The sequence below is a fragment of the Salmo salar genome, chromosome 20 (genome assembly GCF_965601325.2).
Source record: "Salmo salar chromosome 20, fSalSal1, whole genome shotgun sequence".
In the NCBI taxonomy this organism is placed as follows: Eukaryota; Metazoa; Chordata; class Actinopteri; order Salmoniformes; family Salmonidae; genus Salmo; species Salmo salar.
Window position 1 is genome coordinate 63,049,050 of NC_138310.1, and position 112,704 is coordinate 63,161,753.

General features: G+C 43.7%; 5 protein-coding genes across 6 annotated transcripts; 3 read left to right on the top strand and 2 right to left on the bottom strand.

Annotated features, from left to right (window-relative positions):
• The first annotated feature begins 11,984 nt into the window (after window positions 1-11,984).
• Window positions 11,985-17,254, top strand: LOC106581089 (uncharacterized). The gene is made up of 12 exons (XM_014162803.3): window positions 11,985-12,162; window positions 12,451-12,635; window positions 12,828-13,002; window positions 15,074-15,163; window positions 15,604-15,654; window positions 15,801-15,869; window positions 16,088-16,114; window positions 16,232-16,501; window positions 16,635-16,682; window positions 16,753-16,866; window positions 16,959-16,988; window positions 17,066-17,254. Exons 1-12 carry the CDS (start codon window positions 12,093-12,095, stop codon window positions 17,116-17,118), a joined length of 1,182 nt encoding a protein of 393 aa, XP_014018278.1. The 5' UTR covers window positions 11,985-12,092; the 3' UTR covers window positions 17,119-17,254.
• Window positions 17,255-27,181: 9,927 nt separating this feature from the next.
• dhx40 (DEAH (Asp-Glu-Ala-His) box polypeptide 40) lies at window positions 27,182-32,887 on the top strand. Its single transcript, XM_014163116.3, has 17 exons — window positions 27,182-27,591; window positions 27,739-27,884; window positions 28,090-28,209; window positions 28,370-28,606; window positions 29,066-29,132; window positions 29,221-29,352; window positions 29,543-29,642; window positions 29,741-29,827; window positions 29,911-30,093; window positions 30,212-30,292; window positions 30,517-30,674; window positions 30,790-30,904; window positions 31,016-31,124; window positions 31,240-31,334; window positions 31,414-31,483; window positions 31,604-31,832; window positions 32,106-32,887. Exons 1-17 carry the CDS (start codon window positions 27,414-27,416, stop codon window positions 32,225-32,227), a joined length of 2,229 nt encoding a protein of 742 aa, XP_014018591.1. The 5' UTR covers window positions 27,182-27,413; the 3' UTR covers window positions 32,228-32,887.
• Window positions 32,888-32,971: 84 nt separating this feature from the next.
• rrp8 (ribosomal RNA processing 8) lies at window positions 32,972-37,816 on the top strand. Its single transcript, XM_014163114.2, has 8 exons — window positions 32,972-33,141; window positions 33,398-33,520; window positions 33,679-33,964; window positions 34,054-34,978; window positions 35,143-35,272; window positions 35,385-35,491; window positions 37,106-37,202; window positions 37,296-37,816. The coding sequence occupies exons 2-8, from the start codon at window positions 33,416-33,418 to the stop codon at window positions 37,410-37,412; spliced, it is 1,767 nt and encodes a 588-aa protein (XP_014018589.1). The 5' UTR covers window positions 32,972-33,141; window positions 33,398-33,415; the 3' UTR covers window positions 37,413-37,816.
• A 771-nt stretch (window positions 37,817-38,587) lies between these two features.
• Window positions 38,588-79,357, bottom strand: dnhd1 (dynein heavy chain domain 1). The gene is made up of 45 exons (XM_082966103.1): window positions 79,283-79,357; window positions 78,391-78,915; window positions 78,076-78,258; window positions 77,750-77,953; window positions 77,435-77,545; window positions 77,005-77,161; window positions 76,562-76,813; window positions 76,204-76,347; window positions 75,884-76,016; window positions 75,434-75,669; window positions 75,061-75,304; window positions 74,645-74,802; window positions 74,401-74,526; window positions 73,954-74,230; window positions 73,739-73,866; window positions 72,397-72,595; window positions 71,735-71,826; window positions 71,387-71,615; window positions 71,082-71,207; window positions 70,765-70,862; window positions 67,342-70,654; window positions 67,062-67,191; window positions 66,773-66,965; window positions 65,524-65,806; window positions 63,445-65,275; window positions 60,911-61,149; window positions 60,527-60,716; window positions 60,151-60,253; window positions 56,258-56,407; window positions 55,832-56,023; window positions 55,381-55,631; window positions 50,365-50,574; window positions 50,225-50,240; window positions 49,641-50,076; window positions 43,472-43,582; window positions 42,929-43,105; window positions 42,547-42,725; window positions 41,289-42,326; window positions 41,000-41,171; window positions 40,822-40,929; window positions 40,213-40,438; window positions 39,691-39,782; window positions 39,285-39,434; window positions 38,741-39,074; window positions 38,588-38,624 (listed from the first exon to the last, which is right to left on the bottom strand). The coding sequence occupies exons 2-45, from the start codon at window positions 78,798-78,800 to the stop codon at window positions 38,588-38,590; spliced, it is 13,668 nt and encodes a 4,555-aa protein (XP_082822229.1). The 5' UTR covers window positions 78,801-78,915; window positions 79,283-79,357.
• Window positions 79,358-81,265: 1,908 nt separating this feature from the next.
• LOC106581205 (uncharacterized) lies at window positions 81,266-94,411 on the bottom strand. 2 transcript variants are annotated; one of them, XM_082966635.1, is made up of 15 exons: window positions 94,220-94,411; window positions 91,719-92,048; window positions 90,977-91,285; window positions 89,689-89,982; window positions 89,403-89,559; window positions 87,676-87,845; window positions 87,069-87,356; window positions 86,331-86,500; window positions 86,050-86,209; window positions 85,427-85,711; window positions 84,777-84,939; window positions 83,867-84,027; window positions 83,590-83,665; window positions 82,256-82,289; window positions 81,266-82,066 (listed from the first exon to the last, which is right to left on the bottom strand). In XM_082966635.1, exons 1-15 carry the CDS (start codon window positions 94,284-94,286, stop codon window positions 81,905-81,907), a joined length of 2,826 nt encoding a protein of 941 aa, XP_082822761.1. In that variant the 5' UTR covers window positions 94,287-94,411; the 3' UTR covers window positions 81,266-81,904. The 2 variants fall into 2 exon arrangements, with proteins under 2 accessions (XP_082822761.1, XP_014018585.1); XM_014163110.3 differs by having other exon boundaries at window positions 86,050-86,212.
• Between the last annotated feature and the right edge of the window lie 18,293 nt (window positions 94,412-112,704).

The window sequence follows — 112,704 nt, forward strand, 5'->3', positions numbered from 1 at the left end:
TTAAAATAATTGTTATGTTTTTTGTGAACGTTTATCGTGAGTAATTTAGTAAATTCACCGGAAGTGTTCGGTGGGAATGCTAGTTCTGAACGTCACATGCTAATGTAAAAAGCTGGTTTTTGATATAAATATGAACTTCATTGAACAAAACATGCATGTATTGTATAACATAATGTCCTAGGCGTGTCATCTGATGAAGATCATCAAAGGTTAGTGCTGCATTTAGCTGTGGTTTTGTTTTTTGTGACATTATATGCTAGCTTGAAAAATGGGTGTCTGATTATTTCTGGCTGGGTACTCTGCTGACATAATCTAATGTTTTGCTTTCGCTGTAAAGCCTTTTTGAAATCGGACAGTGTGGTTAGATAAAGGAGAGTCTTGTCTTTAAAATGCTGTAAAATAGTCATATGTTTGAAAAATGGAAGTTTTTGTATTTTTGAGGAATTTGTAATTCGCGCCACGCCTATCATTGGATATTGGAGCAGGTGTTCCGCTAGCGGAACGTCTAGATGTAAGAGGTTAACAAAGAGTTGCAGTCTGTTTTGGAATGGGTGGCCAGTAATAAACTGGTCCTGAACACCTCTAAAACTAAGAGCATTGTATTTGGTACAAATCATTCCTTAAGTGCTAGAGCTCAGCTGAATCTGGTAATGAATGGTGTGGCTGTTGAATAAGTTGAGGAGACTAAATTACTTGGCGTTACCTTAGACTGTAAACTGTCATGGTCAAAACATATAGATTCAATGGTTGCAAAGATGGGGAGAGGTCTAGCCATAATAAAGAGATGCTCTGCTTTTTTGACACCACACTCCAAAAAGTAAGTTCTGCAGGCTCTAGTTTTGTCTAACCTTGATTATTGTCCAGTCGTGTGATCCAGTGCTGCAAGGAAAGACCTAGTGAAGCTGCAGCTGGCCCAGAACAGAGTGGCACGTTTTTCTCTTAATTGTAATCAGAGGGCTGATATAAATACTATGCATGCCAGTCTCTCTTGGCTAAGATTTGAGGAGAGACTGACGGCATCACTTATTCTTTTTATAAGAAACATTCATGTGTTGAAAATCCCAAATGGTTTGCATAGTCAACTTACACACAGCTCTGACACACACACTTATCCCACCAGACATGCCACCAGGGGTCTTTTCATAGTCAAAACAATGTAAACCTGGTACACAAAATGTATGGCATTGTTTAAAAGAATTAGTCTGAGGTACAGGGAAAGGAAAGGGAAAGAAACACTCATTTAAAAAGGTTGAATGACCTCTGCCCTGACTTTCTAGTGTGGTTTGATCACCCTCACTGGAAAGGCGAGAGACATTGGGTGATGATTTGAAGGTCATATGTAATACTGATTTAAAGGTAATATGTAGAGCGCTGCCCTTGAATGAGGGAAGGCTGTCTCTAGTCCATTTTACTATTACCTTATGGGATACAATGATTTCTTTATGGAGTTATTAAAGGCAGTAATTCTAATTTGGTTTGTTATTTTTATTATTTTTATTTAACCAGCAGTGTTGTTTTCTTTTTTTTACACATTATCCACGATTTGAGTCATGTGTCAAAAGGGGGGATTACCAGTCCCCTGAAGCTGTTTGGTTTGATTTGCAAATTGATTTTGTTCACATGCCTGCCTGTAAAAGGAAGACGTGTATCAAATAATATATGCAGAAGTGTATGGCTGTTTGTTTTGTTTGTTTTGTTTCTGTCTTGCTTTAATATAAATCTCACCAGATTGGGTCTGCTGGATGGTCAAGATTTCTCCCTAAGAATTAACTGTCTAACTCTCTGACCCTGTAACTCTGTGGTGAGGTTGTCGATATGATGGGGGAGTATAAGCCAATTTGAAAAAATTATTTAAACTACGTGTTGTTATTCTCTTTGACATGTGTCTTAGATGTTTGTATTAAGAATATTGGTAGAAGTAATAATTTGTCATACAGTAATTAATTTGTCTGGATTTCTTGAATCAGGAATGCCCTAAACTAAACTGTTGTTCTGGTCTATCCTCTCTCGAGGTTATGGCGAAGGTGACCACAGGTGGTGTCTATATGCATAGAAGGGATAATTCGGCCGAGAACAGTGTGGACCTCAGACCCCCTCTGACTGGCTGAAGTAATGGCAAAAATGACATTCAGTATGGTCCTTCATCACTTCTACCATGAGACCTGAGTTTGAGCCAGAAACCTGTACACAGTATCCAGTCAAAGCTATCAACTGCCTTTTCTCTCATGCCTTTTCTCTCAGAAGTGCATCAGGAGTCCACGTGGAGTGAGCATGGAGAGAGATCCATTCCAAACTTCTCTCATGTTGCTGGTATACTGGTTGGCAAATGGACGAGACATAATGGGAGGTAGCGGTGGTGTCGGCCCAGGTGAGACATTAGTCTGTTTGGAAAAATCTGATTGTTCCTCAGACTTTGAAATTGGGACATTATCATGGGCCATCCACCATTGGGAAGACCAACTGTGAAGCTATCTGAAGAAGGAAATGAAGAGACACCAGAAGATTGAGTGCCTGGGACGGAGGGAGTTGGTCAACTGTGCCCGTAAATGATCCGGATTTGATACCCCAAATAAACAATTTTGGACAAGCTGATCGTGGAGGTCTACACACTGCAAAATGTATAGTAATTTAGACTAAGAATGCATTGAGATACTGATGAGCCGTGATGACCGTGATGAGAAAATTAATGCTGGAATTATGGATAATTATACTGTGTGTTAATGTAAATGTACATTCTGCTAGTGCCGATGTGTGTTAAGTTGAGGGTTTTAACTTTGAGTGGTAGAACCAATGTGAATCACTGAGCAATGTCATTTTAAATTTGGGTTGAATAATTGGGTTTTAATTATGATTTGGAAACTGAATGATTTTTTGTAACTGACTAATTGACTTGAGCAATGTTTTTGTATGTTTATGACTATATAAGTAGGGATCAATTCATGTGTTATGGGTTAGATTAAATTATTTATGTGTAAATGTATTTGTGGAGAAGGAGAGCCCTGCTGGGCCATGGTCGGGTCCGTTGTGTACTGATGAAGCACATACTCCTGTTTGTTTTACTTATGTTGTTAACTATTTGTTTTAATGCTGCTTTAGTATGATTTTTCTTAAGTTTAGACATGAGTCTCAAAAGCGGGGAGTGTAAGGGGAAAAATCCTGTATCAGCTCTTTAAGGTTGTATAGCAGACACAATGTAATGAAGAATTACTTTAATAGTTTTTAATGCTGAACTTTGTTATGCACGTGGCTGTATGAGCCTTAAACCTGTACATGTCCACTGTCTGTTTAAAGGTCTTGTAAGAAGAAGCTGGTAATTTACCACTCTGACTATGTTTAACATGGTCACATGGCATAAGACAAAGAGCCTCTGAGAGTGATCACAGTGTCCTTCAGTCCATGCTGTTCTTCTCATATATTTCAAGGGCACAGCTGTGTTGAGGTATGAGGTGAACAAAGGCTGGCTTGTCTGTCTGTCTGTCTGTCTGTCTGTCTGTCTGTCTGTCTGTCTGTCTGTCTGTCTGTCTGTCTGTCTGTCTGTCTGTCTGTCTGTCTGTCTGTCTGTCTGTCTGTCTGTCTGTCTGTCTGTCTGTCTGTCTGTCTGTCTGTCTGTCTGTCTGTCTGTGTGTCTGTGTGTCTGTGTGTCTGTCTGTGTCTTTTACCCATTGCAGCTTTATCACCAAGTTTATTGCCTTGAATGCAATGTATTGATGTATGCATCAATATCCTATCTGGAGAGCTGGGAGAGAGGAGAGTGAGGAGGGAGAGGGAGAGAGATGAGAGAGGGAGATGGTGAAGAAGGGGGGACGGAGGGAAGAGGAGAGAGAAAGAGGTAGGTTATGTCAGGTGGGTTATTTCCGTTTTGAATATAGTGAAGAAAAGCCTTGCCCTATGTTCTCACTCATCAGTCTCAAAAGAAAAAATACACTTTGGCAGCAGCTCAGACTTTATTTAACCTTTTTACAAAGCATGTTGAGATTTATAACAGGAAAATCATGTTCCACTTTACAGCTAATTTTTTGAATCTTTGTATTTAATTATTTGGAGCAAACCTTTTAAAACAAAAACACTGAGGCAATTCACACCTATGTAAACATACGTGTACAGTAGACATATGAATAATATTTTATAGTAGACCTTACAGTGTAAGTCAATTATCTCCATATTTAAAAATATACAATACGTGACAAAATAATTAACAAATTCAAAACAAACTGGCTCATGAATCACGTGGCTTTGTCATATTTCAAAGTTATCATACTACAAAATTCAAAAGACACTAGCACATCTGAGTTATCTTTCTTGCAGGTGCATGGTAACAGTTGAATAAGAGAAAAAATAACAAACCCACACACTGCCCTTGCTAGTATCACTGCTCTATATTAAGATTTATAGTCCTGTTTGCTCTAACTGTTTTAGTGTCATTTACTTATTGGCATAACTGCCTACTGCAATATTGTGCATATCATCACACCGCATACAAGTCATCCATGTCATTAAATACAGTCAAGCATTTAAATTATAAAATGAAACAAAGGGAGTCTTGAATAATTAAACAATGAATAAATTGCAACATGGTCGGCTAAAGAGATTGAATTCACAAATGCATTTAAATATTGGCAGTACTAGAGCTTAAATACATTTATGTTTTTTCTTGCTCTGTACCCAATGATTTATGAAAACTAGGTTGATGTCCTCATTGTGGTTTTACAGACTTGTTTTTTGCATTTTATGTACACACTTCATTAGAATACATATGAAATGCACATTGTTATATTTGTTAACATTTGTTAACAGATCACTCCTCCACTTCCGTCAACTCCAACCCCATTCGATGCATTGAACGGATGTGGGTGGAGCAATGTCTACATAAGGGTGCAAATTATAAACACTCACAGCAGCTCCGATGAAGGCCATGAGGCCGATACGTAAAGGTTGTTTTATTTTTTTGTACTACACCGAACAAAAATATAAAAGATACATGCAACAATTTAAAAGATTCTACTGAGTTACAGTTCATATAAGGAAATCAGTCAATTGAAATAAAATTAATTGGGCCCTAATCTATGGATTTCACAAGACTGAGAATACAGATATGCATCTGTTGGTCACAGATACCTTAAAAAGAAGGTAGCGTGACATCTTCTTCGCAGTGAGTTGATCAGGCTGTTGATTGTGGTCTGTGGAATGTTCTCCCACTCCTCTTCAATTGTTTTGTGAAGTTTCTGGATATTGGCAGGAACTGGAACACACTGTTGTATACGTCGATTCAGACCATCCCAAACATCCTCAATGCTTCTTGATATGCCACACCTGTCAGGTGGATGGATTATTTTGGCAAAGGAGAAATGCAAAGACATTTGTGCACAACATTTGAGCGAAATACGTTTTTGTGCGAATAGAACATTTCTGGGATCTTTAACTTCAGCTCATGACATACGGGACCAACACTTTAAATGTTGCGTTTATATTTTTGTTCAGTATAATATGACCCTATGGAAAGGGGAGACTCTCCCAAACACAATACTGTTCTCTGTTTTGCTGTACGGCCTCCACAAGTGTCACGGGACTCATCTGAACGTATCACATAAAAACGATTGGAAGTATGGAGGTCGTTTTTTGCCAACAAAAATAAGGGGTTAAATATGTGTCCAAAAACACAAAAATATTTCCTGAGTTTTTGTAATTTCTTTTCTTTTTTTCTTTCAGGGGGTAGATCAGCATTAATATCGTAGATAAATTGTAGGTTCCATCAATGTAATTGTCTGCATCACTTCCAATCCCCCATATATTATTTTGCAAATATATACAGTATATACACACCCACCCAGTCCAGGGTTCCTCCCCATTCCCACCACTCTCCACACAGCAAAACAACAGTGAAGATATCAAAACCAGAAAACACATATGGAATCATGCAATAAACAAAAAAGTGCCAAACAAATCAAAATATTTTCCATACTTGAGGCTCCTCAAAGCAGCCACCCCCTGCCCCGATGACAAACCCGCACACACCCGGCATTACCCCAAACAGCCTCATGAGGTAGTCACCTGGAACGCATCTAAATGAACAGATGTGCCCTGTTAAAAGTACATTTGTGGGATGGTATACAGAAGATAGCCCTATTTGGTAAAAGACCAAGTCTATATTATGGCAAGAACAGCTCAAATAAGCAAAGAGAAACGACAGTCCATCATTACTTTAAGACAATGCGAATGACACAGAGTGACACAAACATTTTGTAATAAAGTGAGTCAGAAATAATATTTCTAATGGGGTAGGATGTAAAATGCACCTCACAGCCTGTCAGTGTTAGGCTACCCTCAACCTCCTACATTAAACTGCACACCTACAGTATATGACGATAATGGGACACAATGTAAAGGTTACACTGATGATTACAGCCTTTTGGTGTACCTTCGATTCCTTTGATGATACGGGTCTCTAGCTTGGAGAGGATGCTCTCCAAGGCTTTATAGTTACCAACCAAGAGCAGGTTACTCTCACTTGCACTAATATTCTTAATCTATTCTATTTTGATTTCATTACCAACCTGTGATTCATAAATGTACAGAGAAAATCTGTCTTGATATACAGTTGAAGTCGGAAGTTTACTTACACTTAGGTTGGAGTCATTAAAACTCATTTTTCAACCACTCCACAAATTTCTTGTTAACAAACTATAGTTTTGGCAAGTCGGTTAGGACATCTACTTTGTGCATGACACAAGTCATTTTTCCAACAATTGATAACAGACAGATTATTTCACTTATAATTCACTATATCACTATTCCAGTGGGTCAGAAGTTTACATACACTAAGTTGAATGTGCCTTTAAACAGCTTGGAAAATTCCAGAAAATGATGTCATGGCTTTAGAAGCTTCTGACAGGCTAATTGACATAATTTGTGTGGATGTATTTCAAGGCCTACCTTCAAACTCAGTGCCTCTTTGTTTGACATCATGGGAATATCAAAAGAAATCAGCCAAGACCTCAGAAAAAAAATGGTAGACCTCCACAAGTCTGGTTCATCCTTGGGAGCAATTTCCAAACGCCTGAAGGTACCACATTCATCTATACAAACAATAGTACGTAAGTATAAACACCATGGGACCACGCAGCCGTCATACCGCTCAGGAATCAGACGCGTTCTGTCTCCTAGAGATGAACGTACTTTGGTGCGAAAAGTTCAAATCAATCCCAGAACAACTGCAAAGGACCTTGTGAAGATGCTGGAGGAAACAGGTACAAAGTATCTATATCCACAGTGAAACGAGTCCTATATCGACTTAACCTGAAAGGTTCTTCCTCAGCAAGGAAGAAGCCACTGCTCCAAACCGCCATTAAAAAGCCAGACTACGGTTTGCTACTGCACATGGGGACAAAGATCGTACTTTTTGGAGAAATGTCCTCTGGTCTGATGAAACAAAAATAGAACTGTTCGGCCATAATGACCATCGTTATGTTTGGAGGATAAAGGGGACGCTTGCAAGCCGAAGAACACCATCCCAACCATGAAGCAGCATCATTTTGTGGGTGTGCTTTGCTGCAGGAGGGACTGGTGCACTTCACAAAATAGATGGCATCATGAGGCAGGAAAATTATGTGGATATATTGAAGCAACATCTCAAGACATCAGTCAGGAAGTTATTAAAGCTTGGTCACAAATGGGTCTTCCAAACGGACAATGACCCCAAGCATACTTCCAAAGTTGTGGCAAAATTGCTTAAGGCCCACAAAGTCAAGGTATTGGAGTGGCCATCACAAAGCCCTGACCTCAATCCTATAGAAAATTTGTGGGCAGAACTGAAAAAGTGTGTGCGAGCAAGGAGGCCTACAAACTTGACTCAGTTACACCAGCTCTGTCAGGGGAAATGGGCCAAAATTCACCCAACTTATTGTGAGAAGCTTGTGGAAGGCTACCCGAAACGTTTGACCCAAGTTAAACAATTTAAAGGCAATGCTACCAAATACTAATTGAGTGTATGTAAACGTCTGACCCACTGGGAATGTGATGAAAGAAATAAAAGCTGATAAATAAATAAATCATTCTCTCTGCTATTATTCTGACATTTCACATTCTTAAAATAAAGTCGTGATCCTAACTGACCTAAGACAGGGAATTTTTACTGGGATTAAATGTCAGGAATTGTGAAAAACTGAGTTTAAACATATTTGGCTAAGGTATATGTATTCTTCCGACTTCAACTGTATATAGGGCAGCAGCCTGTTAGGTGCAGGGTTGAGTAACCGGGTAGTAGCCGGCTAATGATAGCTATTTAACAGTCTGATGGCCTTCAGAGAAAAGCTGTTTTTCAGTCTCTCGGTCCCAGCTTTGATGCACCTGCACTAACCTTCTGGATGGTAGCAGGGTGAACAGACCGGGGCTCAGGTGGTTGATGTCCTTGATGATCACATACCTTAGTTACAAAAACTATAGTGACAAAGAGAGAATCTGAATCAGTTTTGATCAACTCTCGCATCCTCTCCTCTGTCCTCTCCTTGCCTGCTTTTGAAAAAGGTCAAATGTAATCGAGGAGTGGAGGCAAGGAGCGAAAACGTGGAAACAAATGCGCTTGATTGAAATGAGACTCTCCTTTTCCACTCATGCGTCATTAGGCAAATTACGTTTAGAGGGGTGGAATCCCAAAATAAGTGTGTAAAGTGCGACAACCAATTGAACTAGTTGTATACAAGACATGTTATTGATAAAAGGATAAGTAGCGTATCATTTTTAAATGTGTGCATGCTCTCCTTCGAGAAAACAAAAGGACCAAGCAGCGTGCCCAGGAGGAGCAGGGATCCTGGGCCCAGGACAGGAAAGAGTGGAGGACGTCCTGGACCTGGGAGGAGGTAATGGCAGGGGACAAGACCCTGCCATGGAAGCAGGTGGAGACAGCGAGGGAGGAACGGCAACGTTACGAGGAACTAGCATGGCAACGACGGAAGCACGAGAGGCACCCCCAAAAATATTTTTGGGGGGCACACGGGGAGATTGGCAGAGTCAGGGTGGAGACCTGAGCCAACTCCCCGTGCTTACCGTGGGGAGCGAGTGAAGAAGCAAGCACCGTGTTATGCGGTGATGCGCACTGTGTCGCCAGTGCGCATTCACAGCCCGGTGCGATCTGTGCCCGCGCCCCGCATTTGCCGAGCTAGGTTGAGCATCCAGCCAGGACGGGTTGTGCCAGCTCTATGCTCGAGACCTCCAGTACGCCTCCACGGCCCAGTATGTCCTGCGCCAGTTCTACGCACTGTGTCGCCAGTGCGCCTGCACAGCCCAGTTCGTCCTGTGCCTGCGCCCCACACTTGCCGGGCTAAAGTAAGCATACAGCCAGGACGGGTTGTGCCAGCCCTAAGCTCCAGACCTCCAGTGCGCCTCCACGGCCCAGTATACCCTGTGCCTGCTCTGCGCACCCAGTCTTCTGTGCGTCTGCCCAGTCCGGGGTGTCCTGCTCCCTGCACTCGCCCTGAGGTGTGTGTCACCAGTCTGGGGCCACCTGTGCCAGCCCCACGTACCCGGCCTCCAGTGAGTCTATCAGCCTGGTACGCCCTGTTCCTGCTCCCCGCACTCGCCCTGAGGTGCGTGTTACCAGTCTGGCTCCACCTGTGCCAGCTCCACGCATCAGGCCTCCAGTGCGCCTGCCCAGTCCGGGGTGTCCTGTTTCTGCTCCCCGCACTCGCCCTGAGGTGCGTGTCACCAGTTTGGCGCCACCTGTGCCAGCCCCACGCATCAGACCTCCAGTGCGCCTGCCCAGTCTGGGATGTCCTGTTCCTGCTCCCCGCACTCGCCCTGAGGTGCGTGTTACCAGTCTGGCTCCACCTGTGCCAGCTCCACGCATCAGGCCTCCAGTGCGCCTGCCCAGTCCGGGGTGTCCTGTTCCTGCTCCCCGCACTCGCCCTGAGGTGCGTGTCACCAGTTTGGCGCCACCTGTGCCAGCCCCACGCATCAGGCCTCCAGTGCGCCTGCCCAGTCTGGGATGTCCTGTTCCTGCTCCCCGCACTCGCCTCGAGGTGCGTGTTACCAGTCTGGCACCACCTGTGCCAGCCCCACACATCAGGCCTCCAGTGTGCATTCCCAGTCCAGAGCTTCCGGCGACAGTTCCCAGTCCGGAGCCTCCTGAGACGGCCCGCAGTCCGGAGCCTCCTGAGACGGCCCGCAGTCCGGAGCCTCCTGAGACGGTCCACAGTCCGGAGTCTTCAGCGGCGGCCTGCAGTCCAGAACCTCCAGTCCAGAACCTCCATTAGGGTTAAGTAAAATAAGCATTTATGCACCGAAAGTAACTATATGTGTCAGGCACATAAACCAGGTTATTTAAGTGCATGAATATGCCTAATAGTTGTTTATAATCACAGAGAGACAAAAAAACAAGACCTGCTGTATACATGCACATAATCCAAGTACTTGAGATTGTTATAACATGTAATAACATTCTTAACCTGTCTGGGAACCCCTAGTCAACAGCCAGTGGAATCGCATCGCGCGAAATACAAATATCTCATAAATGCTATAACTTCAATTTCTCAAACATATGACTATTTTACACCATTTTATAGATACACCTCTCCTGAATCGAACCACGCTGTCCGATTTCAAAAAGGCTTTACAGCAAAAGCAAAACATTAGATTATGTCAGGAGAGTACCCAGCCAAAAAAATCACACTGCCATTTTCAAAGCAACTAGCATGCATCACAAATACCCAAAACACAGCTAAATGCAGCACTAACCTTTGACAATCTTCATCAGATGACATTCCTAGGACATCATGTTACACAATACATGCATTTTTTGTTCGATAAAGTTCATATTTATATATAAAAACAGCATTTTACATCGGCGCGTGACGTTCAGAAAATATTTTCCCTCAAATGCTTCCGGTGAACCAGCGCTACAATTTACAAAATTACTATTCGAAAACATTGTTAAAATGTAATATTGTCATTCAAAGAATTATAGATTAACATCTCGTGAATGCAACCGCATTGCCAGATTTAAAAATAACTTTACTAGGAAATCACACTTTGCAATAAACGAGGTCCTATGCTCAGAAAAATAGGCTAGGCGATACAGATTAGCGCCATCTTGGAACCATCTAAAATCAAATATACTATTGTAAATATTCAGGATTCCCAGGTTCACAACAAATGTAGTTTTGTTCGAAAAAGTTAATAATTTATGTCCCAATAGCTCCTTCTTGTTAGCGTGTTCCGAAGGCTACTCATAATGTACTGTAGTGCACGGGACTTGTCATCACGAAAGAGCAAAAAAAATATTTACGTTCGTTCAAACATGTCAAACGTTGTATAACATAAATCTTTAGGGCCTTTTCAACCAGAGCTTCAATAATATTCAAGACAGACGATTGCATTGTCTTACTAAATGTTTCGGAATGAGAGAGTACCCATGGGCGCCCGCATCATAGTAGTAATGGCCCTCCCCCTGTGACCAACTTTCCAAGCCTCTCTTTCAGTCAGTTTCTACCATAGAAGACTCAAACCACATTGTAAAGACTGTTGACATCTAGTGGAAGCCTTAGGAAGTGCTAAATGAATCCTAACTCACGGTGTGTTTTATAGGCAAAGTGTTGAAGGTGATTCCACAAATCAGATTTCCACTTCCTGCATGGAATCTTCTCAGGTTTTGGCCTGCCATATGAGTTCTGTTATACTCACAGACACCATTCAAACAGTTTTAGAAACTGTAGAGTGTTTTCTATCCAGATCTACTAATTATATGCATATTCTAGTTACTGGGCAGGAGTAGTAACCAGATTAAATCGGGTATGTTTTTTATCCAGCCATGCAAATACTGCCCCCTATCCCCAACAGGTTAAACATGTTATAATATATCAAATGAATCAAGAACCAGTTAAAATGTAACACTATATTCAATATTTTCAGATATGTATAAAAAGAAAGGGGACGAAAAGAAACAGGCACAGCTGCTCAAACAGGAAGTGACCTAATCGATTGCCTCTGTGCCTGAAGTTAGTTGTAGAGGTTTGCCCTTTAGCTTGTAGCTACTGGATATATGTGCTGGGTACTTTCACTTACATTTCTGGTACCACTCACTGCCATACATTAAAATACAGAAAATGCTCTTGGTCAAAACTGAAGTCTGTCTTTTTTGGATGGTATTATGTTATACCTCTTTTGCTTCAATGGGTAAGTGCTTAAGATAATGATAATATAGATACAGCATTTTATGTAGAGCTATGAGAGAGTAATGTAGAGTTGTAGAGTAGAAATTTAAGAGAAGCTTCCTGTCATGTGAATGTATTGTGCATCAGGAAAATAATGGTGTAATTTTTTAAACCTTATTTTTAACTTACATCAGAAATGTATGTATGCTGCGGAGAATTTACCATAAAATGGCAGTGTATTTTAACCATTGCATTGCAACATTTTATCTATGAGCCTGATAACCGTCCAAACCCAACACTCCTCCTCTAGGTAACAAACATTGCCATGACTCCTGTAACACATCCAACCTCCAGGCTCCACTAGGCTCTGCGGTGCTCCTGTCATGCAGCTTAGGGTCAACCTCTCTGGGCATTAGCCCTGGCCATGGCTGGGTGATGTGGAACCAGGGCTCTGGTTCTGGTGCCAGCCTGGTCAACATCACGTTCTCTGGGAAGGTTGTTGCCTCTTTCAGTTGTCTGCGTAGCATGTACAATACTAGCCTTCTTTTTTTGTTTTGAGATAGCCTTTTTAAAGCCTTTTTAACCATATTTTTTATGTGCAGCTTTGTAATTTCTGCATGTAATGAAAAACGCTCTTCAAATAATATATATTAATTTATAAATAAAATATGAATTTATTATTATCAGGTGGACTTTCTGGACCCCAGGCAGGGAAGAGTGAAGGCTTTCCCCAATCAGGGAGGTCTGGGGAACTTCTCCATCCTAATCGATGCCCTTCAGGCCTCAGACCTGGGCTCCTACTGCTGTGCGCTGCAGAATCATGACCAGTGCCATCGAGTGGAAGTTGAGGAACTTGAACAAGGTAACACTATGCTAGTATCTACAGTAATATATTGTTCCAACGGCTCAGTTGGTTGGAGAATGGTGCTTGTAACAACACCTGAGTTGTAGATTTGATTCCTTCTTGCAACCTCATCGGAATATTTGCATCAAGAGAAAGTCACTTTACTGTTAGAGTAGAACAATAATCTCTTATACTGTTGTATCTGAAGATATAGGACCCTTTCAAGTCACCAGTAATGAGTCAAAATAATTGGTGAAGGTTTCATACTGTACAGTGCTTTCGGGAAGTATTCAGACCCCTTGACTTTTTCCACATTTTGTTTGTTAAAATTACCCCATAATGACAAAGAAAAAGCAGTTTTTTAGAAATGTTTGCTAATTTATAAAAAATGAAAAACAGGAATATAACATTTACATACTGTAAGTATTCAGACCCTTTACTCAGTACTTTGTTGAAGCACCTTTGGCAGCAATTACAGCCTCGGGTCTTCTTGGGTATGACGCTACAAACTCGGCAAAACCTGTATTTGGGGAGTTTCTCCCCTTCCAAAGAGTTGAATCTTGGTTTCATCAAACTAGAGAATCTAGTTTCTCATGGTCTGAGAGTCTTTAGGTGCCTTTTGGCAAACTCCAAGCTGGATGTCATGTGTCTTTTACTGAGGAGTGGCTTCCGTCTTTTCACTCTACCATAAAGGCCTGATTGGTGAAGTGCTGCAGAGATGGTTGTCCTTCTGGAAGATTCTCCCATCTCCACAGAAGAACTCTGGCCACCTCCCTGACCAAGGCCCTTCTCCCACGATTGCTCAGTTTGGCCAGGCAGCCAGCTCTAGGAAGAGTCTTGGTGGTTCCAAACTTCTTCCATTTAAGAATGATGGAGGCCACTGTGTTCTTTGGGGCCTTCAATGCTACAGAAATGTTTTGGTACCCTTCACCAGATCTGTGCCTGGACACAATCCTGTCTCGGAGCCCTACGGACAATACCTTCGACCTCATGGCTTGGTTTTTGCTCTGACATGCACTCTCAACTGTGGGACCTTGTATAGACAGGTGTGTGCCTTTCCAAATCATGTCCAATCAATTGAATTTACCACTGGTAGACTCCAATCAAGTTGTAGAATCATCTCCAAATGATCAATGGAAACAGGATGCACCTGAGCTCAATTTCGAGTCTCATAACAAAGGGTCTGAATACTTATGTAAATAATGTATTTCAGCAGTGGTGTAAAGTGCTTAAGTAAAAATACTTTAAAGTAGTACTTAAGTCGTTTTTGGGGGTATCTGTACTTTACTTTACCATTTATATTGTTTACAACTATTACTTTTACAACAAAAAAAAATGTACTATTTACTCCGAACATTTTCCCTGACACCCAAAAGTACTCATTACATTTTGAATGCTTAGCAGTACAGAAAACATCAAATTCACACACTTATCAAGAGAACTTCCCTGGTCATCTCTACTACCTCTGATCTGGCAACTCACTAAACACAAATGCTTTGTTTCTGAATTATGTCTGAGTGTTAGTGTCCCCCTGGCTATCTGTAAATTTATAAAACATGAACAATTGCCATTTGGTTTGCTTATTATAAAGAATTTGAAATGATTTATACTTAAGTACATTTTTGCAATTACATTTACTTTTGATACTTTAGTATATTTAAAACCAAATACTTTTGGACTTATACTCAAGTAGTATTTTACTGGGTGCCTTTCACTTTTACTTGAGTCATTTCCTATTAAGGTATCTTTACTTTTACTCAAGTATGACAATTGGGTACTTTTTCCACAACTATTTCAGTTTATTTTATAAATGAGCAAAAATGTCTCAATCTGTTTTTATTTTGTCATTATGGGGTATTGTGTGTAGATTGCTGAGGCATTTTTTAAAACAATTTAATCGATTTCAGAATAAGTCTGTAACGTAACCAAACGTGGAAAAAGTCAAGCATTTGGTCGGTTTTTCCTTCCACGGTTACTTTCTGTAAAGGCAAACACATTTCTGGTCGGTTTAGACTCAGCAGCTCTCTCGCTTATTGTTTCCTGTAAGATACACGTTAATAAAACCACCTCTTCCTCTTTACTCATCTAGGTTCACACATCGTGTTGTTTTTCAGCGTCGGCAGTTTGGCCATCCTCCTAGTGCTCCTAAGTGGCTGTTTCTGCTGGGTGAAATGGACACGTGAGCACCCCCATGTTCCATCTGACTCACTCAGTTTTACTTCTGCATTGGAATGATATGGATGAAGCAGCTAGCACGCCATGCTGCACAGTATACAGTATGCTTCACCAAGTACAACAACAGTTATTTGGGCTAATCCAAATATCCCTATGAGCATTAAGCAGCATCCTTTCTTTCTGATGTAAATGTTTTTATGTTGATTGTGCAACTTTGCAAGCTGCTTCAATGTCAGTTAAGTAGCTACATATCTTTAAACAGGCCTATAGGCATGTCTTAATGCCACCCAGTATGCACTTTAGAAAGAGGAACTGCAGGGATGCAGTGGTAGAACATTTCAAAGTAGCCTGATATGTTTGTGAAATGTGATGTATTTGTACTTTCAAAAAAGACATAAAGCCTGAAAAAGTGATACATTTATAAAGTGCCCTTTCTTGTTTTAGGAGTTTCTACTGAAAGAACACCAGACTATATCAACACCCATTTCTGTGCAGGTTGGGCCTCTATGCTCTTGTTCTAATCCTCAATGTTAATTTTTATTTTTTGAGAAAGAGAATGTATTACTACTATGGTATTTGAGCACCACTTTCAAATCTGATTGAAACATGAAATTAATGTAGAATTCTGTATAATATCACAGGATCCAGTGCACCTCCTGAGGACGTCGCATGTAGTGACAATGTCGGGAGAGACGTGGCACAGGAGAGAGGTAAAAAACGTACACACGTAGGCTAAAACAGCATGTGCTCACACTCAAACACACACACGCACGCATGCACGTGCGCACACACAGTGTTTTATTATGTCCATGTGGTTAAGATTATTCAACATTACAGCATCACTCTATATTTACTAAACAAGACCACAGTACAAAGTCATTTTGCATTTGCAGACTGATGCTCACATCTGGATTTTGTCTTAATTTAGGAGTCGGCAATGAGCGACTGATCTATGGTAAGTTTATGCTTCTACATTTACCATTTTCTTTCAATGGACTGGAATGGAATTGTAAAGTTGTTTTCTTTTCTACATGGACCTAGTTTGAACTGTTCTCTTCCCACCTTTCAATAGAAAACAATGAGCACGATCCGACCAGAATGCAGCACGATCCGACCAGAATGCAGCACGATCCGACCAGAATGCAGCACGATCCGACCAGAATGCAGCACGATCTGACCAGAATGCAGCACGATCTGTCCAGAATTCACCATGATCCGTCCAGAATTCACCATGATCCAACCAGAATTCAACATGAAGCACAAAGAAACCAGCACAAACCAGCTAGATACAAAAATAAATTGAGAGATTCGAGTGAGAAAAGAAGACAGGGGTTTCATGGAGGTGGGCTATGTGTAACATACCGTAGATGTTCTATAACCATTGTCCCTTGTTCAAAGATACCAATATTTTCATCCCGCTTGGTATGCATGTTGAATTCAGAAGTAACTAAACTTTATGGACTTTCCTTCCCCAGAACTCATGAGCAGATTGCGCCAATCAAGTCTCGGACAGCGTTACTACGGTAAAGTCAGAACTTTGTAATGATCAATTTACAGTATAGGCTTGCAGTGATACTTTATGAACTCTGACAGCAAACCAAGCCGAGATCAACCAGCAAGCCAGAGTTCAGATGGACAACCACCAAAGAGCAAACGAAGCAAAGACCAACCAGGAGGGCAGATCCCAAATGGACAACTGCCAAAGAGGTGTCCTACACACTATGCTTTACAGTAATCTCTGAAACAAATCAATATGCACTTTAGCATTTTGTTATTAAAACCTTGTCTCCTCATTGCAGGAAGCTTTTGGAGAAAGAAACCCAAAGAGCGTAAGTTGCTTTTTTTTACACACAACATACTGTATAATCATAATAACTTATCTTACATTAAGACCTCTCTCTCCCAGAATGTGAATATGAAAACCCTATCTATAACAGTGCAGTCCAACTCAAACTGTAGACGAGGATGAAGAGGATACTGGGTCTAAACTCCTTGGTCTCACTTTTGTTTGGGTTGTATTTTATTTTTTTGTTGTAAATAAAGTACATTACATTGTCTTGAAAGTGAAACAAATATGAAATAAAGTTAAATCATTTTTAAATTGGTTTATGATTCTTTCATGCAATGTATTATCCAATGTGAATCAGAAAAGGCTCTAATCAAGACAATTAACCCTAATAACCCCCAGCTGTGTCACCCTACCAGTGGATGGTCACCCAGGCCCACTGTTTTCTGACCATCAGAGATGAAGAGGTACTCTTCTGTTGATTCTTCGTTATTATTACCCTAACCTGGGATATAATCTATACATTCAACCACACTGACAGTCTGAAAGGTAGGAAATAGAACTGCAGTTCACAAAGACATAAATTACATTCATCTAGTTTCCATTCAACATTACTGTAAGTCCAATGTCATTTGGCAGACCAGGGGGTTTGATCAAGACGTTTACACAGATAAGACACAGACACAAGATTCACACGGATACCTCACATTCAAGAGTGTTTAATTAAAACAAATTAAAAAAGAAACCGGTCGCCTCCAGGAAACCTCTTCCGGGTTACCGCCTTCTGGGCTCTGGAGTAGACCACCAAGACGCTCGGGTCTAGCAGACCATGAGGACATCTGTCCGGTAGCAACCTCTCACTAACTCCAATCCTCCCATGTGCTGCCCTCCTGGCAGCTTTATGGGCCTTGTACGGCTGGTGAGCAATCAGCCCCTTGATTACTCACCAGCCTCATTCAGCCCCAATTAGTCCTGGCCAGAGGACCCGTCGAGACCTGGCATGTCCAGCAGAGGGAGCCACCGCCGCGTGATGTAGACTCCGTCTGTCACCAGACCTCAACGAGTCTCCCCTGGTGGCTTGTCCGTGGTACACCACAGTAAGTATCTTAAATGTTCATTCCTGATCAGTCAAATGGCAATATCATTGGTTATACAGTATGTGTGGTTTTGGCTAATTGCTAATGTCATGTGTATTCAAATTCACACAGATGAACCTGGTGGACACTGCAGGGCAATAGATATCGTTCAGTGCCCCTATCTCATGGGAGAGACAGACCAGTTTCTTGTCTTTTCTGTTAGCTACTACGGCTGTCTCATCAAAAGGCATGTAGGCTAACTATTTCCGCTAATATTAAATCTCTTTATTTTTTTTGCTGTAGCACATAAAGGCTGACGTTAACATCACTTTTATTCCAATGTGCCAGGGAGATATTGCCAGTTTGACAGTGGTCATCAAGGCTATGGTCGATGAGGGCCAAGTTGAGATCACCAAGAGATTGCCTCTCATCTTTAAAATGCCAACAATGTAATATAATACAAAAGTTGCATTGTGGAAAGAATGTATTCAGTAGCATTATAGTGTGAGATTCTATCTGTTATCAACAGTCTGTAAACATTCCTTTCAGAGGAAATCAGCAAAGTTGACAATCCACCAACGAGAAGTTCTCTTAGGCACTGAGACAAGGGTTCATCATAATTTTCCAGAATGCCACGTCACCCCCTCTGAACCTGGACACAGTCCAGATCCCCTCCAACCACAGCCAGAATGGCAAGCCCAAAACCAGGACTGACCACTCTGTTACCTTCCTCTTTGAATTCACCTACTGTGGCGTTCAATCACAGATCTCTATCAGATCTATTTCCCTACCAAGTCAAATAGATTTTTTCCTTGGGCCTCCTTTCAGATTGTTGATGGAAAATGTTTTTGGTATCTCAGATTGTTCTGGCAATTCTCACATAGAAACTTAATTGTGAGAAATGTTTGACATTTGTATCACACAAACAATTTTTTAGAAACTCATGATGAAAGTGGCAATTTTAGGCCATTTTTAGACCTAGACATGCCTCATGTAAGACCCTATAATCTGTGAACCGTACATGATACAGACAACATTGTGCTGTCATTATACACCTTATAGTGTGCTCTCAAATATAGAGTATGTATAGATTCTGAAATACAATGTTTTCCATTCATCTCAAAAGTACCCTATTTGATTTAGCTTATTTTTGTACATTTTGTATTTGGAAAATGGTCTATTGGGTGAACGTTGAGGCAGATCAACTTTTGCATAATAAACAAGGATCTATATTTCGAGATACACGCTTTAGTTAAGAATTACAGTGATCCAGATGGCCATTTATAATGTGGAATACATAATGGAGTTACACCTGTATGTTTGCATGTGATTTCTCCCTTCCTAAGCATGACCTTCCACTGCAGCTATGCATTGAACAGCAGAGGTGGGATCAAGTCATTGTTTTACAAGTCACAAGTAAGTCTCAAGTCTTAGCACTCAAGTCCCAAGTCAAGTCCCAAGTCAAGACTGTCAAGTATCAAGTCAAGTCTCAAGTCTTTAACTTTGAGTTTCGAGTCCTAAACAAGTCATAATGTGCTCTTTTATTCACCTTTATTTAACCAGGTAGGCTAGTTGAGAACAATTTCTCATTTACAACTGCGACCTGGCCAAGATAAAGCAAAGCAGTTTGACACATACAACAACAGAGTTACACATGGAATAAACAAACATACAGTCAATAATACAGTAGAAAAGCTGTGCAAATGAGGTAAGATAAGGGAGGTAAGGCAATAACTAGGCCATGGTGGCGAAGTAACAGTATACCAATAAAATACTGGAGTGATAGATGTGCAGGAGATGAATGTGCTACGCATGCTCTTTACCAAATGAAATGCCATTTCATATTTTTAACAAGAGTAATAGTTAGTATATTACATTTACGCAAATCATGAATGCTTTTAAAAATATATATTTATTACTTTCCAAATAAACTTTATATTTACATGGAAATACATGGGTAGCCAGGAGAAAGAAATCATTTTGGGTATCATCTTTCCAAGGGCTCCATCTGAGTTCACCGGCCAACGTTCCTCTGCACTGCCACGCACAACGTTTTCTCAGCTGGCACAATTTTATTGGCTGCTGTCCGATTCAAACTGTAATCCGTTAAATGAAGAGTTGATGCGCTGCACACTTTTTTTAATAGCATAATTTTTTATATTTGGGCTTGGGGAGGTATCAAGTCAGATCGAGTCATAAGGCTCAAGTCCAAATCAAGTCACGAGTCATTGGTGTTAAAGTCGAGTCCAAGTCATCATATTTGTGACTCGAGTCTGACTCGCGTCCAAGTCATGTGACTCGAGTCCACACCTCTGTTGAACAGTGTATGAGAACTCAGCATGGAGACCCAAAAAGAGGAAACAGAGAAGGATTACCCACTACCAGCACTAAAGAGTGAGGGAATTCTACGGGCTGAGCTGAGGTTTGCCAAAGGTGCTGTGAATTTGTTGGTGCAAGGGCATCAGTTCAACATTTAGTAGTATTGTGTGTTCAAGGGTTTTTATTTGTCATGTTTTAATACAAAAACATGAATTGTGTCTTTCCAGTGCACACACATTAAAACTATTTAATAGGTTCAGCCAATTGCTATATATTGTGAGCAATTTGACTCTTGGTTGTGTTCTCTCCCCAGACTCCTCTTACATATGTACACTACCGTTAAAAAGTTTGTGGTCACTTAGAAACATCCTTGTTTTGAAAGAAAAGCACATTTTTTGTCCATTAAAATAACATCAAATTGATCAGAAATACAGTGTAGAAATGTTTTATGTTGTAAATGACTATTGTAGCTGGAAACGGCAGATTTTTTATGGAATATCTACATAGGCGTACAGAGGCCCATTATCAACAACCATCACTCCTGTGTTCCAGTGGTATGTTGTGTTAGCTAATCCAAGTTTATAATTTTAAAAGGCTAATTGATGATTAGAAAACCCTTTTGGAATTATGTTAGCACAGCTGAAAACGGTTGATCTGATTAAAGAAACAATAAAACTGACCTTCTTTAGACTAGTTGAGTATCTGGAGAATCAGCATTTGTGGGTTCGATTTCAGGCTCACAATGGCCAGAAACAAAGAACTTACTTCTGAAACTCATCAGTCTATTCTTGTTCTGAGAAATGAAGGCTATTCCATGCGAGAAATTGCCAAGAAACGGAAGATCTCGTACAACGCTGTGTACTACTCCCTTCACAGAACAGCGCAAACTGTCTCAATCCGGAATAGAAAGAGGAGTGGGAGGCCCCGGTGCACAACTGAGCAAGAGAACAGTTTGAGAAACAGACACCTCACAAGTCCTCAACTGGCAGCTTCATTAAATAGTACCCACAAAACATCAGTCTCAACGTCAACAGTGAAGAGGCGACTCCGGGATGCTGGCCTTCTAAGCAGAGTTGCAAAGAAAAAAAGCCATATCTCAGACTGGGCAATAAAAAGAAAATATTAAGATGGGCAAAAGAGCACAGACACTGGACAGAGGAACTCTGCCTAGAAGGCCAGAATCCCGGAGTCGCCTCTTCACTGTTGACGTTGAGACTGGTGTTTTGCGGGTACTATTTAATGAAGCTGCCAGTGGGGACTTGTGAGGCATCTGTATCCACAGTAAGGGTGTTAAGTATCCATCACATCACAAGTGGTTCGTGGTCCATGGATTTACAAAGTCTGAGTGGCTGTTAAATCATATACAAAATTAAAAGTACAAGTATAAATCATTTCAAATTCCTTATATTTAGCAAAGCAGATGGCACAATTTTCTAGTTTTTGTATTAACAGATAGCACACTCCAACACTCATACATAATTTACAAACAAAGCATGTGTTTAGTGAATCCAACAGATCAGAGGCAGTAGGGATGACCAGGGATGTTCTCTTGATAAGTATGTGAATTAGACCACATTTTCCTGTCCTGCTAAGCATTCAAAATGTCACGGGTACTTTTAGGTGTCAGAGAAAATGTATGGACTAAAAAGTACATTATTTTCTTTAGGAATGTCGTGAAGTAAAAGTAAAAGTTGTCATGAATATAAATAATAAAGTACAGATACCCCCCCCAAAATGAAGTATCTTCACTTAAGTACTTTACACCACTGATAACACTTTATCCCCCCCAGTTAGACTTCCATTGTGATACAGATGTCTGTAAAAGAACCAGCTGCTCAACGCTCTGTAACAGAAGTAAGTTTAAGTAGGTCCTATTAATGAGTGTAGTCTGGCCCAGGAGTGTGAAGGTGAACGGAAAGGCACTGGAGCAACGAACCGCCCTTGCTGTCTCTGCCTGGCCGGTTCCCCTCTCTCCACTGGGATTCTCTGCCTTTAACCCTGTTACTGAGGCTGAGTCACTGGCTTACTTGTGCTCTTCCATGCCGTCCCTAGCAGGGATGCGTCACTTGAGTGGGTTGAGTCACTGACGTGATCTTTCTGTCCGAGTTGGTGCCCCCCCCCCCTTGGGTTGTGCTGTGGCGGGGATCTTCGTGGGCTATACTCGGCCTTGTCTCAGGATGGTAAGTTGGTGGTTGAAGGTATCCCTCTAGTGGTGTGGGGGCTGTGCTTTGGCAAAGTGGGTGGGGTTATATCCTGCCTGTTGGGTCCTGTCCGGGGGTATCGTCGGACGGGGGCACAGTGTCTCCCGACCCCTCCTGTCTCAGCCTCCAGTATTTATGCTGCAGTAGTTTATGTGTCGGTGGGCTAGGGTCAGTCTGTTATATCTGGAGTATTTCTCCTGTCTTATCCAGTGTCCTGTGCGCATATTTTCCGGACGTTAAAAAAATACGTATTTTCCAGGTGAAATCAGGTAAATGTTCGGTTCTGAAAGAAAGTTGAAAATACTTATTTTTCGGATGTTGAAACCAGGCTAATTTATGGTTCTGAATGAAAGTTGAACATTTAAAAAAATATATAATAATAATAATAATATGTTTGGGCCAGGTCAAGGCTGGTCCAGACCTGACATAATTTGAACCAAACAAAGACGCCTATGATTGGTTCAGACTTGGTCCAGACCAGACCAGAAATCTATGTCTGTGGACTTTGAAATCAAGGCTGGTCTGGACCGCACAAAATCTGAACACAAAAAATACATCCAAAAGGGGTCAGTGTCAGTCCATGCTTACTGAGGTGTAGCCTGCAATGTTGCCTTAAATAAAATGTTATGAATGCCCATCTATGTGGTAAGCTTACCGTTTGTAAAACACCAAGAAACTACGTCCAAAAGTTGTCGGCTCTTGATTACTGGGGTGTAGCCTACCATGTCGCCGCAATAGAATTTTATGAATGCCCATCCATGTGGTAGGCCCACCATTTGTAAAACAGGCCATTGCATTGGCTTTATTAGTCCTGATTCCTTTGATGAATCAATTTGAATATTTAAGCTCTGAATATCAGCTACCCAACTTCATCAGGAGTTATCGCAAGGCTATTTGCAATGTGTTTACTGTCAAGTTAACAAACAACATATCCTAAAAACAGGACAGGTCAAAGTAAAATGGACAATATGGAATGGACAATCACAACTGTTGTCCAGGAGTTTCACCCCATTGTCATGAACAGTGGTTTCAAGTTTGCATCCGTCAATTTGTGACAAGCTGATCACAGTGAGAAAAAAAAATACTTCCACATTTTTGTAACGGTTGAAGAGCATGCATTTAGTTTTACTAGCGTTTAAGTGCAGTTGGAGGTCATGGAAGGAGTGTTGTATGGCATTGAAGCTTGTTTGGAGGTTTGTTAACACAGTGTCAAAAGAAGGGCCAGATGTATACAGAATGGTGTTGTCTGCGTGGAGGTGGTTCAAGGAATCATATTGTTGATATATACAGAGAAAAGAGTCGGCCCGAGAATTGAACCCAGTGTACCCCCATAGAGACTGCCAGAGGTCCGGACAACAGGCCCTCCGATTTGACACACTGAACTCTGTCTGAGAAGTAGTTGGTGAACCAGGCGAGGCAGTCATTTGAGAAACCAAGGCTGTAGAGTCTGCCGATAAGAATGCTGTGATTGACAGAGTCGAAAGCCTTGGCCAGGTCAATGAAGACGGCTGCACAGTACAATCTTTTATCGATGGCGGTTATGATATCGTTTAGTACCTTGAGCGTGGCTGAGGTGCACCCGTGACCAGCTCGGAAACCGGATTGCACATCGGAAAAGGTACGGTGGGATTCGAAATGGTCGGTGATCTGTTTATTAACTTGGCTATCGAAGACTTTAGAAAGACAGGGCAGGATGGATATAGGTCTATAACAGTTTGGGTCTAGAGTGTCACCCCCTTTGAAGAGGGGGATGACCGCGGCAACTTTCTGATCTTTAGGGATCTCGGACGATATGAAAGAGAGGTTGAACAGACTGGTAGTAGGGGTTGCAACAATGGCAGTGGATAATTTTAGAAAGAGAGGGCTTGTGAATGTTGACATGTTTAAAGGTCTTACTCACATCGGCTACGGAGAGCGTGATCACACAGTCGTCCGGACTGCTAGTGCTCTCATGCATTTTTCAGTGTTACTTGCCTCGAAGCGAGCATAGAAGTAATTTAGCTCGTCTGGTAGGTTTGTGTCACTGGGCAGCTTGAGGCTGTACCTCCCTTTGTAGTCTGTAATAGTTTGCAAGCCATGCCACATCCTACAAGCGTTGGAGCCAGTGTAGTACGATTCAATCTTAGTCCTGTATGCTTTGCCTGTTTGACGGTTCGTCGGAGGGCATAACGTGATTTTTTTATAAGCTTCCGGGTTAGAGTCCCACTCCTTGAAAGCGGCAGCTCTACCCTTTAGCTCAGTGTGGATGTTGCCTGTAATCCATGGCTTCTGGTTGGGGTATTTAGGTTAGGCTATTTCCAACAGCACCTGGAGAGACACGCTGAGAATGGACAAGCAAAATATTTTGCGCCCCTGCCTTTGACAAAGTGTGCACTGCTTATCAGAGGGCATCAGCGCTCACCTAAAAAGCCCATATGCTGCAGGTTGTGAGAAATTGGCCAGAATTTTTGGCCAGAATTATGTGAGGTTTTATGTGTTGTTGTTGTCGGTGCCTCTTGGTCAATTTAGCTCGGAAAAGGCAGCCCTCGTCAATACTGAAACAATTGACTCATTGTTGTAATCGAACCCTTGCATGTTAATGCAAATTTATGTTTTCTCATGAATTTTTGCATATTATTAAATTTTATCGTTGAAAACTGTGCATTTAAGCAATACTTCTGCAGTGACTTTTCAGACGAAAAGTGTGGCCCGAACGAGGTGGTGGGAAAGATGGCGGAAGCGGACGCTGAAGTGGATTGTGAATCTAATGGCGGTTGAATCAAGGAGAATTGGAGTATTGTCCAAAAGAATGGAAAACGGAGTAGTATACAGTGCTGAGAATGTCCTTTCGTATCTTGTTGCAATACAGTTTGTTAATGAGGAGCAGTTCGAAATACCAATTTTGAATAATCAATTTGAGCTATCCAAACTGGTGGAGAGAGTGATGGGTAAAGGGAAGGCTGTGAGAATCACGAGAGGCGGGCTTATTTGGATTTTTTGTACATCTGCGGATCAGAAGGAACGTGTGTTGCGTCTCACCCGATTTGATAAGTCTGACATGCTGACCAAACCGGACGTGCGTCCGCGTGCACATGTTGATTTTGTTCACCCACACCAGAAGCGATCAGGACATGCAGGTTGAAATATCTAAACACATTCTGAACCAATTACATTCATTTGGGGACAGGTTGAAAAGCATTATACATTTATGCCAATTTAGCTAACTAGCTTGATGTTGCAAGCTAATTTGTCCTGGGATATAAACATTGGGTTGTTATTTTACCTGAAATGCACAAGGTCCTCTACTCCGACAATTAATTCACAGATAAAACGGTAAACCGAATTCATTTCTCATCATCTCTCCTCCTTCCTACAGGCTTCTTTTTCTTCTTTGGACTTGATATGGTGGTTGGCAACCACCTTTACGGTGCATTACTACAACCGACTGGAGTGTGGACGTCAGTTCATCTTTCAATCACCCATGGTATATGCTCCTAAAAACCAATGAGGAGATTTGAGAGGCAGGACTTGTTGAGCGTCACAAATATAACCAACTTCTATTTTTACGCATGGCCACGTAGACGCTCGCTGTCGCAATGATTGAATAACATGTATGTGTACATTTATTTTGCAACGCACGTAACGCGAGTGGTGTGGTCAGCATGTGACGTGTCGTGTGTGTCTCTTCGGAACAGGGCACCCTTCAAGGGGGTAATATCTGGCGTCTCGTGGGAAGTCGATGTTGAAGAGATGAAAAATATTCCTGGAGTGATTGATGCACGTCGGATGAATGCTGTGGTGAATGATGAAAAAGTGAATGTTTATCTGTTATTTAGTTTTTTGACAAGAAGTCTCTCCCTACTCAAGTGCAGCTGGGGTATATAAACTACAGAGTCAGAGCATTTATCCCAAGACCAATGCAGTGTGATCACAGTAAAGCTTTTGGTCATGTTTCAAATGTTTGCAGAAGGGAGAATCCGAGATGTCCAAGTTGTGGAAAATATAATATAATGTGTTAAAAAAGTGATGAAAATGTGACATGTTGCAATTGTGGTGGGAACCGTGAAGCCAAGTCTTTTGAATGCCCGACAAGGGTGAAAGAAAATGTGGTGGCCAAAGTCGGGGCTGTCCAGAGCATTCCATATGCAGCAGCTGTTAAAAGGTTTGAATGGTGCTCCTGAAGAGTCCATGGTGGTGGATAAGCCTTCACTGCAGGCTGCAGGGGTTGCCTTTCACCAGCAGGACCCTGATATTTTAAAGGTTAAGAAGGTGGACTTTGTGGCCTTTATTATTATTTGTTGATTAATGGCACTGCCAAAGTGGAGAGAAGGTCCAGGAAAATATAGAGTTATATGGAAAATTCTCACAAGCTGTACCAGGCCCTAACGCCTGAGAATGGATATATGGAGATTTGAGAGAAGGAAGAAGTGGACGTTTTGTTTCTGTCAATGGGTTCGTTTCCCTATCACGTATGGATTAGATGTTTTTACCTTGATTCGTTTTTTGGTTTCAACCCGTCCAGCTGGTTGCGGCAGTACACAGTTTTGGGCTGTAGTCCGCCATAAAACCCACAGAAGAAGAAGAATACTTTTTTTCAGACTTGGGGGAGCGGCTTAAAATATTACGTCAGGGTATTTGCCGACGACAGGGACCAATGAAAACTCAGAATGCATTGCGTCCGGAAGTTGCTGTGTTTCATCGTTTTGTTGACTTAAATGTGTGTAACTTAGAATCTTTACGACCTAAAAGTTTGAATATTGTGCCGGAGAGTCAACTCTATATAAGTGAGCAGTTATGTGTTTACTCTTTCTTAGTGTATGCGTGTAATATAAGTTATTGGAACAAGCTTTTGTCATCAGTCCCCTTCGTATAGTTGAACAACAAGAGTCCATCATGTCGAAAAGGACGAAGTGGGATACCAAGGGAGATTTAGACGAATCAAAGAACCTGCCGATCTATCAACACAAGGCCACACTTCAGCAGGCTGTCAAAGACAATTCATTCTTGGTTGTCACTGGCGAGACTGGCAGTGGGAAAACGACTCAACTTCCCCAATACTTGCATCAAGCGGGTACGTTTGTGCCATGGGACCTGTGTCTAGAGAATAGAACATTGACTCGAAAGCTCTATACCCCTTATTATAGTCTTCGTCTATGCGCTGTCCTTATAGAGAGGTCTGAAAGGTTTGGATAGGCGTTAACTTGTATTTCTTGTGTAGGATTGTGGGGTAATGGCAAGATTGGCATCACCCAGCCTCGGAGAGTAGCAGCCATCACTGTAGCCCAGAGGGTATCACAGGAGATGCACTGCAGTCTGGGTAGAGAAGTCGGATACCAAGTGCGCTTCGATGACTGCACGACACAGGTGAGAGAACTCCAAGACACCTAACTAGTTGTCTGCCTAAATTGATACTTCACATAAATTATTAGATACGCTTATATTTTAGGCACCTTGAAAGTGTTCTATGGGGTCTACATATTGTCACTTGAATGTAAAGAGAATTAGATTGTAGTGTGTATATAAGCAAATGTGTGTCCCTGAAAGGAGATTTGTGTTTGTGTGTTGTCAGGACACGGTGGTGAAGTACATGACGGATGGCTGTCTGCTGAGAGAGATCCTGGCAGACCCTGTTCTGTCTCAGTACAGTGTGGTCATTTTGGATGAAGCCCATGAGAGGAGCCTTAACACTGTCAGTAATAGAGCCAACTACTTGAAAACAGTAATCTGATTATATCCCCAACTTCATCCCTCAGTCGTATACCAAAACAAGTGGTGGGGCAGCTGTTTTACTGAAAAACAAATCCCAGATTGTAGCATTAAACAGTTGTGTAATATGTGCTTTACTGCAGGACATTTTGCTGGGTCTGTTGAAGCAGACACTCTCCAGTCCAGATAAGGCCTCTAAGGGTCGCTCTGTCCCCCTGAAGGTTGTGGTAATGTCAGCCACACTGGAGACAGACAAGCTCTCTGTGTTCCTGGGAGGCTGTCCTGTCTTCACCATCCCTGGAAGAACCTTTCCTGTCACCTCCAAGTTTAGTTGTGCCATAGGACCAAAAGATACAGAGAGCTCTGTTTACGTTAAAGAGGTAGGGAGTGAGCTTGCTTATACTGACGTAGGCCTACTGTTAGTATAGTGTATGATAATAAATAAATTCAGTGATTGTATCACCCCAGGATTTAGCTAATTTAAACTCTGCCATCAACATCATTTAATACTGCATACTCCTTGCTTTACATTTTAGTCATGTAGCAGACGCTCTTATCCAGAGCAGCTTACAGTTAGTACATTCATGTTAAGATAGCTAGGTTGGACAACCACATATCTTAGTCATTGTAAGTACATTTTTCTTCAATTAAGTAGCTATCAGAGAAGTCATTGCTTGTAGAAAAAATAAAAAAGTAAAGTTGCGAGTGTTAGTTCACAAAAAGCAAAGTTGTTTATTTTATTGTAATTTTTTGCTCAATGTAGATTGTCTCTACTAAAATGTCTGTAAACAAATATGGGGGAAAACTTTGAGTATGAACAAACCTCTTGTCTGTGACAGGTTGTCAAGGTGGCATTGGATGTGCACACCAGTGAGATGGCTGGGGATATCCTTGTGTTTTTAACAGGTAACCTAATGATAATCTACACTTTATCTCCAGAATATGAATGTACTGATTACAGGTAAAAAATGTTCAATACAACTGTTTATAACAGGACAGTCTGAGATTGAGAAGGCCTGTGACATGCTGTATGAGAAGGCTGAATCCATAGACTACCGTTACGATGTGCAGGACCGTAAAGTGGAGGGGCTGCTGATCCTGCCCCTGTACGGATCTATGCCCACTGGTAGGGTTTGGTGCACTGTCCGAGTACCCCGCACTGTGACATTCAAATATAGAAAAACAAATTGAGTTCCCTTTCACACCCAAGTGGACACAGTTTAGCATGCCATTGGCTTGCTAAATCAAAAGTATAAAGTCATGACTCATTTCAAATCCTTTTTAAATAATATGAATGATTTGTGTCCTTCTCACAGATCAGCAGAAGCAGATCTTCCAGCCTCCCCCTCCGGGTATAAGGAAATGTGTGGTGGCCACCAACATTGCAGCAACGTCCCTCACCATCAATGGAATAAAGTGAGTCACCATAAGGCTTATCAGGGCAGCATAGAGCTATTTTTATCCATCACAGAATGGCAAGGCCTCAAATTTCATGACTCATTTGTTCACTGCAGGTATATTGTTGACAGTGGGTTTGTGAAGCAACTCAACCACAACTCAAGGGTTGGCATGGACATCCTCGAAGTGGTTCCAATTTCAAAGTAAGTCCCGTAAGTCCCTGTTTGTCTGCTTCATTTTGTTTCGTGCCTAATGAACAGGACTGTGATGTTGTGTGGTGTTGTAGGAGCGAGGCCCTGCAGAGAGCAGGCCGGGCAGGGAGAACCTCCGCCGGGAAGTGCTTCCGGATCTATAGTCAGGAGTTCTGGGAGAAGTGCATGCCGGAGTACACAGTTCCAGAGATCCAGAGGACCAGTCTCACCACTGTCATCCTCACACTCAAGTGCCTGGGAGTTCATGATGTCATCAGGTAGGTACAGCTCCACTTCCTCAAGTGCTCAGAGAAACCAGTGTCCGTTTTTGAGACTGTTGATAATACAATCCAACAAGTAATTTGAGGCCATGGTTGCTTGGTGCCTTTCTCTAAGATTCCCTTACCTGGACCGTCCAGAGGAGAGGTTCATCATAGAAGCATTGAAACAGCTTTACCAATGTGATGCCATCGACAGGTGAGAGAGATAGACATACTGTATATCCGTGTACATCTGTCATTGTTCATACTAATCTCCACCAGATACATCTACAACCACATAGGGATACAACTCTGCTGTTTTCACCATCAATAACAGGGGAACGTACCACATGCAGTACTGGCAGTTCGTCATAACTATCATAACTCAATCTTTAATAGTACTTGTTATCTTCTATCAATATCCCACTCCCCTGTCTGTAGGAGAGGTAAAGTGACCCGGCTGGGTGAGCTGATGGTACAGTTCCCCCTGCCCCCAGGGCTGACCCGGGCCTTGCTCCAAGCTGCCTCCCTGGGCTGTGAGGACCTCCTGCTGCCTGTAGCCGCCATGCTGTCTGTGGAGAACATTTTCATCAGGCCAGGTGGACAATACCGGCCTGAGGCGTTGGTTTAATCAATGAAGATGTGGTTATGTCAGAAATGCATATGTATGCATCATGGTTCTAATCTAAATGTTTGGCATTGCTCTCTCTGCAGGCCATCCAGAGAAGCAGAAGGAGGCAGATAAGAAGCACAGGCAGTTGGGAGTGCAGGCGGGCAGCTGTAATGACTTCACCATGCTGCTCAGTGTGTTTGAGAAGTGCAAGGCCAGGTATACAATATTAACTCCTCTTAATGTATTTAATAAGCTCCATTATATGTTCACTGCATTCATGTTCATGGGTATCCATCTAACGTGAGCTTGTTTTGCTGCCTACTGTAGTGATGCCCCTTCAGCATGGTGTAAAGACAACTATATACACTGGAGGGCGCTAAAGTCAGCCTTCAGCGTGGAGACCCAGCTCAGAGAGATCCTCCTAAGACTACAAAATGTCAGTTTGTTGTTTGTTTACATATCTTATTCGTTTTGGTGTAGCTAAAACTATGATTTGATGCTCTGAGCATGTATGTACAGATTTATAATCAGGGTATGTGCGTTGTCTCCAGAGGAGAGATTTCCCTATGGAGAAGTTTGATGGCAATAAGAGTGAGCTGTTCAGAAGATGTCTATGCACTGGTTACTTCACCAATGTGGCAAGAAGGTACGGCTTGTTTTTTTTTATCCCAGTTATGTTAAAAAGTCAAGAAAGATAACTAAAAAATGTTGTGGTTTTCTCTCAGGTCAGTTGGGAAGGTGTTTTGCACGATGGATGGGCATGGATCCATGGTTCACATTCATCCCTCATCAACGGTAAAGACTTCCAGGACTATATTCTTATCAATTCAGAACACTCCATAAAATCCCCAAAATGCATATTACACATCAGTCCCCATCGCTCTGTGTGATAACCTGATTCCCCCTCCCCCATAGCTCTTTGACCAGGAGGCCCAGCTGGACTGGGTGATCTTCCATGATTTGCTGGTCACCTCGCGGATCTACATCCGGACGGTGTGCCCCATCCGCTATGACTGGGTGAAGGACCTGCTTCCTAAGCTCCATGAGGTGGATGTGTACGAGCTGAGCAGCGTGGCCAGAGAGGAGGTGACGGACGAGGAGGTGGCCAAGTGGGTGACCAAGGAAGCAGCTAAAAGACAAACTGGTGGGTGATGGACTCTGGTGATGAGTATGAATTCACTGGTATAGAAAGAATTGTATAACATTTGATGTTTCTGTAGCTGCTCCTTTATCATTCAAAATCCTCTAATTGGAGCAAGGTTTTTTAAATGGAAAATGTAATGAGCATTCCTATTGGACAAGCTAAGTTACTGTAGTGCCTTTTCTGTTCCTTCCAGGCTCACAGGTGATCCGTTTGCTTGTTGTGTCTGCTTGACAATCTAATAGAGGTTATTTTGTGTGTTTGGTTTATTTCCAGAGGGGTCTGCTGAAGACTTATTCAAGAAACTGGAGAAACGGAACGATGAAAGCTCTGTGAGTGATGCCCGTGCTCGCTACCTACAGAGAAAACAGGAGCGGCAACAAGGCAAAGCATCGTGAGAGAGGAGGAGGACATTGGACACTTATCCTCAGGGGAAGAAAGACTCAGTTATTGGACTGACCAGGATAGAATAATCTCCACTCAGGGGTTAAAAGCCTGTCTGTTATAATAAACTGCACAGAGGTTGTTCTGAACAATGTTTTACAACACATAAATCTGAGAGTTCAGGGTCAAACATGGTCCTTTGTAGCTCAGCTGGTAGAGCATGGTGCTTGTAACACCAGGGTGGTTTGATTCCTGGGACCACCCATGCATAAATGAATGTATGCATGACTGTAAGTCACTTTGGATAGAAGTGTGGGCTAAATGGCCTTTATTATTATTATATTTAAACATACATCAATAATGGACGGTGCAGATAATGAATTATCGTGGTCATATCAAATGTCTACTACTGCAGATGTTTTATGCTATGTTTTCTTTTAGTGGTATATTTTAGTTTCATACTTATCAACGTTTTTGTCTTGAGAGTAAATATTGCCAGTGGAGGGCCTCTGCAACTGTTCTCTACTGGTTTTAGGACAATTGCAGAATCACATACAGTTTTCAATGTCACCCAACAGTGTTGTCAAATCAGCACATTAGAGAACAGGATAACCACGGGCCATTTATTTTGTACAACTCTGCCTCTTATGTAATAAAGGTTCATTTTGTATTTCCATTGCTTCATTATTATTAAAAACGTATTTTTGTGTGCTCCATTTGTAGTCCTACAAATCAGATAAGACTCATATCCCATCAACCTTTGCGGAGAGACTTGCGTCATTCACATGTGCCTGTTTTGGACCGTCCATGCGCGAGCCTAACGTGGCTTAACAAAATTGGTAATATCCACCGATTACCTTCTAAACATACACATTGGATCGATTCAATTAAGTCCAGTAACATCTCGTGTTGATAAGTCATCTGACAGGTGAGTGAAGATGTCTTCTCTGCATCGCAATGAACGTTGCTAGCAGTTTTGACGTATGGCTGCCAAATAAGGTAGTCTGATTTAACGCTAGCGAAGGCTAGCTAACTAGCTTGTTCAATATAAGCAGGTTAGCGTTGTCAGCTTTTCTGGAATCTACTGCCAGTACTGAAAAACAAATCACACAAGTCTAGAGACCATTTATTCTAATACACGTGTGTTCTTGTTTACGTGCTCACTCAATGCATTACCGTTTTAGTTACAGTGCTGGTGAAGCATGTTGTTTGCAGAGGAGGATGAATGGAACGATGACCCAGAAGCCAAAGTTCTGACCAAGACGGTCATCAGCAGTTTCAAACTGTCTGAACGGACCAATATTACGGTTAGATGCCATCTCAATCTTCTTTATAATTAAATTGACCTATGTAAGCCAAGCCAGGCATAACTCACTCTGCCAGTGACCACATATTCAAATAGAGGGTTACATTTTGGTTTACACTGGTATTCGGTTTGACACTGTCATTCTGCTTTTCCAAACAGCCAAAAAGTGTTGGGAAGAAAAAGAGTTTGTTACGGACCCTCCAAACACTGGGGTCAGTAGCAAACTGGAACAAGAGCAATGGTGCCCCTCATGAAGCAGGCAGTGACAGCGAAACAGAGGCCATACTGACACCACACACCAAGAGGAAGAAGAAAAGAAGCAAAAGGGGACGCAAGAAAGTAGCCGCTTCAGGAGAAGAGCCGGAGGTCATTGGAGATCTGGGTGCCAAGGAGAAGGCTGCAGTGCCTGTTGTTAAGCCAATAAAAGCAAATAAACCAGTAAAAGGTGAGTTGTTCACAAACAACTGTCAATTGAGTAAACAGGATTGTCTTAAGTTGAAAAGATGTTTGAGGTTGTCTTTCTCTATTTCCCAGGGTTCAAAAAGGTAAAGAATACAGAGTCCATTCAGGGCGGTAGTAAACAAGATTCCAAATCTATCAAGGATGAAGAAAAAGCTGCAGCAGATGCTGAGATTGAAAGATTAAACCGAAAGCAATGGAAAAACAAGATGAAGAACAAGAAGAAATGTAAAAACAAGTTCAAAATTCAAAATGGAGAGAATACTACACCCCCAGAGACCTCAGTGCAAAAGGACACAGAAGATGGACCAAAAGCAGCATCTGATGTGAACAGGGAAACTGCGGTTGTCCAGACACCGCAGCGCCAGACAAAGAAAAACAAACAGCAGAAAGAGGGTGAGCGTAAAACACAGAAAAGGAAAAAAGTCCCTGAGGGAAAAGAGATGACCTTCACTGAGACTGCTTCTACTCCAGGCACAGTAACAGTCCAAAAGAATAAGAACTTTTCAGAGAAAAAGACAAAGGGGGGCAGTCAAGTAAAAGCAGTGCCACTAGGTAACTCTAAACCCCCAGGTGAAGAGGAGAAACTTCAGATGGTTAGGGAGGAGCAGTACCCAGAGCTGCATGGCAGTAAGAGAAGGAAACAGGAGGAGAGCAAAGAGCAGGACCGCAGGAGAGAGAAGCTCAGGAGAATGCTCCATGGCCAGAGCCCGGAAAAGAAAAAGCTACCTACAGAGCAGGAGGAGATACGCACCATAGAGGTGAAAGAGGCTTCTGCAGACCGCTCGGCTGCTCTGAGGTCCCGCATGGAGCAGCGTTTGGAGTCAGCGCGGTTCCGTTATATTAACGAGGTTCTGTACACTACGTCTAGTCGCGAGGCTAAACGCATGTTCAGACAGGACCCCCAGGCCTTCGGCATATACCACAGGGGCTTCACAGCACAGGTCAAGCGCTGGCCAGCTAATCCTGTTGACGCCATAATCTCCTACATACGCCACAAGTGAGTTGTGTTATGCCTCTATCTGACCCTAACATACTTGTAGTATTTGCAATAAGTCTGTTTGCATACTTTTTGTATTTTTTCTTGTCTTGGTTCTGGGGTGGGGGGATCCACATTGAAATCGTGTGTGGCTTTCTTTGTAAGACCATTTGTGTTGATTCTAGGCCTGCCTCTCTGGTGGTGGCAGATTTCGGCTGTGGCGACTGTAAAATTGCTCTGAGCGTGAAGAACAAAGTGCACAGTTTTGACTTGGCACTTATCTGTGACCGTGTAACTGTCTGTGACATGGCTAATGTGAGTCCAACTTTACCTTGATGCTGAATGTGTTCTTTCATCCATGCCTGTTTTACTATGCAGTCTGAGTTCTTTCTGTAATGATGTCTATTGTTTTCCCACCTGTCTGCAGGTACCTCTCAAGGATGGCACTGTGGACATAGCTGTATTCTGTCTCTCTCTTATGGGGATCAACCTTGGGGATTTCCTAGTTGAGGCTAACCGTGTGCTGGTGATGGGGTAAGTGATATTATGCAGAAAAACAGCTATGCTGGGGAAGAAGGTGTTAATTTTTTTTTCTGTATTTATACAGTACCAGTCAACAGTTTTGACACCTACTCATTCAATGGTTTTTCTTTATTTTTACTATTTTCCACATTGTAGAATAATAGTGAAGACATCAAAACTATGAAATAACACATATGGAACCATGTAGTAAGCAAAAAGTTAATTCAAAATATATTTTAGATTCTTCAAAGTAGCCACCCTTTGCCTTGATAACAGCTTTGCACACTGTTGGCATTCTCTCAACCAGCTTCATGAGGAATGCTTTTCCAAAAGTCTTGAAGGAGTTTCCACACATGCTGAGCACTTTGTTGGCTGCTTTTCCTTCACTCTGCGGTCCAACTCATCCCAAACCATCTCAGTTGGGTTGAGGTCGGGTGATTGTGGAGGCCAGGTCATCTGATGCAGCACTCCATTGCTCACCTTTTTGGTCAAATAGCCCTTAGACAGCCTGGACGGGTGTTTTGGGTCATTGTCCTGTTGAAAAACAAATGATCGTCCCACTAAGCGCAAACCAGATGGGATGGTGTATCGCTGTGGTAGCCATGCTGGTTAAGTGTGCCTTGAATTCTAAATAAATCACTGACTGTGTCACCAGCAAAGCACCATCACACCACCTCCTCCATGCTTCTCGGTGGGAACCACACATGCAGAGAGAATCCGTTCACCTAGTCTGCGTCTCACAATGAAAGACACGGCGGTTGGAACCCAGAATCTCAAATTTGGACTCATCAGACCAAAGGATAGATTTCCACCGGTCTGTCTTCAATTGCTTGTGTTTCTTGGGCCAAGCAAGTCTTTTCTTATTATTGGTGTCCTTTAGTTGTGGTTTCTTTGCAGGAATTCGACAATGAAGGCCTGATTCACGCAGTCTCCTCTGAACAGTTAATGTTGAGATGTCTGTTACTTGAACTCTGTGACGCATATTTTGGGCTGCAATCTGAGGTGCAGTTAACTCTAATGAACTTATCCTCTGCAGCAGAGGTAACTCTGGATCTTCCTTTCCTGTGGCGGTCCTCATGAGAGCCAGTTTCATCATAACACTTGATGGTTTTTGCGACTGCACTTGAAGAAATGTTCAAAGTTATTGAAGTTTTCCGGATTGACTGACCTTCATGTCTTGAAGTAATGATTGTCTTTTCTTGCCATAATATGGACATCTTCTGTATACCCCCCCCTACCTTGTCACAACACAACTGATTGGCTCAAATGCATTAAGAAGGAAAGAAATTCCACAAAATAAATTTTAAGAAGGCACACCTGTTAATTGAAATGCATTCCAGGTGACTACCTCATGGATCTGGTTGAGAGAATGCCAAGTGTGCAAAGCTGTCATCAAGGTGGCTACTTTGAAGAATCTCAAATATACAATATATTTAGATTTGTTTCACTTTTGGGGTTACTACATGATTCCATATGTGTTATTTCATAGTTTGATGTCTTCACTATTATTCTACAATGTAGAAAATAGTAAAAATAAAGAAAAACCCTGGAATGAGTAGGTATCCAAACTTTTGACTGGTACTGTATGTTTTCGTCATCATCAACACTTTGGGTCTTTTTTTGCAGGGGTATCCTGAAAATAGCAGAGGTGGCAAGTAGATTTGAGAATGTGCGGAACTTCATGGGTGCTTTGTCCAGCCTGGGATTCAAGTTGGTCACAAAGGTAAGGCAGTAATCATAGTAAACAGTGATGGCGCATGTTTTATGTAATATATTGTTACAATACCCTACCCTATTAATTTTGCTCCCTCCTTAGGACACAGAGAATAGCCACTTTTACTCCTTTGAGTTTGAGAAGATTGCGGAAGCTCCAGAGAGGATAAAGAAGGCAGGAGGATTGGAGCTGAGGCCTTGTGTGTACAAGAAACGATGAGGGCAACATGGGAGGAACAGTTCCAAACGTACATGCCAAATGGCACTCAATTCCCTTTATACTGCACTACTTTTGACCAGGGCCCATAGTGCTCTGGTCAAAAGTAGTGCACTATATAGGGAAGAAGGTGCCGTTTGGGACATACCCCCGGGAGAGAAGTCAGTGACGAGGCAAGCAGGATGGACAATAACATAAAAGGGCTCTTCTGCTGGTTGTTACTGTAAATATGAAAATAACTTTCATTGATGGGCTGGTAGTTTTGACCCCCAAACAATGTATCAAGGATTGTTGATATTCTCAACCTTTTATGGGCTTTCAAATGTCTGTTTCAAAGACAAAACATGTTCAAAAGTTGTTGACCATTGGTATTTTTTATTAAATCAAAATAAATGTATTGCATTAAGTCTTATGCACAATTTCAGATTTAAAAATCAAATCAAAAGCAAGAGGAATTATTATTTTTAAAAGTCTGTTGTAAAAACCTTGTCTCTGTCTAGAAATAAGTGCTTCAGTATAATCGCAGCATTGAATTCTGCAGTCGAGTCTCACAAGGTACTCACAAGCCTCACTCTTCTTAGTGTACATAGCACAGGATCTAGCTTGGCCACTAGAGGGACACGGGTGATAATGTTATTCTCAGCCAGTTCCCAGTATCTACTGTCCCCATGCTCTCCGTCCAGATAGAGGGGACAGTGGTAGAGGGGCAGGGAGGAGGTGTTGCAGGGGGGGCTGTCTGGGGCTCGGACAGTGTCTGTGTTCCTCACCCGTGCTCTGACCCAGAGGAGGGGGAGCAGGCAGGGCTGGGGGGAGAGCGTGTCCTGCAGGGCTCCTAGCCGTGTATCCCACAGTGCCCCTCTCAGTTCTAGTCCACACAGATATACACCGCTCAGGGGAAGAGAGGCTGGGGATGTTGCAGCACTGAGCACCTAGCAAGACAAGGTAAAACAGCAGTAAATGGAATATAACTTTTTAGTAGGTCTAATCTAATAAGAATGAGTGGTACTGGTAGCTTTGGGAGGCAGTTTAGAGATTACTGTACTTGGAAATGAAGAGAGATGTTGCTGATGTCCCTCTGCTTAGCATGGGCAGCCTCCCTGATTAATGCGCCCAGAAAGCCCCTGGCGTTGGAGAAGGCAGACAGGCGGTACGCATTGGAAGGACCACTGGTGGCCTCATCACAGAGGTACGCCTTGAGCAGCTCTGCTCTCCTTTCTAGGCGGAACAGGCTTGAGACGGTCAGGAGCGAGGAGACAGTAGGCTTGCTGTTTCGCACGGGCTGGTTAAGCTCAGAATGCAGGGAGGAAACCACATCAACCAGTCTGTCCCACTCTGCCTGGAGGAAGTAGCGTAGGGGTCCCAGAGATGGAGCTCCTACACTCACAACCCTGATGTCATCCTTGCGTCCCAGACTTTCCTTCAGGGCCAGTAGTCGGTCCCGAGCCTGGGTGAAGTCTGGCAGCAGAGCAGGGTGGGTCAGCTTGTTGGTGCTCCTGACCCTGCCAAAGGGCTTCTGGGAGTCTTGAAGCAGGGTGTTCAGGGTGCGGCTGTGAACCTTCACCAGCTCTTCTGCCAAACCAGCACTAAAGCCCAACACCAAGGGGTCGCTGGTGTTGGCCAAAGCCTGAACACGTTGCTCCAGACTTTGCAGCAGGCCTGATAAGTCTGCAGAGATGGCAAAATAAATGTTCCTCACTTACTCAGAAGAACAGATTCCTATGACTGACTGCTGAAGATTGAACATGTAAGTAGGGTAATGTACTTCAAATTCATAGGATATGAGTTGGCCTTTAATATAGTACATATATTTTGTTAGTGATGTAAGTAGGGTCTGTTATGGCATTGTAGCTGGTTAAAAGTGAAGTGTTTCAGTACCCCAGCGGCAAGGTATGTGGATGATATCTGAGAGAGAGTGAGGCCCACTGCCCCAGAGAGGAGGTGCTGCTCTGAGACAGGCCCTAGACACACTCTCCACTGCCTCCCGGTCTGCCAGGTCTGCCACATGTCCTCCATACACCAGGTTGGCTATCAACATACCGGAGCACGAAGGTCAAAATCAAAGGTTTGTCCCAAATGGCTCCCTATTTAGTGCACTATGTAGGGAATAGGGTGCTATTTGGGATGCATCCCAAGAAATTAGGTACTCATATTTTCACAGAATATGAACAATATGTTTACCATTGACAATTCCATTTCAATTTATGGAATGGTTCTTCATTTAACTAGTTACCAGGGAGTCCTCAACTGTTACATAAGGTCTAAGTAGAGAAAGCAGCATTACCTGCTATGTACTCCAGCGCCCCAGTTGGGTTGCCACAGACTTTGGCGATGCGGACTTGAGCATCCACCAGCACCAGCAGGTCCTCCTGAGTCCTTGAGAAAAAAAATAAAAACATCCTTAACATGCATATAACCAATGTTGTGGTAATAATAATATGTCCTATTCATCATCATCTATCATGAGAGTAAGTAAGCTTTGTCAGAGCCAGAATGGCCCATAGGGCATGAGCTGTTTCTCCAGTTTCTGTAGCGTGAGGCAGCTTGACGTACAGTACAGGAGGTTGGTGGGACCTTCGTTTTGGAGAACGGGCTCGTGGTAATGATGGGAGCGGAATCAGTGGAATGGTATCAAAACACATGGTTTCCAGGTGTTTGATGCCATTCCATTAGATCTGTTCCGGCCATTATTATGAGCCTCAGCAGCCTCCTGTGATGTACAGGTACACCTCCTTGACAGGACACTAGCCTGTCGCAGGGCTTTGTATCATCTGTCATCATGATAGCCAATATATAGTCATCTCACCAGTGATAGATGTTTCCCTGGCCTAGGTGTTTGTATGCCTGCCGTTGCAGCAGGACAGAGTGCAGGATGGCAGCGCGTAGCATGGGTTCCATGGTGCAGGATGTGACACCAGAGGTTGGGGCAGACAAAGTGACAGACACAACCTGACGCAGAGAAGAGCACAGCTCCTCCTTCACATCCCAAGGAGAGTCACAGACCAGACGCAGCGCACACACCCTCATTGACGCTGCCAGGGGGAGAGGACAATTAGTTTCAAATGGCACCCTATACAGTCTATATAGTATTTATGTCTTGGCCATGCATCCCAAATAGCACCCCCCCAGGGGTAACGGTTAGAGAGTCGAGTCAGCAACCAGAGATTTGCCAGTTTGAATCCCGGGTCTGATGGGGAAAAAAATCCAACGTGGGAACGTTCCCTTTAAATTTCAATTGGGCTTTTGTGCAGAAATTCTGCGATACCAATTGAATAGAGTCATTAATCTTTGACCAGGCGCCCATAGTCAAAAGTAGTTCACAATATATTTTGAATAGGGTGGCATTTGGGAAGTATCCTAACACTTAACAGTCATAGGAAAAGAGGTGTCTGTGATAGTATGTTCTATTGAGTACCTGGGATGGAGAGTGGAGTGTATCCTCGTGTGATAAACCACAGTCTGAAGCGTGGGTGGACCCGACTACCTGCACACAGCCCATCTGTCTCCACATCTGTTTGGTGCCCTGGAAATTATAATAGGATTAGATTTGAGATTACACAGATAAGATTGGTGATTATTATTGTGATTCTCACCTTTGGCTGCACAGGATATCAACTGATTGAGTTGACACACCACTTCGTCATCCCATTGGTCTAACAGATGACAGTTGTTAAAAACCAGCCAATGGCCATCATGAACAGCTATCTTCAGTGCTGAGAGGATGACCTCCTTCTGGCATTTAGCTCCAAATGATATGACTTTCACCTGAAATCAACAGTCATTTAGAAGATTATTACACAAAACTGGAATGTTGGATATAATGGCAATTGATTTAAATTGAACACAAAAGGTATGTTTGTGTGTATGTAAGACAAGCATTACCCCTCTTTTGTCTGTTTGGTACTGGGACACTTGTTTCAGCCAGTGAAGTGGTTGGATGCTAGCCCATCCATCTCTGCTTGGGCCTGGGAGTGTGACTATGACTGGCCCATTGTGTTTGTTCAGGAAGCCGGAGAGGGCCTCTGGGGAGCCGGTGTGAGGGGCCCCAGCTACCGCTGACCGCACGGGCTGGCCCAGATGACAGGCAGCCAGGTCCTCAGCCACAGCAGCCAGCCAGTGGGGCAGCATGGTCTTCCAGAGGAGAGCCCTCTGCAGAGTGGACAGGTGGGAGTGAGAGCGACAGGGGACAGGCCCCACCACTGTGGAGGAGGGGAAGCGCAGGTACTCCTGCCACTGGCTGGGAGAGGTGGCCAGGGATGAGAGCAGCCCTGTGAAGGCTGGGATATTTTGCAGCCGGAGGACCTCTGTGCGGGTGTGAGGAGGCACCCAGCTGGGGAGCACATGATGCTGAGATGGAGAGGTAGACGGTGGAGGTGAGGCTGGTGTGGAAGCATCTACTGGGAGGTCCATATCTCCTAGGCCCCTGAGGAATGCCAACCGCTCCACCTCCGAGCAGCCCTCGTTGTGCAGGAACAGAGCCACAGACACCAGGAGCCTCAGCAGGGTTGCATGGCTCTGGAACAGGCAGGGCCGGTACTGGGCCAACAGGTGAGATACCATCCTATGCGTGATCTCTGCCATGACCGCCCCTGTCACTACCTCTCCACTAAAGGTAACATCCGGTCGGCCCTTCAGGACTAACGTCCCCCTCACAGCGAACAGGAAGTTCCTCAGGGGGAACAAGTAGAATGGGGAGAGGCGTGCCACCTCCTGCAAGGCCTGGTAGAGGGCTGTGGCCAGCCCTGCCACTCTGTGGAAGTCAGCCAGGAGGGGCTTGTGGCGCTCCAGCTCCAGGCTCAGCTCCATAATCTCAGCCTGCAGCTTCTGGGAGGCTGTCTGACAGGCTGACACCCGGGGTAGGAACTCAGGGTCCTGCAGCAGAGGGGTGAAGGACTGGAGGATGTACTCCATTAGAGAGACCTGGGGAGAGGGAATAAAGGGAATAAATCCTTTGCTATAAACCCGTATTGTGATTCCCAAATGGCACCCTATTCCTTATGTAGTGCACAGGACTCTGGTTAAAAGTAGTGCACTATATAGGGAATAGGGTTTCATTTGGGATGCAACATACAGTATAACACAGAGCAATATACTATATTCTAAAGCCAGAGAAATAGAGGTCTCATTTTTATTGGGTCACCTCTTCCTGGCACAGTTTGTCCTGTAGTGCCTTCTTGTCGGTGTTGACGAGACAGTGCTGAACCCACAGCTCCAGACACTCGGACTGCACTAGCTCTGTCAACATGAGCTCCTGCACCTCAGTGGAGCTCAGAGAGAGGTCAATGACACACACCTCAGACAGGATAGACGGGTGGATCTCTGTGGGGACACAATGGAGAATTAATCTAGTAACCTAGTATTTTCATTGGGTCCTGTCCAGGGAGAGGGTGTACTTGTACATCAAGCTGCCTCACGCTACAGAAACAGGATATAGGCTCCTGCCCTATAGGCCGTTCTGGCTCAGACAACTACTACTTTCATGAGCAGAAAGAAAAGTATGTACTGGTATATATATTTCCTACCATTGAGTATGAGTCTGACTGGTAGTGCAGTGCTGAGGAACAGGCAAAACTCAGGATGGGCTGTCTGAACAGGTCGTCTCAGACCAGGAGAATGGCTCCCTGCCGGCCGCATCAACAACTCCAGGAATTCTGGGCTGGGGACTGCTCGCTCCACGTGGGTAACCAACACCCTCAATCCTGCACGGAAACAAAATTATAGCCTTAGTCTGTGCCATAATTTCACTCATGTCATGTTGACAATGACAGAAATGTTGTTCGCAAGAGCACACACAGCTAATATGCCATTTTATCCAAAGCGAATTAGTTATGCTTGCATATATTTTACGTATGGTTGGCCCCAGGAATCGAACCCACAACCTTGGCGGTGCAAGCACCATGCTCTACCAACTGAACCATACTGGACCACATCTGGGACCACCAGGCTCACAATATGATGTGAGTGAGGGACAAAGAGTAAAGCCCCTCAAGGAAAGGAACCAGTATCAGTCTCACAAACATCTAAATGTACCTCCAGCACAATATGTACTAACTCCATTAGCTCACCTTTCTCTGAACCCTGCCTGACTTTGTCCAGTAGGTCTGGGTCATCAGCACTGACCACAAGCTCATACTCTCCCTCCCTCTGAGCTGTGGTGTCGTCCCCTGGAAGATGGCCTGATGGGGAAGCAACATACACAATCAGCGTTTCTCAAACCCAAAATGTACAAATCAGTTTTTGTTTAACCTTAACTGTGATGTTTCCCCTAGGTCAGTGGTTCCCAAACTTTTTATAGTCCCGTACCCCTTCTAACATTCAACCTCCAGCTGCGGACCCCCTCTAGCACCAGGGTGAGCGCGTTCACAAATGTTTTTTCCATCATTGTAAGCTTGCCACACACACTATACGATGCATTTATTAAACATAAGAATGAGTGTGAGTTTTTGTCACAACCCGGCTCGTGGAAAGTGACAAAGAGCTCTTATAGGACCAGGGCACAAATAATAAAGAGCAAAATTATTGATTATATTATATATAAATCCTTATTTGTTCATCGAAAATTGTGAATAACTCACCACATGTTAATGAGAAGGGTGTGCTTGAAAGGATGCACATAACTGTAATGTTGGGTTGTATTGGAGAGAGTCTCAGTCTTAAATAATTTTCCACACAGTCTGTGCCTGTATTTAGTTTTCATGCTAGTGAGGGCCAAGAATCCACTCTCACATAGGCACGTGGTTGCAAAGGGCATCAGTGTCTTAACAGCACGATTTGCCAAGGCAGGATACTCTGAGCGCAGCCCAATCCAGAAATCTGGCAGTGGCTTTGATTAAATTCAATTTTCACAGAACCGCTTGTTGTAATTTCGATGAGGCTCTCTTGTTCAGATATCGGTAAGTGGACTGGAGGCAGGGCATGAAAGGGATAATGAATCCAGTTCTTTGTGTCATCCGTTTCAGGAAAGTACCTTCGTAATTGCGCACCCAATTCACTCATGTGCTACGCTATATCACATTTGACATTGTACGTAAGCTTGTTCATTTGCACACAAACAAATCATACAATGATGGAAAGACCTGTGTGTTGTCCTTGTTAATGCAGACAGAGAAGAGCTCCAACTTCTTAATCATAGCCTCAATTTTGTCGCGCACATTGAATATAGTTGTGGAGAGTCCCTGTAATCCTAGATTCAGATCATTAAGGGGAGAAAAAACATCACCCAGATAGGCCAGTTGTGTGAGAATCTCATCATCATATAAGCGGTCAGACAAGTGAAAATTATGGTCAGTAAAAAAAAACTAAGCTCGTCTCTCAATTAAAAAATATGTGTCAATACTTTGCCTCTTAATAACCAGTGCACTTCTGTATGTTGTAAAAGCGTTATATGGTCGCTGCCCATATTGCATAGTGTAGAAAATACACGAGAGTTCAGGGGCCTTGCTTTAACAAAGTTAACCATTTTCACTGTAGTGTCCAACGTCTTTCAAACTGTCAGGCATTCCCTTGGCAGCAAGAGCTTCTCGGTGGATGCTGCAGTGTACCCAAGTGATGTCGGGAGCAACTGCTTGCACACGCGTTACCACTCCACTATTACATTTACATTTAAGTCATTTAGTCTTGTAGCGGATGCGAGCTTCAACTGGAAGCCAGTATGTCTCCCTGTCAAGGTTTTTGCGCCATCAGTACAGATACCAACACATCTTGACCACCAAAGTCCATTTGATGTCACAAAGCTGTCCAGTACTTTAAAAATATCCTCTCCTGTTGTACTGGTTTGCAGGATGTCTTCCTTAATTGACCCCCCATAAACATAATGGACATATACCAGGAGCTGTGCCAGGCCCACCACGTCTGTTGACTCATCCAGCTGTAACGCATATAATTCACTGGCTTGTATGCAAAGCAGTAGTTGTTTCAAAACATCTCCTGCCATGTCACTGATGCGTCATGAAACAGTGTTGTTTGATGAAGGCATTGTCTGTATAGTTTTTTTTGGCCTTTTCCCCCAGCATTGTCACAGCCATATCCGCTGCAGTAGGAAGACTTAAGTCCTCCACAATTGTATGGGGCTTGCTTTGTCCAAGCCACTCGGTATCTCACCATAAAAGACGCTTCTTGCCGCTTCTTATTAATGGTATCTGTTGCTTTTATACATGTCTTACTACTCGAAAGTCGTCTTAATTCTCACTCAAAAAAATCCTGTGGCTTATTTTTCAGATTGGCACGTTTTGTTTCTAAATGTCTGCGCAAGAGTGAATGTTTCATCGACTTGTAAGATAGTACTTTTGCACATATAACACACTGTGGCTAAGGAAAGGCACTACTCCCAATATAAGTGAACCCCAAATCAATGTAGTTCTCATCATATTTGCGCCTCTTCGATGGTCCAACGTCCATGTCTGTTGTTCAGTGCTTTCCCAGGTCAGGGGGCAGTAGCTCTTCGGCTGAATCAGATTCACAACTGTCAGTGTCCATGCTAGCTAAGCTAACAACAAATGTAGAATTACTGATGCTAGCATTGGATGTGCTCGTGGAAGCAGAACAACTTGTGTCGTCAACAGGTGCAGGATCTGTCTCTATAGCTGGTATCTGTCTCTATCTGGCCTTACTTTTTCTAACCATTCATCCATTTTCGAGCAAACGGAATGAGCAACAGCTACATTTGGCTACATACGGACCGGTAATGGAATTCCCGCGAGACAGTGTTGCCAACTCCTCAGTAAGCAAAGTAACTATTGGCTGTCCTAAAAGTCGCTAAATGATGTCATCGCCTAATTTGCATAATTGGCCATGTGCATGTAATTGTGATGGACGCTGTAGGAGAGAGGAATAACGTCGGAGAGATAAAAAGTGAGTAAAAAACACCCTAAATATGTTTAGAACTACAAATGAATTTTCTTCTGTCAATTCTTGTTTTTTTTAAATGTCACAATTCCAACCCTCCTTTATCCGGGCTTGGGACCGGCAAAAGTGACCCAAAGAGAGACTCTGGCGGAGTTACTTAGTTTTACATTTTAATTTTTTTTAATTTGTACGTTTTTTTTACATTTACACCCTGCCCTGTATGCCAGGCCGGAATCAGCCAGCGGCGGCTTCCCGCATGCACGATTCATTTGCAGTCTGGACGCGGAGGGGTGAATATCTCCTCCTGTAGCTGGGAGGGACTGCTGCACGAGGATGGGCAGCCTGTGAGTGCTTTGGGACGGGGGCGGGGCCCACGGCAGCACCCGCTGCTCGGAACCCAAACCGGCTGCACGCGTGCATAAATGTATTTTGTCCCCCTACACCAAAGATCACAACACGCAGGTTAAAATATCAAAACAAACTCTGAACCAATGACATTAACTTGGGGACAGGTCGAAAAGCATTAAACATTTATGGCAATTTAGCTTGCACTTGCTAGCTAATTTGTCCTGTTAACTAGCTTGATGTTGCTAGCTAATTTGTCCTGGGATATAAACATTGAGTTGTTATTTTACCTGAAATGCACAAGGTCCTCTACTCCGACAATTAATCCACACATAAAACGGCCAACCAAATCGTTTCTAGTCATCTCTCCTCCTTCCAGGCTTTTTCATCTTTGAACTTACATGGTGATTGGCATCTAAACTTTCATAGTATTACCACGATGACCGGCAAAACAGTTCGTCTTTCAATCACCCACGTGGGTATAACCAATGAGGAGATGGCACGTGGGTACCTGCTTCTATAAACCAATGAGGAAATGGGAGAGGCAGGACTTTCAGCGCGATCTGCGTCAGAAATAGAATGGAGTTCTATTTTAGCCCTTGGCATCGCAGACGCTCGTTGGCAAGCAGTGTGGGTGCAATAATTGAATAACATGGATTTCTAAATTTATTTTGCGACACACGTGTCCGGACTGGTCAGCAAAAGTCGCCAATAACACCATAAAAAGTCGCTAGATTTGTCGCTAGTCGCTTTTTTGAAAATGTGTCTCTAGAGGGGTCTGAATACTCGCTAAATATAGCGGCAAAGTCGCTAAGTTGGCAACACTGCCGCGAGAGAGTAACGGTTAATGTTATTGGATGTTAATTATTTGACTAGGCTACCTGTATTTAACATTGTGATGTTATTTCGATGAACACTAAATGGTTTAATTTTATTTTTGGCAGTGAAATGAGGCAACTCAGGCGAGAAAAAAAGCTGTTTGAAAATGTGAATAAAAAAAAAAAAATAATAATAATATATATATATATATACTGCTCAAAAAAATAAAGGGAACACTTAAACAACACATCCTAGATCTGAATGAAAGAAAAAATCTTATTAAATACTTTTTTCTTTACAACAGCATGTGAAATTTATTGTCAATCAGTGTTGCTTCCTAAGTGGACAGTTTGATTTCACAGAAGTGTGATTGACTTGGAGTTACATTGTGTTCTTTAAGTGTTCCCTTTATTTTTTTGAGCAGTGTATATATATATAGGCTATATATATATATATACTGCTCAAAAAAATAAAGGGAACACTTAAACAACACATCCTAGATCTGAATGAAAAAAATAATCTTATTAAATACTTTTTTCTTAACATAGTTGAATGTGCTGACAACAACTTCACACAAAAATAATCAATGGAAATCCAATTTATCAACCCATGGAGGTCTGGATTTGGAGTCACACTCAAAATTAAAGTGGAAAACCACACTACAGGCTGATCCAACTTTGATGTAATGTCCTTAAAACAAGTCAAAATGAGGCTCAGTAGTGTGTGTGGCCTCCACGTGCCTGTATGACCTCCCTACAATGCCTGGGCATGCTCCTGATGAGGTGGCGGATGGTCTCCTGAGGGATCTCCTCCCAGACCTGGACTAAAGCATCCACCAACTCCTGGACAGTCTGTGGTGCAACGTGGCGTTGGTGGATGGAGCGAGACATGATGTCCCGGATGTGCTCAATTGGATTCAGGTCTGGGGAACGGGCGGGCCAGTCCATAGCATCAATGCCTTCCTCTTGCAGGAACTGCTGACACACTCCAGCCACATGAGGTCTAGCATTGTCTTGCATTAGGAGGAACCCAGGGCCAACCGCACCAGCATATGGTCTCACAAGGGGTCTGAGGATCTCATCTCGGTACCTAATGGCAGTCAGGCTACCTCTGGCGAGCACATGGAGGGCTGTGCGGCCCCCCAAAGAATGCCACCCCACACCATGACTGACCCACCGCCAAACCGGTCATGCTGGAGGATGTTGCAGGCAGCAGAACGTTCTCCACGGCGTCTCCAGACTCTGTCACGTCTGTCACATGTGCTCAGTGTGAACCTGCTTTCATCTGTGAAGAGCACAGGGCGCCAGTGGCGAATTTGCCAATCATGGTGTTCTCTGGCAAATGCCAAACGTCCTGCACGGTGTTGGGCTGTAAGCACAACCCCCACCTGTGGACGTCGGGCCCTCATACCACCCTCATGGAGTCTGTTTCTGACCGTTTGAGCAGACACATGCACATTTGTGGCCTGCTGGAGGTCATTTTGCAGGGCTCTGGCAGTGCTTCTCCTGCTCCTCCTTGCACAAAGGTGGAGGTAGCGGTCCTGGGTTGTTGCCCTCCTACGGCCTCCTCCACGTCTCCTGATGTACTGGCCTGTCTCCTGGTAGCGCCTCCATGCTCTGGACACTACGCTGACAGACACAGCTTGCATTGATGTGCCATCCTGGATGAGCTGCACTACCTGAGCCACTTGTGTGGGTTGTAGACTCCGTCTCATGCTACCACTAGAGTGAAAGCACCGCCAGCATTCAAAAGTGACCAAAACATCAGCCAGGAAGCATAGGAACTGAGAAGTGGTCTGTGGTCCCCACCTGCAGAACCACTCCTTTATTGGGGGTGTCTTGCTAATTGCCTATAATTTCCACCTGTTGTCTATTCCATTTGCACAACAGCATGTGAAATGTATTGTCAATCAGTGTTGCTTCCTAAGTGGACAGTTTGATTTCACAGAAGTGTGATTGACTTGGAGTTACATTGTGTTGTTTAAGTGTTCCCTTTATTTTTTTGAGCAGTGTATATAATTATTATTATTTTTTTAATGTGAATCACATTTTTATATTTGGCGTATCCCCAACGGCATTGCGCTTTTTTTTTCTTCCAGTTTGGGAATACCTGCCCTAGGTAAAGATCTAGGATCAGCTTCCTCTCCCTCAATCCTGACATTAACCATTAGTGAGGAAAACACAAAACTTACTTAAGATCAGCCCCTAGGGGCTCCTAGTTGCTCACCTGTCAGCAGCATGGCCTGGGCACTCATCTCATGTTGCTGAGCGTCTGCCAGCAGGGGCCAGTGTTGAGCCCAGGGGCCTCTGTATCCCCACAGGAGCAGCTTGAGCACCAGCCTGGGAGGCACCCCGAGCACCTGGCGTTGGTCCACCCCTACAGCCCTAGCCAGGGCCATCTGCAGCTCGGCTCCCATAGGGATGGGGACATGGAGAGGGGCCTCGAGGGCCCCAGGTGGCCCAGGGGCCACGGAGGCAGGGTTAGGGAGTAGAGAGGTCCTAGGGTCCTCAGGGTTGATGTTAATGTGTCCAGACAGACACAGCTCTCTCCACTTCCCCAATAGTACCATCCGTACATCTGGCACAAATGGACCCAGGTAGGTGATGGTGGCAGCCAGGAGCAGAGCGTCCCCTGATATGGTCTGGTTATTAATCTCTGTCTCCTACAGAAGAGAGGAGGAGTGGACCATGTTATGGTTCTTTATTCTCTAGAATAAAAACATAATTGCATTATTGTTAAAACATCAACACAAAAGTAAAAAAGATTGATTAAAATGTAAATAAATTACTGTAGGTAAAATATAGCAGTACGAGTTGTAATGTAACTCTATTCCCAATATAGTGCACTACTTTTGACCAGGGCCCATAGTCCAAGTGCAAGTAGTGCACTATATAGGGAATAGAGTTCCATTTGGGACATATCCATTGGCATGTATTAGTATGAGTGTTACAGTGTGTTTTTAGTATGAGTGTTACTTCCCTTTGCTGCAGCAGTCCAGTCAGTGATGTGACACTGGACCTGCTGTACTGCAGCAGCAGCTTTTCTTTCCAGGGTCTCAGCCTTACACAGCTGGGTGGTCAGTTCTTCCAGGTCCAGTCTGAGGAACTGCTGCTGTCTCTCCATGTCCTCCAGCTGCTCCCGGGCCTCCTCCTCCTGCAGCCTGGTGTAGTATCGCAATACCTAGACGTTTGTTATTTATTCAAGGCCACCTGCTCCCATACTTACAATCTTCAAACTTTCCTACTTCTTATATCTAGGTTGACGATGGGAAGGTAAAGACAACGCAATAATTCTATATGGAAGCGTTAGAAAATACACAAATTCATGGGACCAGCGCCATTGCTGGATTCTACAGGATTAGCATTGAAAACATGATCAGTGGAAGGGATATCCAGTAATTAAGTGGCTGTAGATACTTTTAAAAACGTCTAAATGAATAGTGGCAGTAAAGCAGTTATGGCATGTGTCTGCTGAGTACCTTGCTGAAATTCACTACGATTGTGTTTATTTTTCACTTTGATGGCGAACTTTCTGTGCTGCTATCACTCACTTCCAGTCATTCCGAATGAGGAAGTTAGTCCCTTGTTGAATAGTGGCACTAAGAGTTATGGTATATTTGAATCTTCTTGTCTTAACTGGCATATTGTTTGACCTAGTCCTTTATACAGTGCATTCGGAAAGTATTCAGACCTCTTGACTTTTTCCACATTTTGTTACGTTACAGCCTTATTCTAAAATGTATTAAATTGTTTTTTTCCCCCCTCATCAATCTGCACACAATACCCCATAATGACACAGCAAAAACAGGTTTAGATATTTTTGCAAATGTATAAAAAATAACACTGAAAAATCACATTTACATAAGTATTCAGACATTTCACTCAGTACTTTGTTGAAGCACCTTTGGCAGCGATTCAAGCATCGAGTCTTCTTGGGTATGAGGCTACAAACTTGGCACATCCTTATTTGGGGAGTTTCTCCCATTTTTCTCTGCAGATCCTCTCAAGCTCTGTCAGGTCGGATGGGGAGGGTCGCTGCACAGCTATTTTCAGGTCTCTCCAGAGATGTTCTATCGGGTTCAAGTCCGGGCTCTTGTTGGGCCACTCAAGGACATTGAGACTTGTCCTGAAGCCACTCCTGCACTGTCTTGGCTGTGTGCTTATGGTTGTTGTCCTGTTGGAAGGTGATCCTTCGTCCTAGTCTGAGGTCCTGAGAACTCTGGAGCAGGTTTTCATCAAGGATCTCTCTGTACTTTACTCCATTAATCTTTCCTTCGATCCTGACTAGTCTCCCAGTCCCTGCCGCTGAAAAACATCCCCACAGCATGATGCTGCCACCACCATGCTTCACTGTAGGGATGGTGCCAGGTTTCCTCCAGACAGGCTTGGCATTCAGGCCAAAGAGTTCAGTCTTGGTTTCATGGTCTGAGATTCTTTAGGTGCCTTTTGGCAAACTCCAAGTGAGCTGTCATGTGCCTATTACTGAGGAGTGGCTTCTGTCTGGCCACTCTACCATAAAGGCCTGATTGGTGGAGTGCTGCAGAGATGGTTGACCTTCTGGAAGATTCTCCGATCTCCACAGAAGAATTCTGGAGCTCGGTCAGAGTGACCATCGGGTTCTTGGTCACTTCCCTGACCAAGGCCCTTCTCCTCCGATTGCTCAGTTTGGCCGAGCGGACAGCTCTAGGAAGAGTCTTGGGGGTTCCAAACTTCTTCCATTTAAGAATGATGGAGGCTTCTGTCTTCTTGGGGACCTTCAATGCTGCAGACTATTTTTGGTACCGTTACCCAAATCTGTGCCTCGACACAGTCCTGTCTCAGAGTTCTACGAACAATTCCTTTGACCTCATGGCTTGGTTTTTGCTCTGACTTGCACTGTCAACTGTGGAACCTTTATATAGACAGCTGTCTGCCTTTCCAAATCATGTCCAATCAATTGAATTTATCACAGGTAGACTCCCAATAAAGTTTTAGAAACATCTCAAGGATGATCTATGGAAACAGGATGCACCTGAGCTCAATTGAGTCTCATAGCAGAGTCTGAATACTTATGTAAATAAATCTGTTTTACATTTTTTTATAATATTGCCAACATTTCTAAAAACCTGTTTTTGCTTTGTCATTATGTGGTATTGTGTATAGATTGCTGAGGATTTAATTATTTTTATCCATTTTAGAATAAGGCTGTAACGTAACAAAATGTGGAAAAAAGAAAAAGTCAGTGGGTCTCCATCACTCTCCTTCTTGGACAAATAGCCCTTACACAGCCTTGGGTCACTGTCCTGTTGAAAAACAAATGATAGTCCCAATAAGCACAAACCAGATGGGATGGCGTATCGCTGCAGAATGTTGTGGTACCCCATGCTGGTTAAGTGTGCCTTGAATTCCAAATAAATCACTGACAGTGTCAACAGCAAAGCACCCCACACCACCTCCTTCACCAGACATGCGGAGATCATCCGTTCACCTATTCCGCGTCTCACAAAGACACAGCGGTTGGAACCAAAAATCCAAAATTTGAACTCATCAGACCAAAGGACAGATTTCCACCAGTCTAATGTCCATTGCTCGTGTTTCTTGGCCAAAGCAAGTATATTCTTCTTATTGGTTTCCTTTAGTAGTGGTTTCTTTGCAGAAAGTTGACCATGAAGGCCTGATTCACACAGTCTCCTCTGAACAGTTGATGTTGAGATGTGTCTGTTACTAGAACTCTGTGAAACATTTATTTGGGCTGCAATTTCTAAGGCTGGTAACTCTAATGAACTTATCCTCTGCAGCAGAGGTAACGCTGGGTCTTCCTTTCTTGTGGTGGTCCTCATGAGAGACAGTTTCATCATAGCGCTTGAGGGTTTTTGCGATTGCACAGGATCAACTGACCTTCATGTCTTGAAGTAATGATGGACTGTTGTTTCTCTTTGCTTATTTGAGCTGTTCTTGTCATAATATGGACTTGGTCTTTTACCAAATAGGGCTATCTTCTGTATACCACCCCTACCTTGTTACAACACAACTGATTGGCTCAAATGCATTAAGAAGGAAAGAAATTCCACAAATTAACTTTGAACAGGCACACCTTGAAATGGTTTGAAATGCATTCCAGGTGACTACCTCATGAAGCTGGTTGAGAAAATGCCAAGAATGTGTAATGCTGTCATCAAGTCAAAGGGTGGCTACTTTGAAGAATCTCAAATACATTTTGATTTGTTGAACACTTTTTTTGGTTACTACATGATTCCATATGTGTTATTTCATAGTTGTGATGTCTACACAATTATTCTACAATGTAGAAAATAGTAAAAATAAAGAAAAACCCTTGAATGAGTAGGTAAGCCAAGTTAACAAACAGATCACCGACCATTTCCAATCCTACCGTACCTTCTGGTTTCCGAGCTGGTCATGTGTGCACCTCAACCACGCTCAAGGTCCTAAACGATATCATAACCGCCATCAATAAAAAACAATACTGTGCAGCCGTCTTCATCGACCTGGCCAAGGCTTTCGACTCTGTCAATCACTGCATTCTTATCAGCAGACTTAACAGCCTTGGTTTCTCTCAGACCTCTCAGATAGAGTTCAGTGTGTCAAATCAGAGGGCCTGTTGTCCGGACCTCTGGCAGTCTCTATGGGGGTGCCACAAGGTTCAATTCTCGGGCCGACACTTTTCTCTGTATACATCAATGATGTCGCTCTTGCTGCTGGTGATTCTCTGATCCACCTCTATGCAGACAACACCTTTCTGTATACTTCTGGCCCTGCTTTGGACACTGTGTTAACTAACCTCCAGACGAGGTTCAATGCCATACAACACTCCTTCCATGGCCTCCAACTGCTCTTAAATGCAAGTCAAACTAAATGCATGCTCTTCAACCGATCGCTGTCCGCACCCGCCCGCCCATCTAGCATCTCTACTCTGGGGGGTTCTGACTTAGAATATGTGGACAACTACAAATACCTAGGTGTCTGGTTAGCCTGTAAACTCTCCTTCCAGACTCACATGAAGCATCTCCAATCCAAAATTAATTCTAGAATCGGCTTCCTATTTCACAACAAAGCCTCCTTCACTCATGCTGCCAAACATACCCTCGTAAAACTGACTATCCTACCGATCCTTGACTTCAGCGATGTCATTTACAAAATAGCCTCCAACACTCTACTCAGCAAACTGGATGTAGTCTATCACAGTGCCATCCGTGTTGTCAACAAAGCACCATATACTACCCACCACTGCGACCTGTATGCTCTCGTTGGCTGGCCCTCGCTACATATTCGTCGGCAAACGCACTGACTTCAGGTTATCTATAAGTCTTTGCTAGGTAAAGCCCCGCCTTATCTCAGCTCACTGGTCACCATAGCAGCACCCACCCGTAGCACGCACTCCAGCAGGTATATTTCACTGGTCATCCCGAAAGCCAACTCCTCCTTTGGCTGCCTTTCCTTCCAGTTCTCTGCTGCCAATGACTGGAACAAATTGCAAAAATCACTAAAGCTGGAGTCTTATATCTCCCTCACTAACTTTAAGCATCAGCTGTCAGAGCAGCTTACCGATCATTGCACCTGTACACAGCCCATCTGTAAATAGCCCACCCAACTACCTCATCCCCATATTGCTATTTATTTTTTTGCTCCTTTGCACCACAGTATCTCTACTTGCACATTCATCTTCTGCACATCTATCACTCCAGTGTTAATGCTAAATTGTAATTATTTCACTATTGCCTTACCTCCCTAATCTTACTACATTTGCACACACTGTATATAGATTTTTCTATTGTGTTATTGACTGTATGTTTGTTTATCCCATGTGTAACTCTGTGTTGTTTGTGTCGCACTGCTTTGCTTTATCTTGGCCAGGTCGCAGTTGTAGATGAGAACTTGTTCTCAACTGGCCTACCTGGTTAAATAAAGGTGAAATAAACACACATGGTCCCCCTACTGTCCTTCAACCAAATTACAACAGGACTTCACACCTGGCCACACGCAGCCGGGCACGGCTCTCCGCCATGCGCACTTCCAGCTGTTTCTTCCGGGCCTCCTGGGGGGCCATGTGGCGCTGGACACAAGCATACTGGTACACTGCCCTCACCCAGCGGCACAGGGACTCACACGCCCGGCTCACACCTCGCACAGACTCCGGTAGGAATGCTCGTTGCGGCACTATCTGGCCCAACTGACGGAACAGGTCGTCGCTCAACATGGAGCGGTCAAAGAACTCCAACTCCTAAGAAAAAACAGACAAGACAGATTACCTCATGATAGGAGATAATCCATGAACTTTGATGTATGTCACTGCAAACTCGCTGTGCATATTACAAAGAGTATCCCTTTTTAAAAAAAGGATACGTAAGGTCGTAACTTTCTTAATTCTTCTCATATATTCTACCAATAGAAAATTATGCCTCATTCTGTTTGACCCCTGACCTGGAAAAAGTTGGACTGTCCCAGCAGCTGTTTGCTGCTCTCCCAGTTGCGTGGGCGGTTGAATAACAGGCATATGGCGTCCATAACGATGATCACTCCGTCTGGGGGGAATCTGTAGCGTCGCACCTCAACCAGGTCTGACGTGCTCAGAGACTGAAGAGCATCAAGTGCAGTCTGGTACAGAGGACTCACCTAGGTAGGTCCAAGGAAACATAACATACAGTATTAGGAACATAAGACAAACATCAAAATGTCCCCCATTTCCCTATATAGTCCACTATTTTTGACCAGGTCCCTGGTCAAAAGTAGTGCACTATACAGGGAATAGGCAGGCGTAGTGTGCTAATGTGATAAGTATGATGATTGCAGAGAGGTGACTGGGACCATATAGATAGAGAGGCTGATGTTATTATCTATGAGTGGGACCTCCTTGAAGGCATCCTCTGCCTGCTGTTGGGCCTGATGAGTCTGTTCCTCCAGGTGAGATAGTCTGTTCTCCTCCAGTAGACAGTGCTGCCGGGCACGCTCACACAGTGTTCGCTCTGTGTCTGTCACACGCTGCAGCGGGTACAAGCACTGGAACACAGACAGACAAACCCATTAATATGGGATACCTCTAAAATGGCACCCTATTCCCAATGTAGTGCACTACTTTTGACCCGGTCCATTGGGTTCTGGTCAAAAGTAGTGCCCCATATAGGGATAAGGATGCCATTTGGAACGCAGACATTTTGATTTCCAAAAGGTACAGTACAGATCATGTTAAACACTGAAGAGAAGCAACACGTACAGTCGTGGCCAAAAGTTTGGAGAATGACACAAATATTAATTTTCACAAAGTCTGCTGCCTCAGTTTGTATGATGGCAATTTGCATATACTCCAGAATGTTATGAAGAGTGATCAGATGAATTGCAATTAATTGCAAAGTCCCTCTTTGCCGCATGCGATCCCCCAAAAAACATTTCCACTGCATTTCAGCCCTGCCACAAAAGGACCAGCTGACATCATGTCAGTGATTCTCTCGTTAACACAGGTGTGAGTGTTGACGAGGACAAGGCTGGAGATCACTCTGTCATGCTGATTGAGTTCGAATAACAGACTGGAAGCTTCAAAAGGAGGGTGGTGCTTGGAATCATTGTTTTTCCTCTGTCAACCATGGTTACCTGCAAGGAAACACGTGCCGTCATCATTGCTTTGCACAAAAAGGGCTTCACAGGCAAGGATATTGCTGCCAGTAAGATTGCACCTAAATCGACCATTTATCGGATCATCAAGAACTTCAAGGAGAGCGGTTCAATTGTGAAGAAGGCTTCAGGGCGCCCAAGAAAGTCCAGCAAGCGCCAGGACCGTCTCCTAAAGTTGATTCAGCTGCGGGATCGGGACACCACCAGTACAGAGCTTGCTCAGGAATGGCAGCAGGCAGGTGTGAGTGCATCTGCACGCTCAGTGAGGCGAAGCGTTTCGGAGGATGGCCTGGTGTCAAGAAGGGCAGCAAAGAAGCCACTTCTCTCCAGGAAAAACATCAGGGACAGACTGATATTCTGCAAAAGGTACAGGGATTGGACTGCTGAGGACTGGGGTAAAGTCATTTTCTCTGATGAATCCCCTTTCCGATTGTTTGGGGCGTCCGGAAAAGACAAGGTGAGCGCTACCATCAGTCCTGTGTCATGCCAACAGTAAAGCATCCTGAGACCATTCATGTGTGGGGTTGCTTCTCAGCCAAGCAAGTGGGCTCACTCACAATTTTGCTTAAGAACACAGCCATGAATAAAGGATGGTACCAACACATCCTCTGAGAGCAACTTCTCCCAACCATCCAGGAACAGTTTGGTGACGAACAATGCCTTTTCCAGCATGATGGAGCACCTTGCCATAAGGCAAAAGTGATAACTAAGTGGCTCGGGGAAAAAAACATTGATATTTTGGGTCCATGGCCAGGAAACTCCCCAGACCTTAATCCCATTGAGAACTTGTGGTCAATCCTCAAGAGGTGGGTGGAAAAACAAAAACCCACAAATTCTGACAAACTCCAAGCATTGATTATGCAAGAATGGGCTGCCATCAGTCAGGATGTGGCCCAGAAGTTAATTGACAGCATGCCAGGGTGGATTGCAGAGGTTTTGGAAAAGAAGGGTCAACACAGCAAATATTGACTCTTTGCATCAACTTCATGTAATTGTCAATAAAAGTCTTTGACACTCATGAAATGCTTGTAATTATACTTCAGTATTCCATAGTAACATCTGACAAAAATATCTAAAGACACTGAAGCAGCAAACTTTGAAAATTAATATTTGTGTCATTCTCAACTTTTGGCCACGACTGTACAGTACCGGTAATAGTCAAAAGTTTGGACACCTACTCATTCAAGGGTTTTTCTTTTATTTTTACTATTTTCTACATTGTAGTGAAGACATCACAACTATGAAATAACACATATGGAATCATGTAGTAACTAAAAAAGTGTTAAACAAATCAAAATATATTTTAGATTCTTTAAAGTAGCCACCCTTTGCCTTGATGACAGCTTTGCACACTCTTGGCCTTCGCTCAACCAGCTTCATGAGGAATGCTTTTCCAACAGTCTTAAAGGAGTTCCCACATATGCTGAGCACTTTTGGCTGCTTTTCCTTCACTCTGCGGTCCAACTAATCCCAAACCATCTCAATTGGGTTGAGGTCGGGTGATTGTGGAGGCCAGGTCATCTGATGCAGCACTCCATCACTCTCCTTGGTCAAATAGCCCTTACACAGACCGTACACAGTGTTGGGTCATTGTCCTGTTGAAAAACAAATGACAGTCCCCTGCTCTGACATGCACTGTCAACCGTGGGACCCTATATAGACAGCTATGTGCCTTTCCAAATAATGTCCAATCAAATGAATTCACCACAGGTAGACTCCAATAAAGTTGTAGAAACACCTCAAGGATGATCAATGGAAACAAGATGCACTTGAGCTCAATTTCGAGTCTCACAGCAAAGAGTCTGAATACTTATGTAAATAAGGTATCTGTTTTTTATTTTTTATAAATTTGCAAACATTCTAAAAAACTGTTTTTGCTTTGTCATTATGGGGTATTGTGTAGATTGCTGAGGATTTAAATTTATTTAATCCATTTTAGAATAAGGCTGTAACGTAACAAAATGTGGAAAAAGTAAAAAGTCAGTGGGTCTCCATCACTCTCCTTCTTAATCAAATAGCCCTTACACAGCCTGGAGGTGTGTTGGGTCATTGTGATGGTGAAAAAGAAATGATAGTCCCACTAAGCGCAAACCAGATGGGATGGCATATCGCTGCAGAATGTTGTGGTAGCCATGCTGGTTAAGTGTGCCTTGAATTCTAAATAAATCACTGAGTGTCAACAGAAAAGCACCACCACACCGTCACACCTCCTCCTTCAATGCTTCACAGTGGGAACCACACATGCAGAGACAATCCGTAAAAATTTCAGACCAAAGGACAGATTTCCACCGGTCTAATGTCCATTGCTCGTGTTTCTTGCCCAAAGCAAGTCAATTCTTCTTATTGGTGTCCTTTAGTAGTGGTTTCATGCAGCAATTCGCCCATGAAGGCCTGATTCACACAGTCTCTGAACAGTTGATGTTGAGATGTGTCTGTTACTTGAACTCTGTGAAACATTTATTTGGGCTGCAATCTGAGGCTGGTAACTCTAATGAACTTATCCTCTGCAGCAGAGGTAACTGTGGGTCTTCCTACCCTGTGTCGGTCCTCATGAGAGCCAGTTTCATCATAGTGCTTGATGGTTTTTGCGACTATACTTGAAGAAACTTGACCTTCATGTCTTGAAGTAATGATGGACTGTCATTTCTCTTTGCTTATTTGAGCTGTTCTTGCCATAATATGGACTTGGTCTTTTACCAAATAGGGCTATCTTCTATATACCCCCCTTACCTTGTCACAACACAACTGATTGGCTCAAACGCATTAAGGAAAGAAATTCAAAAAATGTACTTTTAACAAGACACACCTGTTAATTGAATTGCATTCCAGGTGACTACCTCATGAAGCTGGTTGAAAGAATGCCAAGAGTGTGCAAAGCTGTCATCAAGATGGCTACTTTGAAGAATCTCAAATATAAAATATATTTGATTTGTTTAACATTTTTTGGTTACTACATGATTCCATATGTGTTATTTCATAGTTTTGATGTCTTCACTATTATTCTAAAATGTAGAAAATAGTAAAAATAAAGAAAGACTTTGGAATGAATAGGTTTGTCCAAACATTTGACTGGTACTGTAACTCAGTGCTCTCCTTAGAGCCAGACATGTACGTTGGTTTTTCCAGTTGGTTACCTTTTGTGTTTCTGCAATCTTCCTCTTCAGTCTGACAACTTCCTGGCTGTTCTGCTCAGCTGTGTCTGTCATGTCTTTCACACGGGCCAAGATTGTTGACACTCTAAGGTAGCAAGATTGATGTAAGTTTGACACATTTTGACAGCTCATTTTCTACAACACAAAATAGAACTAAACATTACTGTTACAGACTTTACATTCTTAGACAAACCAATTTTCCACGTATTTGTGTCTGATTGTTAACAGATACAAAGGAAGTCCCTGGAAGGCACCCTATTCCATATATAGTGCACTAATATGTGGGCTCTGGTCAAAAGTTGTGCAGTATGTAGGGAATAGGGTGCCATTTGGGACACAAGCCATAAGTCCTCCTCACCTGTTAGCCTGGCCCCGGCCCTGTTCACACAGGTGGCTGCAGAGGTGGAAGAAGTGAGCGATCAGCTCCAAAAATGTCTGGGGGCTGAAAGGCTGGAGGTCCGGGTGTAGGATGGAGGCATATTTACAGGCAGACTGGTGGATCCCTGCCATGGCCTCAGAAATACTGCCCACTAAGCCATCTCTGTCCACTACGGAAGGTACATAATAGCAACATTAGATAATACAAATTAATAAAGAATTTATACATTTAACAGAGACATGATGGATACATCATGGATCATTCTCAAATGGAATCCTATTCCCACCATTTGGGCTCTGGTCAAAAATAGTGCACTATATAGGGAATAGGATGACATTTGGGACAAACCCAAGATAAACCAACCTTTGCTTTCTGTGTCGGGTATCTGCAGGCTCTCTCTGAGGCGACAAACGGCTGCCTCAACAAGGGACTGGGTGGACCAAGGCTGGTATACCTCCACACAGCAGCAGAGGCTGAGAGCCTTGGTCATTTTTGCCACTGCCAGGGTTACTGAGGCGTTCTCAGGAGGCATCTCACTGGTGTCTGGGGAGAAGGGCAGCAGCAGGAACACATGCACATTCCTCTGGGTCTGTCTGAAATACCTGCATCAAAAAGCACATAATGGTCTTTCAAATAATGACATTTAAGAAAGAGAATCTCATATTACACACATAAAAAAATGTCACATTTTAGTAGATATGTGCATCTTTCCTTACAAGCACGATTCGATACGCATTTAGATACATGGGCTCCGATACAATACAGGAACAATACTTTTAGTTTGAAACGATTCAGTGTGATTCGATTTGATTAGTGGTACAAATCGGTGCGATTCTGTTCAATTCGATATGATTCAATATTACTAACAATTGTTGCATGAACATTCATTTTCCATTCTAAATTAATATTTGATACTGATGGAGCTCAGGGGCCGGATTCACAAAACATTACTTACGAAAAAACTTAAGAAGGAATCCGGCCCCAGGAGCTGAGCTGGATCTGTCTGAGCTGACTCCTCTGAGCTAAAGCGCCCTGTGTGTCTGTGTGTTTGTTTAACGATACTTGTGGGGACCACAAATACACCCCCAATTTTTTTTTATAAGTAAAAGGTTAGGTTTAGGGAAAATTGGATTTTGAATGGGAATCAATTGTGTCCCCACAAGATTAGTATAGTAAAAAAAAAACATTAGTGAACTTGTGACTCGCAATAATCGTTTTTTTCTTACTGATGCATGCTTCATCTGGATCGGTTTGGGCTCCCGCGGACCGATGCACTCATCTTAAACATTTGAATCGGAAGCGATATGCATCGGTGAATCATTACATCCCTACATTTTTTATAATTTATCAAACTCTCTTATCCAGAGTGATTTACAGTTGGAGTATAGTAAGTAACTATACTACCAGTCAAAAGTTTTAGAACATCTACTCATTTAAAGGGCTTTTCTTTATTTGTACTATTGTCTACATTGTAGAATAATAGTGAAGACATCAAAACTATGAAATAACACATATGGAATCATGTGGTAAGCAAAAACAGTGTGAAACAAAATATATTTTATATTCAAAGTAGCCACCTTTTGCCTTGACAGCTTTAAACACACGCTTGGCATTCTCTCAACCAGCTTCATGAGGTAGTCACCTGGAATGCATTTCAATTAACAGGTGTGCCTTCTTAAAAGTTAATTAGTGAAATTTATTTTCTTCTTAATACGTTTGAGTCAATCAGTTGTGTTGTGACGAGGTGGGGGGGTATACAGAAGATAGCCCTATTTGGTAAAAGACCAAGTCCATATTATGGCAAGAACAGCTCAAATAAGCAAAGACAAACGACAGTCCATCATTACTTTAGGTCCGTCAATTCGGAAATTTCTTCAAGTGCAGTCGCAAAAACCATCAAGCACTATGATGAAACTGGCTCTCATGAGGACCACCACAGGAATGGAAGACCCAGAGTTACCATTGCTGCAAAGAATAAATAAGTTCATTAGAGTTACCAGCCTCAGAAATTGCAGCCCAAATAAATGCTTCACAGAGTTCAAGTAACAGACACATCTCAACATCAACTGTTCAGAGGAGACTGTGTGAATCAGGCCTTCAGAATTTCTGCAAAGAAACCACTACTAAAGGACACCAATAAGTAGAGACTTGCTTGACCAAGAAACATGAGTAATGGACATTAGACCGGTGGAAATTTGTCCTTTGGTCTGGAGTCCAAATCGGAGATTTTTGGTTCCAAACGCTGTGTATTTTTGAGACGTGATGTTGGTGAATGGATGATCTCCGCATGTGTATTTCCCACCGTAAAGCATGGAGGAGGTGGTGTTATGGTGTGGGGGTGCTTTGCTGGTGACACTGTCTGTGATTTATTTAGAATTCAAGGCACACTTAACCAGCATGGCTACCACAACATTCTGCTGCAAAACGCCATCCCATCTCGTTTGGGCTTAGTCTAACTATCATTTGTTTTCCAACAGGACAATGTCCCAGCACACCTCCAGGCTGTGTAAGGGCTATTTGACTAAGAAGGAGAGTGATGGAGTGTTGCATCAGATGACCTGGCCTCCACAATCCCCCAACCTCAACCCAATTGAGATGGTTTGGGATGAGTCGGACCGCAGAGTGAAGGAAAAGCAGCCAACAAGTGCTTAGCACATGTTGGAACTCCTTCAAGACGGTTGGAAAAGCATTGCAGGTGAAGCTGGTTGAGAGAATGCCAAAGAGTGTGTAACGCTGTCATCAAGGCAAAGGGTGGCTAATTGAAGAATCTCAAATATAAAATACATTTAGATTTTTTGGTTACTATATGATTCCATATGTGTTATTTCATAGTTTTGATGTCTTCACTATTAGTAGTGTATACAGAAAGTAATTTGTAGAAACACCTATTTTCTTACTTCTCAAGGGCCTGGTCATCTCGTAGGCGATTGCGTGAGTTCTTGACGAGAGCGTTGATTCTCAGCACCAGATTCTTCAGCTCCTCGTCAGAGTAGAGCCCTGGGAAGGTCCCGTCAGCCATCACCACTATCAGTTCATCTCTGGCGGCTTGACTGGTCTCCTCGTGGACAAGTATCACCACATTGCCACCGTGCACACCTGCCTGGCCACCTGCCTCCCGCAGCATCTCACGCAACTGACTCTCATTCCCAGGATGCACCTCTATCAGCTGATAGCCAGTGAGATAGGCAGCTAAACGCACTGTGGTCTTTCGGCCTGTGCCTCTCACAGCCCCAAACAGAGCCCCATGCCCGCCAGGTATGAGCAGAGCCCTGAGGATGTGCACCAGCTGACATACCCTCTGCCTGTGCACAGTGTAACTAGAGGTGCTCCTGTAGTTATCAAAGTCCTCTTCTTCCTCCTCCTCTTTGCTTTTGACTGTGAAAGCCAGCTGCTGAACTAGTAACCCCAGGTCTCTTTCCTGGTAGGCAGAGTTGCGTTTGAAATTGTGCTGCTGAGACATGGAAGGGAGCGGCTCCAATAGCTCTACGCTAAAGACAACATGTTGAATAGTAGTCTCCATGTCCTGCAGGAGTTGTAAAGGCACAAGGGACCTGGCTGGGCTGGGCTCAGTCTGTGGGGTCTGTTCACACAGCTTATGGCTCCTCTTCCAGTCTGACTGATTGACTGGTTTAGGTCCTTTTGGAGGAGAGGGATCCAGTGCTTGATGTGAGCTTGATGTGAGCTGTGTCGGTTGAAAAAGAGACACATCTTTCTTGAGGGGTTTCTTCACATGCTTTTTCTTGAAATTTTCTTGTTTTTTAGGGTAGATCTCACCAAATAAATCATCCTCACTACTGCCCCATGAGCTGGAGTCTGAGCTGCTCACCCTGTCAGAAAATTCTGCTTGCTCCTCCTGTTCTGTGTGTGTTTCAGCCTTCATAGGCAATGGGGACTTGGCAGGCTGCTTTGGAGTGGATGGTCGCTGATGGCTTGACTTCTGGTAGTCTGTTGGAGTAGGAGGGGGTATATGTGTGCTAGGCCTAGTTGATGCAGCACATGGGGTGTCCTCTGCTCTGGCAGTCTGGGGTTTAACTGTCATCCTGCTGCTGTAGTGTCTCTCTGACACCTTGGCCATCAGTGACACCAGCGCTTGACCCTCGTCCTCTGAGCACAGCCTGTCTCCAAATGTGCGCAGACACTCATGCATCCACAGACGAGCTATGTTGAGCATGTTGGCTGCAGGGCCCAGTGTGGCTAGAGCAAAGCAAGGAAGGGCAGAGGAAGAGTGAAGAACCCTGAGGCTAATCTTCTTCTGGAGTGATTGTCTGTTAGAGTTGCGTGGTGCCCATAAGCATATTCCCTGAAACACCTTCTGCAGGTCATGCATGGAGAAGAGGAAGTGTGGCCTGTGGACGTTGGGTTGGAACTGCTCACACACGGCATAATACAGGTCTAAGGTTGCAGCGATGATACATCGTGCCATATCCGTGTACCTGGGCATGCATGGGAACTCTTTGAGCCAGTTCTGTAGCTGTGGAGAGTGGATGGAGAATAAAACATCTACAGACAAGCTGGGCAGCGCCAAGATGGAGAAGTGACGAGAGAGGCGGGAGGAGATCCGATTGCAATCTGATTGGTTGCCCACTCCTGATGTGCGGCAGGTACCCAAGTAGCTGATAGCTCCGGAACTAAACAGCTTGAAATGATAACCATCTGAAGTTAGAACGCCGCCCCGAGAAATGCACTGCCGCAGTGTCTCCAGAGCCATGGACGTCTTTCCAAAAGCATCTACAGTAAAGAGAAGAGCAGAGTTTGGCTTACCATTAGATTTATCTTTGATAACGAAAAATATACACAAAAACAAATCTTCAAAAATATGGGCCCCAGGTAAAAAGTAGCAAAAGTAGCGCACGATATAGGGAGTAGGATTCCATTTGGGATGCAAACTCGATTTATCTTTAAATTAGATTCACTATGAAAAATATTCACAAATGAAAAAATACTCATTCACAAATGCAGAGTTCCTACTAACTCACCACAGGGAGCTTCATGGAGGTCATCCACAAACAGGAGCAGTCCAGACTGTTTGATCATAGTACCCATGGTTCCTAGCCGGGTCTTCTGGCAGCCCATGCTCTCCAGCACGTTGCGCAGGTCAGTGGATCTCAGGCGTGGGCTGGCAGGCAGGCGGATGTGTGCCCTGTCCTGACTTAATAGAGAATGACACAGCATGGTCTTCCCTGAGCCTGCCTCTCCCACCAGCATCGCTGGCTGTTTGGCCTCCAACATCAGGTCCAGCAGGTAGGCATATTTCTCATACTGAGTGAATAAGGACAGCATGGATATATTTGAAAATAGACAGTGTGATATGAATACAATCAGGGAATGGAACCAGTTAAGGGAATAAAACCGACAACTGGAAAATAATGACATTTTTTGAGGAACAGAATCAAAACCGGGAACGAAAGTGATCTACACGGTTCTGGAACAGAAGCGTTATTTTAAAACCATGAAAATCTTAGCCACTGTGTGTGCCTGTAGGCTATCTGCCCCTCCCCTTCCGAAGCATAGTCTACTAGCCTACTACTGACTTTACAAGCTTGATACAGAAATTAGGATGAGAGATTTTTAATTACAGAAGAATGGATTAACTTTTTCAATGCTATTAAAGGACGCTATAGTTATCAGGTTTCACATTGGATTTATTAACTACCAAAAGGTAAGATGTGTTTTTATTTCAATTCTGGTGGCGCTCTGCACACACAAGCTTGTTAGCTAGCTGGCTAGTTTTGGTCCAACGTTAAACCAACTCTCTGAAGTTCAAAGACATTAAAAGTTCCTTCATAGAAGCTGGTCCTCCATAGGCATAATTCTGTGGGCCTAATTCAGATAATGCATTTCATAATAACAAGATGCCCAGCGCTTCAAAGCAAGCCTCCTCCTCCACCCTCTCTCGCTCTCTCCTCACCGACAAAATTTAAATTGCATCTCGCGCCCTATACTTGTCTGTTGAATGCATGCAAATAGCTATAGCTTTTGCCCGCTCCATTGCAAGCTGCTCTATCCGAAGTGATTGGTGAAGTAATTTAATGTCCGAGTTAAATGTAAAAAAATATATTTCTGAGGTTTAAAAAGGAACAGAAAGAAAATGGAACATAATGAGAAAAAAATGCTTCTGTTCAGAACGAAACAATTACAGAATCATTTTGGTTCCAACCTCTAGATACAATACAGTAAAATCAGTAAAACTACACATTTTGACAGTTGGAAGATTGGGGGGCTAACCTGGGGGACAGTTGAGTAGACCATCTGTGGGCTCTTGCTCCTGGAACAGTTGATGGGGTTGCTAGTGTCTCCCATCATCCCCTCACTCAGGTTAAAAAAGTGTTCAAAGACCGTCCCCTCAGAGGGAACCTCCACTCTGTACCGGCTCTCAAATAGCGCCTCACGAGCTAGCAGGTCAAACTGGGGCCAGTGTCTGAAATATAGAAATCATATTTTGTATTATCAAGTCCTGTACAGTTGTAAGATTATAAGACTTGACTGAAAATAAAACACAATAACAGTGTCTGACCTGGGATGCAGGTGTCCGCCAAAGCCCCAGATATAAGCCACCAGAAAGAGGTTCCTGGCTTGAATCTCTTGCTGAGTTGAAGGGATCAGGGCATCTGTGCATGCTGGGTGAGCTCCAACTGGGTTCATTTCTTACAGCATTAGGAGAGAGGCAACTAGCTGTTAATATGAGACAAAATTAAACTAAGAGATCATAATATGAACATACACTGTACAGTTTATGGTTATTTGTACTCTGATCATTTATATTCATGAACATAGTAAGCTGCTTTTTACAACACCTCTTTTGTCTGTCATCCTTGGTGTAGCTTTTAACCCCCGTCCTTTCCCAAACTGCTCCAGGAGGGCATGTAGAATCCTAATGAATGAATTCACTTCTTGCAGTCCATAAGTGATGCCTTTACTGAATTTACTGGATCCATCTCTGTCGCTGTGCATGACAGGTGTGAGGGCCTTGTGCCTAATGAAAGTGAGTGTACTGGAGAAAAGGTCCTCAGCCAAACGGTTCCACATCTTCAGGGTCCCCTGATCCAGACTGTGCTCTCTGTAGAGAGCGTCCATTTCGACCTTCCACACAGCCTTCCACAGGTCCTTCCCAGAGAGATACACCAGGTTGCAGCGGGTCACTGCAGAAGGGGCTGCATCTCCCAGGTCTGTAACCTCTGCCAATAGTTTCAGCTCCTCGTGGGATGGCCGAACCTTCTCTCCTGAGGAGAGGCACAGGAAGGGATCCTCAGGATTGCAGAGGGTGCTGAAGGGGTCCAACCAACCAGGCTGTCCCAGCGGCTCTCCATCCATCACCAGCCACTTCCCCTTCCTCGTCTGACCCCCCTTCTTCTTTTTAGAGGTGGTGGTGGCTGACAAGTCATGCCGCTCTGAGTCTCTCAGTACTTTTGTGAAAGCACCATCCCACCAGGACCCCTGCTGTTCATAGCAGCCCCCAAAGAGCTCCTCGTGGGACAAAGCATTGGGGAATAAGACCACGGTGTCAACAGAGCTCCAGTTTGAAGTAGAGGGCTGGTAATCAGTTTCCATACCATCTCCTTCACAGGTGGGATCCTCATCAAATTCGGCCTCCTCTGCCCTAGCTGCCAGTCTACGCAGTGCTCCGGCCAGGGCACGGTAGCAGGTTGTCTTTCCACTCCCAGCAGGGCCAACCAGAAGAACTGCTCTGGAGAGCTTCATAGCCTGATAGAGGGTGAGTGCATTGCGCAGCACTTTGGTATCAGCATGGAACCCCGTTTGTTGCAGCTCCTCTGCAACTGCTGTCTTCAGGATGTTCTGTTCCCCTTCCTCCTCAATGTACTTTTGGAGAATAGGGTGGGAACGTGCCACTGGAAAGATCTCTTCAAATATGGTACGGAACTGTGAGGCTTTCTTCTGCTCAAAGATAGCCGATAGTAGGACTGACAAAACACTGTTGACAACAGCCTGCTCCTCCAAAACAGCTTGCATGAGGGCAGCAGACTGGTTGGCACGCTTGTAGTGGGTAGACTGGGGACATCTGTCTCCTCCATTGGTCTCAGGGGGTTTGAGGATCCCATCCAGAGGAAGCCTAGGAGCGTCAGGTTCCTCCCTCAACACTTTCTCCATATGCACATCCAGCCGGCTGTTGCTGCGGAGATGTGTCCCAGAGGCAGCAATGACGTTTCTGAGAAGAACCATCCAGGATGTCTGCTCACCACTGACAGAATCAGGGAGACAGAGGGAGTCTTTGGCCAGGCTAAAGAGGGAGATCAGCCGTCGACTTATAGACACAGCATCAGAGAAGCCCAGGGAGACTAGCATGACCTCTGTGATGATCCTGTAGTCAGGGTGGGCCAACGAAATGGGCCTGGTCGCCACTCGCAGATTCTCTGGGACCTCTGTTGTGTATCCTCGTGATGAAATGATTACACAGCCATAGCTCAGTTTGGCAAATATGTTTTTCCCAGAAAAAGACATCTGGCACTCAAGCTCATTAGACTTCCTGCACTCTTTCCAAATGTCGCCATGGCTGTCTCTTGGTGAAACTGTACCATCTCCGTTTGGGTAAGAGAAACTGGATAAAGGCTTGGTGTGGGTCTCAAAGCCTTTCTGCTGAGTATTTCTCTGCAGGATGGACAGGGATTGGTGAATGTCTGAAAGATGCTGCCCTAGTTGGGAAAGCACTCCCTGGGTCATCAGGTCTACACAGTCCAGCACCAGCCAGGCCCCGGTCTGAAGGGCCCCAAACAGCATCTGCTGGACGACAGAGGGACTCGTATTGACACAACACTGTAAGGAGATGACCTGACGTCCCAGTGCTCTTCCTAACTGAACCACAGTTTTCCTCTTTCCAGACATGCAAGGTCCACTTACAAAGCCACAACTGTAGCTGGTCAGAGCCAAGAGGATACCCAGTATTGCTCTATCTGTGGAGGGGGTGTTTACAAATATCCAGTGCTCTGGGCCAAGGTATTCGTAACCATAGGGCAGCTGGGTGCCCAAGATTTCAACATAGCACATATCATGGTGTCCCTCTTGTGTTGTTGACTCATTCTGAGTGTCTGTAATCAGATGGTACTTCATTAAACTCTGCCACTCAAAAGACGACTCAAGGTCACACTTTACCTCCATGAGCCTAGATAACTGTTGCGAGTGGTTCATGGTGAGTAACACAAGAGCATGCAGCACTGTCACCATGCGCTGGGTGGTCATTGATTTGTCAATATCACCCGTGATGCCGTCTTGTATGACTTGGCACAAGCTCTGGAGTTTGGAAGCATTTTGTGCCTTGATGCGGGACCACTTGACCGGAGCTGAGGCCTTGCAAGCCTTCCGAACTTCACTACACCATAAAGCCTCTTCAGTCACTAACAGGCATTGCAGTGGGTAGTCAGAGAGTATACTCCACATAGAAGGCAAATCGTTCACTCCTTTTGCTTCTTTACCCTCTTCCTTTCTGAGGGAGCTTGATGGGCTGGTGTAGCGAAATGGGTCAAGTGACGGGGAGTCTCCAACTTTCTTCTCCCATTCCGGGTCCGGTTCCAACAGCTCGACCTGTTGTCGTGCCACAGCACACTGCTTCATGAGCTGCATCATGGCCTGTTGAAGCTGCAGCTCCAGGAGACATAGCCACACCAGGGGGTTGAGGTTTGGCTCCAGAGGGCAGAGGAAGGGCACGTGCTCCCTGACACTACCATACACTCCCCGTACACACATCTGGGTGTCAGAGAGATCCAAGCCACTGCTCAGATCTGTCACATCAGAGGGCATGTCAGTTTTGCTGTCCACCTCCAGCCAGCGCACCCCTCGGAAACACTTACGCACCAGAGGGAGCAGAGCGGAGGGCGTGGGGTGCAGAGAGAGGAGTTTGATCACTTCCCCATCGCTCAGGAAGAAGAGGCGAGGGAACTCCCCGCGGGGTGAGCCCAGGAGGTACAGCAACTGGTTGGAGATACCCTCCATGGTGGACAGACCCTCTATGAGGAGAACACGGAGGCTGTGTCCATGGAAGCAGCAAGTCAACTCTGTTGTCTTCCTGAGCCGCACTATGTTCAGCACGTGGGGGTCCCTTAGTGTAGTTTGGATAATCTCCTTGAAGGTCTTATCCACAGGAAGGAACTTGTTCAACTGTGGTCAAAGACAAAGACAACATTATCATTTAGTTATCCTGCATCACCCTCCAAAACAATCTATAATTGTGGCAGTTGTGGCAGAGGCATAAGAGACCCTGAACTCACCAGTTCTGCCTTCTGAACACTGACCGTTGTCTCGTAGAACATTTTGCTAAGGAAGACCCACTTCTGCTGGTACCTTTCAAAGAAATCAAGCAGCTCCTCTACATATTGCAAGTAGAGGGAAATATGGAAGTAAATCACAGTTGATAAAAAGTAGTATAAAGACGTCACAATAGGAGGACATTGTTGAAAACAGTATGGTCTTGAAAACAGTCATTTATGTAAAGGAAGATCTTTCTACCCAAGCTTTTTGATCACTAGGAGTCTGGTCAAAAGTAGTGCACTTTGCCATTTTGGGGGTGTAGCCTAGTTTACATTACCCAGTTCTTGCAACAGCTGCACCCAGTGTTCCACCTCCGGCCTGAACTCAGCAACATGAGGAGAGAGCAGCATGTTGGACAGAGTCATTACACTGCCCTGTGTCTGAGCCAGGAGTGTCTCCAGACCTACAGTAAGAAATCAATACAACTTTACTTACTACTTTTAACAGCAACAATAACAACATGTAAAACATATCTGAGCCAAAGGTGATTTAAATTAGAAAATATAATATAAAAAGGTGGTCTCAGAAATGTTACTTATTATTAACACAAAAAAACACTCCTTTCTCCCCGTTCAATCTCACCAATGATGGTGAAGGTGCCACTGTCACGAGAGTGCTGTTTGGGGGTTTGGTAGTTTGAGACCAGGCCATTAGTGGGCTTCTTTCTCCGTGTGGCACCAAGCTGTGGTTTATCTTCCTGCCACACAGTAACAATGAACTTGGCCAGTCGGAACAGTGCCCCCTCCCAGTGTCTCTGAAGCTTCCTGAAGGCCTGCTCCATGTCCGCCTCTGCCTTAGCCTCCTGGCAAATCTGGCAAAGTCCCACAGAGAGAGTTAAGTTACCCTGAGTAAGACTGCATACCAAATGGCACCCTATTCCCTATATAGTGCCCTTCTTTTGAATGTGCTAAATGGATTTTCTGTTCTCACCTTGCTGATTTTATTCTGGTGCTCTCTCAGCTTCTTGGACATCAGGTCAGCTACAGTGAGGTTCCACTCTGGTGCATAAAGTAACCCCATACCTAGAAGAGGAGACAGGAGTGTGGTATGTATCATGTAAATCATGTTGCAAAGATGATTGCTATTCAAATAACCAGTCATGGCTGTGTCTCAAATAGCACCAGTTTTACCCAGAGCCTTTAGGGCTTTAGGGCTCTGGTCAAAAGTAATGCGCTACACTGAATGTACACTAGGTGTTGAAAGCGTTCCACAGGGATGCTGACCCATGTTGACTCAGTGAGGCTTTTCAAATTCAGGAACTCTGTTGAGCTTCCGACTTACTTTTGAAAGTTACTCTTGAAAAGTTACTCTTGAAAGTACAATTTCGACATTGGGTAGTTTATCAGTAGTTTTCCTCTTGTCATGTCAGTCATTTCAGGCCTTAGAGAGCTATTTATAACTTGCCAGCAATGTCCAGTTGATCAACTAGCCCATGTCAGGTAATGTTTAGCTAGATTTTTTTGTCCATTGATTTTGTTGTAATGTTTGAGTCACTCATATCACCACTGCAGGAAATGAGCTTTAAAACCTGCGGCGGTCCCGAGGTGGGGATTTGTTACTACACCACACTACTACAGAAGCACTGGTCTAACCTTTGAAGATGTTCCTCCAGTGTTTGTGTTTGAGTGTGGGGCTGCTGAGTTTGGCCAGCACAGGGAGCTGCTGGTTGAAACGCTCAAGGATCCCCAGGGTCTCCTGCAGCACAGCATCTTGGGAAGGGATGGTCCTGGCCAGGGATACCGCCTGCTGCAGCCACTCATCCACCTTCTCCTGGGCTCTCGACACAACAAACTGACACCAAACATTTATATTTTGACATTTTTGTCATTTGGCAGATGCTCTTATTCAGATCTAATTACAGTCAGTACATTCAGCTAAGCTTAGTAGGAAAAAACTAACATATCACAATTCTTGCAAGTAGACTCACATTAACATCAAATTAACAGTAGGTGAAAATATTAGTCCTTCCCATATCAGATTCAAATAAAATGTTATTGGTCACATACACGTGTTTAGCAGATGTTATTGTGGGTGTAGCAAAATGCTTGTGTTTCTAGCTCCAACGGTACAGTAATATCTAACAAGTAATATCTAACAATTTCACAACAATACACGCAAAACTAAAGTGAAGGAATGGAATTAAGAATATATAAATATTTGGACAAGCAATGTCAAAGTGGCATAGAGTAAGATACAGTAGAATAGAATACAGTATATGCATATGAGATGAGCAATGCAAAATATGTAAACACTATTAGAGTGACTAGTGTTCCATTATTAAAGTGGCCAGTGATTGCAAGTCTATGTTGTGGCAGACGGCAGGGAGAGGTAAGGGGGGTGGTAATTGAGGAGAGATATTTATTCCTGTCTGCGAGAACCCAACTGAGAACCCAACTGGCTGGACGGACTCAGACAGTATATCCCGAGAGAGCCATGTTTTAGTGAAACAGTATGTTACAATCCTTGATGTCTCTCTGGAAGGAAATCTTCGCCCTGGGCTCATCAACTTTATTATCCAGGGACTGAACATTAGCGAGTAATATAGTCGGAAGCAGTGGGTGGTGTGTGCGCCTCCTGAGTTGGACTATAAGTCCACTCCAAATACCTCTTCTTCGCCAGCTGTGTTTTGGATCAGCCTCTGGAATCCGTTCAATTGCCTTGGGGGGTATGAACAAAGGATCCAATTCGGGAGAGTTGTATTCCTGGTCGTAATACTGGTGAGTTACCGCCACTCTGATATGCAAAAGCTCTTCCACGGCTGTATGTAATAACAAAATACTGCAAAGTTGCCTAGGGGCTAGAAGCACGGCTGCCCTATCTATCGGAGTCATTTTCTAATTCAATAAGCATACTAGGTTCCTGCTGTCACTTATTATTATTAGTATGTTGTTAATCAACCTAGAAGCTATTAGATTTGAGCAACCAGACAGACACCTTGCTGAAGAGCAGCAGCCTCCACTCTTGGATCTGGGAGGTGGATACAGTCATCAGCTCCCACAGTCCTTTGCGAGTTTCCATCTTCTGCTTGGCTGCTGTTACAAAAGTCAAATCCAGAGGGTTTCCTACAGAGGGAACACAGATAAGAGAGTGAGGAAGGAGCGATGTAAACACAAGGCAGGCACCAACCTTCAGTCCCTCTCTCATCTCACCTCTGAGACTTTTACTGGTCCTGCTGAGCTCTGTCAGGCGAGCAGAGACAGCATACACCTGTCTGCACATGAACTTGAGCTTGTTGAGCATCTGAGCAGCATTCTGAGTGGGGTCCAGATATGGTCCAGAGGTGGCTTTGGTCACCATCTCGTCCAGGTCGTGGGCCAGGGAGGAGAAGGTGTTGTCCAGGGTGTCAGCCATGGAGGGAAGACGCTGGCACACTGTATCTGCTCCCTGCTTCAGGAGAGAAACAAAAATGTCCCACAGGTCCAGCATCTAAATACGGGGGGAGGGGTGGAAAAACACACAACATTTGGAAATTCACTGCGATATCTATGTGAATAAAGCAATAAAAACAACAATATCTGTAGGTAGCTCTTCTTGTGATGACTCAAAATAGGTCAAAGGAAATGATTCAGACATATCAAAAGTTGTGCGTTTAAAACCTGTTCCTCCAATAACAGCTCATCTGGTGTCATCTGTCTGTAGTTGGTTCGAACGGTTTCCTGGAGAGAGTGTAGGTACTCCAGTTGATGTTGCATGTCATCAGACATTTTCGCACAGCGTTTCACCTGAGGGAAGAAATCCAATGGGGTCGATAAAATATACAGTACTGATTAAAGGAAGCAAATAATGATTAGATGACTATGCACAGCAATAACTACAGAAAGATGCATGTGTAGGCAATACCATGCTGGCATAGTGGGTGAAGTCGTTGAAATATGTGGGTTCGACCCTAAGACCTTCCACAGCTCTCTTCAGTTCTAATATCAAGTTCTCTGAGCGCAGCTTCAGCTCCTCATTCAACAGAGTCAACACATCCTCCTCTATGGAGTTCAACAGAGGCCCTGCGTGGAGAAACAAAACCACACATTCTGGATTCTTCCCAAATGGCACCCTATTCAGGGCACTACTTTGACTAGGGCCAATGTGCAGGCCGCACAATCAGATAACAAGACTACAAAAGGTGTCCAGTCATACCAGTAAAACACTGTTACACACTCGTACGCACATCACACACATGCAGTAACTAAGTTGGCCTAAAGTCACGCAGCACATGCAACCAAAAAACACCAGCACACCCACAAACAGCCACACCCACACACCTATCTTCTCCTGGATGTGGGAGCAGGTGACGATGAGCAGCTTGTTGGAGGTAGTGAGAGAGGGGGGCACTGTGCGCACCCTGTCAGTCCAGAAGCGCACCTTCTGAATGTGCTCCTCGTAGTGTAAGGCAGGCATGCCCCTCATGGTCTCCAGAGACGCTGGACTCCATTGGCTGGTAAACAGATGAATGTCAACCAACCAGGAGAGTCCCTCACACAGCTGCTGGATCTCAAGCCCAGCCTCCTGTGGGTCAAGGGAGAATCAACAAACAATCCATTATTCAGAAACCAAACATGATGAAAGGATAGCGAGTGCATCGTTGTAGAGCTTTTCAGGGATCCATTCAGATGGATGGCAAAAAGTGTGAATAACCTGTGTGATCCTGGCTTGCTCTCTCTGGACCTCCTTAGCCCCAGCGTTGAGGCTGAGCTGCCATTCCAGCTGTTTACTGGACAGGGGGTAGTACTGCCCTCTCAGCCTCTGACCCTGGACCATCAGAGGGGTCATCTTGGGCAGCACCAGCCTGGGAGCTGATAGAACACAATGAGGCTCCCGCTTGGAGGAGAAGCTGCTGACACCAGTCGGCTCACTGTCCTTCTCCCCAAAAGCTGAGAACCATGCACATACAAACACAGGCGATGAGCGTAAGAAAATGTATATCTCTGCCTGTTTTTTGTTTTTGTGCTTCAACTTCTGTTTACCATTAATTAGACACTTTTTTCTGGGTAAGCCCTGTTATGGGATGAACAACATATTTTATCAAATGATGGACTGTGGTACAACTGGGAAGATAAGATAATCTCCTGTCCTGTTCAGCATTACCTGTGATACAATTAGTTCCACTGGTACAGGCCAGGCTCAGGTCAGGGCTTAGCTCCTGAGCAGCACTGGTGAGGGAGGTGCTGGCAGACACACTCTCCTTGGCATCAAGGCTGTAACTACAAGTGTCAAATACCTACAAGAGCAAAACCACATTAGTAAGTAAGACTCGATGGGACACACAACTGGGAATTCTGTGCCGAGTTAATCACTACCTTGACCTAATTGAATGTCTGCATCCCAAATAGCACCCTATTCCCTATATAGTGCACCACTTTGACCAGAGCCCATCCTTCAGTGTGTGGTTAATTGAATGATCTCACCTGAAGGGCAGAGTTTGCGACTGACAGCAGTGCCCCTCGCAGCACCTCCTGGAACAAGTGCATGGGTGGGAACAGAGTCGGCTGACCGTCTGCTCCGAATATCAGCTCTGCTTGGAACAGACACCCCTGCTGTGGCTGCACTCTCTATCGAGAATCATGGAATCAGAAATATCAATACCATTACCAGCAAACCTTTCATTAACATGAAGATGCGAGTCCCAAATGGCACCACATTCCCTACATGGTCCACTACTTGTACTATGGGCCCTAGTCAAAGGTAGTGCACTATATATGGAAAACGGTGCCATTTGGGATGCAACCATTGTGTTATTTCATGCTCTCTCTTCTTTCTCTTCACCTTCATAACGTTGTTGAGGAAAGAAGTGACCTCTCGGTGGGTGATTGTGACGATACCCTGCACGATCATCTGATCGGCCAGAGCGGCCATATTTCCCAGCTGCTGCAGGACGTACTCTGCCCGGCCCAGCTCCTTCCTCAGGTCCCTCAGATGAGCCAGCTGGAGGTACAGGGGCTGGCTGCGCTGGTTAAGCTGGGAGCGTTCAACACGTAACTGCAGCTCCTGGTGAGCCCCATAGCTGTCCTCCTGGACCTGGAAGAAGGTCTTTATTAATCTATATGAGATGGAAATGAGTCTTCTGCTGTACCCAAACCCTCTGATATCCACACACAAATACACACTAGAGAGAGGGATGGAGGCCAACAGGCCAAGCTCTTGGCTATGTCAGGCCTAGCAGTCAATTTCCGTTCCTCTGTCTAAGGATAATAATAGTAGTTACAAACCATGTTGAGGATGAGAGCACGATACTGCAAGAATATCTCAAGAAGCCTGCGGCACTCCTGGTTCTTTTTCATGAGGGCATTCTGGAAATCCAGAAGGGTGTAGGTCTTGCATTCATCCTGTGGCAACCAGTGAACCCCTTTCAGTTCTTCAATCAGTCTGAAAACAGCAACAAAAAAGTATTTAACATTGTGTACATTTCAACATAAATAAAAAAAACTATTTCAATGTTAATCATGGACCAAAATGAACAATAAGGCCCCATGTGACTGTGATGTTGATGTACAACACTATTGTCTGCATCCCAAATGGCACCCTATTCCTATATAGTGCATTTATTTTGACCAGAGCCATGGGCCCTGGTCAAAAGTAGTGCACGACATAGGGAATAGGATGCCATTTGGGATGCAACAATAATGTGATGCAGAATACCTGGAGAATTGAAAGAGAGCGTCTCTGAACTGGGGTACAGCCATGAGTAGCAGGCCCTGCAGTACTTGACCCTTCCTCTGCAGAATGATCTTACACACGCTTCTATGCCACCTGCGACACGCAACAGCAACATAAAGTTGACAAAGAAAATAGTTTAAGTGAAGAGAGAGAATTGCAACCCGCCAAAAAAGTGGCATGATACAATACATGTGGACAGTTAAGATGTGTTCCAAAGTCTGTCCCCTAGGAGCCAAGGTCAAAAGTAGTGCACTGTGTAGGGAGGGAATAGGGAATTGGAATTCCATCGTAGCCTACCTGATGAATGCCTTACGAAGTAAATAGTCCCTGAAAAATGGGACATCCTGCAAAGCTCTCCACAGTATGGCCTCCCGATGCCACTCTGCCAAAGAAAGGAGCCCAGCACTGCATCCATCCTGCACATGCAGCACAGAGGAGGGGGAGAAGATGAAGTGCTCAGTGCCTGCTCTATTGGGAGGGACCACACGAAGGTCATACGGTCTACAAAATAAAAAGAAAACACATCCAATGAACAAATTGTATCTGCAAAATAGTGTGAATGCTACAGAAGACTGGCAAAGCCACTGTTATTACACTATGGCCTTGGCTATGGTGTTCACTACCTGAATGGGCCATTGTTCACAGCTTGCAAGTGGAAAAACTGAAGCTTTCCCAGATGTCTTTTCTTTGCAAAGATTTCCACCACCTCTGTGCCAGTCAGAGGCTCTCTGTGCTTGGAATCTTTTCTTTCTTCTGTCTCTTTATCAGCCATCTTTACCTGGGACATGTCTCCATGATCTGTAAAGCTGAATCAACAATGGACACAATACTAAATGTGCTATCTGAATGTGCTTTTTATTTTTTTTAAAGACCAATGTCACATTTGAACACAAGAGTGAAATGAAGCAGCAAACACACATGCTCACTGCTTAACCTACCTGTCCAGAGCAGATTCCTCAAATGACACCCGAGTAGCTTTGACAGGGATATCAGTCCCCAGCGCTGAAGCAATCAGACGAGGTCCCTCCATCCACAGTGACTCCCCCATGGCAAGCTCAGGACCCACCTCTGCCATGAGGTGAGGGAGCTCCACCATGGACAGAGGAGTGGGAGCAGGGGAGAGGTTTCCAGTGCTAAGGGCTCGACCTGGCTGGGGCTCATACATGAAGGCTGGTGAGGAGGCATGGTGCTCCTGAGACTCCAGTGGTGGTAGTGAGAGAACAGAGGCCACATTGGCTGCAGGGATAGAGTCATTTTTCCTCCCTCTGTGATCCAGGGAACCATCCCTTGGCCTTGCTATGCCTCTTGCACGGGTCCTCTGTTGACTATCTCTTTTTGGAGCAGGCATAATTGTAGGTTGTTTTGTATCATTAGTTCTGCCACAAAACTCCAAGCTTTAGCCACTATTTGCTGAGATCATCTTCATATTCCTCTGTTGAGCCCAAAAAAACTTCCAAGATTTCCTGCCATAAATGAGGCAAAGAGCACAACCTCTCATTTAAAGGGATGCCAGATTTTGCAGATAAAATATAGTTAAGGCTAGAAACTTAGTCGTGGCCTCCATTATCTTTGACAGCTAAACTTTTTGGGGGGCAAGATAAGATATTAGAGAAGATACAAAAACAGGAAATACCTCTTGACAGCTTTGCTACCTTAGTTAGCTAGCGTTACCGTTAGCAATGATGACTCGAATGCAAAGAAATTGATAAAAGTTGATTTTATGGGGGGACAAAAGTTGGAAGGTAGCTAGCAATCTAAGATACCTTGCATGTATATATAAGTGTACATTTAGATAGGAAAAGGGCTATCTAACTTTTCAAACGTTCTCACCTGTATCGTGAAATTGATCGACTGCAAAATATCAGCAGGTCTCGTTCCCATAGTTACATGGGACACAACGTCAACGTTTATAGCCCATATTGTGGGATCTCGTATGTTCCACAAGGGAGCGCTAGAAGATGCAACATTAGTTATTGGAGAAATTGCCAGGAGTGTGACATTTTGTTTTTGTCAATACATTAATAAATGCTCATAATAGACACAGCAAAACCTTGCTCCCTGTAGAGGAAAGGCTGTGTAACCACTGCACCACAGCAGAACCTGAGACAGAGCTGCATTTTCTGAGAAAATGTAAAAAAAATATATACAACAATTAGAGAGTGTTATTTCCCCAATTTTTCAAAGACCTCTCTGATGAGAATAGGCTACCCATCCTGTTGAGGGAGGATGCAGAGAGCTGTGGGTTGGCAGCGCACTACATTGCTGCCTGCAATAAGATGAGGGAGTGTCTGACAGACCAACCAACCTGCACATGTGCTCTATGCTTATTGTTATTGTTCAATATATGGTTGATCCTTGATTATTGTTGTTACTGTTGTCCCATTGACAATATTGATTATTATTTTAATTATGTTAATATTGTAAATCTCCAAAGTAAGCTATGGCAATATGTACACTGCCGTTCAAAAGTTTGGGGTCCTTGTTTTTGAAAGAAAAGCAAATTTTTTGTCCATTAAAATAACAAAATTGATCAGAAATACAGTGTAGACATTGGTAATGTTGTAAATGACTAATGTAGCTGGAAAAGGCAGATTTAAAAAAAAAATGGAATATCTACATAGGCGTACAGAGGCCCATTATCAGCAACCATCACTCCTGTGTTTCAATGGCACGTTGTGTTAGCTAATCCAAGTTTATCATTTCAAAAGGCTAATTGATCATTAGAAAACCCTTTTGTAATTATGTTAGCATAGCTGAAAACTCTATTTCTGATTAAAGAAGCAATAAAACTGGCCAACTTTAGACAAGTTGAGTATCTGGAGCATCAGCATTTGTGGGTTCGATTACAGGCTCTAAGTGACCCAAAACTTTTGAACGGTAGTGTACATTGTTACGTCATGCCAATAAAGCAAATTGAATTGAATTGAGAGAGAGAGACTGAGCGAGAGAGTCAGAAATATTTGTAATGCTTTCATAATCCAAGTTTGTGCAGACTTAGCACTGTGATAACCAATGTTGAACTCACAGGACAAAAAGGGCCCACTTTTTTTTATATCATACATAACCTGGCAGTCACTATAATAAGGACTTACACATTTTAGTTAACTTCAATTTACACAATTTAACATGCATTATTCACTAACAGAGTAGTATAACCCTAAGGCAATTGAGTTAATTGCCCGTTTTGGTAAAAAAATTTAAATACACTAATTTCTTACTAGCATCGGCATGAAGAAAATTGCCACATCACACATTTATATTAAATTCATTACAGCAAGATGCAGTCTGTATGAAAATGATGCAAAACCTGATCCAACCTGATTTACTTTATTCTCTCGGGTGAGAATACATTTTACTGCTCTTCTGCAAGTGATGAGGTGAGCTCTATTAGTAGAGTCTTATTTCCATGACACCATCTGGGTTAGTGCGAAGAACTTCATTCTAACTGTGTGTGTGTCTGGACGTGTTTAACTATACTTGTGCGGACCAGAAGTCCCCACAAGAATAGTAAACAACCAAAAATTTGACCAACTGGGGACATTTTGTTAGTCCCCATATGGTCAAATGCTATTTCTAGGGGTTTTATGGTTAAGGTTAGAGTTAGAGTTAGAATTAGGTTCAGGAGCTAGATTAGGTTTTGGGGTTAAGGTTAAAGTTTAGGGGTTCTGGAAAAAGGGACTTTGAGTGGGACTGAATTGTGTGACCACACAAGTTTAATTATACAAGACTGTGTGTATGTACGTGCACACACTTGTGTGTGTCAATTCATTTAGTCTTAAACCTGTAAAACAAAGCAGGTTTAACAACAAGATACACATTTACAGTAATTTTATTGATAATGCTCCAGATTTTACAACATTAGATAACCAAAATGAATAACCTTTCAAAGTTTAGCATAATACAAAACAGTAAAACAAATAGAAGCTACGCTCAACATAATTTCTAGCAGTTTTACAATACATTTCTTTACAACACATTACAATTATTTAAACCACCAATGCATGAAATACACCAATAAACAAAAAATTAAAAATTCACAAAATAATGCACTTTAATGACTTGGCATTAGGAGAAGCTGCATCATGCACCACGTAAGAGTGATGCACATGATACTGTAGAGTGGACTCTAACATATAGTAGAAGCCTGTGGTTGTGTCTAAAGTCAAAATCTGGCTAATGATCGAGAAATTGAAGAACAAAAGTTGATCTATGTCATGAGTCTATGTAATATAATGTATCTATGTAATGTTGTAATATTTTTGCACCATGGAATTTAGGGACCAAAAGTCTCTGATGACCGGTCAAATTCTTTAAATGCATGTACTGTGAGTATGTGTTTTTTTAACTGGGAAATAAAATCATTCCGTCTCAAATGGCTCCCTATTCGATATACCGTGCACAAGTAGTGCTCTATATAGGTAATAGTGTGCCAGTAGGGACACACCCTGTCATTTACACAGTGGATCTGGCATCAATGACAATAGAGTAGCTGAGCAGCTGGTTGTACTCCTGGCCTCCCCCTCCTGGTACTGTCACTGCTGTCTTTCCCTTCCTCAGCTCTGGAGAGCACAGTTCCTGGGTCAGAGAGGTCAAGGGTGCCAGCGACTCCCGCTTCTTACAGGAGTTCAGTGACCAGAGAAGATAGTAGACAGGGGTACAAAGCACATTAAAATGTTGAATAAAGACCTATGGCTAGAAGCTATAAGAATAGATGAATGAATGCAAGAGGACCATTCTCAATAATTCAAAGCATGCATAATGTTTTTTTGAGAGCTCAACAGCTAAAGAAAGATTGAAACTAACCTTAGATGCTAGGCGGTCTCCTCCATTTATTTTGCTGCAAAACAAATTAACAAATCATTTTCAGTTGTGTTACAGTGGCAGACAGCATTTAAAATATTGTCAAATTCTTTTGATGTTTTTATACAGTTGGGTATCATCCTCACTAAGAAGGTTGTACAGCCAAACTTACCTGTATGGCCAAACTGCACCCCTTGTATGAGTGAACAGACTTCCACTGAGCCACTGAGTGTGTGAACTGTGAATGCATTATGTGACGGGAATATATAAGCAGAATGATGGTGACATCATCATTGATCTCTCTGATGTTAGAAGCAGTAGCTCTCCTCATCCATCATGATCCCTATGACACCAACCAGGCCAATGAAAACCTGCTCCTTTCAAAAAGTGTTCCTAGTGCTGGCGACCGGGGAGACGCAAATCCCGGAATAGCTATTCTCCTGGGGAGTCAGGTTCTCTGTGTACGCTTGTAGACTGACTGACCTTCCCAAATTAGCCTGACGGGACCTTCCCACAGGAACCATGGATAATGGGACAGTGATGCTCATCGCACCAATGGCACCTTGACCAAATGTACTGACCAAAGACACAATGAATCAGCCTCTGAACTAACACTGAAGTGCAGTCTGTGTGTCTGTGTCTATATATTTACCATCCCTTTTCACACGAGTCCTGACAAAAAGGAACTTAGGCTGCATCCCAAATGGTACCCTAATCCCTACACAGTGCACTACTTTTGACCAGAGCCCTGTGGGAGAGTTTTCATGGATTTGTGGATCAGATGCTTTTAGAGACATTTGGGATCCCGAACCGTATCCAAACACTGTGGTATTGAGACACCTGTCTAATTATCTGATCCGATCCAATGACAGAAACAAGAGACTGCTTTATGCAGTTCTCATTCCAAGCATTGTGACTGGGATTGAATTACAATATAAATTCTCCAGCTGTGAAGTTTTTGAATAGCTTTTCTTACTTCCAGAGTAGACACTCAGAGTAAAGCTCTATATTTGCCCTATGATAACGTTAAACCGAAAATAAATCTGTTGTCTTAAACACAGAGACAGAAAGAATCAGACTGTGTGAGTTGTGTGGCAGAGCTGTGGTGGCAGATGTACCCTTCTGCTCCAGCCACAGAGCATCCTGTTTGTGAATAGCTCTGTGCTAGTTTGGTCATGCTAAGCTGTAGTAACCATCAGACGCACAGACCTGGTTTCCTGTTTGTCATCTGCCAACCTGCTGGTTGCCAGAGTACTACCTGTAAACATGTCACCTGCTGAGTTGCTGTTTGTCTGTCTGTCAACTGCAGGAGGAGGCCTTCGCACTGATCGACTCACCAGAAAACACACAGAGTGACGATGAGGAGGATCGTGATGGCTGCAGCCGAGGAGAAGCAGACGATGAAGACAATCACTGCACAAACACACAGGAGAAATACATCAGGTAACACAAAATCGAAGTGAATGGAATGGAACACCTGTTGTAAATGGAAGTAAATTCAAATGATGTTAAAATTATAGTATGCCAATCATTTTTGGATGTTCACCAGAAAGCATTGAAATATCTTATATATTGTTGTTTCACTGATGCATGATAAGGTGAGTGTACACTCACTGAGCTGTTTATCTTCACTGGTCACCTCCACTTGAATAAGGACCGAGGCCTGATGGTGGTAGAAAGAGGCTTGGCAGGTGTAGAGGCCCGCCTCCCGCTCCGTGACCTCTGATTGGAACAACAGAGCCCGACCATCCATCTGGACCAATGTGCCGTCATTTCTTCAACACGCAGCAGGACACAGAAAGTCATTACATAGTACACACCTTTGTCTGATCTGTTTATCATCTAAGTGGCAAAGAAGACAGTCATGAAGAGAGAATAAGATAAGCAAGTGAGGTGGGAAATTGCTATCACAACACTTTTTGGTCATACAAAAAAAACTGCTACATTGAGTGATAAAAATTGAGACGTTGTATTTCGTATATATACTTAGGTGTATACCTAAGTAACTATCATCCACCTTAGCAGATATGAACACAGCTTTACCCAGAATAGCTTGACAAAATAACTCCTAACACAATTTATACGAGTCTGTGTATGGGGGGGCAGGAGAGTGTCAGGACCTCTGAAGATATACTGCTTCATGAGTCACTCATTGTCCCTGATAAAAGGGTTCTTTAGTGCCACCTACCGCATGGCCTGCCAGTCAGGACAACCTTCCCCGGGCCCCACAGCACAGAAGTCCTGATAGTATCTTAATAAGACATAATAGCAGCTTTACGATACTGCACATATTTGACTGTCTAGTTAAAAGCTCTCATAAAACAATACAAATGAGAACTTCCATCTGGACGAGAACAATGTTCGTACAAATGACCGCCCCGTGTAGTGGTAATATTATCACAGACAGGGCCCTGCCCTACTCTGTCTTCCATCCTTCTGTAGCTCTCTCACTCAGCCTCCACAGTTTAGAAGTTGTAGGAATGGAACATAGTAGTAAAAGAGAGTCTAGCAAAGAGTCTACTACCTCTGACAGGTAAGGCTGTAAGTTGGCACACTGCCATAGACTTTGAGCAGGATCCTCTGGTTGTGGAAATTCTCCTTTAGGGACATTCGATGTATAACAAACTCGTCTCCATAAGGTTTGTACAGGGGAGTGGTTTGATTCAGTACTCTGACAGATGAGATGTCTAAGACGGGGAAGGAGAAGTGGTCAACAGGGGGCAAAAAACGAATCACTCCCTAGACACATACAGTCAATAGACAGGTATTTGCAGTTAAATGTTGAACAGGAGGTTGGAGCTTGGCATGCCTGGTAAGTACTGTACCTCAAAGAATGTCATAACAGAATTGTATACTCGTAGAAAAAAGGTGCCATCTAGAACCTAAAACCTTTATTTGCTGTCCCTATAGGAGAACCCTTTGAAGAACCCTTTTGGTTCCAGGTAAAAAATAACTTTGGGTTCCATGAACAACCCTTTCCAGAGAAACCAAAAAGAGTTCTACCTGGAACCAAAAAAAAAAAGGCTTCTCCTATGGGGACAGCTGAAGAACCCTTTTGGAACCCTTTTTCCTAAGAGTATACAGGATGTATGTGTAGTATGACAAGTATATCATTTGTGGTGCTGGGTGCTTTATATATCTCATCTCTGTCTATCTATTCCCTGTTACACTTACAGTATTTGGGGACATGGACGGTCCTCCTCTCCTTTAGTCCATGGTGATTTTGAATGAGGCAGATCAGGTCCTGTCCCTCATGGAGGGCCAGTGAGAACTCATAGGTGAGGTTGGTTAGCACTCTCACTCCTTCATACACAGAGCAGAAGGAGATGTGGCCTGTGGCATTGTCAGGTAGAACCCAAGAGAGGTGTGCTCCAAGCCTGTCCCCTCTGTACTCACATACAGCCAGCCACAGAGGAGATCCCCTCTGCCTCCCAACAAAAATGCGCATCACAGGGGACTCTGAGGGGAGGGACGGAGAGAGAATGACAGTGTGTGGGGGTTGGATACAATGGATGCGTCCCTAAATGGCACCCTATTCCCTTTATAGTGCATTACTTTGACCAGGGCCTAGAGGGGGAATAGGGTGTCATTGGGGACACACATAACGTATTGTGTAGATCAGTAGAGGCTGCTGATTGGATGACGGCTCATAATAATGTCTGGAATGTTATCAACCACATGGAAACCACGTGCTTGATGTGTTTGATACCATTCCAGACATTATTATGAGCCGTCATCCCCTCAGCAGCCTCTACTGGTGGAGATACATGGTAGCTACAAGTCATAAAGTAAATTACCCAGTCCACGTAGCAGTATCCCTGTTCTCTCTGGCCTCTCAAGACCCAGGTGATCCACCACACAGGTGACATTCTGACCAGAGAACATGGAAGTGGGGAACCTCAACACACTACGGACCGTCACAGAGCCATTGGCATGGAGCTCAGGCTGCCCGTGAACCTGCTAGCGAAACATATGTCAGAGCGTGCAAATAATATCCAAATGAGTGCCGGAATGTAACATTTTTTGCTGTATCTATTTCACGGTTCCAAGCACCCTTTCATTTGTTTTCTCCCTTTACCTGCTCCTGCACCTCCATGAGCTGACTGGTACTATTGTCACTGTCCTGGTTGCCAAGACTCCAGGAGATGGTGGCAGCAGGTCCAACATTGTCCACAGTGCACTGCACCAGTGTGTATGCTACATCTTCCTCCCACTCCGAGCTGGACTGGATGGTGATGTTAGGAGGAGCTGCATGTAGATAGAACAGTGATATAGGATACATGTTCTCAATGTGAATAAAAGAGATATAGGATACATGTTCTCAATGTAAATAAAATAACAGTGATATAGGATACATGTTCTCAATGTAAATAAAATAAGAGATATAGGATACATGTTCTCAATGTAAATAAAATAACAGAGATATAGGATACATGTTCTCAATGTAAATAAAATAAGAGATATAGGATACATGTTCTCAATGTAAATAAAATAGAGATATAGGATACATGTTCTCAATGTAAATAAAATAAGAGATACAGGATACATGTTCTCAATGTAAATAAAATAACAGCGATATAGGATACATGTTCTCAATGTAAATAAAATAAGAGATATAGGATACATGTTCTCAATGTAAATAAAATAACAGAGATATAGGATACATGTTCTCAATGTAAATAAAATAACAGCGATATAGGATACATGTTCTCAATGTAAATAAAATAAGAGATATAGGATACATGTTCTCAACGTAAATATTTTATTTTAACATTAGAGCTTTAATTGATGGTGTTCGATGATTTGTTGAACATACCACACACAGGGAGTGTTATCTGTCTTCTCTCTGGCAACACAAACCCAGTATGATTTATCACACACTCCATATTGAGCTCCTGGGCTGAGCAGGCAGGCAGGACTAACACACTGCTGACAGAGAAGGTTCCATTATGGGATGTGAGACTGGACCGGGAGGGCCCAGACACACCCTCAGGTAGAACCCAGGACACATTGGCAACAGGGACGGAGTCTGCAGCCAGGCACTCAATGAATCTGTCACCCAGTCTGTCCTGGACATCAATCCTTATGCTGGGAGGAACAGTCACTAGCACACAGAGAGGAGAAAGGGCTGTAAACATGCTAATCACTTAACTTTACAGTTTGCAGGAAAAGAAACACTGATTTATACTAACAATATTTATGATAGAAGTCACTTGTATTAACATATGCTGGCTCGCTACAAATTGCAGTCTGACAGATATGGATACCAGTTGTCAAATTATGAAGATGATATTTAGGCTGCATCCCAAATTATATGTAGTCTACATCCCAAACATTTTACCAGGGCCCATAGGCACTATATCAGGAACAAGGTGCCATTTGAGATGGAAACCTATGATATGTAGACAAGGCTCTGCTCCTACCAGGCTGCTTGACATGTGGGTTAACGGTAATGTCCAGCAGTACAGATGCCCTGTGGCTGTAGTAGGAGGCCTCACACTCATACAGCCCTGCATGGTAGAGCTCGACAGGACCCTGCAAGGTTAGAGCACTGCCAAATACTGCCACACCCTCAGGGAGAGACTGCTCTTCTCTAGGAGACAACACAAGACAATACACTGTTAGCCACTCTCCAAAGGCAGAAGAGCAGCAGCTCGAAGAGCTTTGGTTCTCACATAGTTAGATCCAGGGATAATGTCACCAACTTGGTGATTGTTGCTATTCAAAGTTGATTAAAAAAAAAACGTCTGGCTGCAGCAGATACAGTATCTTCTCAGCCACAGACGCTGTGAGATACAAGCTCAGACAGGATGTCGAATGGTGTCAGAGAGGATGGTGCGTTACCTACACCAACATCACGGGTGGTGAAATTACATTTAGATTTAGAAGATAGGTACTACCTAGCTAACGTGTACTAGTTAGTGTGTACTAGCTAGCTAGCTACACAAGCAACAGTGGTTAACATAATGACCAGGACAATAGTCAAAACACTAAAAAGACACACCCTATCAAGTGGACACTTCTGATGACATACCATGACGTCTGACGAGTACACACTTGCAGGGCGAGGAAGGGAGGAAGGAATGATTTTTAAATGGACCGCCCTTGCCCGGAAATGTAGCACTCGTTCATCCCTCGATAATTGCATTTTCAGCCACCGGTAGCTCGTGGGTACTTTATATACGCTACAGTCAATTATGATTGCATGTCTACTTACATTAAATATATAATTATTAATATACGCCTACTGTATGATAGCAACTAAATTAATTAGCTAAATAACGTTAGCCTGCTTAACTGGCTACAATTTCCAAAAGCTAACCAAACAAAAACATTACTTTTACGAGACGTGTTTGTGCCGTCATGTGCATTAGTAGCACCATTTCTAACTTATTTACATTTGTTTTTACACTTGTATGTTGACTCCATATTGTCGTTAAGGTTTTCATTTTTGGCAGACTTTTCTTAGTGGATGTACAATCGTGGCGAATTGAATTATGGGGAGTTTCAGGCCCCGAAGTGAACATAATTGTACACTCGCAAACTCGACTAAAAACAAAGGCTGAGGGTCTTACGTTGCAAACTTCCCTTACTTGGCTAATCATTTGGACCGACCCCCAAGATGGCGATGGGGATTCCCCCAAGGGCATAAAACGAGGGTGTGTCTTTTAAGTGTTTGGACCGCTGCCCCTGAGCTAGTTTTCCGACAACAAAAGTCTAGCTACAGGTTGCACTTGCGCATAACATTTGAGACGCATGTGCTTTGAGGTTCGCACAACTCGCGGTCTCAACCCGCACAATCGGCAGCTGGATACTTCTAAAAAAAAACGTGCAGGATGTATGTCTAGTGCCTGTCTATCACCTGCGGTTTTTAACCGAACCTCTCACCACTGCTGCCAGACACAATGTTCACCCCTGTGTTAGTGATGCAAACACTAGTATAGTAAGAATAGCATAAATTAATGAAATTGCTAGAAGGCAAAACGTAATAGCAAACTTTGTTTTTTGTAACTGTACCCTGACCGATAAGATTATCACAGCAGTTCCTTCATGGTAATGCTGTCCTTTATATGAGATGAACAGAAGTTACAATCAAGAGAAATCAACAGAGATCTTGTCTGTATTATGATAGTAGTACAGGTATTCTTACTTGGTGCATACGATACTGTAACGTGGTACATCCCCAACGACCTCTAGCTCGATGGTGGTGTTGCTCTGTCCTTCCACCAGCACCACTGACTCTACAGCCTGGCTCTCGTTGCTGCTGTCTGCCAACCCTGGGTTCTGCAGCCGAACAGCAGACAGGGCTACACAATAGGAAGTTAAAACACAAGATCCAACACAGAGTCTGTTATTAAGTAGAGTAAATGAAAAGCAGTCTCCTAAAACCATACTTTTGGCTCCAAATCCTCAATTATAACTTGTGAAGTGCTCACAGAATGCCGGCAAAGTGACGGTCCGAAGCTCTCTGTGTGGGAACTTGGGGTGGTCAAACAGGCAGGAGATGTTTTCCCCTTCATGAAGCTCAGCTGGGAAGCGGTATGACCTGACCCATGTGTCTGCTGCATCCATGACAACCTCCTTCTGTAGCATGGAACTGACCTCCTGATTGGGCAGCACCAGGGTGATGTCAGCTCGGGGTCGCCCTCCGGCTGCACCACAGGTGACCACCCAGAACTCCTCCCCGTCCTCTAGAACCAGGTATGTCTCAATGGTCACATTGGGAGCCACTGCAGGCAGAGAGAAATTATACTTTTACATGAGCAGGTGGGAATGATCCATCAGTACAACAACAGTCCTAAATCTAATGTCAGGGCCTCTATGGCTGTGGTTTATATTTTTGAGAAGGCTGAAGTGAAAGGATAGATTTATGAAAGATAAACACAGGGCATAACAAGGCTGCCGGTTGGGTTTAGGAGGAGAGTGCTGACTCTTCTCACCTGTTCCATCTGTTCAGCAGGCTACAACTGAGAGGACTACTGTATGTTTGCATCCCAAATGGCACCCTGTTTCCTATAGGGCTCTGGTTAAAAGTAGTGCACTATATAGGAAATAGGGTGTCATTTGGGACGTAGAAGCACCCTATATCACGCATCTCAATGCAGACTGACTGCGCATATAGAAAAACATCACTCTAATGCCGATTGTCAAAGACACTTTGATACTACCACATATGGATAAGGGAGGACATTTCTGTCATATGATAATCTTTGACATATGGATACAGGCTGTATATCAAAAATGTGTCTCCTAATGTGGTAGGGAGGGATATCTAAATGTGATGAGAATACATTTACTGTGCAGTGTGATATGATGTATGATTTGTCTCTGATGCCACAGCTGATTGCGAGGGCTGACTCGTACAGGAAACACAGCCTTGGCGAGAGACACAACACCTGGTACATGGTGGGGAGTGGGGAGGTGAACACGTGGAACAACAGGCTGGGAGAAAGTAAAGGAAACATCTGTGCCAGTAAGCTATGAGGTCAAGGTGGTGCCAGTCCCAGCATGATGCAATATCTCCAGATCATTCTCAGACCTTGATTCTTAGCATCACATGTCAAACCCTTGCACACAAAAGTGAGAATGCCAAGTACTGTACAAACAAACATACACATCAAGGATGTGTCCCAAATCTTGTCACCCTTCCTGGTCAAAAGTGATGCACTATAAAGGGAATAGGGTACCATTTCGGATGCAGTGTATGTGAGCTGGCAGGCTTACCGAAGGTCTCCACCCTCACTGTGACATATGTGGTGAGGTCAGGCAGGGTTGGGTGCTGGACCACACAGGTCACCCTGTCCTGATCCTGTAGGTGGGTGGGGAAGCGAAGGAAGCTGGTCATAGTGGCAGTGCCATTGGTATAACTGGTGTTCGTCATCCCCACAGAGGAATCGTTAGTAGGAGGGCTGCCGTTGATCTCCCAGCGAATCAGAGCCATAGGTTTACCATTGGTAGCTGAGCATGTGACTGACTGGTAGTGGGTAGCGTTGTCTGTGTCCTCTGTCACCACTGTGTAGATATCAGGTCGAGCTTCAAAACAAAAACATTAACATGAAGAGGATGATGCTGGTACGAGAAACATTTATGCAATGGATGTTTGTATGATTCTGTCTCTGCGATGACATTGAAGGTACAGTAAGGTAAGGATACAACAGGCAACGATAATGTCACATATTTTATCCAACCCCCCCTAATGGCATCATGAGGTCATGTATTATTTTGTTGCTCCTCTCTACCATCTAGGTGTTAGGTACTGTTCCATCACCCATTTGAGCCCCCCTTCGTATACTCTTAAAATGCATCCTCACTTCCTTGAATTAATCAATGATCTGACATGACATAATTGGTCAAAGCAATGCAATGGAAAGCTTGCTTACACCTATCGTGTAATCTCAAGAAGGGAATAAGGAAGGATGCATTTTAAGAGTATTCAAATTGGGCCATGTTCTTCAGTCAGGCTTACCCAGGACAGTGAGAAACATGCTGTTAGTGATCTCCTCTTCATCGGTGGCGAACACACATGTGTACTCCCCCTGGGCCTCCAGAGTAGACACCCTCATCTTCACAGTCAGATTGGTGGGAGAGGCTGGGGCGGAGAAGTCTGGGTCTTTGCTGAAAACCTTGTTGTTCTTGTAGCCTGTTAATTTCTTCATCAATCGTTTCATTCTAGAGTCTGGGCGTTTCCATGAGGCGTCTGTGATGTCATTCTGTCCCAGGTACTGACAGCGGAGGAAGATGTCCTCTCCAAGGATCCCAGTGACGTTACGGTCAATCTCCATGTCCTCCTCCATATCTGTGAGAAAAAAACATTGTGATCGGCATAAATTACTGGTAATTCAGTCATTTTGCGTCCCAAAGGGGCACCATATTCTCTATATAGTGCACTACTTTTGACCGAAGCCATATGGGCCCTGTTCAAAAGTAGTGCACCATATAGGGCATAGGGTTCCATTTGGGATGTATCCTTAGCCACTCATATCTCAGTGGGATGCACTTTGGTTAATTGATGAGAAATTCCATAGATGTTGCTAAAAACGAACAACAGCAAATGTGATTTCTGTTGAGAAGGAGGGGCAGTGAAATTATGGATGTCTATTGGTGTAACTTCTATAAAAAGGGTTCCCTGTCTCTGAGTGTCCATCCCAAGCAGCTACTTGTGTACCAAATGGCACCCTATTACCTTTGGGCCCTGGTCAAAAGTAGTGCACTGTAAGGAATAGGGTGCCATTTAGGACGTAGCTACAGTCTGTCTCTAAGACATCAGCCACGATTAGGGGATGTTTCAGTGAATGGGACATTTAATAAAGCAGCCTGACAGGTTTGAGTGTTGATGACAGCATGCAGAGTCCAATGCATACCAACTCACTCCTCTCTCTGGTCTCTCTATAATGGAACACTTAAGGACACCGTTTTTATCTATTAGCCAGTGGAAACAGGAGGCAAATTGAACTTGTATGACTCCCGAGACACCTAAGTGCCGAATGATGACAGATGAGTACATTGGGTAATGGGGAACACTCAATGGATACCCAGTCTAATACCTCACATCAACAATCCTGTAAAATATTTTCCTGTTAGGACACTTTGATGAGGACAACACTTATGTCTCCAACTATAAATACTCTGGCCCCCATCTTTTGACCAAATAAATTCAGAGAACAGCAAGTGGTGGTGGGTTGTACATAACAACATATGGAAACAAACACAAAGTTGACAATATCCCAAAATGCGCACTTATTCATTTGTCAAATACATTTTATTAAGTCATGTAAGGATTGTGTGCATGTGTTTGTGAGAGAGAGGAAGAGGGAAAGAGAGAGAGATGGAGAGAGACAGCATGAGAGAGTGTGAGAGAGAGAAAGAGAGGGACAGCTCCACACAAATATATCTTGTCTTGTGGGTTTATGGTTCATAAAAATGGAAAAGGCATTAAAAAGATTGCATATCTGAAGCACACTTGAAGGATGCACTGCAAATAATCACATAGCAACAGCCTAAAATACAAAATAACGTCCACTAGCACTTTTTCTGTGGCCCTAAGGCACTGACAACTGTCTCTGTTTACGGGTTAGAGTGCTTTATGTAGTTTAGGCTACCCAAGTACCATATAGGGCCAGTATATCGTTGTATAGTCATATGAAACTGCTGCGGTTTCATCTTGGCTTCTACCCAACAGCAGGCGTCCATGTACATGGATGCTTGCAGATGATTCAATGTTCAGAGGGTAGCAAGACAACTGAAAATGTGTTACTTATATTGACAAAGAACTGCTTTTGATTCAACAAATAGATCAGTGTGGTGATGTAACTAATGCATTGTATGATGATGTGCTAGTGGAGAGATCTGGGGATGGAAAGTCATACTGTTGGTGCAGTGGTTCTAACCTACAGACCTATTTATTCCTCAGAGGCGCTCATTCATCTACCAATTGAAAATACACACTGAAGTTCCTAAGTTCAGATCACACAGATCAAACTGTGAGGTCTTTCTGACTAACAGAAAATATTGTTGACTAACAACACATAGGGATTTCCCCTAAACACACTCAGTGGAGCCATTGCAATACTATTAATGGTATCATTAAAGGTCATAAATGGCATTTAAAAGGTCATTGAAGCAACCAAAAGGGTTTAAATAGCTGACACCATTGGACAATAATAGCAGACTAACAGACAATATTGTAACATATGTCAGAAATAAAGTGTTGTTTAAAATAAAATGTATTGACTCCATATTTTTTTGTGTTGATAATACTATAGTCAAAATGCATTCAGAATATTTCAAATGGATTTTGCTCTTGGGTTTATTGCTTGTATGCCTTTAGACTTATCAGGCAGGAAAACTATTGCACCTCTGTTCGGTGTAAAATTCCACAGGTTAATAAACAAGTCTTTAAGGGCTAGTAAACTCAACCCATAAACAGAACGGCCCACTCACAGATGGATTATAACTCCTCAGACTTACCCAGCATGTCCAAGCAGTGAGACACACATAGCACAAAGCCCAAAATCAACAGCCCTGAGCATCCCATGGTGGTATCATTGAGAGTGATGACTCAATTTGACTACAGCAAGTCTTCCTATGAGGGTATTTAAATGTGTGTGTGGTTGTGTGTGTGTGTGTGTGAGTGAGTGCAAGAGAAGCTGTCAGAATCAGCTGTAGAGGGTGTGTGCTCCAAACCTCTGAGCAGAGCTGTTTTTTTACAAACACACACCACACATACACAGTGTAGGGCTATGTTGTTTAGAACCACTTTACTCTCCTAGTGCCCTATATGTTATTATGTGCACACGTCTGTTTGAACAGAACTGCTTCTTCTATGGAGTAGTAGTTATTTCATTTCTCACCTAGTTGAAAACCACCGTTTTGACTTCTTAGTAGTAGAAGCTGAATGTCATACTGCAGGATGTGTCTGTTCATCTCCTCGGTCACCTCATATAACAACGTTTCCCTGTTGCCCGCGACGATGCCATGCATCATTCAGCCCAGCTCATCTCTGCAGGAGTCCTCAGAGACAGACACAGCATATCTACACTGGAGTCAACTCACTGTTTCTCACCTGCTGCTCTGGAAATCACTCACAAAGGCATTGTTTTACAACACAATATTTCCCACTAATTCACTTCATGGCTGTGTTTTCCTATTAGTCAGACTTAGCAATTTACTAAACATACTTTGTCATTAGAAATGTCCTGCAAGGAAAATCACAATTGGAAACAAATATGGAGGAATACTACGCACATAAAAAAGACTCTTCAGTTCTCCAGCTGGCTACAGAATGTTTTACAAAAGCTGTGCTGCTGTACCTCAGGAACAAGTGTCTTCCAGAGTATGTGAATCATGCAGCAGAACGTGAATGAAGTAAGACCCTCTTTACACAATAGGCCAACTGGGAATCCTCCTCAGATTCAACAGCCTTCTTCCTCAGTGTCTCCTTTAGCTAACTTTAATGTTACACCAATTTTCCAGGATCATTCTGAGGTTTGATGAGCCCAGAAAAGCAAAATATACAAAGACTTGACTACTTTGAAATTGCACTATGTAATGTAAGCTAATACAGTAGACAAATCTTAGATGCTGCTACAGATCGATGAGTATTGTAGGCTTTGTTAATTTCACTAGCGTTCCATCACGTCTTTAGTAGTATGGTTCTTTTTTTGCATTGTGGACTACACAATCACCATCTTAGTAAATGTGTTTCCTGTCAAAGCTGCTGAACTTTTACTCACCCTCTGTGCTAGTGTTGGAGTATATCATAGTAATCTATTTGCAGTGACACTAAATGAAATGACTTGAGTAAAAAATCTGTTGAGTCATCAGATAGTTTGTGTGGTTTGTTTGTAACGACATTTTGACTCATTCAGAGAGATAGAAAACAGTTTCACCCCACACAGCTGGTACTGACTGTGAGGTTGTAGCAGAAGCACCCTCTAGTTGCGTCAATGGACTATAACTTCATCTGGAAGACATCAGAAAATACATTGTACTTTGCATTATGTCAGATAAGTATTCTCTCGCTCTCTTTCACTCAATCATTCAAACACACACACACACACACACACACACACACACACACACACACACACACACACACACACACACACACACACACACTAACAACACACACACTAACAACACACACCACTAACTGGCAGATTCTGCAGTAAACAGGAAGACTTCATGTCAAGCAATAACCTCACTGTGTTTCCTGTTCATCAGGGTGACAGAGACTAGCAACAGCAGCAGGGCATGATGAAAATATACTATAATCCATATTGTGCATATGATATGTTTCTACACTACAGTAAATCAGTTTAATCAATACTATGACTTGTATATAACCGCTCTGTATCTAGTAATACATCCATATCTGATGATTCTATCATTTACTGTCACTGCTGCAGCCATGATTTACAGGCAGAGGATAAAACACTGATGATTGTATCACCCAATAGTAAATCATATTCGACATCATGAGATACCAATTTCAAAAACGTAATTGAATTACATGGGGCATTAGCTTTTAATAGCAAACACTTAACATGGAGTTAGCTCGTCTCTCTCTTCCCTGACTTAATGTGAATAATCACATGAGCATAACGCCTGCAAGCTGTTTTTCTACCTAATGAAATTACCTTCAATGGTATTCCTGAAATCTGGAGAGAGGAGGAGTTTAGCAGTGGGAATAATCAGGAATTTTAACTTCTCCTCATTGCCATTTACAACCTACGGTCTGCGTACTGTCTGAAACCTTCTGTAATTCACTAGCGATAAAACATGTATTATTTGTGATATTTATGAACGTCACAGATGTACTGTTGGCATCCATCTATCGCAATAAGTGTAGTTACACCCTTCTCTCTCTGCCTCTCTCTCTCAGACACACACGTACGCAAGCACACTCAAACGCACACTGTGTCTTTGGAAAAGAGAGTGGAAAAGGTGGCTGATGATCAGGCCAGTAATGATGTTTATGGGACAGATCATTGAGATGGGTCTCTTTAGGGCTGTGATGAGCCACTTAACACGATGGAAAGGAGAAAATCATAATTCTTTCCAAAAGTGGAAAAAAATATTTGACAATTCCTCTATATTCTTCTGCACTCCCCTGTTCTTAATATGAACCCTCCCTCCCAACCCACATTTCCTTCCCAGACATGGTTCTATGATAGATTCCACATTGACTCCAGACTTGATTGATATACTATTACCCAGTAAGCAATCTGAGATATGTGGAAGAGTTAAGGCATATGAGATTTCTGTGCTGCAGGCCAAACTTTATTATTTTATTTTTTATTTAACCTTTATTTAACTAGGCAAGTCAGTTAAGAACAAATTCATATTCACAATGACGGCCTACCCCGGCCAAACCCTAACACGGAGGACACTGGGCCAATTGTGCCCTATGGGACTCCCAATCACGGCCAGTTGTGATACAGCCTGGAATCGAACCAGGGTCTGTAGTGACGCCTCTAGCACTGAGATGCAGTGCCTTAGACTGCCTCCGCCACTCGGGAGCCCATAAAACAGAGAGGGGAAAGATGTCTGTGTCCCACATGGCACTTTATTCCCTTTATAGTGCACTACTTTTGACCTGGGCACATAGTGCAAGTCCTAAGATGTCATTCTCCACAGCATGGACACCTCACAAAATGACAACACTAAGACAATTAAGCCCAAAGACCAACTTTGTTTTGAGGAACGTGTATACCTGGCCAAATGCATTGGTTAGTTGTCAGGGCTTCTCTTCTCCTCAGGCTCAGGTAAAGTGTCCTGGTTTTCAAGCCACCTGTTCAGAGTCCATGCCTACAAAACAAAAGCTGGGGGAGGGAAGTGATTGTGGTGTTATAAATGATTTCCTTTATGTTTTATGAAAGGGAGGTACAACAACATTTCACTCTTTACTGAGCAAGGCATGGACCACTCATGCATTGTATTGAATTCTCCTCCTCTGAACATTACGTTTTATTTATGCTTAGAGCATGCTGAAAGGCTGAGTGCTTGATGGCTGTTGAGTGGAGGGAAATGTCTCCTAGACTGGAGTGCACAGCAGCAGATTCTGTTGACTAATCTGCCATTAGAGTAGTGGTAGCGCTAATAGGGATGGCTGTTTATGGTAAATGGCCACCTGCATACTGTATGTGAGCTACTCCTGCAGTATCAAGTCATTTAATACAGTTGGTGGTGGCTAGGCTGCATTGCACTGGGAGCACTGTACCCAGGTGTCATTTTGAAACACAGTGCAGTGAAGTGCAGTCTGCATTTCAAAAATAACTCACAGTATCAATTTGTTTCACATAATTCTATCTGACAGAAAATTTTACAACCCCCATATATAAGAGCAGAGATCTTACCATAGGGAACGGGCTGTGCTGCATTTCCAGTTGATGGAATAGGGACTGGACATTCAGAGTAGATTCAGGTGGCTGCTGTGGTGTGTGTGTGTGTGGGGGGGGGGGGGGGGGGGGATGAGGGCTGTTGGCAGGGAGAGTATCAAGAGAGCACCGCAGGGAAAATGGACAGCAGATGGTTCTGGTTTGGGTACCGGCTGTACTGTATGCACCTGGTTGGTCCTGGCTGGTCCTGGCTAGGCCAGTGAAATCCAAGGTGGAGCCCACCATGCCTGGCACCACTCCTGGTATCCCCTGCTGCATGGATCTTTCTAGAGTATAGGCAGAGAGCATCTTCCAGTGCCAACCAACCCTACAGGTCCCAAACATGGGGGAGGTGACTCATAATATCAGCCCATCATCCAAGAGCTGATGTCATGGGCCCTGGTCAAAAGCAGAGCCCAATGAAGGGAGCATGGTGCCATTTTGGAGGCATACGTGGACATGATCTTTATTCACAACCAAGACCCTAGGCAGTTTGTGGTTTATAGTCTTTCATAGACAAAAACTGTCTGTGATTGTCGTTTCTGTAGGTGCACTAGCAGTAGCTAGAATGCTCACAGTACAAAGGAAATGCATTTTTGAACCACAGCGCTTTAAGGAGCAAAGCAGGAGTGCCACACCTCAAACAGTTACTCTCAGGGTGAAAAGATAATTTATGTTGACAGTCAACAACAAAACATCATGAACAAACCATTGAATATCACAAGAGAGCTGCATGCTGTACATCCTCTTGGCCCCCATTCTCCTACTGTACCCTCAGCCACAAAATCTCTACTCTCTGCTTGAGTAGATTATCTTAAGAGTTTTATCGTGAAAAACTGAGGGGCACGCATACTTCTTTGCTGATCTTGATAAATATGCCCACTACAGTTTGGAGATGTCCGGTTGCTATGGCCAATAAACGAGTTAAATATGTTGCTTTCCTAGGCAATGAGCTCTTAATTAAAAGCAGTGTAATTAGAGTTCCACCTCCTCTGAAGCGAACAAGCAGCACTACTGCATGTGCTGCTGGCTGCACCCAGCTCAGCTGACACAACAGAAAATTCACATGCAACCTTAGACCTGGGGGACAAATTATCCCGACACTGGCCAGGATGGGGGCTGTGGAGTGGAGTGAGGGAAACAGCAAATCAATATGGTTCTATAGGCCTGAATCATACATAAATGTTCCCTCTTAGCAGGGCTATTTTCAGTCATGTTTGATCTAGACTCTCCAGGGGAGGACTGAGAGGAGGCATGGGGAGGGTCCCACATGCAGGCTGGCTAGTGTGGTAATGGAGAACATTAGGACTGTGTCCCCAATGGCACACTATCCCCTATATAGTGCACTTCTTTTGACCAGAGCAAACGGCATTCTATTCCCTTTATAGTGCTGTACTTTAGGCTAGGGCCCTATGGCCCAATGGGACACAACCTAGGACAGTTAGTTTTACTTTCCATTAGCCTTCCTCAACACTGTCTGTTTCAAAACCTGCCATGCTCCCACACACACTCAATATTCATCTTTAAAAGGACATTAAGTAAAACCTGAGCAAGGCTATTCATTTAATTAACCCACATTTCTCCTGTAAGTTGCTCTGGATAAGAGTGTCTGCTAAATTACAAAAAATGAATGGGGCTGGATAAATGTAACCACTCTGTAACGCCCTGGCCATAGAGAGAAGTTTTTTGTTCTTTATTTTGGTTAGGCCAGGGTGTTACATTGGGTGGGCGTTCTATGTTCCTTTTTCTATGTTTTGGTATTTCTTTGTTTTGGGCCATGTGTGTGGCTCCCAATCAGGCACAGCTGAAGCTCGTTGCTGCTGATTGGGAGACACACATAAGGAGCATGTTTTTCCTTTGGGGTTTGTGGGTAATTGTTTCTGTTTTGAGTATTTTCCTAACAGGACTGTTTGCTGTCGTTTTTGTTCATTTTGTAGTGTTCTCTTGTTTTTTGAATTAAAATTCTAATGATGAACACATCCTCTGCTGCACCTTGGTTCCCTCTTCCAGACAGGCGTTACATACTCTCAACTTCATAGACAGAGCTAGAATGCAAGGACCGACCATTCATGATATCAAAATTAGAGATTTAATCATATTTTGATGGTTTATAGTGTTTGATTACATTTACCTTGTTTCCAAACATTGGAACGAAATAAGCTTATATTTTGGATTCTGATGGGGTACGACAGTTGAAATAAGCTCGTAAGGCATTTCTAAGTTATATTCTTCAAAAGTCAATGGGTACATACAATACATGACCAAAAGTATGTGGACACCTGCTAGTCGAACATCTCATTCCAAAATCATGGCCATTAAAATGGAGTTGGTCCCCCCTTTGCTGCTATAACAGCCTTCGCTCTTTTAGGAAGGCTTTCCACTAGATGTTGGAACATTGCTGGGGGGACTTGCTTCAATTCAGCCACGAGCATTAGTGATGTTGGGTGATTAGGCCTGGCTCGCAGTCGGTGTTCCAATTCATCCCAAAGGTGTTCGATGGGGTTGAGCTCAGGGCTCTGTGCAGGCCAGTCAAGTTCTTTCACACCGATCTCAAAAAACAATTTCTTTATGGACCTCGCTTTGTGCACGGGGACATTGTCACGCTGAAACAAGAAAGGGCCTTCCCCAAACTTTTGTAAGCACAGAATCGTTGGTGTAACGTGTGAGCTGAGAGTCGGGAAGCAAGTTCAGGGAGTGAGTGGTTTAATAAATAAACGTAATACAAAACAAGAAAACACAAACAACGCACAGACATGACACAGATACAGGAACAATAACGCCTAGGGAAGGAACCAAAGGGAGTGACATATATAGGGAAGGTAATCAGGGAGGTGATGGAGTCCAGGTGAGTCTGAAGACGTGCAGGTGTGCGTAATGATGGTGACAGGTATGCGACATAACGAGCAGCCTGGTGACCTAGAGGCCAGAGAGGGAGCACACGTGACAGTTGGAAGCACAGAATCGTCTAGAATGTCATTGTATGCTGTAGCATTAACGTTTCCATTCACTGGAACTAAGGGGTCTAGCCTTAACGATGAAAAACAGCCCCAGACCATTATTCCCCTCCACCAAACTTTACAGTTGGCACTATGCATTCGGTCAGGTAGCATTCTCCTGGCATCCACCAAACCCAGATGGTGAAGCATGATTTGTCACTCCAGATAACATGTTTCCACTGTTCCAGAGTCCAATGGCAGTGACCTTACAGTTGACCTGGGCAGCTCTAGCAGGGTAGAAATTTGAAGAACTGACTTGTTGGAAAGGTAGCATCCTATGACAGTGCCACGTTGAATGTCCCTGAGCTCTTCAGTAAGGCCATTCTACTTCCGATGTTTGTTTACAGAAATTGTATAGCTATGTGTTTAATTTTATACACCTGTCAGCAATGGGTGTGGCTGAAATAGCTGAATCCACCAATTTGAAGGGTTGTTCACATACTTTTGTATATCTATTGTATCATTAATTGTATGTAGAAACTGCTGATTGCCCCTTCAAATCAGCCCAGCATGCAATGGAGGATACATATTTCAAAGCTTTTGCTTATGACAATGGCACCCTATTCCCTATATAGTTCACTTCTTCTGACCAGAGCCCTAAGGGTCCCATTTGTAGCTCAGTTGGTAGAGCATGGTGCTTGTAACATCAGGGACGTGGGTTTGATTCCCGCGACCACCCACACGTAAAATGTATACATGTATTTGGATAAAAAGCGACTGCTAAATGGCATATATTATTTTGAATAGGGTGCCATTTGCCATCAAAGGCTGACTCCAGGGCTGGAAGTGCAGAGTGTTGGTCCAGGCAGAGTGGCCAGGAATGATCCAAAGGTCTGTGCAAAGAATACACATGCATGGGATGACGAGAGCAGAGCTCCCCAGAATCACTCATGGCGCCTCTATATGTATTCACTGACCGTCGGACCAACGTATTCCTGTTACACACTCTACTGTAGGTTGGAGGCCTAGCTGTGTTGATACAGGAATCGCCATAATCACAACTGGATCTGTAGACAGACTCTCTCTGTCCAATTAACCTTTAGCTTCACAGCAGCAATAGACCCGATCACCGCTGTCATGCCTGGCCTGATCAATATATAACCATTCACACAATGCCTTTCACATATGCATCCAAACGGAGAGATATCTCTTGTTGAATTATTTTTATTCTTTGCCTTATTGAACTTCACCTGTGTTGTACCTGTGCTGAGTTAGCGTTCACATCAATGTTCACACAGTCCTGATGTCTATCTATGAGTGTGATCTATGGTGCTGATTTCTGATGATAGCCCACTAAAGGTTTGAGAGGCAATAGTTCAAACCCCAGCCCTACCTCTCCGCTCCCCATCCTCCTCTCTCCAGGCCTGAGCCTACAAGCCTCATCCACCCTGGATCATTGTTGATGGAGCCATTGATCTTCTTAACGGGCCAAAGTTAATTAAAAGCAATTAGTCATGTCCTGCACTTATTGTATATTGTAGGGAGTAACCTATAGTCAACTCTTATCTATGCCCGAGGCTCTGATCCTATTCAAATCTATTCTGATACTTCATACAATATATGCACACACACATATTAACATCAAATCTAACATAATAAATAATAACTATGGTATGTAAAATATGAAAGATGTTGCCAAACTATGGTAATACTGTATATTTTGTTTAAATAGTAGATATTATACAGTGCTAATGTATGATATGATTTCTCATATTCAGCATGAGACAGGACAACAAGGGAAGTCCCTTTATATCCATGTAATGAAAAGAGCAGTCAGTCAGTCAGTCAGTCAGTCAGTCAGCCAGCCAGCCAGCCAGCCAGCCAGCCAGCCAGCCAAGCCAGCCAGCCAGCCAGCCAGCCAGCCCTTCCCTGGACCCTGTGGATGGTCTCTCACCTGAATGTCAGGCTAAATGTCACCAACTGTGAGCTTTGGCGCTACATCAGAGGCAGGTCTGTGTAGGCAGAGCACACCCACGCCACACTCCTCTTAATCCACACATAAACTCTGTTATTCCCCAGGCCCACCACACCATCAAAGATAAGTCGAAACAATGCATTCAAAACAACCTTAACAGCCCTAGAAAGGTCACAATAGTTTCTTCTTACAAAGAACATCTGTTGTCACCGTTAATTCGATTTATGTTCCTGCATGAGAGAGAAATGTTTGGGGCTCATGTTGTCCTTGAGACACGCTAAGTCAGTGTAGGAAATGAGGTTAATAATGTTTCAGTGACTCAGTGCCTGGCAAAAACGTTTAAACTGAAATAATAACCTTCAGTGAATTTTACGGTTTGGGTTTCTTTAGTATACAGTAGATTGGATAGTGAAATGCCTGCTGCAGTTTTATAAACTGAGAGATGATCTTTATGATACAGTTCATGAGATTTAGTCCAGTGGCATTGGATTGCAACTAAATCCTCTCCAACAACATGAAAACCATTTAAATGTGAAACAGGAAATTGTACTTAATCAATTTTTTTTTTACAAGCAAATGGCCACCAATAAAAAAAGAGCTATGTTTTATTGTACTTGAGAAACTCACAAAAGAAAACATCAACAGAAGACATTGTTGTGCTAGTGCTGACTATTAACTAAAGGCTTTGAATTATTCCCATAACAATTTCGAACCACTAATTACTGTAAAAGACTGGTCTAAATGGATAATTCACTAGAAACAAAAAACAGCTACGTTCATAGAAATAAAATGGGGACAAAAAGTGATGGAGAGCTTTAAAGCTAGAATCCTTAGTTGCTACATCCATTGTTGGACTTAATATACACTGCTCAAAAAAATAAAGGGAACACTTAAACAACACATCCTAGATCTGAATGAAAGAAATAATCTTATTAAATACTTTTTTCTTTACATAGTTGAATGTGCTGACAACAAAATCACACAAAAATAATCAATGGAAATCCAATTTATCAACCCATGGAGGTCTGGATTTGGAGTCACACTCAAAATTAAATTGGAAAACCACACTACAGGCTGATCCAACTTTGATGTAATGTCCTTAAAACAAGTCAAAATGAGGCTCAGTAGTGTGTGTGGCCTCCACGTGCCTGTATGACCTCCCTACAACGCCTGGGCATGCTCCTGATGAGGTGGCGGATGGTCTCCTGAGGGATCTCCTCCCAGACCTGGACTAAAGCATCCACCAACTCTTGGACAGTCTGTGGTGAAACGTGGCGTTGGTGGATGGAGCGAGACATGATGACCCAGATGTGCTCAATTGGATTCAGGTCTGGGGAACGGGCGGGCCAGTCCATAGCATCAATGCCTTCCTCTTGCAGGAACTGCTGACACACTCCAGCCACATGAGGTCTAGCATTGTCTTGCATTAGGAGGAACCCAGGGCCAACCGGTACCAGCATATGGTCTCACAAGGGGTCTAAGGATCTCCTCTCGGTACCTAATGGCAGTCAGGCTACCTCTGGCGAGCACATGGAGGGCTGTGCAGCCTCCCAAAGAAATGCCACCCTACACCATGACTGACCCACCGCCAAACCGGTCATGCTGGAGGATGTTGCAGGCAGCAGAACGTTCTCCACGGCGTCTCCAGACTGTCACATCTGTCACATGTGCTCAGTGTGAACCTGCTTTCATCTGTGAAGAGCACAGGGCGCCAGTGGCGAATTTGCCAATCTTGGTGTTCTCTGGCAAATGCCAAACGTCCTGCACGGTGTTGGGCTGTAAGCACAACCCCCACCTGTGGACGTCGGGCCCTCATACCACCCTCATGGAGTCTGTTTCTGACCGTTTGAGCAGACACATGCACATTTGTGGCCTGCTGGAGGTCATTTTGTGGCCTGCTGGAGGTCATTTTGCATAATCTGGTAGTGCTCCTCCTGCTCCTCCTTGCACAAAGGTGGAGGTAGCGGTCCTGCTACTGGGTTGTTGCCCTCCTACGGCCTCCTCCACGTCTCCTGATGTACTGGCCTGTCTCCTGGTAGCGCCTCCATGCTCTGCACACTACGCTGACAGACACAGCAAACCTTCTTGCCACAGCTCGCATTGATGTGCCATCCTGGATGAGCTGCACTACCTGAGCCACTTGTGTGGGTTGTAGATTCCGTCTCATGCTACCACTAGAGTGAAAGCACCGCCAGCATTCAAAAGTGACCAAAACATCAGCCAGGAAGCATAGGAACTGAGAAGTGGTCTGTGGTTACTACCTGCAGAACCAGTCCTTTATTGGGGGTGTCTTGCTTGTTGCCTATAATTTCCACCTGTTGTCTATTCCATTTGCACAACAGCATGTGAAATTTATTGTCAATCAGTGTTGCTTCCTAAGTGGACAGTTTGATTTCACAGAAGTGTGATTGACTTGGAGTTACATTGTGTTGTTTAAGTGTTCCCTTTATTTTTTTGAGCAGTATATATATATATACATGCCCATTGATTCTTGAATAATATAATTTGTAAATGCCTCTTGAGTTTAGTTCAACTGGCTTATCCCATCAGAACCCAAAAGCTTGTTTTACTCCAATGTTTGTAAACAAAGTAAATGTAAACAAACACTGTACGGCCTCAAAACATTATTTAAACTCAAATGTTGATATCATGGATGGTTAGTCCATGCCTCCATAGCTCTGTCTATGAATTTGAGAGTGGTTAAGTTTCTCCAGGCCCGTCTCTCAGCTTTTTACCAAAACAGAGGTGGAGAGACCCTTTGTTATTGTTTAAATCAAGGATTCTAGCTGTAATTCGGTTATAACTAAAGACTGAAGTCCTTGTGATATCAAATATTTATTCATATGGAGGTAAAATGACAAGGCACTCAAAAGAATCATGTTGAGGAGGAATCCCCACCCATCCCCCAGCTCTGAACAAACAGCAGACCTTCTCACAGTTGGGTGGCCCTGCCTGGCCTGGCACCCCAACCTCCTCTGGCTAATCTGGCTTTACTTGACCGCTGTGTCCACACTTCCACACACCTCTCTCTCCCCCTAACAACACATAAAAAATGACTCCACAAACGTTTAAGAGATAACAATAAGACTGCACTCAGACACCCATATGCACAAAGCCTGTTCTCTATTGCAGTGTTTTCCAAACTTGGTCCTGGGGCCCCCCTGGGTGCACTTTTTTCTTCTTCTTCCCTAGCACTACACAGCTGATTCAAATAATCATAGTTTGATGATGGGCTGGTTATTTGAATCAGCTGTGTAGTGCTTGGGCAAAAACCAAAACGTGCACCCAGGGGGTGCCCCAGGACCAAGTTTTGGAAACCCTGCTCTATTGGCCAACATAAATATAAAGAAAGACTGGGATGACCTGTGTCCCTAGCAACAGAGTTACTGGAGTTTTGGTTTGGTACAGTAGACATGCAAAACCTCATTAAAACACTTAGGCTGCATCCGAAATGGCTCCCTATTTCCTTATCTAGTGCACTACTGACCAGGGCCCATAAGGCTCTGTTCAAAAGTAGTGCACTATGTAGAGAATAGTGTGCCATTTGGGACACACAATAGGACTTTCGCTCCTCTATAATTAGTGACTCACTCCTGTCCAATGTCTGCTTAATGATGTCCAACATCTCAAGTAAAAAGGAAAAAAAATTGGCACTAAAAAGTCACATTTTAGCCACATATTCTACCTAATAATCTTAAGGGCTCAACATTTTCAGTCAATAAAAAAGGTCTGGAGCCAGACATGGCAGCCAGACGGTTTTATTGCATTCTGGGATTATACAAGCCAGGCTGAAAAATGAAAGTGCATCGTCACGTTTACCAGCTAGTTACCAGTCCTCTGTTCCTCATTGCAGGAGTGACACAAATTCATGACCTCTCCTCTCCAGGTAGCACAGCCATGGGTGAATTGAAAAACAGAGCCATGGGTCCAAACGGCAGCATGGAGCTGCCACATAGCATTTGTTCTGACGTCACCACGAGAGTCACTTGGAGATTGAGCTAACTGAAAGAGCTCAATAACTTTATGATGTTAGTCACCCTTGAAGGCATCCAAAACCATCTGTCTGCGAGTCAGTTTAAGTTGAGGCATAACCAAAAAGGATTTGTTTTTTTTACTCTATGCACAGTAACTAACGGTAACAGTCACCTAAGTAATCTCTCAATAGGCATTATTACACCATATGAATCTGTCTCCTTTGATCTTCTTGGATCATGTGAGTATACTCCACAATTGCCTTTTGAAGCTGTGTGATAAAAACAAACACTAACTGGTCTAAAAGAGGGTTTCAACCCTGACAGCACAGGGAGGGAGGCCAGGGGCCAAGGTTAACAATGTGCAATCTGATTCACATGGTAAACATCCCACCCTCAGGCCTCCCGAGTGGCGCAGTGGTCTAAGACACTGCATCGCAGTGCTAGCTGTGCCACTAGAGATTCTGGGTTCGAGTCCAGGCTCTGTTGCAGCCGGCTGCGACTGGGAGACCCATGGAGCAGTGCATAATTGGCCCAGCATCGTCTGAGTTAGGGGAGGGTTTGGCCGGCAGGGATGTCCTTGTCCCATCGTACAATAACGACTCCTGTGGTGGGCTGGGTGCAGTACACGGTCACCAGGTGTATGGTGTTTCCTCCGGCACATTGGTGCGGCTGGCTTCTGGGTTAAGTGGGCATTGTGTCAAGAAGCAGTGCGGCTTGGTTGGGTTGTGTTTCAGAGGACGCATGGCTCTTGACCTTCACCTCTCCCGAGTCTGTATTGAAGTTGCAGCAATGAGACAAGACTGTAACTACCAATTAGATAGCATGAAAAAGGGCAAAAATAAAACACATTCCACGTTCATGATGCCATCTATAAAGTACTGTATTATGTATTGCAAATGGCCCCAATTATTCCCTATGTAGTGAACTGCTTTTGACCAGACCTATGGGCCCTGGTCAAAAGTTGTGCACTATATAGGGCCTGCTATTTGGGACACGACCATCTCCTTTCTCTCAATCTTTGGACCTTTTCCAAGTAAATTTTCTTCACTCATTGTGATCAGCAGGTGGTGCCATGTGATTGGACAGCGGGGAGTCAATTGTGATCATTATTGCAGGTAAACTCAGTGAGCATGAAGGTTCAACCTGACAGGCGTAATGTTGTGAAAGTGCCTGATTTGATGACGGAATATTCCTCTCCAGTCCTCCCCTCCTCTTTCCTTCAGACTGGTCCAGTCAAGGTCAGAATGTTGCCTAACCTGATTATACCTAACGTTCCAGACAATGGAACTATATTTTTCCCCTCCATTAGCAGAAGAAAGTGGAAACGTCTTGTTATGCCCCAAGTCTCCGACCTGAGAGGCTCCGCCTATCTGCATCCCAAATGACACTGAATTTCCTTTATAGTGCACTACTTTTGACCAGTGCCCATAGGGCTCTGGTCAAAAGTAGTGCACTATATAGGGAATAGGGTTCCATTGGGGAAACATCCACTGCCTGTAGAAAAAGGGTCAGTCAGTCTCCTCTCCTTCCTCCTAGCAGCGGGAGCAGCAGGTCTAAACTCCAGACCAGCGCAGCGTGAGTGCAGCACAGGCCAGTGTTAAGTCTCTGTAATTAGGACTTCACGCTGCTCGCCTTTAAAGGCCTCTAGATAGGGGCTCTCACATCCCCTTCCTTTATATTTCATGCATTTTATTAGCTTTGACATCAGTTGTTTTCACCTCATCTTCCCCTCCGCTGTAACACACGTCTGTGTTTAGTTGCGAAACAATGGTATTTCTTTGCTCCCTTTGTGTGATTTTTTTCATCATCTACCATGCTGTATACGGTACTGGTTGTGTTTAAATAAGTCAAAAAGTGCCTCTGTCTTTCTTACAACGGACAGACCTTAAAACTATTACAATGGATTTAACTTATCTGTAAGGCAAACTATCAGAAAATCTAAGGCTAACAAAAGTAGTTCTAGAGAGCAAGTCCTTGAGTAGTGAAAGCAGGCGTAGAGCACAGTTAGTGCATTAGGGCTTTGAACTAATATCTGAGACAGCAATCTCAAGTGATGCTCAAACAAAACCTACAAATCTCTTGGCTGTGAGCTTCATCATCAAAGCAGGAGTCATAGGATGTGTGGTGTCACATGTACAAAGGCACAGCTGGTACTAGAGAAGAGCAAGGAGACAATCATAGACAATATGACAAGTGTTCTATAAGAAGACAATACTGTCAGTCTGTGAGCAAACAAACAGCAGAGCACAATGTTTGAGAGTCGGAGGGATGAGACATGAAGTGGGTGGTGTGGTGTCTACTACTGTGGTCACTGTTGCTCCTCAGCTGTCTGTGTCAGGAGGAGGGCCTGTCCTTGAACGACGGACAGCCAGAGGACAGGTGGAATAAACACAGCTATAATGCTAAGGATAACAGCAGCAGATCTTTAAAGAACAACAACATGGCCGACAGACAACCTTTCAGGCAGCCAGGGGAAATCCCTGGACAGGTGGTGCTCTCTGGCACCCTATTACCTATGTAGTGCACTAATTTTGACCAGAGATGGGTCCTGGTCAAAAGTAGGGTGTCGTATGGGATGCAGACTCTATCTCTGACTATCTTGGCTAGTTTGTTACGTCAGTCAGGACAGTTATGTCTTATGATATCCGAATGCATTATATTCCTTTTTTGTCCAACACATTACCAAGTCATGTATGGACAGTAGATGGTATAACTATAATCGACTTATTCCAGGCCAGTTCTACTACCATAGTAGTATCTGAGCCCCCACCTCCACGTGCTTTCCCTCGTTCTGTTGTTTTTTTGTAGGCTACTCCATGGATATTTCCCAGGGACCATTGCATTGTTTGGACCTGAAGCATTAAAATCCATTGAGGATTATATGTGCTCCAGCATTGGAGAACAATGCCGGGGGATGTGGGGGTCTTGTTGTCACGTCTCAGTGCGATGGCTGCCCACCCATTCTGATCACAGCCCCTTGCATGCCATGAGCCCAATTAGAAGTTGCTTAATCCCTCCTATGTGAAAGCATGCAGCTCTCTGCCCCTGCCTGCCTTCATTGTAGTACGTCAATGTGTTTGTGTTGAAGTAGCTTTTCATAGCCTGGTCCCAGATATTTTGTTCTCTTGCCAACTCTATTGTTGTCATTGGCATGACAATGAGTTGGCATGATAGCACAAACAAACTGGTACTCAGGCTAGCTATTGCAGGCATGGATTGTAGAGATGCATAGTGGTGGATTTTATCAAAGGGGCATTTGGCCCATGGCTGTCATAAGACCCTGATCTACAGACCTATGGTTTCCAAAGACAGTTCTGACCATACTGCACATCCTCTGGACTCTGAGAATAGAGTAGATACAATATGCCTGAAGTAGATTATTGTAGTACTGTCCTCTGAGGGATACTGTAAGCTCCAATCACTCTCCACCATCGCTTTACAACTTTGTGACTCAGTGGGAAAGAGACAAACACAGCTATCTTCTGATCCACAAGAGAACGAGAGCAGGCTGGGAACTGCACAGCTATGGTAGCGTATAATCTGTAAAAGGCCCTCAGTCTGAACTGATCTCAAGGAACAATGTAGTTCATCAATGAAACCTTCATTGTCCTTGCTCCCAGTCTCAGAGGAGGTGCTCAGTACAAAGGGGCTTTTGTTTTGCTGTCCTTACTCAGTCTTTTCCCAAATACAAGCCTTTATCCGAAAACAATTCATATCCACCAATTCATTAAAACAAAAAAGGCTACTTCTTTCTTTCCTAAATTGCCCTGTTCATTTCGCGGTAATTGTCAAATGAACGCAAGAAGTTTCACTCATGCAAATTACTTAATGTACTCCACATCTAGCCACGTCTGATTTCAAAAGGTAAAAAGGGACTAAGGGAGGATAGAAACTTACGGGCAAGGAGTCATACAATAGAGACTGCATGTTTCCAGGTTTACATAATGTCTACCAAACACATAAAGAAGGAGAGATGTCAGTTTTATAGAGGAGAGGAAAATGGTGAAAACAAAGGCTTCAGAAGTATACCCAAAACCATCTTCATGGCCTGGCCTGCTTTATGGAATGCACTGAACCGAGTCGCCGTGGAGACACCACTCCACTGCTGATGTAAGGAGAACCTCGTCACCCCGCTATCCCCCTTGTCTGTCGCCTCATTTCTCTCAGAGTTTGAGTGTGTTAATTTGGGACTGTGAGGCTCCTCTTTCCAAACTGGGCAGTATGATCAGATCACGACACCCATCTGACAGACAGCAGAGAGTTGTTTCTCACTCTGCCATGACATAGTATCTCTGCTGTTGGTGTTCTGCAGTCCGCTGTTCTCATTACAGCACACCAACGAGAGCTGGCCCGGCCGGGGATGGCCACGTGACAAAATGTTTGTTGAAACTGCTCAGCACTTTCCCACCGTCTGCAGCATTTCGTTATTTCGTTATTTGTCAGCTTTGGCCTTTGATGTTCTCTCCTTTGTGCTCGGGTCGTGTTCATTAGATAATAATTGTTGGGTTGTTTATTTGAAGGCAGGGGAGGGATAGATGCAGAGACTGGAAGTGGCCTTCTCTCTCTACTCTTATCTAAATGATTGGGAGCCAAATCCAGTCAAAAAGAAAACCTAGAAACCTGGCCTTTGATCTGCGTTCATTATTGGCTACTGGTAAATTTCAAGATATCCTGCAGCATGACAAAATAACACACACCACATCTAAGCAAACAAACAGCCCTTTTTTCTAGCAGCATAGTTGCAATGGACTATTAGATACCACCGCATGGCAAGACTCAAACATTGGGTGGGGTCTACCAAGAATGTTCAAAGTGTTGACTGCTGTTTTATAAGGTAACAAAAGCAAAACACATTTGCCGACAGATTCATTAAGTGTGAAAAAACACAAACCAAGACAGCTGCGGAGATGCAAGAGAGAGAGACAAAGAGCAACTGAAGCCCACCAACAGAGCTATTTACTCCTGCAGCCTGCACAAACAAGCAGATAGTAACAGTGATGAATTAGGCCGGGGTTATCCCAGTTAGGCAACGTGACGGTAATAGAGAGCGGTACCGGGTGTGTTTGGGCCACTGTTGCCAGTCAAGTGATGAAAGCAGAGAAAGGCTGTGGACCAAATGGCTCTTTATTCCATATGTAGTGGGCCCTGGTCAAAAGCAGTGTACTATATAGGGAATAGGGTGCCATTTGGGACACACACCAAGACTGTAAGAGGGAAGATTTCAGCCTGACATGCCAGAGAAGATTAGGGATCTGGTTTCTCTCCTCTCTCTCTCTTTATCTGGGATGGAGGGGAGTGAGTGTCACTCTGGCTTCATTGAATAACAGACAATGATACTCTTCATGCCACCTCCAGAAGCAAGTTAACACAGAGGATTAGATACCAACACTTAAAGGAAGAAGAGGCCAAACTGGGGAGTATAGAAATTTATGGGTGATTAAGGGACAAAGGGGCCCTTTTGTGAACATCACGCAGTTTGATAGGATACATTTCTTTTTTCAACTCAAGTTTAACCAGTCATTTAATATGGTAAATAAAAGTGGGATATAAACACATTATACAATTTCCTATTGGTGCAGAGGAAACGCCCGCCTTGAAACATCATGCAATAATGCTTTATTTATACACCAAATCAAGGCCAACAAAAGAATGCGACTCGTCTTGCAGCAATCACTCAAGACCTCATTGG

Excerpts from the sequence above, each read along its gene's own strand:
- LOC106581089 (XM_014162803.3), top strand. The coding sequence starts at position 12,093 with ATGCTCTTGGTCAAAACTGAAGTCTGTCTTTTTTGGATGGTATTATGT. Across the intron at positions 12,636-12,827 it reads ACATCACGTTCTCTGGGAAG|GTGGACTTTCTGGACCCCAG; the intron begins GTTGTTGCCTCT and ends TATTATTATCAG. Across the intron at positions 16,115-16,231 it reads CAATGAGCGACTGATCTATG|AAAACAATGAGCACGATCCG; the intron begins GTAAGTTTATGC and ends ACCTTTCAATAG.
- dhx40 (XM_014163116.3), top strand. The coding sequence starts at position 27,414 with ATGTCGAAAAGGACGAAGTGGGATACCAAGGGAGATTTAGACGAATCA. Across the intron at positions 29,133-29,220 it reads TATCCTTGTGTTTTTAACAG|GACAGTCTGAGATTGAGAAG; the intron begins GTAACCTAATGA and ends TGTTTATAACAG. Across the intron at positions 29,353-29,542 it reads GTACGGATCTATGCCCACTG|ATCAGCAGAAGCAGATCTTC; the intron begins GTAGGGTTTGGT and ends TCCTTCTCACAG.
- rrp8 (XM_014163114.2), top strand. The coding sequence starts at position 33,416 with ATGTTGTTTGCAGAGGAGGATGAATGGAACGATGACCCAGAAGCCAAA. Across the intron at positions 33,965-34,053 it reads AGCAAATAAACCAGTAAAAG|GGTTCAAAAAGGTAAAGAAT; the intron begins GTGAGTTGTTCA and ends TCTATTTCCCAG. Across the intron at positions 34,979-35,142 it reads ATCTCCTACATACGCCACAA|GCCTGCCTCTCTGGTGGTGG; the intron begins GTGAGTTGTGTT and ends TGTTGATTCTAG.
- dnhd1 (XM_082966103.1), bottom strand. The coding sequence starts at position 78,800 with ATGCCTGCTCCAAAAAGAGATAGTCAACAGAGGACCCGTGCAAGAGGC. Across the intron at positions 42,327-42,546 it reads ACAAACTGTGCCAGGAAGAG|GTCTCTCTAATGGAGTACAT; the intron begins GTGACCCAATAA and ends CCCTCTCCCCAG. Across the intron at positions 39,783-40,212 it reads CAGGGAAACATCTATCACTG|GACTCAGGAGGACCTGCTGG; the intron begins GTGAGATGACTA and ends TTTTTTCTCAAG.
- LOC106581205 (XM_014163110.3), bottom strand. The coding sequence starts at position 94,286 with ATGGGATGCTCAGGGCTGTTGATTTTGGGCTTTGTGCTATGTGTGTCT. Across the intron at positions 89,983-90,976 it reads AGTGAGGGTGGAGACCTTCG|TGGCTCCCAATGTGACCATT; the intron begins GTAAGCCTGCCA and ends CTCTGCCTGCAG. Across the intron at positions 83,666-83,866 it reads CAGTGAAGATAAACAGCTCA|TGATTGTCTTCATCGTCTGC; the intron begins GTGAGTGTACAC and ends GTGTTTGTGCAG.